This window comes from Loxodonta africana, chromosome 3 (genome assembly GCF_030014295.1).
Source record: "Loxodonta africana isolate mLoxAfr1 chromosome 3, mLoxAfr1.hap2, whole genome shotgun sequence".
Lineage (NCBI taxonomy): Eukaryota > Metazoa > Chordata > Mammalia > Proboscidea > Elephantidae > Loxodonta > Loxodonta africana.
Window position 1 is genome coordinate 168,172,467 of NC_087344.1, and position 110,864 is coordinate 168,283,330.

The window sequence follows — 110,864 nt, forward strand, 5'->3', positions numbered from 1 at the left end:
GAAATCTAGTTACCTTGTGGGCGTTCAGTACGTACACAGTTTTCCTACATCTCAGGTACACAAAAGGCACGTCTGCTAAAAGTAGGCCAGTCTCTCTTCTTTAGTTTACTTTCATTCCTAATTTCACATGTAGTTATTAGCAGGCCATTAGTGTTAAGTTTAAAAGTAGGACAAAGGGCGATTTCTTGATAAAAACTAGCTCAACTTATGGTGAAAAAGTTTATAAAATAACACATTCTATCTTCATCACTGTCAAGGAGAAAACTTTAAGATCCTCCTAGATATGGGTGTGGAATTAATTTCTCTTACTGCAGTACGTTAGATAAGCACTAGAAAGTGACTTATTTCAATATCTTGCTGTCCACACTGCCTTCTGCATGTGCTGCTGTTACCTTGGAGCTGATTCCAACACTCACGGTGACCCAATGTGTGCAGAGCGGAGCTGTTCCGTAGGGTTTCCAAGGCTATGACCTTTGGAGGCAGATAGCCAGGCCTTCTTCTGAGGCTCTTCTGGGTTTGTTCTAATGGCCAACCTTTCAAGCACTAGAGTGCTTAACCATTTGTACCACAGAGGGATTCCCCTTCTGCATGTAGCGGTACTGAATAGACTTTTTTTTTCTAACCTCGAACTTTCTTTTATTGTAAAAATAAACACAGCTCGGCATTTGCCAATTCAACATTTTTTAAGGTGTACAATTCAGTGATATCAATTACATTAATCATATTGTGTAATCATCACATAATCATTGTCAAATTTCCTGCCACCATAAACAGAGACTGTTAAAAGTGACTTCTCCTTTCTCCCTCACTCTGCTCCTTGGTTACCACTAACAAGTTTTGATCTCTTTACATTTGCCTCTTATCTCATGTCAGAGATCATACAGTATTTGTCCGTTTGTGATTGACATTTCAGTCCCTGTGTTTTCAAGGCTCATCCATGTTGTAGCCGATGTCAGGACTTCATTTTATGTGAAGAGGCTCCTGAAGGGTTGGGTAATGAGACGACTGAAATAACGTTCATTTTCGAAATCTTTTTCAGTTGGAGTGCGGGGAGGCGGGGTTAGGATGGGGATGCTATGCAGAGGTTAACTCTTCTATGGGAGCTTCAGAGGTCTGATTCGAATTTTATTTTTAAAAAAAATTCTAATAAGCAAAATGCACACTCAAGCGTACTGAATTATATACCAAATTTTAACACTTTTAAATTCGTTGTCATTTAATTTACTTTCATGTACACCTCTGAATAAGACTTCTCTTGAAGTTCCCTGAGATTGCAAGGCCAGCAGTTGAAGACAAAGACAAAATGTGCAACTACTCCATACTGTGCAATCCGCACCCCTCCCCGACCCCAAATATGGAACTATCGTCATCATCACCATTACCTTTCTTTAAAAAAAATAAAAAGTCTCAAAACAGATTTCCGGTTTCCACTGCAAATGTTACACACCTGGATTTATAAAATAAATCGATACTAAAAATAGCTTTGAATCCGTTTTCCGTACTCGGGATCCACGTAAAGACTGCATCTGAAGAGGGAGGTCCCCTGCCGTAACCAAGCGAGCCGCGGCCGGCCCCGCCTCCTGGCCGGCCAATCAGCCGCGGGCCCGAGAGGGACGCACAGCCGCGGGCCGAGCGAGTCGATGAGGAGACGCCAGAGGCCGGCGCGCTCCGAACCGCTCGGCGGCTTCCGGGGGCGGCTCGCCATCTTCTGCGGCCTGCCCGGGCAGGTGTCTTCCGGGAGAGGCCGGCGGGCGACTCGAGGCGTGCATCTACGTGGTGGGTGAGTTTGCCCCGCCGCGGGGGGCGGGCGGCGGGCGGCGGGGCGGCTGGGGCTGCGGGTTCGGATCCGGCGGGTCCCACTCGCGGACGGTCGGGGCGCCAAGGGAGGCTGCGGGCACTGACGGGGCGAGGGCCACGGGCGCGCTGCGCTGGGCGACTCGGACCTGTGGGGCGACTTGGGCTTTCGTCATTGACTAGGGGGGGCGGGCGAGACCTCCTTCCCTACCTCCCGGCCCAGCTGGCTGCCTTACCTCTGGTTGCCACACGGATGCTGTTGGGTTACGTGGGTCGGAGAGCGGCCTGGGGAAAGGGACAAGCTAGTGCAAAGCAAGACCCGAGCGAACGTTGCATTTTGTTGGCTTAGGTTATCTGTGAAAACTTTAAGCTTAATTTGAGCAAATAGTTCAGTCAGCAAAATACTTGTAATTTTCAAAACCCCACATCCAGTTTGAATGTAAAAAATTAAGAGTGTTAAACAGGGTAAAAAAAATAGCGTTAAGCCTTTGCATTAATGACTGAGTGGTGAAGAGCAGTTCAGGTGTTCTCAGTGACTGTTTCTTGAAGTGTGGTCCACAGACTAGCATCGTTATCGTCAGAGAACTTCTTAGAAATGCACGTTCTACAGCTCCGGGGCCTGGGGCCCAGCACTCTAACGAGCCGTCCAGATGATTCACATATGCGCTGAAGCGAACTAAATTGCCAACCCCTGACTTTTATGCCATGGTAACATATTCCAAAACCACTTGCCCTTGCAGGGACTCTGGCTCATGGCGACACCAAGTTTGTGAGACTAGAACTGGGCTCCGTACCGTTGTCAGTGGCTGATTTTTCAGAAGTACATTGCCAGGTCTTTCTTCCAAGGTGCCTCTACCTGTATTAAACCCCTTGCCTTCCAGTCCATTCCGACTCATGGTTACCCAGTATGGACTCAAACCTCCAGCCTTTCTGTTAGCAGCTGAGTGTGTTAACTGTTTGCAACACCCAGGGACCCCACCGTACGTATAGGTTAGTACAAAATTTGTATTATACAAGTTAGTTTTGCCTTCCCCGCTAGATGTGTAAATTAGTTGAAATCAGATTTTTCTACTCTGCCATTTTCTGCTCAGCGGAAGGCAGTCTACATGGAGATCTCAGTCTTCCCCTGGTAGCTCTCCAGTCTAGTAACTCATGTTACCACCCACTCTGTGTTGAGATGTGGGTCTAGCGGTTCTTCTCCACCCTCTCTGAGACCCCATCATCTCTGAGTAGCGCCTCAATGCTACTAGTACCTTGCCATGGAGAAATAGCTTAGGTAAGGGATAAGAGCATAGCTCTAGAGCCAGCTTAGGTGCTACCACTAACTAGCTGGGTGACCTCAGGCAAGTTACTTGTTTTCCTAATAAATAAAATGAAAATATAAGAGTACTACTTCCTAGAGTTTTTGTGAAGGTTAATTTATTAATGCATGTAACTGCTTGTCACAAAGTAGGTACTCAATTTTTAGCTACTGTTGCTCATATCAAAGCCTGACACAGGTGAGAAAAATGACAAGAATACTAGAAATTGGGAAGAGACTAGTATGTGTTAACAAGTAGTAGAATAACAGGTGCCACTGTTACACTAAATCATCATAAGATGGTTACTTATCCTTAAGACTTTGCTACTCAGGTGTGGCTTGTGGACCAACATCTCCAGCATCACCAGGAGCGCGTTAGAGATAGACTTACTCAATCTTGTTTTTCAGCACGATCCCCAGCAGGTTTGGGGATGCAGCTTTATTTGGAGGGAGTGTGAGATTGGTTGAAAGATTTTTCAAGGAGCTCCAGCCTCAAATCAGTGACCGTAGGGATCTGGTAGGAGAGCTTGTATTTTCACCTGATTCTACTATTCTGCCTCACCCCCCCCCGCCCCCCCCCCCCGCCCTGCTCTTCCAAAATTTCTAACCTCCCTCTCCCTAAGGATCTTTTTTAAAAAATATTTTATTATGTTTTAGGTGAAGGTTTACACAGCAAATTAGTTTCCCACTGAACAATTCATACACAAGTTGTTACAGTCCCTTCAGTGTGTCAGCACTCTCAAACCATTTCTGTTCCACCTGCCCAGTTTCCCTGCCCCTTCTTGCTTTCTCATCATTGCTTTTGGGTAAATAATGACCATTTGGTCTTGTATAGTTGATTGTTTAAAGGAGCACATTCCTCACCAGTGTTGTTTATTTTATAGGCCAATGTATCATTTGCCTGAAAGGTCATTTCTGGGAGTGGTTTCATTTCCAGTTTAAAGGGGTATCTTAGGGCAATAGTCTTGGAGGTTCCTCTAGTGTCTGTCAGTCCAGTAAGTCTGGTCTTTTTTTGTGAATTTGAGTTTTGTTTTACATTTTTCTCCCATTCTTTCTGGGACCTTATTTTGTGTCCCTGGTCAGAACATCAGTAGTGGTAGCCAAGCACCATCTAGTTCTTCTGGTCTTAGGTCAGAAGAGGCTGTGGTTAGCTTGGGCCATTAGTCTTACGGAGTAATTTCTTGAGTCTTTGGTTTCCTTCACTTTCCTTTGTTCCAGATGGGAAGGGAGCAATAGTGGTATCTTAGATGGCCACTTGCAAGCTTTAAGACCCCAGATGCTACTCACCAAACTAGGATATAGAACATTATCTTTATGAACTAAGTTATGACAATTGATGTAGTTGTCCCATGACCCTATGGCCCTGAGCCTTCAAACCCACTAAATCTGTCCCAAAAGGTGTTTAGGAAATATCCGTAACTGTGCCCCCTATTACTTTATCATGTATATGAATATACAGCACATACAAATATGTAAATACATATGCACACAAATATAACTGTACATGTATGTGCATGTACTCCCATACCTATGTAGCATACATACCTACATATATAACTACTCACATATTTTTTGCTTGTTATTACTATTGTTGCAAAATTGTATATATTGTAGCATTTACTATAGTTGCCCTTTATTCTCGCGGGCCTCGCAGTGTCTTGATTTTCCTTGGTCACATTGTGCTGACTTCCCCCATACTATGTATTGCCTTTCCCTCACCAGAAGTAACACGTGTCTACTATTGTGAGGATGGAGCAGGACCAGACAGTGTTTATTCTGTTGTACATAGGGTTGCTGAGTCAGAAGCGACACCTAACAACAACTATTTAGCAAGTGATTCTCCCCCTCCCTCTCCTATCTCTGGTAGCCATCAAAGAACGTTGCTCTCTGTGTGTACACCGATTCTTGACTTTTTATAAAAGTGGTAGCATACAATATTTTACCTTTTGTGTTAGGGTTGCTATGAGTTGGAATCAGCTTGATGGCAACGAGTACGGGTGTGTTTGCCGTATTTCGCTCAGCATAATGTCCTCCAGATTCATCCATGTCGTTAGATGTTTTGCGGACTCATCATTGTTCTCTGTTGTGTAGTATTCCATTGTATGTATGTACCACAGTTTGTTTATGCATTCATCTGTTGATGGGCACTTAGGTTGTTTCCACCTTTTTGCTGTTGTGAATAATGCTGTAGTGAACATGGGTGTGCATATGCCTATTTGTATCACTGCTTTTATATCTCTAGGATATATATGTAGAAGTAAGATTGCTGGATCTTAAGGTATTTCTATTTCTGGCTTTTCGAGGAAGTGCCACAACATTTTCCATAGTGGTTGTACTATTATACAATCCCAGCAGCAGTGTATAAGAGAGTTCCAGTCTCCTCATAGTCTCACCAGCATTTGTAGTTCTCTGTTTTTTTGACCAGTGACATTTTTGCAGGAGTGAGATGGTATCTCATTGTAGTTTTGATTTGCATCTCTAATGGCTAGTGATCTTGAGCATCTCTTCATGTGTTTGTTAGCTGCCTGACTGTCTTGTTTGGTGAAGTGTTTGTTCATGTTCTTTGCCCATTTTTTGGCTGGATTGTTTGTCTTTTTGTTGTTAAAGTTTTCTATATATTTTAGACGTTAGACCCTTGTCAGACATGCTGTTACCAAAAATTTTTTCCCAATCTGTAGGTTCTCTGTTTATTCTTTTGCTAGTCTTTTGATGAGCATAAATATTTAATTTTTAGGAGGACCCAGTTATCTAGTTTATCTTCTGTTTGTGCATTTTTGATTGTGTTTGATAGTATATTTATGTCAAAAATTAGGACCCCTAGCTTTGTCCCTACGTTATATTCCAGGAACTTTGTAGTCTTAGCTTTAACATTTAGGTCTTTGATCCATTTTGAGTTAGTTTCTGTGTGAGGTATGGATCCTGTTTTATTTTTCTGCAAATTAATATCCAGTTTTGGCAGCACCGTTTGTTAAAGAGACTATCTCTGCCCCATTGAATGGACCTTAACCCTTTGTCTAAGATGAGCTGTCCGTAGATGGATAGATTTACTTCTGGGTTCTAGTTCTGTTCCATTGGTCTATGTGTCTGTCGTTGTACCAGTACCAGGCTGTTTTAATGCTGTGGCTGTATAGCAAGTTCTGAGATTGGGAAATGTGAGGCATCCTACTTTATTTTTGTTCTTCAATACTGCTTTAGCTATATGGGGCCTCTTTCCTTTCCATATAAATTTAGAGATTAGTTTTTCCATTTCCTTAAAAAATGTTGGGATCTGGATTGGGATTGCATTATATCTATAGATCCCTCTGGGTAGCATTGACATTTTCATAATGTTAAGCCTTCCAATCCATGAGCAGGGGATGTTTTTCCATTTACGTAGCTCTCTTTTTGTTTCTTGCAGTAGTGTTTTGTAGTTTTCCTTGTATAAGTCTTTTACATCCCTGGTTAGATTTATTCCTAGGTATTTTATCCTTTTGGGGGCTATTGTAAATGGTATTGTTTTCTTGATTCCCTTTTCGGAGTTCTCCTTGTTAGTGTAGAGGAACCCAACTGATTTTCGTGTGTTAACCTTGTATCCTGCCACTTTACTGAACTCTTCTACTAGCTCTATCTAGTACCTTTCTTGTGGAATCTCTGGGATTTTCTGTGTATAGGATCATGCCGTCTATGAATAGGGATAGTTTTACTTTTTGCTTACCAATTCGCATATACTCTTTCTTTTTCTTGAGTTATTGCTCTGGATAGAACATCTAGTACAGTATTGAATAAGAGTGGTGACAGTGGGCATCCTTATCTTGTTCCCATTCTTTCATCATTTCTGCATTGTCAATCTCTGTTATTTGCTCTGGAGTCAGTTCTGACTGTAGCGAGTCTATAGGGCAGAGTAGAATTGTTTTATAGGGTTTCCTAGACCATAGTCTTTATCGGAGGAGATCATCAGGTCTTTTCTCCTGCAGAGCAGCTGGTGGGTTGCAACCACTAACCTTTTGGTTAGCAGCTGAACACTTTACCCATTGTGCTAGCAGGGCTCCTTTGCTAATCTGTAGCCCTGAACAGCACTGGTGAAAAACAAGGCTCCAGGGATTGACAGGATACCAGTTGAGATGTTTCAACAAATGGATGCTGCGCTGGAGGTGCTCACTTGTCCGTGCCAAGAAATTTGGAGAACAGGTGCCTGGCCAGCTGACTGGAAAAGATCCATATTTGTGCCCATTCCAAGGAAAGGTGATTCGACAGAATGCGGAAATTATATCATTAGTATTACATACAAGTAAAAAAATTATGCTGAAAATCATTCAAAAGCAATTGCAGCAGTATATCGACAGGGAATTGCCAGAAATTCAAGCCAGATTCAGAAGAGGACATGGAATGAGGATTATCATTGCTGATATCAGATGGATCCTACTTGAAAGCAGAGAATACCAGAAAGATGTTTACCTGTGTTTTATTGACTATGTAAAGATCATAACAAATTATGGGTAACATTCTGAAGAATGGGAGTTCCAGAACACTTAATTTGTGCTCATGTGAAACCTGTACATAGACCAGGAGGCACTCACTTGAACAGAACAAGGAGATACTGCGTGGTTTAAAGCCAGGAAAGTGTGTGTCAGGGTTGTATCCTTTCATCATACTTCGTATGCTGAGCAAATAATCTGAGAATCTGGACTAAAGAAGAATGACGGGACATCAGGATTGAAGGAACACTCATCAACAACTTGTTATATGCAGATGACACAACCTTGCTTACTGAAAGTAAAGAGGGCTCAAAGCACTTACTGACAAAGGTCAAAGACCATAGCCTTCGTATGGATTGCACCTCAATATAAAAAAAAAAAAAATCCTCACAACTGGACCAGTAAATAACATCACGATAACTGGAGAAGATATTGAAGTTATTGAGGATTTCGTTTTACCTGGATCCACGATCAACACCCTTGGAAGCAGCAGTCAGGAAATCAAACAATGTATTATATGGGGCAGATTTGCTGCAAAAGACCTCTTTAAAGTGTTAAAAAGCAAAGGTGTCAATTTGAGGACTAAGGTGCGCCTGACCCAAGCTATATTTTCAGTCACCTCATATACATGCGAAAGCTGGACAGTGAATAAGGAAGACCAAAGAAGAATTGACCCCTTTGAGTTATGATGTCGGTGAAGAATATTGAATATACGGTGGACTGCCAAAAAAATGAACGAATCTGTCTTAGAAGAAATACAGCTGGAATGCTCCTTGGAAGCAAGGATGGCGAGACTTCATCTTACATACCTTGGACATGTTATCAGGAGGGACCAGTCCCTGGAGAAGGACATCATGCTTGGTAAAGTGAAGAGTCAGTGAAAAAGAGGAAGACCCTTAACAGGATGCATTGACACAGTGGCTGCAACGATGGGCTCAAGCATACCAGTGATTGTGAGGATGGCACAGGACTGGGCAGTGTTTCATTCTGTTGTATGTAGGGTCGATAGGAGTTGGAATCAACTCCATGACACCTAACAACTAACAGCTTTGGACAATGCCTAGTCTACTATTTTGCACTGGATATGCCGATCATTATTAGAGAAAGTAGCATAATTGTCAGTAACATGGTTTTTGGGGCCTTAGCCTAAACTCAGCTGCTTGACAGGCTTTTTATTCATCCCACTTTGTGCTATGGGCTGGACACAGGATTTACATCCATGAGCCAAGAGGAAAAGGTCCTTGCCCTGAAAGAGTTTATAGTCAGGCAGGGTAGTCAGGTATAATCGAGTAAGGTATAACTAGGACAAGAGGCAATTATAATCCACTAGTCAGTTCTGTGACCAGGGCCTGGCACCAAACAGGTTTACAAACACTTGCTGAATGAACAGTCAGGAGGTAAGGGAGACCATGAGATCTCAGGCTCATCTGGGACTCTCAGGAAAGGCTTCCCTGGGGCAGAACCATCTAAGTGAGACCTGAGCACTCTGGCCAGGGTACCAGGGGGTTAGTGTGTTCCAACTGAAGTGCAGATCTCTGTTCTCTCAGCCTCACTTCCCTACACACAGTGACACCCTGTCTTTCTAGCTGGGTACTTCACTGTCTGCTTGATAGCATACCATGTGAACTTGGTCAGTTTTTCTTTTTACTTTAGAAACTCTTTACCTTCATTCCTCCCCATTCATTTATATATATATATGTATGTATGTATAAAATATATATATATGTTTCTATATATAGTATATAACTGTGTTGCCTATGAAAAGCCTTTCCCGTAGCCTTGATTTCATACTGTCCCATCTTGTTGAGCCTCTACTCAGTTTGTTTACCCCCGTGTCAACTCTACCTGAATTCTTCCCTTTTAACTGTCCCTGTCAGGCTTTTGTCTCCGCCACCCCGTTAAACTTGCTGTACCAAATCAGTCTGTTGCCCTCTGATTACCTGACCTTTCAGCAGCATTGGACACTATTGTCTGTTCTCTCCTTTCTTCGCTTGCCTTTGGGAATACTCCCTCTCCTGGTTTTCTCCCTGCCTCACTGGCTGCTTTTTGGCAATATTTCTTGCCAGCTCTCCCTCTTTCTGACCTCTGAAGGGTGGCGTGCCCCAGGCCTTGGTCTTTTGTCCTCATACTAGGTCTGTTTAGGTGTTGTTAAACCCCATGCCTTTAAACTCCATCTACATCCAGTGACTCACACGTGTTTCCGTAGCCCACTTCTCTCAGTTCTACTCTGCCTGCTCGACACTTCTGCTTGGACATCCAGTAGACACCCTAGATTTACTATGTCCAAAATAGACTCTTGATCTTTCAGAACTCAGCATCTTCCCCTAAATCTCTTGCAATCTTTCTCATTCTCCCAGTTGCTCAGGTCACAAACCTAGAAGTCATCCTTTATCTTCTCTTATTCTTCTTACATCCAATTTATCAGCAATTTCTGCAGCATATTTCTGTATTAGGGTAGCCAAGGTGCTGTAAAGAAGCCCCCAAATCTCAGTGACTTAATCGTAAAAAATTTATTTTTGCTCATGTGAAAGTCAAAAGGTGTGTTCCCAAGTAGTGGGCAGTCTTCCATGTGGTAATTTAGGGACCCATTTAGTTTGCCTCTGCCCTCTTCTAGGCCCAGTGTCCTCTGCATTCCCTGGTGGGTGGAGAAAGCCGGCAGAGGATCACATGTGGGAGGCTTTTAGGGCCAGACCTGGGTGTCATGCATTTTCCTTCGACTCCTGTTGCCTTGGCCAGAACTTAATTGACACGTGGCCATACTTACCTGGGAGAGAGGCTGGCATGCATAGTTGGCATGCATCCAGAAATAAGAAGAAATGTGCTTGGTGACCCATTAGCTGGTCTTTGCCACATGTAGTAAGGTCTACCTATAAACTACAGATTTTCTGAATCTGACCGTTTCTCAACACCTTTGCTGTTACCTTAGTTCATGCTGCTTCATGTCCAACTGTACTGCTGCATATCCTCTCTGCTAGTCTCTTGCTTTTGTTCTTACATTCCAATCTCCACATAGCAGCCAGAGTAATTTCTTTTAGAATGTGAATCAGATTCTTTACTGCCTTACTTAATAACCTCTAGTAGCTTCCTGTTACACTTAGATTAAAAACCATACTCCTTACCTTATTGTGGCCTACCACATCGCCAGCTCATTCACAAGACCCCAGCCCTCCTTGATGTCCTTCGAATGCTTCAACCTTACTCCCCACTCAGGGCCTTTATATTTGCTGTGTCCTCTGTGTGGATATTCTCCTAAATCTCAATGTGGTTAGCATCTTACCATTTTTCTGCTTAAATGTTGTTTTGGTTATCTACTGCTATGTGACAAACCACCCTAAAAGTTAGTGGCCTCAAACAACCATTTTATTATCTCTCATGACTCTGGGGGGTTTACAGCGCTTGGCTGGGCTCGGCTGGGTGGCATTTCTATTCTATGTGATGTTGACCGGGTTTGCAAGAACCACGGAGATGGCTCACCCACATGGCTGGGAATTGATGCTGGCTGCCAGCTGGGAATGTGGTGGAGCACCTATATATGGCCTTTTCATGTGGCTTAGCCATCTCACAGTGTGGCAGTTGGATTCCAAGAGGGGACGTCCCAAGAGCAAGCATTCCAAAAGGATTAGGTAAAAGCCACCAATCCTCTCATAGGCTAGGCTCTGAACCGGCACAGCATCACTTCCACCATGTTATTTTGACTGAGTAGTCACACAGGCAGCCGGGATTCAGGAGGAGGGGAAATCAACTCCATCTCTCAGTGCGGAGAGTGACAAAGAATTTGTGACCACCGTTAATCTAAGAGGCCTTCCCTAAAATACCCAACACCACCTAATCTGTCTGCCTCGTTGTCCTGCTTTATTTTCTTTATAGGACTTATCACTATCTGGAATTATATTATTTGCCAACTTATTCCTTCTAGAATACAAGTCTCTTGAAGAAGACCTGGCCTGGCTAGTTTCCTGTTATCCCTGTCACTTAAGACAGTGCCTGGTCTACAGTAGTTATTTAGTAAATGTTGACTAAGTGAATGTTGAACTTTTCCTCCAAACCATATTCTCTTTCTGAATTTCCCTTTTAAGTTAGTGATATCATCATCTTCACTGTCAGTAGGACTTGAAAGCTTGGAGTCATGTTTACCACCTTCCTTTTCCCTTCCTTCTTGTGTAGTCACTTAGGTCTGTGGAATTAATCTTCAAAATGTGTCATGTGGTGGTCTTTTTGTTCTCACTGCACACCTTTTCAGACCAACTACCACATCCTTTTTCTACTTCAGCCTCCTTGTTGGACTGTCTGTATTCAGATTTTTCCTGTCATATGCATTCTGTACACTTGATACGGTTTGATCTTTCTGAAATGAAGCTCCTGTCACTTTTTTTTTTTTTACACTTAAAATTACAGTTTTATTATAAAGGGTACAAACCAGGACCAGGATATAAATAAGAGCTGTGCAGGGTGAGGTCTGGGAGGGTCTCCGATGAGGAGATTCCTGATTCCAGGGGATGCGTTACCCTCTGGTGAGTCAGTGTCTGTCACCAACAAGGAAGCTCTTATGCGCTTCAGCATCCAGAGTGTTTATTGGGGTTTCATTACTTGTTGCTGCTGTTAGCTGCTGTAAAGTCAGCTCCAAACTCTTGGCGACACCATGCACAACGGAACGTGGACGATTGTGATCCATAGCGTTTTTAGTGGCTGATTTTGGAAATATATCTCCAGGCCTTTCTTCTGAGCTCCCATCACTCTTGAAAGCTAGAGTGAGCTGATGAATTTAGGCATAAGCCTTACTCTGGCACTGTCATCAGAGCCTGTCTCTTTAGCTATCCTCTCCCTTATTCCTTGCTTCACCTCTCAGCTCTACACAACTGCCAGTCTCCTTTCTATCTCTAGATTTGCATATTCTGGATATTTCATATAAATGGTATCATATAATATGTGGTCTTTTGTGAATGGCTTCTTTCACTTAGTATAGTGTTTTCAAGGTTCATCCATGTTGTAGCATGTGTCAGTACTTCATTCCTTTTTGTGGCTTAATAATATCCCACTGTAGGGATATATCACATTTTGTTTATCTGTTCATCAGCTGAGTTGTTTCCACCTTTTGGTTTTTATGAATAATGCTGCACTAGACATACATGTGCAGGTGTTTGTGTTTGGCTATATACCTACGAGTAGAATTACTGGGCCATGTGGAAAAAATCTATTTTCTTATTGTCTCAATGAGAATATGTGTGTGTCCGTATATGTTAATACCATTTTACTGAATATTTTAATTTTATGTACTCTCCTTAATTACTATTTGGAAGGTAAGCCTTATCTTAATGCTGAAGAGAAGTAGATAAAGTTTTTTTTTATTATAAAATGGTTCCTTTTAAAAATAATTATATGGTGTTATTGGGTATATCTGTATTTAAAAAAATTTTTTTCAGGCTTGTACAGGATGCTGTGTTCTTTGCTCCTTTGTGAATGTCTGTTGCTGATAGCTGGCTATGCTCATGATGATGACTGGATTGACCCTACAGACATGCTTAACTATGATGCTGCTTCAGGAACGATGAGGAAATCTCCTCAGGTAATAAAAAAAGTGTGTGTATAAGACTTTATCAGTTCTATGGTGGAGGTAGTCAGTTTTTCTTGTTGTTTTACACAGAACTATGAGAGTCATGGAGTCATGAAGTCATGGAGCCCTGGTGGCACAGTGGTTAAGAGCATGGCTGCTAACCAAAAGGTCAGCAGTTTGAATCTACCAGCCGCTCCTTGGAAACCCTATGGGGCAGTTTTACTCTGTCCTATGGGGTCATTGTGAGTCGGAATCAACTTGACAGCAATGGGTTTTTATGAGAGTCATGTATCAACGATTAGCAGTCGTGAACAATATCTTCCTAGCTCTATTATCCTAGATTATTTCAAACCCACTAGGTTATTTCTGTTTCAAATTTGGATATAAAATGCACCAACCACCAAACTAATACCATTTTAGTTCTTAGCTACTATATAAATCTCAGACTTTTTTGGTGGTTTAATGCAGCTGAAGAATACAATAAGCAAAGTCATAAGTTTTAGTCTTCAGTAAGTGAAAGTTATTTTTACAGCTGAGCTGTAAGGAAATAAACTCGTCTCTACTTTGTTTCAGGTGAACTATGATATAGCAGAGAAAAAGGATGTCAGTCCTGACTTGTCACATGCTGATGAAACGTCTGAATGTTACCGCAAGCTTGAATCTTTAACTTATAAGGTTAGAGTTTTTCCATTTGTAAGTTTTATGTCATAACATTTGTGTTATGTTAAATTATTCTCTATTTTCTTGTCTTTGCAAACACTTGTGTTTCTGTGTATTATGTATTTAAAAAAATTATATATACATACATTAAATTTTTCTTCACTTACTCTAGCAGTGTTTTTTTCCTTTAAATTTTATTTATTTTGTTGTTGAGAGTATACACACCAAAACATACACCAATTCAGCAATTTCTACATGTACCATTTAGTGACATCGGTTACATTCTTGGAGTTGTGCAACCGTTTTCACCCACCTTTTCTGAGTTGTTCCTCCTCCATTAACATAAACTCACTGCCTCTGAGGTTCCCATCCAGCCTTTGGAGTTGCTGTTGTCAATTTGATCCGATATCGATAGTTCTTGAAAGAGCATAATGCTCAAGGCAGACCTTTTTTACTAGTTAAACTAAGAGACTGCTCAGTTTGAAGAATATTTCAGGGGATATTTTCGGTTCAGGGTTCAAAGATTATCTCAGGGCAATAGTTTCAGGGGTTCGTCCACCCTCTACAGCTCCAGAAAGTCTAGAGTCCATGAGAATTTGAAACTCTGTCCTGTATTTTTTCCTCTTTTGATCAGGTTTCTTCTATGGAAACTTTGATGAGAATGTTCAGTAATGGTAGCTGGGCACCATCCAGTTCCTCTGGTCTCATGGCAAAAAAAAGGAGGCAGTTATTCATGGAGCTAGTTAGCCACACATTCCACATCCTCCTCCTATTCCTGACTCTCCTTCTTCCTCTGTTGCTCCAGGCGAATAGAGACCAGTTGTTGTGTCTTGGATGGTTGCTTGCAAGCCTTTAAGACCCCAGGCGTTATACATCAAACTAGGAGGCAGAACAGAAGCACTAAATACGTTATTAGACCAATTAACTGGGATGTCCCCTGAAACCAGGACCCTAAACCTCCAAACCAAGGAACCAGATCCCATGAGGTGTTTGACCATACATAAGCAGCCTCAGCAGCTACTCTCTTTCTTTTTGCCGTCATTGTCAATGTGTCTGTCACACAACTTTTACCAGTTCAACTTTTTACAGGTACACATCTTGTTGACGGCAATTACAGTAATCGGCTGTGCAACCCTACACTTAATCAATGTGATTTTTCCTAGTCCTGGTTTTTTAATAGTACTTTGTATTTTCGTTTAATAGCATTTATCTCGCTGTGTTGTAATTCTTCACCAGACTGTATGTTTCTTGGGACAAGGAATACGTTTTATTCATCTCTGATTTCCCATCACCTGTCACAGTCGTGGGGCATAGGAGACTCACAACAAATATAGCAGGGAAGAAATGGGCCTGTTAGCAGCTTGTAACAAGAGTTACCCTTACAAATAGAAGGGATTGCTATAATTTAGTGTATGGTGGTGATGTATTCCTTCATTTATTTGGTCCTTTTATTTATGTGGCAGAAGTAGGGTTTGCATGAATGAAAATAAGCAAGGACTGCTAAGGAGTTTAAACTTGTCCGTCATGCCTTGGGAACCCCTTCTGTGCGTTGCATAGGCAGGGTGAACGGACAGTGCAAGGACGGCCTGGAGCAAAGAGGGTTCAGTGAGATCACGGAGGGTTGCAGGTCCAGCAAAGCCGCAGGCTGGAAATGAGGTGGTGGTAGGGGTCAGAGAGACGAGGAAAATGTTAGACTTTTGCGAGGTAGAATAGATAGGTTTTGGTGGTGAGGAAGGGGAGGGGTAAAGGATAGAGAAGAGCTAGAGTAAATGAATGAAGTTTCCAGCTTAAGAAACAGAGCCTTTGTTTATGGAGATCCAGGTGTAGCTCCATTAATGCTTGTAGCTCTTGTCAAATGTGAATGTTTGCTGAGTGCTAGCAAAGGAACGGCTTGGATAAAATTTGCCGCAGTTGGAGTCTGTTTTGTGGTGTACAGAGGTAGTTTGGTTGCATAGCAAGAAGTGCAGATACCCCTGAAACTGTTGCCTTGAGATAATCTTTAAACCTTAAACCAAAAATGTCCTCTGAAGTCTTCTTAAAACCAAATAATAGTTTAGCTTAACTAGTTAAAAAAAAAACTGCCTTGACCATTATGCTTTTTTAATAACTATCTCTATCAGATCAAATTGACAATAGCAACTGGAGTAATTAAATAGGAACCTTAGGGGGCAATGAGTCCATGTTAATGGAGGAGGAACAACTCAGAAAAGGAGGGTGAGAATGGTTGCACAACTCGAAGAATGTAATCAGTGTCACCAAACAGTGCAGGTAGAAACTGTTGAATTGGTGTATGTTTTGCTGTATATAATTCTCAACAACAAAAACAGAATAAAATTTAAAAAAAAATGCAAATAACTTTCTAAAGAAATTTTTTGTTGTTTGTAACTGGTTCAAATACTAAAAAGTTGGTAGAATGGAGTTCTGAGTCCTTTAAAAGAAGAAGTTGTTTTTAAAGATTTAAAAAATAAAATGGTTTCTAAACCTTGCCTGAAAGTAGAAGAAACTGCCTCATGACTTCTGCTCAGTCATTGTCATGCCTATCGACTGAAGCCCATTCCAGTGTTGAGCTCAACTTGTGGTCCACACTCCATTACAGAATCAAAGGTGATTGTCACAAGTTCCAATGTGCATAACATAGCCGCTGCCCTCACTCAGCGACTTGGCCATTGTGGTGGGGCTAGAGCTAAGTTCAGAGGAAGTGTGTTCTAATGCATGTTATGCACTGAGGGCTTGGCACGTCAGATACTCCAGGGAACCCATGGTTTCTGCCTTCCCGAAACATCCCTTCTGGTAGGGAATGACCAGTCGTTGACACGGATGATTAATTAAGGGCCAAAGTAATATGCACATTCAGGAAATTCTTTGCGGTCTCCTTCATCTTCTGGGTTCATCCTGTGTGTCTGTTTGTCTATCTATACATACACATACATATGTATATGTGTTTTTTAATTTCTTTCTTGAAATCATGCCTTTGGAATTACGAAGAGGCTGGTTGGTTCAGATGTTCTGCTTGTAGCTCTCTGCCTGCTGCTTTGTGATCTTGAAGCCTCTTGTTCGTCCTTTAAGACTGCTGGAAAAGTCCGCAGAAAAACTGCCGGGGCAGGGCTACAGTGCTCTTGGACGTGCTTTCCTCATCTGTTGCCTGCTTGCCCTTTGCAAAGAGAACTGAGGGTTTTAGGGAGCAGAGAGGCTCTACACTGTAATGTTGCTGATGAATGCAAGCTTCATCAAAGTAAGGAGCTCCTTACCTTGAGATTAGACACTTGACCTTCACATTAATCTTGGATGCTTATTAATAGTGAATTTATTATGTGATTTCAGATTGATGAGTGTGAAAAGAAAAAGAGGGAAGAGTATGAAAGTCAGAGCAATCCTGTTTTTAGGAGATACTTAAATAAGATTTTAATTGAAGTCTCGAAGCTTGGACTTGTGAGTATTTGGTGTTGTGATACTAATTAGTGTTGTGGATATTTTCATTTCTTACTAATTTCAAATCATATAAAGCAATGATAAAGCATCATTAAAAGGAGCAGGGGTTACCTGATTCACCTTTTTACCAAAAGCTAACCACACAGAGTTAAAGAGAGCAGCCTGCTTCCCAGTGGTTTGGTGAAAGGCAAATGCTGTCATTTGTGGAGATTTAAACTTACTCAGCTCTGAGCACCCGTACCACTTAATTGAGCTGAGGATTTGTTTTAAATTTGCTATTTTGAGCCTTACTAGGGAAATTCTGTCCTGACCCTTACTACTTGTTTTCGGCCATTTCCCCAATTTCTCAGTCATATGATACAAAACCAAACTTGTTGCCGTCGGGTCAATTCTAACTCATAGTGACCCTGTAGGACAGAGTAGAACTGCCCCATACAGTTTCCAAGGAGCACCCGGTAGATTTGAACTGCTGGCCTTTTGTGGTTTGCAGCCATAGCTCTTAACCACTCTTGCCACCAGGGCTCCAGTCATATGATATAAGGTCATTATTATATTAAGGAAAGGAAAAATGTGTTTTAAGTAGTTTTTTTCTCTTGTGCTTTACTGTGGCAAGTGCTGCTTTATTGAATGTATTTTGTATGCATCTTGTTCATAATCAGCGTTAAAACCCCATTTTTAGTCACGGCTTTCACTCTGGAGAGTCAAAACATCAAGAAAACTTATAATTTAGTAACTTGTAATTTATACTGTTTATAAAGCTCATTTAAAAGCACACAGACATTTTTCCTATCGTGTGTGCCACCAGAATTGGTCTGGTGAGCGGGAGGCCAGACTTTGTGTTTTGGTTTGATCATCAGCCCCAACCAGACAAAGTTGCAGACAGAGCCTGAAAATGAAAGGGGCTTCCAGCAGGACAGGCTGGCCGAACCTGGCAGACCCTGTTCTCCTGGGATGGTAAGAAGTGACCAAAGGGGAAGAGGTAGGTGATAGATGAATAATTTATTAACACAGCACCCTGTTTTGGAAGTGTAAAAACATGAATATTCTCATGTGTACATCCTTCGCTTTGAGACTTAATTGTGTGCAAGGTGGAAAAGAACCAGTTTTATAGATCAGGGAACGTATGGAGCCAAAAAAGTGTTTAAGATGGAGAGAAACTAAAACTCTTTGCCGTGCAGTCAGTGAGAAGGTGGGGATGCTTGGGAATATTCACCCACTGATTTAAAAAAATATATATATATTGTTAATGATTGCTTTTTATGTTTACTGATGACTTGTGATGTTACATGACCACTTTTTTTTAAATTTTATATTTACTCTTTATATAAATATATGCATTTACTCTTAAAAGAAAAAAAGATGTTTATATCAACTGATTAATGAATGTAAAATGTTGTTTAATGTGTCTTTGCTAAGCCATGCTCACGCAATAAAAATAGTTTAAATATGATGTGTATTCATGGAAACTCATATTTTGCTGCTTTTTCAAATGGTTTTATTTTTCTTGTTTGCACTACTGTAAATTTTAAGCTATTTGAAAACAATGTCAATAAAGAGAAAATCATAAATTTAGTAATAAAATACTTTTAGTAAAATTTACACCATCTTACTTGCATAGAACTTTACAATTTAAAAAATGCTTTTCATAGGTATTATCTTCTGGTTTTCATGTCAGCCTGTGAGACAGACAAGGGAATGCTGTTACTCTTATTTTATGTGGATGAAATACTGAAAACTGTTTAGTTTCAGATGACTTTCATCTAGAAACGTTTCTCTGACTGATATAACGATAAAGGTCTCTTTTTCTCTTGCTTGTTTTTTGTAAACTTGATCTAGCCTGACGAGAACAAAGGCGATATGCACTACGATGCCGAGATTATCCTGAAAAGGCAGACCCTGTTAGAAATACAGAAGTTTCTCAATGGAGAGGACTGGAAGTCTGGAGCCTTGGATGATGCACTGAGTAACATTTTAATTAATTTTAAGTTCCATGATTTTGAAACATGGAAGTGGCGGTTTGAAGATTCCTTTGGAGTGGATCCATATAATGCGTTCATGGTAAGATGAGATGAGGGGACATGATTACGTTTCCTTTTTGAAAATTTGTTCAGAAACTCCACCGTAATTATGTGAAGAGCCTGTGTTAAATCGGCATAGTGCATTGATGAACATGCAGTAAAATCATGCACGTGATTTTGCGTGCTTGAGTCTAGTTTTTCGGTCTTCACTGACAGCATCTTCTTTGGGGAAGACAGCTTGGCAGTGACTCTGACTTCTGCTGCTTTCTGTTTTCCAGGTGCTTCTGTGTCTGCTCTGCATCGTGATGTTAGTGGCTACCGAGCTGTGGACATATGTTCGTTGGTACACCCAGTTGAGACGTGTTTTAATCATCAGTTTCCTCATCAGTTTGGGATGGAATTGGATATATTTATACAAGGTATTAAATAGGTGGAAAGTTTAAAATTTTAAAATGTTAATTATTCGTAATAAAAGAAGACTTTAATCCGTTTAGAGCAGTCTTGCTCCCCGCCCCCAGGTGTGGGTTGGGGGTTGTGGGAGAAGGAAATTGGCAGCTGCTCAGGTGTATGTTTCTTTCTGGGTGCTTGACCAGTCGGTAGGAAGGAAGTGCAGTCCTAATTTTATAACTCATTTCCTGCTGGGTGGCGTCTGGACAGCTAAGTCAGACTAGAGTTGGATGGACACATTTTAAAAAAATCTTAATGTTGGTAATTTTTTGGGTGTGTCCTTTTAGTCTTTATTTTTGAAAATTTAGTTTTTTGTGAATGCAAAAGTAGTATATTCATGGTAGAGATTTAGAAAAGACAGGAAGATACAAAGAAATTAATGTTTTTAAATCACCTATAATTTTATCACCTAGAGATAATCACTGTTAATATTTGGAGTTATCTCTGCCCAGTCTTTTTTCTAAATTGTAATTATCTTATAAAATTGGGATCTTACTGAAATCTCATGGGAGACCGTGTTCGAGTCCCAGTCAGAGCACTTCTAGGAAGAAAGGCCTGGCAATCTACTTCTGAAAATCAGCCACTGAAAACCCTACAGATCACAACCTGGACTATTGTGCATGGGGTTGCCGGGGGTCAGGGGCTGACTCGATGGCAGCGAGCAACAATCATATATAAAAATTTAAGGGACCACTACTGTCCTGTCAAAATAACAATCTTTATTATGCCAAGATGGAACCATTTCTAAAAGAGTGAATCAGGTGTCCAAATATTTTATCTGATTAAAAAAAGTCATATTTCCTTAACCTTTTGCTGTTAAGTTCTAGAGCTTTTAGAAGTAATCACTTCCAAATTAAACACCTAGTTTTCTATGCGGTGGGAAGTTGGTTTGGTTGAGTATTGTTACTGCAGTGCTTTCCTGCCATAACTCTGATATATAGAAGTGATAGATTATATTAGCCATTTGGACTGCAAAGCCATCCAAACAAAACGCTATTTTGTCAGGAACTGTAAAAAAATAAGTAGTCATTTAATATGTATAGCTGTATTTTTGGGCATAGTATGAACTATATTTGAACTATTATTTTTTAAAACAATCATTTCAGTAAAAAGGCTTTCTTTCCCTATATAATTACCTACAAAGAAGGCGGTTGCAGTTAGTATTTTATCCTTCCATGTTCCAATAAGATTGTGTTTTGCCATGAGCTAAAAAGAGCAGCTCTTTAAAAATTATGTGTGTATATATATGTATATACATATTTTTCTTATTAAATTTTTTTAAACAATTTGTCTTGAGTGAATGGTAAAGGCATGCTTGAACTAGAGTTGTGTGGATATGCAGGCTGCGCCTACCTCGTTAGCAGCCTTTCATGGTCCCCTTTGGTGTTGGTCAGCTAGCATTTGCGCAGCATCAGGCTGAAGTTGCCAAGATGGAACCATTAAACCATGTGTGTGCTGAGAAGATGGACTGGACTGAAAGTTTTTTCGGTAAGGTGTTTGTTCACTTGGTCTTATTTTGAGGAGGATTTCTGGGAATGAAAGAAAATAGTAGTAATTACAAAGAAAATGATAGAATGCAAGCAGGAGTCTTTATGTGGTTGAATCTTGAATATCAAAAGAATATACAAAATTACTGATAATTTTAATGAAAGATTGTATAGAAGAATCCTGAGCAAAAAGGGAAGAATGTGGGCAAATTTCAAATTCTCAATGGAAGCCAGACTTTTCTGGGGCCGTTGAGGCTGGATGAATCTCCGAAACTATTGCCCTGAGATAATCTTTAAACTTTAAACCAAAACTATCCCTTGAAGTCTTCTTTGAACCAAAAAATAATTTATCTTAATAAGTAATGTATGTCTGCCTTGAGCATTGTGCTCTTTTAAAGACTTTTCTATGTGAAATAAAATTGACAACAGCAACCCGAAAGGTTAGATGAGAAGCTTAGTGGGCAGTGAGTTTAAATCAATCGTGGTGGAACAACATGGAGAAAGATGGTAAGAATGTTTGCACAACTTGGAAAATGTAATCAGTGTCACTGAGTTGTACATGTAGAAATTGTCATGGCATATGGCAGTATATTTCCACCAGAAAGGAATATGCTAGAAGAATCCTAGGTTTAAGACTAAATGACTTATTTTCCTGTGAAGTCACAGGGAAGGAGTAGTGATCACATGTATGCTGATACTACCAGTCTCCCTCTATTAGACTGTAAAGCATCACTTGCTCACTTCAGTTCACCTAGTCCCTAGTACTCTGCCACATGTTCTATGTCCTCAGCAGAAGTTTGTCAAAAAAGAGAATGCATGAATTAATATATGAATTAATACTCATTTTAGGTTTTATCTCCTTATATTATGAAATCTTATATTTAAATTTATTTTAATCTTTTTTTTTTAACTAAGGGCAAACTTATTTCACTTGTTTTTTTCTTACAGATTTTATAAACTTCTCAGTAATGTTGACTGTCTTTAGTTGTGTATAGCTAGTAGTGCGAATGGCTTAACATTCAAAGGCACTTTATTAACGCAAGTCCACAGTGACTGTCCTAGAGGAGAATCTCAGCAGATTCTACAAACCAGGGCATCCAGAATTAATGTTTCTTAAAAATAGTTGTGGGAATTAAACCAATGCAGCCTTTCTTCTGGCTTCAGGGAACCACGAAGGACCTTCTCTAGTTTGGGCTGGTTTCCAAATGTAGATAAATTGGATTTAGAAAAATCAGATAAACTGATATTCTATTTATTTTGTGAAATCAACTCATTTTTTTTCAGTTGAAATTTTATTGAGATAATTATACATTCTCAGGTGGTTGTAAGAAATGTTAGAGAGATTCCCACATACTCACTACCCAGTTTCCCCCAGTGATATAGCATCTTGCACAACTATACAAATACAGTATCACAGCCAGGACATTGACTTTGATACATTCTATCAATCTTATTCAGATTTCCCCAGTTTTACTTGTACTCATTTATGTGTCTAAAGACTGATTTTAATTATTTAACTACCTTTTAGAAATCTTCGTAAAATATTTTATCTGCATAAGACTTGTATAATTTGAATAGATTTAAAAAAATGTATGATTTTAGACATAATAAAAAAACTAAAAATTAGCACTGGTATTTGTAGAATTACTTAAAATTGATTGGAAGGTGGGGAAGAGGGACAAAACCAACATATCATTTGGGAATGAAATGCAACTTAAAAAAAAAAATTCATTGTTTTTTGTGTGTTTTCTAAATAGAATGGTTTAGAAGTAAATGGACCTTTCAAGATGACCCATGCCAGAAATACTACGAGCTCCTAGTAGTCAACCCTATTTGGTTGGTTCCGCCAACAAAGGTATAGAATACATTTTGTAGAAATTACTTGTACAAAGCTGAAAACCTCTATTTATAAAAACTTACATTTTTTTAGAATCGATAATATACCTTTTTTTTCCAGTAAAAAATATTTGAATTTCAGTTATTTTTCACATTAAAACTGGCATATGACAACCTTTCAATTTACGTAACATAATTCCAGCCTCAGTGACAGTGAATTTTGGCTCATTCTAGGTGCCTCATTCCTTTGCGGAAAAAGTTGAGCTGCTTCTCTGTCTCTTGTTTTAGGCCCTGGCAGTTACATTCACCAACTTTGTAACAGAGCCACTGAAGCACATTGGAAAAGGGACTGGTGAATTTATCAGAGCACTCATGAAGGAGATTCCCGTGTTACTGCACGTTCCACTGCTGATAATTATGGCACTAGCTGTCCTGGTTAGTATATAGCACTGGTGACATTTAACAGGACTTAGAGAAAAAAACTGTTTATTAGATTTCTTTGATGTTGTAAGTCAGGCTGTATCATGCTTGATGGTATAAGAAGGTGATTTTTAAGTGATACAGATTTATTTATATTTACATATATATTGGAGCCTTGGTGGCGCAGTGGTTAAGAGCTACGGCATGCTACGACTGCTAATCAAAAAAGGTAGGCAGTTTGAATCTACCAGCCACTCCTTCGAAATCCCATGGGGAGTTCTACTCTGTTCTATAGGGTCACTGTGAGTCGAAATCCACTTGACAGCAACGGGTTTACATGCATCGTTAGGGAGTCCTGGTGGCATAGTGGTTAAGTGCTTGACTACAAACCGGAAGGTCAGCAGTTTGAACCCACCAGCTGTTCCGCAGGAGAAAGATGTAGCAGTCTGCTTCCATAAAGATTACAGTCTTGAAAACCCCATGGGGCAGTTCTACTCTGTCCTGTACAGTAGCTATGAGTCAGAATTGACTTGATGGCATCGAGTTTGGTTTTGGTTTGGACATGTGTATTCCTTTAAGGAGGGCAGTGGTTCTCTAGTATGTAGATGTCATAACGGTGATTTAGAATTAGAACCTTTTAAAATATGCTCTCTAAGCTTGGTAAATTCCCCTGAGAAAGGGAAGCCTTCTTATGTCAACTGAGTTTTTGCAGCACTGGGAAGGGAAGGGCCTTGGGTTAGCACAGAATTACAAAGGGAAGTGGAGGAAGGTGGTGCACTGAGAGGCAGCTTGGGGCTTCAGGAGCAGATGTTTATTACTCGACATTCGGTCATGGTCTTTTCTGCTTTTTTGTTATTGATTTTTGGGCCCTTGCCCAAATAAAACAGTCATCACATAAACCAAAAAATACAGAACTCAGATGTGCCATGTGAAATTATTAAAGGCTTGTCCTCCCTGAGGATACAAAAATTCACTGTTAACTTTGAAATTGTTCCCTTTTTTTGGTTTTGTTTTTGGCTTGTGATTATAGGATTCAAGTTTAGGATATTGTTTTGTTAGGTGACGTTAGTTCTATAGCAGTAGTTTAGTAACAGAAACTAGAAGCAAAAAACCTGTCATGTCTTGTTGCCTCATCTACTTGCTAAGTTAACACTCTAACTTTTCCTGGTTCTGTCTTCAAGCAGTAGTATTTCTCTAATGTAGAAATTCTCAAACTTTTTGTTCTCAGAACCCATCTGTACTCTTAAAAATTGAGACCACAAAGAACTTTTGTTTATGTAGGTATATTTATTGATATTTACTATATAACAGATCAAAAGCTAAGAAACGTTTAAAATGTAAGACTACACAGGCATATATATATCTCATGAGCGGTCAGTGACTGTCATCACTCGTCACGTAGCCTCTGGAAGACGCCACTGTGTACTCAGGATGAGCAAAAAGGACCCAGAATGTCTTGGCACTGTGTTATGGAAAGTTTTCACCTCACAGATCCTCTGAAAGAGTCAGAGGCCCCCCAGGGCTCCCTGGGATACTGAGAACAGCTGCCTAGCGCGCCCATGGATGTGAATAAAAACTCGTTGAATTTTAACCATAGCTTAAGTATAGGTTTGTATTTTTAAAACAGAAATCTACAGCAGGATGTGTACGTAGTGATGACAACGTTAAATAATTTTCAGCATTTACCGTATATGATGGTTGTGAATGTAGACAACATGAGCAGTTATCAGAAAACTAGAATCTTCTGATTTAACTTTCTAGGTTTCGGCCTAACTGCCATTGTTATGATATAATCCAGTCAAAACATGTGTAGCTCACTGAAATACCTACTTAATATTGAACGATTTCTTTAAATTGCATTGACTGCCTTGGCCCTGTATTCATCTAAAGAAGTCTAATGGGAAGAAAAAAAAGTGAAATTAACATGTTTATCTGTTAATGCCACAAGTAAGTTAAATTATATAACTTCGTTAGCACCCTGAATAAAACACCTCATTGTGACTCAGCCACCAAGTACTCAGGGAAATGTATCTCTTTTCAGAGTTTCTGTTATGGTGCTGGAAAATCGGTCAGTGTGCTGAGACATATAGGGGGTCCTGAGACAGACCCTCCCCGGGCACTTCACCCAGGTGATAGAAGACGTCGGGAGGAAATTGATTATAGACTCCGTGGTGGAGCAGGTGATGCAGATTTCTATTATAGGGACCAGATTGGTCCCAGTGAGCAAGGCCCTTATGACAAAGCAGATGAGGGTAGAAGAAGTGCTTTGAGAGAGAGACATGTTCACTTGAGATTTCAGACTGGCAACGAGAGCCCTGAAGCACTCCGGACATTTGATATCCCAGACGCAGAGGCACGAGAGCGTCCCAAGGTGGTACCCAGCGTAAGTCAGCAATTGTTTATTTGCTGTCCCTTCACACTAGGCCTACGTGCTTCCTGTAGAGCTTTGTGGTTACTATTTTCACTCTAAAAGACTTTTACCCTCTATAGTGAATTATATCATTAATGATATAGTTAGTCATGCTCTCTTTCCTTCTTTCTGGTCAAAATTCTCCTCCGAAGAAATGAGATTTAACTTTTATGTGACATACTACATAGCAGTAGTTTGTTAGAACAGATAGTAATTCATATGAAACTTCATAGGCAGCCGACATCTGAGCATGACTGAACTGTCTCCTTTTGAAGAGATCAGAGCGAAGTCCTCCCCAAAGGTCCCAAGTTGTCAGGAGCCTGCAGGAGAGCCTCTGAAGACTTAGCTGGAGGAAGATGGGGCTTGAGAGGGATCAGAAATCTCATTTTCCCAAATCTTTTATGTCATTAGCTGGCTAGACTGAACTTTTTACCTGAAGCATGGTGAGGCTACTTTCACCATTATTGGTCATTTAAAGGCACATTTCCATTTCCCATTTGAGAGGGGGGAAACCCTGGTGGTGTAGTGGTTAAGAGCTACGGCTGCTAACCAAAAGGTTGGCAGTTCAAATCCACCAGGTGCTCCTTGGAAACCCTATGGGGCAGTTCTGCTCTGTCCTGTAGGGTTGCTATGGGTTAGAATCACCTCGATGGCAGTGGGTATTTGGATGAGGAATTTGTATTGTTTTGCAAAGTTTATGTTGCAGCAGTAAACTTTTGAGAAATAGTTACGAGCACCAGAGAACCTAAGATATAGAATCTCTCCCCCTGGAGTTCCTTAGAAGATGAATAAACGTATCTACCTGCATCTAGAAAAACAAGGTGTTCCTTATGGCTTAATATAGTTATCGCTATCTCACTAATGTCAAAAACCCTCCAGTCACTTCCCATCTGACTTCAACGGAAAGCCAGTTTGCAACCCCCCTCTGTTACCTCACTGAGCTCGTTGCCTCCCCCACCTCGTGCTCACCTACTTCAGCCACAAGGGCCTCCTCACTTTCCTGGAGATAAGGGCCTTGGCACTTGCTGTTTCCACTGTCTAGATTCGGTCCCTCCATATATTCATGTGGCTCATTTCTTCAGGTCTTTACTCATATGTCACCTTTCCAGACCACGCCAATTTAAACTGCAACCTGATCCCTCCCCCTCCCTGCATTTCTTACCTCTTTTCCCTCCTTTTTCTATATAGCACTTACCATGACATATTAAACTATACATTACACTTTAATTTGTTGCCTGATTCTTTCCTCAACCTAAATGTAAGTTGCACTGAGGGCAGGCAAATGTTCCTGAGGTATCCCAGCACCTGAAAGAATATATGTTCAATAAATATTTGTTGGGTGGACCCTTACCAGGCCAGAGGAGTTAGCATACTGGTCACCATTCCTCTTGACCCTCCTAAGTTGGGCCACTAGACCGCCTAGCACATTCTGTGTCCCACTCCTCAGGGTAATGTCCAGCTCTCTGAGGCTTAATAACATATAATTACAGTCCAGCTTTGGAAACAGGATTTGAAAGAGGAGTTTGTTGGATTTGGATAGAAAAAAAACTTATTTTTTTGATTACCAAACTTTCACATTAATTAAACAAAATATAATTCTATATTTTATAGCTTAAATCACCTGTTTTGGATACAAAGCCAGAGACTGGCGAGATCCCAGAAGAAAGCACTCTGACAGAAGGCAGTACTCCAAGCAGCCAATCTCCTAAGCCTGATTCTGGTCAAGAGACGTCAGGGAGTGTGGCAGGTTTACCTGCAGTGGAGAAGGCCCAGCACAGGACTGATGCCCAAGGCAGCCCCCAGGAAGGCGGCACAAACAGCCCGGCGTGTGGAAAGGAGGCTGATGGCGGCCCGCGCTGCTAGAGGAACACGGCCATGGACGACCACTCCGAGGTCTTCTATGGGTTTTTCAAAGTATACCCTTCACAACTCCCTTTACTCTTTGATACTAATACTCGGGTATTCACTACAAAAGTGCCAACTTATGCATTATTTTTACCGACAATCAGGACTAACAGTCGTGTGTATGTAAAGGCTTCCACTTAATTTCATCTTCTCTTTGGTATTAAGACATAACCCACAGCTCTTATTTGTTAATTTGGGAACAGGGTATCATAAAATTTCTGTTGTAAGATGAACATATGGCATCACTGACTGTGGATGGTTAAGGAGGCCAGCGTGAGTTAAACCAGTAACCAAACCCGCTGCTGTCGAGTTGATTCTGACTTGTAGCAACCCTATAGAGCAGAGTAGAACTGCCCCCATAGGTTTCCAAGGAGCGGCTGGTGGATTTGAACTGCCGACCTTTTGGTTAGCAGCCATAGCTCTTAACCACTAAGCCACCAGGGCTCCAGTTAGAGTTGGGGACATTGAAAAAGAAGTTTTGTTCATCAGCAAATACAGGAACCAACTAACCAAAGTGCTGCCTAGTGTAAGTCCCGTAATACCTACTTTAGTCAACAGGATAAGTCATACATTGGGTGCAAATAGTGTTTCCAAAGTGATTAAGTACTCAAAAACAGATTTTAAAGAGGAAGGTCCACTGTGGCCACTTTGACACATTTCAGCATCTTCATGCAGCCACAGTGAGCATTACCAGCATAGTTGTGTTGAAGCCTCAATTATTTGTGGTTTTCTGTTTCATATCCTACCTTCAGCCCTCAACTCTTGCCACTGTCACTGGATCTGCTTCCTTACGGCCCCTTTTACTGAATCCTTCACTGGGCACAACTGAAGATGACCAGGGTAATTTAGATACCATAGCTCATTAAATCAGTAACAGACTTTAGAGAATGCCTCTATTCTTTCCCCACTAAGTGAAGTACACAGGCTTCATAAGACCTGTTTTCCTTCCTACTCAGAATCCCAGCAGTTAGGACTGTTGGATATTACTGTATCTTATTTATATTGTAACAAACCATATTGTCTTGGCCAGAGAAGTTCAGATGTTTAGAGTTCTACGCACAGAAGAATACCATGATAAACAGAGAAGGGTGTTTTACTTAACTGCGAAGACAGGTGGTGATAATCAACATTTTTAGCTTTTCTGATTTTAAAAAGTATTCCTGATTTTAAGCAGTTTATAAATTTTGCACAGTCACTTATCTAGGAAGCAAGTTGCACATACATTCAGGTGTCCTTCGTTTTCATTATATTCGCACTAGAAGTTATGTTTCACTTCTCACTAAAGATGATACCTGTCAGTAGTAGTATTTAAAATTTTTATGTAGGCATTTGTTTCAGAAAAAAAGACGGATTCAAAGCAGTTGCTTTTTGATGTTTCTACATGAAATACAGAATACCCCATTTTGGCTCCCAAAATTGTTGCTTAAGCCTGGTAATAACTCGATTTCACATGTTAATATTATTTTCCAGTTTATACTGCAGACATCTTCAGTATTTCATCAGAAAGGTAATCATTCCTCCAGAAGATACAAAAGGATTTTATGTTAGTATTTCTAACACCGCAAGCATGTAACAAACTAATGAAAGGATGCCTGCAGTTTGGAATAGATTTGTGATCACGGAAGGAGTTCATGAAGAAATGGCAGTGGCTATAAAGCATGCATAGAAGTGGCTGCACAGAAAGTGGTCCTCCCACCGACTGAGGAAAACACTCCCAAGGCGGTAGTTGTCCCCCGAGCTGTGATCTGATTCTGAAGAGAAACCAGTGCCTCGGGTCACAGACTCTAAACTGGGAGTGGAGGCAAAGCTGCTTGCACTTTACTCCCGTCCCTGACTGCTGCTGATCAGTCCAGTAGGAATCCCTCCTCCCTTTAATTTAAATAAAATGTCATTTTTGTACCCTTTCACTATAGAGACCCATCTGGGGGTACGATCTACTTTGGCAGCTCACAAAGCCACATGCTGCTGCTGCAAGTGATGACAGCAGGTCAGGGAGGGCTGTCAAAGCAGAGGCAGCGTACCGAGGCCCATCAGAACCTGGAGAAGAGAGAAGCCTTGTTTGTTGGCTAGCCAGTATTCATCATTAAAACTCAGGCTTACAGTGACAAGTTTTTAGGAGAATCAAAATGGGCTAGACAGCTTTTAAAGGGAATTTTTAAATGAAACAGATAATGGTAGAATGTTTACAGGGTTTAACAACCACTGTATACACAAAATAAACACTTATTTTTACATTGTGGTTTGGTATGCTGTCTTTTATTGACTATTCTTATAAGAAAAAGCCCCGTGAAACTTGTCTGCAGTTTTTAAAAGGATGCTATTTAGGACATCACATCTTACATCTGTTATTTTTTATAAATTATACACACACATAATCCAGGTGTTAATGTACTTCTGGCAAGATTTCTGTCTGATCTTAGAACCAAGAATCTTTTTTTTGCTGAGCCCTTAATGTGATTCTAGATTGTGTAAATGAAAGGGTCTCCCTCGCCCCCCCCCCTCCTACATTGGCCATTGAGAGAGCTGGTTCTCAGTCCCGTTTGCACCTGAGAATCACCTGGAGGACTTTTAGCAAAAGCAAAGGTTGGGGCCTTGGATCCCACGCCAGCTCTGCAGAACAACCAGGAGCAACCAGGGCTGGGGAGTGGGCCAGCCTATTCCAGGTGTGGGCACTTGCATTATGCAGTTCAGTCTCAGTCCAGGCCCCGCTGTGTCCCACTGCTGCTTTTTGCTACACTTCATTTATGTTCTCATGTCCTATTATGTACCCACATAAATTACCTTCAGTCTCCAGGATAAGGAGGGTGAGGCCTGATGACAACTGAGGGCCTAACCTTCATCCCTCATACACAGTTTTTGTGAGTTTTCAGTTTATGTGGCCTGGGTTCTTAAATTTTTTAACAGTAGGTCCCATGAGTTTGTTTTAGCAGCAGTATTATGCAAAATAAGGTCCCTGGATGGCACAGTTTGTGCTCAACTACTGAAGGTCAGTTCGAACCCACCCAGCAATGCCATGGAAGAAAGGCCTGGTGATCTGCTTCCGTAAAGATTACAGCCAAGAAGACTGTATGGAGTAGTTCTCTTAACAACTTGGGGTCGTCATGTGTAATGGCAATGGGTTTTTGGCTTTTTATTTTGCAACAGAAGAGACTAAACTATGTGTGTGTATATATATACACACATATATATGCAGATATATATTTTAACAAATAGCCCACAGGAAGTTTATTAAGAGTTTCTTTTACACTGGATTTCACCTAAAATGTATTGAAAATAGATTTTCTTAGAAAAAAAATCTAGGTTTTTTTAATAAGACCTATGTATGTTTTTTACATTTACATTGGTCAAGTACATTATTTTTACTAAACAGCATAACTTCCCACTACATCCAAGGTTAAGTAAAAAAAGCCACTGTCAATTACTAAGATTTAAAAAAAAAAATCTCAACCAGAGGATTACATTCTAGTCTAGGATTCATTTAATTTCCTAGCTAACAAACACTAGATAAAGAAATCTGAGTTGCCAAAGAACACAATCCCAAGCAGTCATTACAAAAGTTGATACAGCACCTTACAAGACACTTGGACCCTGGAACAAGGGTGTGTCCAGAGGAATGTTAACTCACTAATACCACACTACTGAAGGTTAAAATATTTACAGCATTCTAAAAACATTGTAAGCTGTTGAACAGTGCTACAAGGTCTCCTTTCAAGGAAAAAAAATAATAGATTAAATTTCCCGGCAGTGTTCTGAAAGGAAATAAGATTGCTTTAAAAAAAGAAAAAAAAATTCTGTAGTAACTAGTGGTTTGCTGATTTTTGTTCTGAAGTTTTAAGTTCCAACAAAGCATTGCTTTGCAAAAGGTCCTTCAGCCCCAATTCACCGTCTCTGTTTTGATCTCTTTGTAAAAGAACTCTCTGCTCATCCATCCTTTTCGCCTGAGAGCGCAGAATAAGGCTGAAAAAGTCTTCGTCTGGTACTGTCCGCCCTTTTGTGGCAGCAGGTGGTGGGGCACATCTTTGATCATCTAATCTGGACCCCTGGAGACAGAAGAGAAGGGGATTAAAACACAGGAAACTGCAGGAAAGGAAGGCACCACGCTATATTACATCTGGCATTCACAACATGAAAATGTAGCATTAAACATTTTTTTAACTCTGAGAAATTAATTTTTATATCTGAAACCTAGTAAAAATTTTTCTTTAAAACGACCTGTATAATCAGAAGATTAGGAATTATGGAGAAGCAGAGCCATCACTTCATGAGCACAGTAAGTGCGTTATATTAAGGCATACTATTTTATTTGTCATCTGTCAGAAGGAATAATGTGGGATTAATGAAGATACAAGGTCAACTGTGTCAAAGGATGACATTTCAAGGCTATAATAACATAAGGTGGTCGTGTGCCATCAAGTCAATTCCAACTGATAATGACCCTACAGGACTGAGTAGAATTGCCCCATGGGGTTTCCTAGGCTGTAATCTTATCAGGAGATCACCAGGTCTTTTCTCCCGCAGATCCACTGGTGGACCTGAACTACCAACCTTTCAGTTAGCAGCCAAGCACTTAACCATTGCACCACCAGGGCTCCTTATAATACCCTGTTAGACACCAACAGTGTAACTGACTACCCTGTAAATACTGTTTTAGGCCAGTGGTCAGCAAACTATAACCCACTGCCTGGTTTTGTAAATAGTTTCAGTGGAGCACAGTGATGCTCATTTGTCTGTCTGGTCTATGGCTGCTTTCCCACTACCGTGACAGAGCTGAGCTGTTATTCAGTTCAGCCTCAGTCCAGGGCCTGCCGTGTCCCCTATTGCTGTCCGTCATTTGCTACACTTCCTTTATGTTCTCATGTCCATATAGCCTGCAAAGCCTAAAATATTTACTATCAGGTCCTTTTTGGGAAAAGTTTACCTACACCTGTCTTAGTTAAATCTGTCAAGGAAATTGCCCAGACGGAATTTTTCCTTTAAACTCTAATCTTACGATTTTTGAGAAGTACATCTGACATGTCATTCATCAAACATGAAATGAAAGCATTTAAAAGTCTACAGTTTTAGTTTCTGTAGGTAAGAGCAGGAACATGCTAGTGGGTATTCGAGTGCTTACTATGTGCTAGGCGCGTCCACGTAGTTAACCCCACAGCCCTGGGGAGGGTACAGCGGCTTACTGGCCTCTAGTCAACCCCCAGCCCCACACCTAGCTCACTTGTCACCATCTGTCCTATCACAATTCTTGATCATTTCAAAGCCCTCATAGCCAATTCATCCAAAACCTGGGCCCTGCAGTTCCTAGACCTCTTTCCTCCTGTCTGGTGTTCTCATCCTCCCTGCCTTCGCCGTCCACTGCCATGATCATGTGCTGACCCTTAGTAATCGGACCACCTTTAAGATCAGGCCTTCAAACACCCTGTGCTGACCTCTACCTCCTCTTGTTCAGGATCATATTCTCTAGTATCCCCTCTTCACATGCATACCTCATTTCCTTCTCAGACTAGATTCCAAAGTGCATTATTAAAACTGCTCCCTGGCATATGCCTTAACTTTTCTCTCTCCTTCAACCACATTCTGGAAAATTCCCAACCTTGATTAAATCCATCTCTGCCTACTGCCTCTGGCTGACTATGACAAGAAAAGACACAGCTGCATATATGTGACCATATGGGGCCTCAGCTCAGCTCAGCAATCTTCTCCTCCCCCAATTACTTTCTCAAAGGCAACTATTTTCTGCTCCCTTTCTTCTCAAATTTACAATGCCCCCAAGCTCATCTAATGATTTTACTTTCATCGGTGAGAAAAGCAACCGTAAGGGAATTCCTGCTTGCTCCCACTCCAAATCCATGTGCATATACCCTGCTTTCCTGCTCACTCAATCAAAAGCCGTTCCTCGACTCTCCCTTACTCTCCTGCATCATTGCTTCCCCTTGCTACTTGGTCATTTCCATCGGCAGGCATGCCATGCTATCTCCCCCCAAAAACCTACCTTTATATCCCTCGTCAGCTAATGATCCATATTTTTCTTCCCATTTTCTCAACCTACTCAATCCTTTTTTTCCCACAAAGTCACTGACAGCATCTTTCAAAATCAACACTCTCCATGTAGCTCAGTCATCATCTTATTCTTTCTGTCAGCAGCATTTGACACAGTTGATCACTTTTCAAAACACTTCCTTCACTTGGCTTCTACTACCCCACCCTCTCGGAGTTTTCTTCCAGCTCTCTGACAGCTTGCACTTTGCTGGCTCATCTTCCTCTCCAAGTAGAAGATGTCGGAGTGCCCAGGGCTCAGTCATGAACCTCTTCCCTTTTCCTTCTTTACTTTTATTCCAGGTGATCTTATCCCATGGCTTTAATACCAGCTCTGTTGGTGACTCCCAAATTTACTTCTCCTTTGGGCTCCTGATTTTTATATCTGATTGGCTATTGAACATCTCCACTTGAATGTCTGATAGGTATCCCAAATCTAACACATCTACAACAGAATTCTCGATTTTTCTCCCTCAACTTCTTTCTCCTCTAGTCTCCATTTCAGTAAATGGCACATCATCAACCCAGTCATTAAGCCAGAAAGGCAGGAGTCATTCTCATTCTCTTTCCTTCACACCCTCCATCCAATTTATTAAAAATAACCCTATTCTGAATGGTACCGTTTCCTCTTGTGTTAGCAGAAGGGCACACACTCAATTCCTGGGCTTGAACTTCAGTCCCATCCTTAAATCTGACCTTGGCAGTAAGACACTTCCTCACTCACAACTTCAACTTTGAAACTAAGCTCAGTGTTACTAACACCTTCATATTAGAGTTCTTGCTCACTGACTGGGGATGCAACATGGCCCCACCTGGGAGGACCTGGTGGATGGGGAGAGCTGGGTAGATGCTGGTTCCTGTAGATGGAACATGTGTGGTTTAGCATGCAAGTGACCCCCCACCCCCACCCCCCATTTGATTTTTCCCTGGAGATTTGTGTCACAGCAAGCTGTGTGTGAACCTGAGTTTCATGGTGGCATATTAATAATCAGATGACTAAAGTTCTGACTCTGAGTGTCCTTGAACTTCCCCTCTAGCACTAACCCCTGACCTTCATGATAGGTTAGGATTTTAACTGGTACTGCTTTATTAACTTTGGGGAAATGGTGCCACTCAAGAGCAACTTCCTAGCTTTAGGAATAACTCCTTTCTAGTTAACTTACTGGTTCTGGTGCCTTGTTTTAGGATGCAACGAGATTCTTAGCTCGAATGTCCTCTTCTAGAGGGTGAATTATAGTTATCCAATCATTAAAAAGAAACCTTTATGCTCACTGGGGGTGTTTCTTCCTGGGTATCTGTCTAGGGCTCTGCGCTAGGGACAATCCTTTGGGTGGATTCTGTTAAGCTGAGAGAACAAGTTTCCAAGACTAGATTCGTATCTTTAATCTGACAGAGACCAGAATGTCACAGGTGGTGTTGGAACATATCTCAATTCAGCCAATTAAATTCAGAGGACCAAGGGAGGTGTGTAGGGGGAGATACTTAAAAAAAAACCTGTCAACTTTTCAGAATTATTTTGTGAAGACTTGTAAGATGAGGATCAGGAAGGAAAAGGGCTATTTTGTGAGTTCCAGTGCCTAAATCTTGTTTACCTCTCACTTAAAAATATAGTTTAAGTGTAAACTGAAGAAAATGCAGTTTTGCCTGGGCTAGTGAGAAATGGTGCAAATCCTCATATGTGTTTGCAGGGGAAGGTGAGAAGATCATCCACTAAAGAGGAAGTAGTTAAAAATAGGGATCTGTGGGCTCTGTAAATTCTGTAAAAATTTAAGTTTTTTTTTAATGGATAAAACTCTACTTAATTTTCTAAAGCGGCTACTGGTTTCCAAATCAATATAGATGAAAAGGTAAGACACCCATTAGACTAAATAGGAAGTGTTTTCATCATTCTGTATCTATTAATTTCTCAGCAGTGTCTATGATGTTTGGGGGGTCCCTCTTTGTCAGTGGTCACTAACCTTCGTACTCGATACCAATGAAATCACTTGTCAGTGCAAAATGTGTTACAACTTGATGAAATAAAGGTTTGAGTTTGAGAAATAAAATGTATTTATATATTAAAAAAAAAAAAACCTATTCTGATTCCTTCTCATCACTACTACCACCATCATAGTCCAGGCCGCCAATATCTTTCTTTTTTTTTTAAGTTTTATTATACTTTAAGTGGAAGTTTACAAACCAAGTCAGTCTCTCATACAAAATTTTAAATACACCTTGCTATCTACTCCTAGTTGCTCTCCCCCTAATGAGACAGCACACTCCTTCCCTCCACTCTCTATTCTCACATCCATTCAGCCAGCCTCTGACCCCCTCTGCCCTCTCATCTCCCCTCCAGACAGGAGCCGCCCACATAGTCTCATGTGTGTACTTGATCCAGGAAGCTCACTCCTCACCAGTATCATTTTCTATCCCATAGCCGAGTCCAATCCCTGTCTGAACAGTTGGCTTTGGGAATGGTTCCTGTCTTGGGCTAACAGAAGGTCTGGGGCCCATGACCTGTGGGGTCCTTCTAGTCTCAATCAGAGGCCACCAATATCTTGTTTGGATTAGTATACTAGCCCCCCAACTGGTTTTCCTGCTGGCCCTCTTGCCACACTAGAGTCTTCCTGCAGTAGCCAGGATGATCTTTTAAAATGTAAAAATGCCATGTCACTCGCTTGCTCAGAATCCTCCCGTGTCTTCCTATCACATTTAGAACACAAGCCCATGTGGTAGGACCATAGCCTATAAGAGCCTACATGATCTAGGCTCTGCTTACTTCTCCATCCTCATCTCCTATCACTTCCCCGACTCACACTGGCCTCCTTAACATTCCTTGAACCTCCCAAGCTGTTATACTCAAGAGAGGACTTGCTGTCTCCTATGCATGGAATGGTCTTTTACTAGATTCTCACATAGCTGGGCCCTTAACCTCTTTTAGGTCTCTGTTCAAATGTCACTCAGGAAAGGTTTTCCCTAAACAGCCTGTCTAAAACAGATGCGCCACAACCACCACCACCCCTGGTTACCCACTGTGGTACAATGGATCGCTTCTGTGTGGCCGTTCTAGCCATGGTCCTGTAACTCCCATCCAAGTGATTGGGCACGACTATGCAGATACAGTCATTGTGGCCCACCAAAGGGATTGGTCAGTTTTGCCATCCTGCTGGACTTGAAATGAGTGACCCAGAGGTGGCAAGGAGAAAAGTCCACTGCCACCAAAGCAGGAGAGACCCACAGGAGATGGTGCAATGGGCTTCCTGGCCCACACAGCGAGAAAGCTGAGTGCCTTTGGGCAGAGGCTTAGGGCCAGGGAGAGGTATGCCTGTGAGCATGGCTGGGAAGAGGCTGTCCTGATGGAAGAACTGTATCCTGAGTGTTCCTGAGCCTGAATTCTAACCTGTTACTTCCCTAATAAACCCCATAATGAGTATGGTCTGTGAGTTCTGTATGGCCATTGCAATGAATTATCGAACCCAGCAGAGAAGTTGTGAATAGTGTGGGTGGATGGTTGGTGTGAGAGCTGGTAAAGATGGCGGAGAGAGGAGGCATGTCTGACTGGCATGTCTGACCTCCACCTCTTAGGAATCAGACTTGGACTGTTGATCTTGATCTTCCTTCCTCTTTGTGAAGTTAGAGGAGGTCAGATACTGACTCCACGCCACTTTTACACCCACTATCCCTTTAATGTGCTTTGTTTTTCTTTATAGCAAATATCATTACCTGATATATGCTATATATAAACTTGTTCAACTGTCTCGCCTACTAAAATGCAGGTTCCTTTAAAATGCAAGTATATCGCCAATGCCGAGAACAATACATGGAACATAATAGGTGCTCAAAATTTTTTTAACAAATTTTTGTTGTTGAATGAATGGGAGGTAGGTACTACCTGTCATCTCATCTTTTTATGAATGAGGAAACTGAGAGACAGAACTAGGGCTAGGCTGAGGAAATGTCACTTTTTAGTGACAATAGCATTGTTATTCTCATGGTACTGTGTCCAAGCCACCTCAGATAGTCCTTCACCACTGTGGTTGATAATAATTAAAATAGTTAAAATAAGGACGCTATCTCCTTAATTCTCCAAAATGGTAAACTGGACAGAGACACTCCGTTTTAGTCAGCGATCCCTTTTGCTGCTGCCTCCTGAAACTTAGGAAAGCACGGCTCTTCTCTAGGTTTCATCCCACAGCTCAGACGGAGTCCTCAGCAACCTCTTACCTCATCAGCCCAAAGGAAAACAAATTAAGAAGCTGTAACGAGGGACCTCTAATAACAACAGATTGCCTCCCTAATACAAAGTGAGCCCCTTATTACCTCAAAAACAAAGAATTATAATAATCCCCAAACTCTCAATGGCATCTGAGGTATATAAAAACCAAACCAAACCTGTTGCCATCGAGTTGGTTCTGACTGAGTGACCCTACAGGACACAGTAGAACTGTCCCATAGGGTTTCAAAGGAGCAGCTAGTGGATTCAAACTGATGACCTTTTGGTAAGCAGCCAAATGCTTAACCACTGGGCCACCAGGGCTCCGAGCTACACATGGAATGAAAAAAATATGCAGACATACTTGACATTTTACAAGGATGTCAAAGAAGTCTTCATCAGGCTCTTTACTGTCATTAGTCATCAGGTGGCCCAGCACAGACTGATTATTGTTTTGCGTCAGACGAAGCCCTGGCAAATTACTGAAACTGGCCCTCTGGTCATCCAGACGGCGGCTCTGTGAGCTGGCAAGAAGATCCAAAAATTCATCTGTGTTGGGGGACATTACAGAGACCGATGGTGCTATAAAGAAATAGAAGGAAAAAAAAAAATCCAAAATATCATTACAAAAGTATTTAATCAAGTTTGTTATATACATATAGTTCTTTTCCGACTTGTTTAGCCCCAACACCTGCTCTGTCCACTTGCTTTAGCTCTGTCATGGACAGTCACTTATAGGCTGGGGGTTGACTAGATGGGCATTTTTTGGGGGGTGGGGGTGGGGGCAGAAGAATGAATCTCAGAGTACTTCCAATGATCCGCTTGAAAGTTACTTAGATTTGACTATATAGTCCTCTTTATCTAGTGCCCACCCAAAATGGAATTTTATAAGATACAGGGTTAAATCTGGGGAGGTGAGTAAACTTTTTCTTACATAGTTTCTCAGACTAGGGTGAATGGGACAGTGTTTTTAATTCCGTGTCCTAGATAGGAATTATCTAATGAGCTAAACTTAAATGATGCTGACAAGTCTTGGTCTGTGGTAGAGGAAGTCTGTTGGTAGCTGAAATAGAGAAATTTAAGCGACCTGTTCTAGATCTGTCTAAGGATCATGTAGGCCTGAGCTGCCTCTAAGGCTCAAGTGTTACTGTTGTTAGTCATCAGTGATTCTGACTCATGGCAATCCCATGTGTTCCATAGGGTTTATTTGGCTATAGTCTTAATGAAAGCAGATCACCAGGCCTTTCTTCCATGGTGCTGCCAGGTAGCTTTGAACTGCCAACCTTTAGGTTAGCAGTTGAGTGCAAATTGTTTGTACCACCTAGGGACCTTAAGGCTCAGGTAGCGTTAGCAGTAATTGTTCAGTCTGTCTTGGCTTTTCTTTTTTAATTTAGGTATGAAGCATTCACATTTTACATACAATTATAAAGTACCTGTAATGATCACTTTAATTCAGAGATACCTGGATTCAGGCTCATTTATTGTATCTCTTAGGATCAGAAGTAAATTCTCAGAGAAAAATCACAAAATCATCAAAGGGAACTATTAAAACTGAGGGAGAGGCACAGATAACTTACTTTTTCGCATCATTCTGTGGGGAGTGGAGGCAGCTGTTGCTGAAGCTGTTTGGCAGGTCTTTTCTTGTAAGCAGCACCTTTGATCATCCATCCTATTGCTTTGAAATCGGCTTAATAAGTCAAAGAACCCTTCATCTCCAATAGTATCTGTACTGATTTTCTAAAATATTGAGAGAAAATATTCCAGCATTATTTTTAGATCACCAATGGAACAACATCACGATGCACTCAAATGCAAAAAGGATGAAAATTAAAAATAAAAAATTGACATTTTTAAAAAGAATACTACAAGATGACATTGGTAATAAAAAGAATAGGTAATATTTCAACTTAACAAAAAGCACTTCTTGTTATTTTAGTTTTTAATTCCTACATTTTTAAGGCTAAAGAAACTTACCTCAGATTCAGGGGAACTGCTACGCTAATGATTTATGAATTATACAGCTATTAGTGATACAGGCATGTGTCTCAGGTTGAAAGTTCAATGCTAAGATTCTACAACAAAAAAATTTAAATAAGCTGATCTTCGTTAAGAACTGTTAAACTAAGGAAGAAAGCAAGTGTATTTTCCTTGCATAGTGATTTCCAAGGCCTTTTATTATAAAGATCTGAAGATCCAGAAAAATACAAACTTCAAATAAATGAATATTTGGGGAGGGGAAATAACCTGTCATATTTTATACGTAAAGATTCCAAACTAAAATGATGAATGCAATGTTTAATACAAGCAAATCTTTTTCATAATGACAGAAGTATTATAAGAGGTGTACGTGTGTGTGTATGTGTGTGTATATAAATATACACATATGTGTGTATATATATGTACACATATACACACACACAAATATGGGACCAAGAAATCTGAGCAAAGCTTAATGGAATTGTGGGACACCACTAACTGAACCAACATACACGGAAATGCCAGAAAAAGAGAGAGAGAGAAAGGAGCAGAAAGAAAACTTTCCAAATTTGTTGAAGGATAGAAATCTACACATATATGAAGCTCAACAAACTCCATGTAGTATAAATCCAAAAAGATCCACACCAAGACACGTTATAATCAACTCCCAAATAAAGAGAGAATTCTGAAAGCAGCAAGAGAGAACGGAAACGTCACATACAAAAGATCCTTGAAAAGATTAAATGCTGATTTTTCCTCAGAAACCCTGGAGGCCAGAAGGCAGTGCAATGACAGATTTAAAGTGCTGAAAGAGAAGAAGCATTAACCAAGAATTCTGTGCCCTGTTTTTCAAAAATGAGGGTGAAATTAAAATATTCCCAGATAAATGTTGAGGGAGTTTGCAAGGACTAGACCTGCACTACAAGAAACACCAAAGGCAGCTCTTCAGGTAGAAGTGAAAGGATATTAGATGATAACTCAACGACGTATGTAGAAGAGGTCTCCAACAGAGGCAATTTCATGGCCAAATATAAGAGCCAGTTTTATGCCATTTTTGGTTTGGAACTTTAGTAGTATGTCCTACATGATTTTAAAAAACGAACACATAAAACATAATTATAAATCAATGCTATTGGGCATATAATGTATAAAGATGTAACTTATGATATCTACATAAAGAGGGGAAGGAGCAGTATAGGAATAGAGTTTTTGTATCATACTGAACTTAAGGTGGTATCTATTTAAGCTGGGTTGTTATAAATTTAAGATATTAAATGTAATCCTCATGGTAACCACAAAGAAAATATCTAAAAAATACAGACAAAAGGAAAGGAGAAGGAATCAAAATGGTTCACTACGAAAACAACACAAATGATGGCAGTGTTGGAGGAATGAGGGACAAAGAAGGTATAAGACACACAAAAAGCAAATAGCAAAATGGCAAAAGTAAGTCCTTCCTTATCAGTAAATGGATTAAACTCTCCAATCAAAAGGCAGAGAGTGAAGAACGGATAAACACCGTGATCCATATATAAGCTGACTACAGGGGACATACCTTAGGCCTAAAGACACAAATAGGTTGAAAGTAAAAGGATGGTGAAAAATATTCCATGCAAATAATAATCAAAAAAGAGATGAGGTATCTATATTAATATCAGACAAAACAGACTTCTAAGTCAAAATCTGTTTTAGGAGACAAAGGACATTATATAGTGATAAAAGGGTGAATTTGATATAACAATTCTAAATATATGTGCATATAACAGCAGAGTCCCAAAATATATGGTACAAACACTGACAGAATTAAAGGGAGTAACAGATAGTTCTACAATAATACTTGGAGACTTCAATACCACCACTTTCAATAATGGAAAGGACATCTAGAAAGATGATCAATTAGGAAATAGAGGATTTGAACAACGCTATAAACCAGCTGCTAACCAAAAGGTTGGTGGTTCAAATCCACCAGCTGCTCCTCAGAAACCCTATAGGACAGTTCTACTCTGTCCTATAAGGTTGCTATGAGTCAGAATTGACTCAATGGCAATAGAATTTTTTTTTTTTTTGATTGATAAACCAGCTGGTGCAAACAGTTAACAAGCTTAGCTGCTAACCAAAAGGCTGGAGGTTCAATTCCACTCAGAGGTGCTTGAGAAAAAAGGCCTGGCGATCTACTTCCAAAAAATTAGCCATCGAAAACCCTAGAGAGCACAGTCCTACTCTGATACACATGGGGTCACCATGAGTCAGAACTGACTCAATGACAGCTGGAGAAAAAAACAAACAACTAGACCTAACAGACATATACAGAACACTCCACAAACAACAGCACAGACACATTTCTTCTCCAGGGCACGTGGATCATTCTCCAGGATAGACCATATGCTAGGTCACCAAACAAGTCTCAATAAATGTAAAAAGACTAAAATCATACAAAGTATCTCCTCCAACCACAATGGATTGGAACTAGAAATTAATAACAGAATGAAAACTGAAAAATACACAAACATGTGGGAATTAAACACACTATTAAACAACCAATGAGTCAAGAGAGAAATCAGAAAATATGTTAGAGTTGAATGAAAATGGAAGTACGACATACGTGAAGGCAGTACTGAGAGGGAAATTTATAGCAATAAACACCTACGTTAAAAAACAGGAAAGATCTCAAATCAACAGTCTAACTTTTAACTTGAGGTACTAAAAAAAGATAAGCAAACTAAGCCCAAAGCTACCAGAAGGAAGAAAATAACAAAGATCAGAACAGGAATAAATGAGACTAGAAAAACAATAGAATTAGTGAAATCAGTTGTTATTTTTGAAAAAGTAAATGAAATTGACAAACCTTTAGCTAGTCTGACAAAGAAAAGGAGAGAGGATGCAAGCATCCAGATTCAGAGATGTAAGCAGGGGCATTACAACTGACCCTACAGAAATAAACAGGATCATAAGACAATACTATGAACAACATACTATGTACTCCAACAAATTAGGTAACTGATGAAATGGACAAACTTCTAGAAACACAGGAACTGCCTAAACTGACTCACGAAGAAATAGAAAATCTCAACAGATCCATAACAAGTGAAGAGATTGAATCAGTAATCAAAAATCTTCCAACAATAACAAAAAAGTGCTGGATAAGATGGCTTCACTGGAAATTCTACCTAACATTTATAGAAGTAATCCCAATCCTTAAACTCTTCCAAAAAAAATAGAAGAGGAGGGAATACTTTGGAACTCATCCTATGAGGCTAACATTGCCAAAGCCAGACTTATTACCTTACGAATATAGATTAAAAAAACTCCAACAAAATACTTGCAAACCACATCCAACAGCATATTAAAAGTATTATATACCATGATCAAATGGGATTTATCCCAGAATTTGAGGGTGGTTCAACATTAAAAAAATGAATCAGTGTAATATACCATATTAACAGAACAAGGAAAAACAACATGATTATCTCAATCAAAGCAGAAAAGGCATATGACAAAATCAAATGCCCTCTAATAATAAAAACACCCAACAAACTAGGAATAGAAGGGAAATTCCTCAATAGGATAAAATGGCATGAAATAAACAGTAGTGTTTTTGCAAACTAAAGTGACTTAAAACACGAGATAATTGCTGTCCAAAACAGTGGGCAACTTTTCTATGAGTAGAATAATCACTGTTTCTAGCTTTGAAGAAGATAGGAAAAACAGGGAATTATGGAAGACTTCTTTGCATAACAAAGATCTTCTATATTAAATGTCTAATATAAATTATAAAACTATAAAAAATTCAGAATGAATATAATAAAAGTAAAACTAAGGTACTCAAAACAAAGCACAATATTCAAAACCTCATTTCAAACATACCCTCTGAGAATTGGGAATTCGGTGGTCAATGGAATTACTGGCATCTTGAAGGACTTTTGTGGAAGAATTCGTCTTATATTTTTTTCCCTTCAGTCTGTTAACAAAGAGTAGCTTTGCAGAAGGTTTGGCAATAAGAGGTTTTTGTTTAGCAAGAATTTCACTGTTCCAGTTCTGTACCTACAAAATTAGAAACACAAATGGAAAGCAGGACATGAAAAAAAGCGCCCCTACCTCAACACCCTTTCAGCTCAGTAATGAGGTCACTCCTGAGGTTCACCCTTCAGCCAAAGATTGAATAGGCCCATGGAATAAAACAAGACTAAAATGATGCACCAGCCCTGGGGCAGGGACTGGAAGGCAGGAGGGAAAAGGCAAGCTGGTAATAGGGAACCCAGGGTTAAGCATGGAGAGTGCTGACGTGTCGCGGAGGGGGGGTTGTTAACCAATGTCATAGAACAATGTGTGTAACTAACTATTTGATGAGAAACTGTAAACCTTTATCTAAGACAATTAAAAAAAAAAAAGAAGCACCCCTGATTTCCTAAAATATTAACCTGCCACCTTCACTCATTTGGATAAAAGGGATATCTTAATAAATCTTTTTGCCAGTATATTGCACTATTTTCAATAGATGATACCAAACATGTACTGTGGATTTCTCATTATAAAAATGTTAAAATGGTGACCTTTAAGAACCTAAGAATAAAGAAAAGAAAGTTTGCCAAAACCCTATAAAATTTGTATATTCAGAGGAGTCAGTTTCATTCTGGATGTGAGTTAACTTAAAAATCTGTTACAACTGGAAATTTGAGGTGTATACAGAATTAAAAAAAAATAACATCTAAAACTTATATAGCAATAGTAATTTTTCTGTTGATAAAGCTATACTGTTTTTCACTATCATACTAAATTCTCAATATGTAAAACATTTAATCAGCAATTTCTGTAGGTCTAGATTTGGTTTTGAAGGGCCCTGGTGGCACAGTGGTTAAGTGCTCAGCTGCTAACCAAGAGGTTGGCGGTTCAAACCCACCAGCCGCTAAACAGGAGAAAGATGTGGCAGTCTGCTTCCATAAAGATTTACAACCTTGGAAACCCTATGGAGCAGCTCTACTCTGTCCTATAGGGTTGCTAGAAGTTGGAATCAACTTGATGGCAACGAGTTTGGTTTGGTGAGATCAGGTTTAAATATATTAAACTTCTAACAGACTTTAAGTATTTACTGAGTGCAAAGAAAACATATACAGTACATATAGTAAGTAGCTGTTTGACATTTGTGGCTTTAGCAGTCTTAAGCATTTGCTACTGTTACCCATTACCCATTGCCATCGAGTCAGTCCTGGCTCACAGTGGCCCTATAGGACAGAGCAGAACTGCCCCATAGGGTTTCCAAGGAGCAGCTGGTGGATTCGAACTGCTGACCTTTCAGTTAGCAGCCGAGCTCTTTAACCACTACGTCACCAGGGAACCCAAGAATTTGCTAGTCACTTTAAAGGTCTGTGTTAAGGTCCATGTTATGTAGTTAATTGATAATTTTGGTGAGGCATATGTTTTCATACGTAAAATTTACATACAAACACACAGATTTTAAGTTGTATTGTTGGAAGCCATATAACTTCTACACCAGCCAAGATGTAGAACATTTCCATCAACCCAGAAAATCCTCTCATGAAGCACAAGTTAGAATAACCCTGCCCCAAGGCTAAGGTACAGGACTGAGGGATATAGCTAATAAGTGAACCAAGCCAGTTAGCCAACATCTATTTCTGTATCACAATGTAGCTTTTTTTAGTTCTCTGCTCCTTCTCTCATGTAGATTATAGGGGAAGTTATTTGCTAGACTGGATTGCTGAGTCTTTTGATTAGAGACTAAGAAAATGGCCCTTGATGTTAGAACATAAAGCTGTACCTAAATTCAAAATGGAAATGGAAAACATTAAAAACGTTTCCTATATAACTGTTTGGACTTCTCAACAACATTGAAAACAAGAAGACAACAGAGCAATGTCTCCAAAATTATGAAGGAAAATTATTCCACAGTCAGCAAAATTACCAATCAAATGTTAGAGTAAGAAAAAACATTTTCGGCATTCAAATTCTCAAAAGTTTCCTTTCATTACACTGTTTCCCAAAAAGTGTCTTAACCCAGAAGTCTCCCTTTTTCTCTATATCCACTTCTTTGTTGAGAAAATGAAATAATGGGTTCTTTGACAACTTATTATAAGAAACCAACCCGACTAATTCCTGCCCAAACACATTTTAAATTAGAACTAGCACTTTATCATTATTTGGCTCTTGGAGAATTACAGGATTAAATCCGGTCAGTGTCTTGTGGAATTTACGGCTTAGTATCACTACACAGGTTAGGCAGAACGGAGCAAATTAATTTTGCTTTACTTGTTAGTAGTTCCTACGAGGAGGAGGAAAAGAGAGAGATGTAAATTGCCTTAAAGGTTTTTTTTGTGGGGGAGCGGGGGGAGAGTTTGGATAATTTTTTAATTCAACAGATTCATATTTGAGAACTACTGACAAGAGCTGCATATTTTGGGGACATGGCAAAGTCTTTCAGAAGCAACCACAGTTTTTTAACAACTCTGTGAAAGTTTACAATTAAAAAATCTTGGACATTAAGTCCAAGACAATTAGATGTTTGTCTTATGAAAACTATTCACACACAAATAATTATCAATATTCAAAAATCATTATAATGATGGGGCAGAAGAATATTTAAATGGAGAGATATTACCAGGTACTATGGTAATATTCATATGAAAATATCAGATGAATAGATACCAAAATACTAATTGTAGTTACCATTGGGAGGAAGGATTACATACTTATGATTTTAATCTCCTTGTTGAAATTTTCTAAAGTTGCTATATGTATCTTAAAAAGTATTTAAAAATGATATGCCACAAAAGGTATAAGAGCCTATTTTAACAATGTAAAATGAAGAAAGGTTACAGAGGTGGAAGAAAGCCGCCTACGTGATTTTGTACATGTTCTTCACTTGATTTGTTCTTCGGTAATCTTTTTCCAATCATAAAGTTCCTTCTGTTACCAAAGAAAATCGCCTAGCATCCTGAATAAAAAATTCTTTGTCAGTTAGAGAGTTGTTTTTCAAAAATGCAGGTAAAAAAAACTACGATTCTTTTGATCATAAATATCATTTGCTATTGTCATCAGTTAACATGCTATAGCTCGGTAAAGGAGCCCTGGTAGCACAGTGGTTAAGGCCTTGGCTGCTAACCAAAAGGTCGACGGTTCAAACCCACCAGCCACTCTGCCAGAGAAAGATGTGGCAGTCTGCTTCCCTAAAGATTTACAGCTTTGGAAACGCTATGTGGCAGTTCTACTCTGTCCTATGGGTTGCTGTGAGTTGGAATTGACTCCCTGCCAACAGATTTAGGTTGGTTTTATGGTTTGGTAAAATCTTAATTCTTTGATTCTTCCGAAAAATTTTGGCAATAATATTGCTGTTATTTGATTCACCAAAAAAAGAAAGGAAAAAAAAAAAAGCTTTCCGATCCTTTTTCTGATCTTCTTGATCTTTTTTTAATTCAGGAAGAAAAAAAAAAAAAAAAAGCAACACAAGCACCTGGTAAAATATTCAAAGAGTTCAACAAACATGTAAAGTATTTCTCCTAACTCAGATACCCAATCCTTCCAGAAGCAGTCACTGTTACGTTTCTCATCTATCGTCCCAGAAATGTTTTCTGCATCTACAAAGATGTGTGTGCATTTATCTTTTTCTTAAACAGACGGCAGCGTACTGTATACATTCTTTTGCACTGGGCTTTTTTCATTCCTGATTCTTTTTAAAGACAAATTTTTAAGTGATACCCATATAGGACAAGGCTTATTTAAACTATTTCATTTAAATTAAAAGTTAATATTTTACAACAATTCACAAAATTTAAAACATAAAAATTGCCAACCTTTTCTGGTGTTAACTTCATAAGTTCCATGTTTTCCATACTACGTCGGCGTCCCAACTTGGGGCGTGCACCTTTGTAAGAAAAAAAAACCACACACACACAAAATTAATTTAAATAAAACAGAAAGTCCTTAAGATTACAAATTCAGTATTACTATGTTAGTCAGTTCTAAGGACTGATCCAGAAGCCCCTGTGGAGGGGGAAATATGTACAAAGCAGAAACAATTCTTTCAATTTGGAGCTCTTAAGGATAATAATTTTCCATACCCACTACATAAAAACAGAATGTTCGCTCCCTTTAAAATGCTCTGATTGAAGGATGTTATATTTTGGTTGGAAACTAACATTGGTTACTAACCTTACCCCTTAATTTAGAAATGGCATTTTATAATAACTGGTTTTATACTACATACACGGACTCTTTAAAAAAAAAAAATTGTAGAGTGGTTTAAGTAAGTGAAAACATAAGGGAAAGGCTTTAGGCCTTCAATTCTGAGAAAAGCAAAAAATCACAATAATCTGCCCATCACTATATTGTTGCTTCTTTCTAAGCTACCCCTTTCCATCTTAAAATCTCACAAGACAATATATTCACTGTCAGTCAGGAAACAAAAAGGAGAATCCTAAAAAAAAGTTTTTTCAAATTATCATTAAATAAAAACAATTTTAACATCCATTCAATCTTTTTAAAAATCAAACAGTATCTAAGAAAACATAAGGAATATCTGATACATAATACCCAGCTTAAGAAATGAAGCATAGTATACTAACACATTAAATCCTCCTTATGTAACTCCCCCACAGCCTCTCTTCTTCTCTGTACTTTTACATATTTTTATGATGTATGTATCTGTGCAACATGGAATTATTTGCATGCTTTGAAACTTTATATAAATAGAATCATACTGTATGTATTCTGCAACCTGCTTGCTTTGAGCAAATTTATGTTTGTGTGATTCATGCAAATTGAGATGTGTAGTTTAGTTTAATTCATTTTCATTGCCATTTTAGGACTAGAAAATAATTCATTTATTCATTCTACTAGTGACACACATCTAAGTTGCTTCCAATTTTTTGCTATTATCAACAATACTACTTTAGAAATGCTTGGAAATGTGTCTTGGTGTACATGAGCAAGCGTTTCTCCACAGTATACACCCAGAAGGGGAATTACTGAATTGTAGGTCTGATACATTTTTAACTTTACCAGACTACCAGATGTTGCCAGATTGTTCTTCAGAGTATACCAGTACCTATTCCCATCGATACCGTATAAAATTTTCCATTACCCTACATCATTTCAATACTGCTATTACCAGTTTTTCATTTTTTTCCATTACCCTACATCATTTCAATACTGCTATTACCAGTTTTTCATTTTTGTCCACCTCATGGGTTTGCAATATTATCTCACTATGGTTTTCCCCAATTAAATAAGGCTAAATATCTTCTCACGTTTTATGGGCCATTTGTTTCTTCTTTTGTTCATTGTTTTTGCTCATTTTTGGTTGAGTTATTCATCTTGCTTTTAATTCACAGGAGTTCTTATACATTCTGGATACAAAACCTTTTTCAGTCTTATGTTTGGCAAATATCTCTTCTCAGTTTGTGTTTTATTTCTATAGTTTCTTTTGATAAAAATAAGCTAATTTCAATGTCAGTATTTTCCTTAATGGTTTTTGTTTATTGTGTCTTGAGAAATCCTCCTCCTCTCTGACGTCATGAAGATATCCTCCCATATTTTCAGAGAGGTGATGCAGCACACCCCTTGAGAACATGGATTCTAAAGCCCGGCCATCAGTTTAGAATTGCAGCCCCAACATTACTTGCAGCGTGACCTTGGGCACTTAGCTCCTCTGTAAAGAGTAACAGTCCCCACCCCACACCAGAGTGAGTGAGGTACGCAGTGTGAGCAGTATATGCATCATCATCTGAAAAGCCTGTCCAATGCGTGGTATAAGCAGTAAGCACTCACCAAGTGTTAGCCAGCCTCATCATTATTACTTTCAATATCTTTCATATTTAAATCCTTAATCCATAATCCTCGCAAACTCTATGGAGCAGTTCTACTCTGTCCTATAGGGTTGCTATGAGTTGGAATCGACTTGACGGCAATGGGTTGGGTTTTAATCCATCAAGAATTTGTTTTTATGTCAAATCATTAATTTCCACATATGCAAGGAATACAGGCTTTGTATTCTGTTTCACTGGCCTATTCATCTACTTCTATGCCAATACCAAGAAGCCCTGGAGGCACAATGATTAAGTGCTCAGCTGCTAACTGAAAGGCTGGCAGTTCGAACCAGAGGCTCCGAGGGAGAAAAGATCTGGTGATCTGCTTCCATAAAGATTACAGCCTAGGAAACTCTATGGGGCAACTCTACTGTGTCCTACTGGGTCGCTATGAGCTGGAACTGACTTGCGGGCACACAACAACAACATGCCAACACCACACTGTCTTAATTTTTTTTTTTTTTTACTTTATAATAAGTCTTCATATTTGTAGAGAAAGCACTTCTCATATCTTGTTCTTCATCAAGAATATTTTGGCTATTCTCAGACCTTTTTTCTTTCACGAAGATTTGTGAATGACCTCATTGAGTTCCACAAAAGAACTGTTGTGATTTGCTTGGGAGTGCACTAAACTTATATCAATTTGGAGAGAATCAATATCTTTACAATATTTAATCTTCCAATTAGAGTATGATTTATCTTCTATCAATTACTGAGAGAGATGCGTTCAAATCTCCCATTATAGTTCTGGATTTTCCTATTTCTCTTTTTAATTCAGTTTTGCTGTATATATGTTGATACTGTTACTGTTATGCATATACAAATTTAAGACTTTCATCTTTCTAGTGAATTGCACCGTTAACCATTGAGAAATACCATTGTGAATGACCTCCTTCATCTCTAATACCTTTTGCTTAAAGTACATTTTATCTGATACTAATATAGTTATACCAGCTTCCTTCCGGCTAGTTTTCACATGGTATATTTTTTCTACCCTTTTCTTTCAGACTTCCTGTATCTTTAGATGTTTCTCTTGCAAGTAGTGTGTAGTTGGATTTTCTGCTTTTTTAAATCTAGTACTCTTTTAACTGGAGCATTTACAATTAATATAATTACTAATGTATTTGGATATTTGGGTTATTTTCTCCCTCAGTCTGTTTACTGGTGAATTACACTGACTGATTTTCTAACGTTGAATCTCCCTGGATTCCGGCTTGTTTGTTTTTAAATACACTGCTGGAATTAGTTTGCATATATATTAAGATTTTTGTATCTATGTTCATGAGTAAGATTGGCCTGTGATTTCTCTTTCTTGTACTGTCTTTATCTAGTTTATCAAGGTTATAGTGTTCTCAGAAAGACTGATAAAATGTTGCTTCTTTTTTTAGTCATCTATACAATTTTGTGTATGGTCGGAATGAATTCTCTTGAACGCTTGGTAGCTCTCACTTGTAAAACCATCTAGGCCAGGTATTTTCTTAGTGGGGGCCCTTGTGGCGCAGTGGTTAAGAGCTCAGCTGCTAAACAAAAGGTCGGCAGTTCAAATCCTCCAGCTACTCCTCAGAAACTCCATGGGGCAGTTCTACTCCGTCCTGTAGGGTCACTGTGAGTCAGAATCTTAGTGGGAAGATTTTAAATTACTGAATCAATTTCTTTTTAGGCATTAAGGATGCCATTCACATTACATTCTACCATTAACTTTTCCTATTTTTTTCTTGATTCAGTTTTGGTAAGTTGTTTTTCTGGAAATTGTCCATTTTGCCTAGGTTTTCAAATGTTTCGTCTAACATTATTCAGGATAATTTATCTTTAATCTCTGCGGCATCTGCATCTTTATTTTTTCCTTAATCATGTTGGAGGTTTACTTTGAGCTTATCCTGTGGGTTTTTTTCTTTTTTTAAAATTTCTTAAGCTGGATATTTGCTCACTTATTTTTGGCCATTATCCTTTTATATATAATACAATGTAAATTTTGCTCTATGTACCAGTTTAAGTTGCATCTCACAAATTTTGAAGCACGCTATTTTCATTATCATATGGTTCTAAGTTATTTTCTAATTTTAAGATTTCTTCTTCCACTCAGTTACTTAGAAATACGTTTCTAAGTTTCCAAATAAATATGTTTTGTACATTACCTTCTTGTTATTAGTTTGTAACTTAACTGCACTATTCTGAGGAGATGAAATTTATATGATACAGATTATCTGAAACATGTTGACAGTTGCTTTACTGGTTTAGCAAGTGGTCAAATTTTTGTGAATGTTTCACGCATGCTTAAAAAGAACATGAACAGGCCAGCTGCCATGTTCAGGTTTCTGTATGTCCATTACATTAGTGGCTTTCACACTTTTTAATTGTGACCCATATAGAAAATACATTTTTCACTGTAACCCTAAACCCGCATACACAACTGTGTAACAAAAATTTCATGAAATACTTCTTGTCCTTACCACATGTGGTTTGCCCTGTTATGTGTTATGTACAAACACACACACAGGTGTGTGGTCTTACCTCTGCTAAATCCCTAGGAGCACCACTAATCTGAAAGCACTTTATTGGAATGGGGTTTCTTAGACTGTGCAAGTGGTATAAATTGAATTCCAAACCAATATGCAAGCAGGCTTATGAATTTAGATTCTTAGGGAAGATTTTTTTTCTCTACCCTAAGCAACACGAGAAACAGCCAGGTTTCCTTGCAGCCTCTCTGGCCAGCAGACTGCCTGGCACTGGAGAAACAGCAATGAACAAAAAAGACAAAAAAAATACTTGTTCTCATGGAGCCAGACCGTGCAAGGAGGGAGTGAAAGGAGATGAGGTTGGAGAGGGGCTGGGTACAGACAACACTGGGCCTTTTGGCCATGGTGGGGACTAAGGATTGGGTCCTAGGTGTGATGGGAAGTCATTGGAGAGTTTTAAGCAGATGAATGACACAATATGATTTATATTTTAAAAGAATACTCTAGCGCTGTGTGGAAAAATCAGTGTGAAGGATCAAGAATAGAAGAAAGATAAACACTTGATGGGCTAGTACTCTACTGAGAGATATTGGTAGCATCCTATACTAAGGTTGTTGCAGTGGAGATTTTAAGAGTGATTAAGGATATATCTGAAAGTAGGGTTTCTGATAGTTTGGGTGTGCCTGGAAACCTGGGTGAATGGGGTACCATTTTCTGAGATGAAGTAGGCTGGAAGAGCATGTTTTGGGGGGTGAGGGGGAGCAAGCGTTCTACTTTGGATATGTTAAGTTTCAGACATCATTAGACACTCAAGTAGAAATGTTAAATGGGCAGTTACATATATAAATTTGGACCTCAAGAGAGAACATAAGGTTGGAAATATAAATTTGAAAATCATCAGTATATAGATGATCTAAAAGCCAACAACTAGATGATATCATCTATATCTGTGCTGTCCAATATGGCAGCTGCTAGCTACATGCTTTTTAACATTTTAAATTTAAATTAATTAGAATGGAATAATATTAAAAATTCAATTCCTCTTTCACACTAGCCACATTTTAAGTACTCAACAGCCATGTGTGGGCAGTGGCTATTGTATTAGACAGAATAACTATAAAATATTCCTATCACCACAGCAAGTTCTATTGGGCAGCTCCAATTTATATAGAAGAAGGAAAAAAACAGAATAAAATCAGAAAGGAGGAATGGATGGATGAAAAACAGGTAGGGAGGTAAAGAGGGAGGCGGAAAATCCAGGGACTAAAACCTGGGTGCTACAAATTTAGAGGATGAAAAGAGGAAGAGGAGACAGTAAAGAGGACTGAGAGCGGCCAGTGAGGTGGAGGCAAACCAGGAAAGTAGGGTATCCTGGAGGTCAAATGAAGGAAGTATTTTGAAGAGGTAATACAGCACATACTAATGAGAAATCAGGATGACATCTAAAAACTAACCAATGTGTTTGGTAAAATGGAGGTCATTGGTAAACTCGAAAAGTGGTTTCAGTGTCATTATGGGCCCAAAGTCTGAGTGGAGCAAGTTGAGAAGAGAATGGGAGGAGAGGAAGTAAAGACAATGAGCTATGATTTTTTTTTCAAGTTTTGTTATAAAGGGGACCAGAGAAATGGGTCTATAGCTAGAGGGGTCCATGAGGACAAGTGACAGTTCTGTAAAAGATAGAAGCTCTTACAGTATAACATACCTGAAAATTAAGCAAAGGAAAACCTTATATCCTATTATTCAGTTACAAAGCACAGAGTCACAGTTTATTATACAGCTCACATTTCAGAATTTTTCACTACATGTTCTTACAAAGCCTTAATCAGATGCCTAGCCTCTAATTTCTTTTCTTTTTTTTTTTCATATGGGTATCGAGAAAAAAGTTGGAAAGATAAAAGCTATATTTTTCAGTGACTTTCAAGTTCAAAATGTTTGTGTCAGTAATTTTTTTCAGACTGTGAAAATCTTAAACTTAGGGATTAGATCTTGAAAATGGATCTCCTACAAAGTCACATATAGATGGAATGAAAAAAATGTGGTTCTAATTGTGTCCCTTTTTATTTAATGAATCAAAAGTAGACTTTTTTTGCTTAAAAACAGACATTCTAGCATGCTTTTCCCTGTAGTAATGTCAAACCAAGTCAGCACTTAAAGAAAGATTCCTAGGTTTTCTGAATAAAAAGAAGATAAAACAATCCTAAGGGATTTCACCTTAGGAAAAAACGGAAATGGGAAAAAAAAAGAGCTAAACAAAAACCAAATATAATACTGTATTCTATACTGATAAATTAACAGGACTACATAACACAAAAAAGGTATAAAAGTTGAAATTCCTGTGTTATATATTCTCTCTGGGTATGGTTAAACATGTGTGATAAATAATTTAAATTCAAATCTTGAGGATAAAGAAATTCAGTTTTAGAAGATCTACTACTTACCATGCAAACTGTTATCAATTTCAATATTTTCAGACATTATGGAATTATTTGTGCTGTAGCTCAGACCAAGGACCATTTGAAGATCGGAAAGATTCAGGCGTGCTGTTAGTTCACCACTTCTATCCCCAACCTACAACCACGAGCATTTATATTTTAAACAAAGACAAAGAATGGTGAAGATTAGTTGAAAGTGTTGTGAACTTGAGATTGGAAGAAAATATAGATAAACGAAAGTAGTTATGTTAGAGCTATGGGACTATGAAACAGCTTTATCATTAATAGTTTTTTTTTTAAAGAATACAGAAAGAAAAGGAAAGGGGGGTTAACGGTGATGGAAAAATCATGTTGATTAAAGAGGTAGGGTTGGACACTGATTATGGTAATTGCTGTCAGTAAGTTGTACACCTGTAACATCCTGAATTTGCAAGAGTTTTGTGATAGATATAATTACAATAACAACAGCAACAAAAAGAAGAGTAGCTGCTTAGGCTGCTCATGTACAACCAAACACTTTACAAAATTTAGCTTCTTGGTTTGGAGGGTTAGGGTCATGCTCTCACAGGACACCTCAGCTAACTGGCCTGCTAACACATTTAGTGCTTCTGTTCTGCCTCCTAGTTCGCTGCATAATGCCTGGGGTCTTAAAAGCTTGCAAGCAACCATCCAAGACACAACTGGTCTCTGTTCACCTGGAACAACAGAGAGGAAGAAGGAGAGTCAGGAACAGGAGGAGGATATGGAATATGTGGCTAATTGCCTCCATGAACAACTGACTCTCTTGCCATGAGACTAGGTGACCTGGATGGTGACTGACTACCACTAGTGGACATTTTGATCAAAGATTCCTTACCAAAAGGGAGAAAGAATCCTGATCAAAAGGGGGAAAATGCAGAACAGAATTTCAAATTCTCAGAGACTCCAAAATTTCTGGAGCCATGGAGGGTGGATTAACACCTGAAACTAGGGCTCTGAAATAATTTAAACCTTAAATCAAAAATATCCCCTGAAGTCAACTTAAAACCAAACAACAGTTTAACTTAACTAGTAAAAAAGGTCTGCCTTGAGCATTATGCTCTTTTAAGAACTATCTATATGGGAGCAAATTGACGACAGCAACTCAAAAGATTAGATAGGAACCTTAGGGGGGCAGTGAGTTTATGTTAACGAGGGAGGAACAACTCAGAAAAGGAGGGTCAGAATGGCTGCACAACTCAAAGAATATAATCAATGTTACTAAATTGTACTTGTAAAAACTTGAACTGGTTATGTTTTGCTGTGTATATTCTCAACAACAACAAACTAAATAAAATTTAGGGAAAAAAAGGAAAGTTTTTAAAATATAGCAGTATAACAGCTAATTATGTTCTATGAATTCTTTTTAGTTCTCTAAATATTGGATTGCTCTTATTCTCTAGGATTATACTAAATGATAATCTAGGTTATCCCATGACACATTAACTTGACATCACTCAAATGAAACTTCCTTAGAATATTTTATTTCCATACAATACTAAGTAGTTAATATTTATTATGCCAGTGCCAGACATTACGCTAGGCACTTTTATATACATTATTTTATGTGTTACCCCTAATTCTTAAAACAGTTTGCAATTATTATTCTCATTTTACAGATATAGAAATGAGGCTCAGAAAAGGTTTCCAAGCTTAAACAGCAAGTGGCGGAACATGAACTCCTGGACCCTAAAAACCATGTTTTTTCTTCTATGCCATGAGACTTCTCCATGTAGGGTTGGGAGCAGAGTGGAAGCATATTTTAGTAACATCCTTCCATTACCCCATGCATAGCCTTATCTTCCTGTCTTCCTACATCAAGGCCAATGCAACATATCTCTCACTTATATCTCAAAATGCTTTGTACAGTTCTTAAGCCAAGAGAATAACAGATAATCAAATTTATTCAGCCATAGAGGAGCAATCTGGAGAATATATCATAGAGTTCTCTCCCCACTAATTTGTAAGTCACCATAACACAGACAGTTTAGTTTCATACCTCTCTTGAAATTTCCAAGTGCTTTTCAGCAAAGTGCATTGCTTGATCATGGTTTCCTAGTGCTGTGTATGCATTTCCTAAGCTCCAGCAGGCTCGTCCTTCACCAATTCTGCAACATAATTCACAGCTAACATGAAGTTATCTGAAAAGAGGTCTATGTGTAAAATAAAAACTATTTAGCAGTAATTAAAGATATAAACAATGCTTTGGATTATTTAGTCTTTCATATAAAGAATATACCATCAAGATATTAGAGACCTATTAGAATACCCAGATAATATTAAACTCAGAATCAAATATTAAAATATAGAAAACATTCCTTTAAAAAATGTAAAGCATTATAAAATCTCAGGGATAGATTTACCCCATTTTCTTTCTATGACATCCCTACCACGTAATCATCCAGCCTATGTTTGGACACCACCAAGGAGAGAGAACTCACTACCTCTTGAGGTAGCATACTTTATTTTTAAAAATTATATCAAAAATTTCTTTCTTATACTGAGGTAGAAATCTGTCTCCCTAAAGCAAACAGCACAGGACTAATGGTCTACAGAGAAATGCTGTTTTTTCATACAGTTAAAAAGAGAATTAGTCACCAACATTCATAAACCAGGAGATTTCACGTAAAACTCAGGACTTCTAGTTTCTCTTAAAAAAAAAAAAAAAAAATGGAAAGATGGAGCCATACTAAGCCCTAATTCCTGCCTGGCAGCAATTAGCTGGAGTTGAGTAGCAGCCGCCCCTTACAGTGGGCATTATGTCTAAGTTCACCACAATTCCCAGCCTGACCAGTCAGGAAGAACCTTGAAGGTAGTTTGAGTTTGTGACCTTTTCACTAGTCTTGGTTCAACAGCATAAGAAGTCAGTCTAATCCTCTATCACAAGCTAGCCCTACAAACAATAATATATGAAGGACATTATTGAAATGGAGGACACTTCTTTAAAAGGAATTAAAAAAAAAAAAAAAAGGAAAAAGACGCTAAATGAAAAACAAAGGAAAAAATCTAGAGATTCAATCTTGCATCTATATTTTACCAAAACTATACTAAAAAGGTTTATAACTTACCTATCGTTTAATTCCTGAGCAATTGCTAAGTGCCTCAGATGATAATCAATGGCCTTTTCATAGTCTTGAAGTAAAGTATACGTGTTTCCGAGACTGTAACAAGATTGTGCTTCTACAGCTCTGTCTTTAAGCTGTCGAGCCAAAAGAAGTGTCTTCCTGAAGAAAGAAATTCTTACATAACTATTATTTTTATTTTAAGCTATAATAACCATAAAATAAAACTCTCATTTTTCCCTCTCTGCTTTTTTCTGCTGCTTTTAAAGTAAAAGTGATTTAGAGCCTAATATCCTATACTTTCCGACAAAATGAAAAGACATTTTTGGAACACAAAAAGACAAATTCGGACTTTTAGAATAAATGTGAGAGCCCTAACAATTCACTGGAGAAAAGGAGTATTAAAACATGAGATCCAGTGCTGCTAAAGGTTAACAAAGTAATTTTGACATTTAAAAAATTTCCCCCATTGTATTAGTGATTACTTAAATTAAGAGGCATTTGTCCATGTAACTTCTCTTTTCAATCATACTGTTACCCTTACATTTTGTCAAAAATTTAAATACTTAACAGTTAATATTCTTATGTAGGCCACTGGCCACACATTCACGAAAAATAGTGCACACCGCATTTAAACATTAACTAAATTCCACCTAAGACATGGTATTGTCAATGAGTCGCTAGTATACCAGTTAAGAGCATGGACCCTGGAGCTAGTCTGGGCTCAAATCCCAACTTTGCCAATTATCAGCTGTGCCAACTGGGGCAAGTCACTCAAGCTCCCTGTGCATCAGTTTCCTCATCTGTACATGGGGAATACACCTCACAAGGTTTTTTAAGGATTAAATGAATTAGTATATGTGAAGTGCTTAGAAGGGTATCTTGCTCAGAATAAACGTCCTATAAATATTAACACTGTTGTTGTTGCCAGTGCTTAAACCTACAGATGCTTTTGGAGTCAATACATTCAAATGGTTCTTTCCCATAATTTCTGCCAAATAATATAAATACTTCATACCACATGATAGTGTGATAGATTTTTTAAAGTAAACTTAAAATTACATATTTAATGATGATATTTTCAAAACAGTCACCTTGGGAGCCAACAAACTTATTCTAATGCTGCCTGTCCTCCAAACATTTCGGGAAGACTTTTGGAATTGTTTTCACATTCTGTGGCACGATCCTTTCTAGCACATTATTCTTTGAAGGTATAGTTGATTTGTAAATGGTCAGAAGTCTTTCTGGAATCAAATTTAATTACTAAAGTAGGTTCATCACGCCACTGTTCGTACCCTGAGGATATGAATCTATAATGATAAATGAGATAATCTTCTTGTAAAAATCTGAAAACAATTCCAAAAGAGAGTTTCAAAATTATTTCTAACCAGTATTTTTGGAGTATGTGTAAAGCTGAATTCTAGTCTGTATGTTGGGGGGAGAAAGTAAAGTTTCATTACTTGTACTAGTGCTTCTTCAGTCAAATAGCCACCACTCACTTTACAACAGAACTTTTCAATATTTAATATATGCATACCACTTTTCTATGTCCTTTGAATTTAAATTTTAAGAAACTTTTATATTTAAAATAAAAATATATACTCTTTCCATAGTGATGTATTTTATTTGGGAGAATATTTCACATGTAACTAAGCAACCAATGAATATTAACCACCAGTCAATGTTTAAAGCAGGATGGATGCCATTCTATTTTTAGACAGACCTAAAAATTTTTTCTTTGTTTTTTAGATGGCAAATTACCTAGAACCCTCTCACAATGAACTCTTTAAAAATAAAATATAAATTGCTGTGTCTTTGATCCAGTCAACCCAGCTTCTGCCTGAGGTCTGTATGAACCTCTACCCCCACTAACTAGGGAACATTCCAAACAATCTGGAAAGCACAGACTAGGCAACTTGAAGTCATCTAAACTTTGCTATCATCTACATTTCAATCCTACTGATAGTCTGGAAAGGCTCTGCTATAGAAGAGGCAGGAACTGCCACCTCCTCAGGTGAGTGAATGAGGCCTCTTCTCACAGTGAGAGTCAAAGGTGGGCAGAGAGAGGGTGGGAGGATGGCTGCTCCAGAGAGCGCAATGGGGGTGATTCAATGATCACTGGTGGAAACTAGGGCATATTTTTTGTTATTGGGCTTTCTTTTGGCCTCTCTTTCAATCTATAACTGAGTGAAAAAAGCATATACAGATACACACCACATACATCAAACAGGTTTAAAAGACTAAAAGTTTAGGATTTCATTTAAAAACAATTGGTTTTAAAGATAAAAACTAATGAAATTGTAAAGGGGTCTATACTGCTACTAAAGGAGCCCTGGTGGTGCTTGGCTGCTAACTAAAAGGTCTGTAGTTTGAGCCAACTCAGCTGCTCTGTGGGAGAAAAGACCTGGTGATCTGCTCCCATAAAGACTGCAGCCTAGGAAACTCTATAGGGCAGTTCTACTCCATATTACAGTGTTGCTGTGAGTCGTAATTAACTTGATAGCACACAACAACATACTGCTACTAACTCTTAGGTACAATAATATTTATTGAACATTGTGTGCTAAATAAATGCTTAATATATTTTTTAGTCCTCACAACAACTTCAAAACCAAGGTATTAATAATTTATGTAAGAGATGACAAACTGAGGCTTAGGAGCCCACGGTCATGCTGCTGGTGTACTGCAAACCAGGTTTTAAACCCAAAGCCTATGATTTACTAGAACTGTATAACTACACATTTTATCGATCTACAGAAATATTAGACTAACTTGTAATATTCAGAGGCAGTTTCAAATTCACCAAGAAATATATATGCGTTTCCAAGGTTGCTATATGCTCTTCTTTCAGCCGCTTTATCTCCAAATTCTTTCGCAATAAGGAGACGCTGAAACAGAAAATGCTAATTAGATGTAGGCTATAAAATAAAAACAAATTGAAGAATAATCTAATCACCGTTCAAAACTTTGATGGAGAAAATGACCTGGCTCCAAGGCCTTCCATCGTACCTGCTCATGAGCTATAACTGCATCCCTGAAGTTGCCAAGGAGGTAATGTGTGTTTCCAAGATTTCCAAAGGCGCGTCCTTGGGCTGCTCGGTCACCCAAAGCAGTCACTAAGGACAGGTTTTCTCTAAGTGACGACAAAAAGTGGTGAAATGGTAAGTTTGGGAAAAAAATGTTATTTGATTTACAAATGTAATTCTTTTTATCAGAAAAAAAATTAAAAAAAAAATAAGCTTACAGCTATAGTGTGCCGTATTTTAAAGATACACATATGATGGAGGGCGTTTATAGGAAATAGCTGGGGACACTTTATCAAACTGCGCAGGTAGGTTTGTGCCCAGAGTGAAGGACAGATTTAATCTGAGAACCCCTGTAGCTCAGAAATTCTACAATATTCTAAATTTACTTCAAATAACTTACACTAAAAAAAATTAACCGTTGTTATTTCTTGTTTTTGCCACTGAGTGGCACTGGTCTGCAGGTGAAAGGACAGTTTTCACAGGAGGGGATAATACTAAGGTAACATGGTAATACTTTAGCAACTGACCTAACAGGTTTTCATTTGCTAGCCCATACTTGCCAAAGTGAGAAAGTTACTACTGGATAAAGAAGGTATAGAAGACCCACAGCTCGGCTGGGCCCACAGGACCCCATCAGTGCTACTCACTCATAATAATCCACAGCCGCCTGCAGGGCGTCTCTCACTTCTTCGGGAAATTCTCCGGTGTCCTGAGGACCAGGGTAGCCAAAACTTTTCCCTTTGGCATGATATACGTTGCCAAGATTGTAAAGTGCTCTTGCTTCTCCCACCTAGATGGATATCAGCAGAGTTTACGTTTGCTAATCAGAGGCCTGGGTTTTTTTAATCAGAGGCCAGGTATTAGAACGCTTATCACACTTTAGTAATACCCTTGATATTATGGTCAAGGGAAAGAAACGTTTTCCATGCAGAACTAAACAAATGATTACAGGGAGTCCCCGGATTACAAACGACTTCATTCCTAAATCTGTCTTTAGGTCAATTTTGTATGCAAATTCGAACAGTTAGGTATAGTTCATATCTAATGTCAGTTAGTCAAACGTTCGTCTTAGTATATAGTATAAAAAACTTTCTATGCATAAAAAACATTAAAGAAACACTTCCAGATAACACTAAAGCATCTTTAACATAATAATACAGTAATAACATAATAATGCTTTGATGCCTCGCGAAGTAGCACCTATTTGTTATCACCAACCATTGAATATATCTCAAATTTTTAATATAACAGGTTTTATGGGGTAACTACAGGTTGTACGTAAGTCGAAGCATAACCCAGGGACTGCCTGTACTTATAAAAGAAGGATCTCTCAGTATTTCCTTTTCATCTCTATTAAAAAAAAAATTTTTTTATTACGGTTTCTTTTCCTTCTATTTATCTATGAAAATTTTATTTTTTGTCATTAACTTTTAGATAAACTACATAATAATTATATAGTATTAAAACACAAAACAATTTCAATGAAAACATTTGGCCTACCATTTTGTGTTTCTGTATTACCTTGTCATTGAGCTCTCTGGAAATATCTAGGTGCCGCTGACAACAAACAACTGCCTCATCAAAATTCCCAAGAACTTTTAAGGTATTTCCCAAATTACCACTAGCTTTGGCTTCCCCCAGCTGGTCTCCAATAGTCCTGGGAAAAGAAAAAAAAAATGGCATTAAAATATGAAGCAAACAGAGTACAGTTAGTTTTCCTAGAAGATAACTGATACACTTTTAGGATAAGTGAGAACCATTAGCCTTGAAACCTACTTTAAACAAAAATGAAAAACCTACATTTCTGTATTTAATTAATTTTCAGGCATTTAGTTAAACTCTAGGGTCATTTCATCACCATTCATTTAACTAAACTCTGCGTTCAGTCTAAAGATTAGTTCCAAAAAGTGATACCACTGAACTAGAACTCATTAAATTCAGCTAGTTTTTGTAATTGAATGAAAACATTTTAACACAGTTAATTTAGGGAGGAAGAATATTAAAAAGCTTAAATTAATTACCTTGCAAGAGTTAAATCATGATGATGGTATTCTAATGCTTTGGCATAATCATGCAAATAGAAATAAGCATTGCCCAGCTGGCTGTAAATAGCACTAAGTGTTTTTAGGTCTTCAGTTCCAACTTGAACTGCAGCTTCAAAGAACGACACGCCGGCACGGCAGTCCCCTGATTTACAAAGACGCTCCCCTTCCAAGGCCAGTTCTAGGCAAGAAGCTTCCATTCTACAAAATTACACAGAACAGACATTTACAATACAAATTACAGTTGAACCACAATATTTTTTAACTTACGGTAATAAAATTTAACTGTGATCTATGTATGTGGCTACACTTGCTCAGAACCGTTGCCTCTATAACTGCATTATTGAGAACAAAACAGCAAAAGCTAATCTGCCTATTCAAATTTTCTGAGCCGTAAAGGTCTGTTATACAGGCTTGCTAAATAACTTTTTTTTTTTTTGGGCTATTTCAACTGGCCCGCCCAGAGCAACCCAGAGCAACCCACTACCAGCGAGAGATTCTAAAGCAGTGTTTCCTAAGTTGTTTTGAGTTGTGGCAAATCTATAGGTTTCCTGAGAGTGTGGGGAGAAAAAGGGGTGCCTGGGAAGGTGAGGTCTTCTCTATCTAGGTCTTCTATTTACCTGTCCATCAATCTCTCCCACCATCTCTCTCTCACACACACACACTTACACACACGTACACATGCACTCCTTTTCTACTAGACACCCACCTCTACATGAGAAAAATAAAAGAGCAAAATATCTTCATCTACAAGGCACATTTTTACAAGAGAACTAAGTGATAAGAAACTAAGTTACAAAGCGATGATTTAATGATTTTCAGAAATTCTAATTCTTAAAGTCTGCCCTTGAATTGAAAAAGTTGGAATTAAGTAACTGTGAATACATCTGTGGGGGGAGGGGGGGACACGTGACACATCAAGTTCTAATACTCGGCTTGAGGAGAGGCCCATCACTGAAGATGCCATTGTGTTTCTCAAACATTTCATGCCTAATAAACCAAACCAAAACCAAACTCAGTGCCGTCGAGTCAATTCCGACTCATAGCGACCCAATAGGACAGAATAGAACTGCCCCATAGAGTTTTCAAGGAGCGCCTGGAGGATTTGAACTGCTGACCCTTGGGTTAGCAGCTGTAGCACTTAACCACTACGCCACCAGGGTTTCCTATCTGCCTAATACGCTTCTATAATTTGGCAAATTGCCTCTAACTTGGCATCTAAAATAATCTAGCTTCATCCAAAGCAGTAACTAGGTGAAGCTGAGTTTGACGTAATATTTGTATTTGTGTTCTAATACACATTAAAACAAATACATAACTAATAAAATAAAATGTGAGTAAAATCACCTTAGGTACCTTCAGTGGTAAACATTATCACCCTTTGAAAAACTCTGATTCAGCTCATCAAGCATTTTAATTTCTGGAGTACCACTAAATTACTTCTTACTTTAGGGTCACTTGCAAGTCAAAATCGACTTGATGGGAACTGGTTTTGTTTTGGTTATAGGGTCGCTGTGAATTGGAATTGACTTGGCAGTTTTGTTTTTTTTTTAATTTATGTATTTATTGTGCTTTAAGTGAAAGTTTACAAATCAAGTCAGTCTCTTATACCACAAGTTATACAAACACTGCTATGTATTCCTAGGGGCTCTCCTCCTTGTGAGACAGCACACTTCTCCTCTCCACCCTGTATTCCCCATGTCCATTCAACCAGCTCCTGTCCCCCTCCTCCTTCTCATCTCGCCTCCAGACAAGAGTTACCCACATAGTCTCATGTGTCTACTTGAGCCAAGAAGCTCACTCCTCACCAGTAGCATTATCTCTCTTATAGTCTAGTCCAATCCCTGTCTGGAGAGTTGGTTTCGGGAATGGTTCCAATCTTGGGCTAACAAAGGGTCTGGGGACCACAACCCCCAGGGTCCCTCCAGTCTCGTCAGACCATTAAGCCTGGTCTTTTCAAGAGAATTTGAGACCTGCATCCCACTGTTCTCCTGCTCCATCAGGGATTCTCTGTCGTGTTCCCTGTCAGGGCAGAGATTGGTGGTAGCCAGGTACCATCTAGTTCTTCAGGTCTCAGGCTGATGGAGTCTCTGGTTTATGTGGCCCTTTCTGTCTCTTGGGCTCATCTTTACCATATGTCTTTGGTGTTCTTCATTCTCCTTTGTTCCAGGTGGATTGAGACCAACTGATGCATCTTAGATGGCCACTTGCCAGCATTTAAGACCCCAGATGCCACTCTCCAAAGTGGGATGCAGAACGTTTTCTTCATATATTTATGGCAATTGACCTAGATGTCCCCTGAAACCATGGTCCCCAGACCCCTGTCCTTGCTACTCTGGTCTTCGAAGAGTTTGGTTGTATTCAGGAAAGTCTTTGTTTTTGGTTTAGTCCAGTTTTGCTGACTTCCCCTGTATTGTGTATTGTCCTTCCTGTCACCTAAAATAATTCTAGTCTACTATTTAGTTTGCAGTGGGTAGGTTTTTAGTGGTGGTGGATTTAGTTAGTGAATACCCCTCTCCCTCCCTCTCCACCCTCGTAACCATCAAAGAACACTTTCTGTGTTTAAACTTTTTCTAGAGTTCTTATAATAATGGTCTTATGTAATATTTGTCCTTTTACAACTAATTTCATTCAGCATAATGCCTTCCAGATTCCTCTATGTTATGAGATGTTTCAGAGATTGTCCTTTTGCAACTAATTTCACTCAGCATAATGCCTTCCAGATTCCTCTATGTTATGAGATGTTTCAGAGATTCATAGTTATTCTTAATGCAACGGGTTTTTTTTTAGTTATATTTGAGCAACTCTAACAGAGTATTCACCCTCCCACTACCATCGAGTCGGATTCGACTCATAAAAAACCACCAAATGCATTGCATCCAGTCAATTCTGACTCACAGCGACCCTACAGAACAGGTAGAACTGCCCCATAGGGTTTCCAAGGCTGTAAATCTTTACGGAAGCAGACTTCCACATCTTTCTTCCGCGGAGTCGCTTGTGCGTTTGAACCGCCAACCTTTGGGTTAGCAGCTGAGTACTTTGACCACTGTGCCACCAGGGCTCCTTATAACTAATTCATAGCGACCCTGTAGGACTGAGTAGAATTGTCCCATAGGGTTTACTTGGCTGTAGAGCGCCGGTCTTTATGGAAGCGGATCACCAAGTCTTTTATCTTGAGGAGCCGCTGGTAGGTTTGAGCACTTTAACCACTGTGCCACCAGGGTTCCTTTCTAATAGAGCTGTGGTTCTTAACCCTGGATGCAGAGAGCAAAGCTCATGTGAAGTGCTTTTTTGAAACTCTCAATACTGCGTCCTACTCTCTGGGGGTGAATCTGGCCATCAATATTTTCTTAAAATCCCTAGGTAATTCTAGGATACATGCCAGGTTAAGAATCATTGTTTTAAAAGGAAATGTGATTGATCAATCTGTAGATGGGAACTGCTTTGGGTGAAGGGAAAGACAACACTCAAAACAAGGAAGGTCAGCCTAATTGGACAGGATTAAAAGTAAAGAGGTTTCCGAGATAAAATGAAAGCTTCAAAGGATAGCGAAGCAGGGGCTGGGGTCTGGGGAACTTGGTTTGAGAGGACTTCTAAATCAATGGGCAAAACAATTCTATTATGAAAACACTCTGCATCCCACTTTGAATTGTGGCACCTGGGGTCCTAAATGCCAACAAGCAGCCATCTAAAATATATTAATTGGTCTCAACCCACCGGGAGCAAAGACAAAGGAAGAACACCAAGGTCACACGACAACTAAGAACCCAAGAGACAGAAAGGGCCACTTGAACCAGAGACCTACAATATCCTGAGACCAGAAGAACAAGTTGGTGCCCGGCCACAATCGATGTCTGCCCTGTCAGGGAACACAACAGACAACTCCTGAGGGAGCGGGAGACCAATGGGATGCAGACCCCAAATTCTCATTAAAAGACCACACCTAATGGTATGATTGCGACTAGAGGAATCCCAGAGACAATGCTCCCCAGAACTTCTGATGGCACAGGACAGGAACCATCCCCGAAGACAAATCATCAGGCATGAAAAGGACTGGTCAGTGCGGGGGAGAGAGATACTGATGAAGAGTGAGCTAATTAAATCAGGTGGACACGGGCGAGTGTGTTGGCAACTCTTGACTGGAGGGGGGATGGGAAGATAGAGAGAGAGGGAAGAAGGTAAAATTGGCACGAAACGAGAGACTGTAAGGGCTGACTCAATAGGGGGAGAGCAAGTGGGAGAAGGGAGTAAGATGTATGTAAACCTACATGTGACAGACTGATTGGAATGGTAAATGTTCACTTGAAGCTTAAAAAAAAAAAAAAAAAAGGAAATGTGAATTAAACTACCACTCACCCTAAATTTGTTCAAATATGATTATACTTTTGTGTATCTAGTAGAAAGCTGACTAACATGTTTCTTCAGGTGCTCTTTCAGTCTATAAAACTTCATGGCTCCTTAGAGCCTTAAATTAAAATGGATGGGAAATGTGACAAATAATTACAATGAAGCTAAAAGAAAGGTCTGGACTAAGATGAACAAAGACAATTGCTAATTCAAAGGTTGAAAGCAGACTCCTGAGTCCGAATAAACAGATTTATGTAGCTATCTCTAATAAGCTATTTTCAAGTTTCACATTCAGGTATCTTCTTTTTATAATCAAATAATTTAAACAACGGTTACTACCTGTTCAAGGACTAGTGATTTCAGCATCATGTTATGAATCTAGGCAAATAAAGCAAGTAAACCAAGATTTAACACTTTGCTTCAAAATTAGACCATGCCAATTAGATAAAGGAAGACTTAAATAGAGAAATTCAATCAGAAAGCTCAAATTCCTATAATTGCATTGCATTATGTCATCTTACAATAAGCTTATTTTTGTCTTACACAAGTAAAAACTTCTTTTAGAACTGTATTTTGAAAATGAGAGATTTTATAAAAGAAAATAAATATTTCTGTTTAAGATTTTATCAGGTTACTGGCGTATTCTGTGTGTGAAGAGAAATGAGTCAGTAAAAGATTGATATTTCGATTCATGGAGACCCCATATGTGCAGAGTAGAACGTTTTCAAGGCTGTGACCTTTAGAAAGCAGATTGCCAGGATTGTCTTTCGAGGTGCCTCTGGGCGGGTTCAAATCACCAACCTTTTAGCTAGTAGTTGAGTGCTTGGCGGTTTCTGCCACCCAGTGACATATATATAAAAAATACATATATATATATATCTCCAGCAATTTCATTGCTAGGAATTGATCCTAAGAATGTATTTACACAAGTTCAAAAAGATATATGTAAAAGGATGTTCACAGCAGGAAAAAAAAAAAATCTGCAAACATCTTAAATGCCCATTAATAGAATACTGGTTACAAAAATTACATGCCACTTTTTTTTTTTTTTTAAGCAACAGAAGAAAACCCTGGTGGCGTAGTGGTTAAGTGCTATGGCTGCTAACCAAAGGGTCAGCAGTTTAAATCCTCCAAGAGCTCCTTGGAAACTCTATGGGGTGGTTCTACTCTGTTCTGCAGGGTTGCTGTGGGTCAGAATCGACTCGATGACAACCAGTTTTATACAACACAATAGTTGTATAGCCCTGGTGGCGCAGTGGTTAAAGAGTTCAGCTGCTAACCAAAAGATCGGCAGTTTGAATCTTACCAGCTGTTCCTTGGAAACCCCATGGGGCAGTTCTGCTCTGTACTATTGGGTTGCTATGAGTCAGAACCAACTCGAGGAAGAGGTTTGGCTTTTTTTTAAAATACAACCAAATACTAATGATGGCACACGAGTTCCCTGAGGCAGACGTAGAGCAAGAGTCACACATAGGCGCACCATTGGTTCGGGACAATTGAACTGCTGACCAGAAAGTAAGGGACATGGTGAAACCGGCCATTTATATGTAAGAAATTCAGAAAGTAGAAGTTTATAACAGTGTTTGCCTATGTTTATATAAAGCAGAGAGGTATCTTCAAATAAATACCTTCACCACAAATATTTTACCTTCTGGATTTAAACTTACATGACGTTATAATGAAAGCATCAACCTAAACAGTGTTGCATCCAACAAAATTTAACTATAGGCTTAACTGTGCCATACATAACATCTTTAAATTTTTGAAAAGGAGTTTTACATACTTATTGTTAGAAACAGTGGTAACAAACTGGAACCTTGCTCTTATATAGCTGTCCTAAGGTCACAGAGTGCGACTGCCCTATAGGAGAAACCACCTTAGAAAAGTAATTTCAGTAACTAATGTTCTAAACAAAGTCCCAAACTCTCTAGTGATTAATTCTGAGCTATATTATGGCTCTGATATATTTTATTAGAAGACAAATCAATAACTGGCAAAATCCAAAATAACTCCATCAAATATATCTAATAGCAAAACTGTTAGCAGCTAATCAGGGTAGGTTTGTTTATAAATTTTTTAGAAGTTCATTAAATAGTAACAGAGAAGGTAATTTCATATCCCCTGTCTCTATGAGAGAATAGAATTACTTCATTTGTTTACCAGTTGTGGTGATACAAAGAACATACCCAGACTTAGAAGACAAACCAGGAAAATACCTCTCCTTTAAAATATATCCCATACACAAAGCCTCTCTCTTATTCTTCCTAATGGTCTATCTAGCTGTATAATCAAGGAAAGTGCTTTTCTAATAACTAAATAAACACGGCATATTATCCTTGACTGAAACGTTTTCATTTTTACTAATAATAGATTGAACATTTTAACTATAATTTCTCATTTTCTACACAAACATTTCATTTTAATCTTTTTTTCTTATTTTTTAATTTAATTTTTCTTCTACAATATATTTTGACCTTTACTATCTTTCTTACTATCTTAAACTTGGTTTCTTGTGTTATAGTACATCAGTGAAAGCAACCTTGATGCTACACCATTTAGAATGATTTAAAAATACCTATTATGTCCAAATCAGACTCGCTCTCAAGGGGCTTACATACTATGTAGAAATAAATGAAGTGATTCAGGACTTAAAATAAGAGATAGCTCTCCATCTTCTGTGGGCAAGGCATCTGGTTTTCTAACCCGAGCTCCACGTTCTCCTTGGGCATGGACCTTTTCTACCACCAGTCCTAGCCCCGGTAAACAATTTCGTCCGCTCAGTTTACCACATGGATCTCATTCTTCTAATTTATTTTATAAAAGGAAAAGTAGCACAAAGTTATCTTCATTTAAAATTTGTATGGTAACTTAGTTTTAAAAGTGATTTTAACATATACAGTAAAACCTGTGAGAACTGGAACTCGCCTTGTTTTTCTGCATCTTGCTAGTTTTCTGCCTTCGACAGGGTACAGTCTTACTACTTTTCTACTACTTGCTTTAGTGGAAAATATTTGAGTTTTCCATATCTGACTGGTTTCCTCCTTACGTAGGTTCTGGCTTTCACAGATTTTACTATATTAAATCAAATTTCATTCTCAAAATAACTCTCTGAAATAGGTATTATTACGGAACAAGAAATTGATGTTCAGACAGGTTAAGTGACCTGCTTAAGGTCACACAATGGCAGAGCTAAGAAGTGAAATTCTGTCTTTGTTTTCCAAATCCAGTATTCTTTTCACCACTCCACATTACTTCAAACTATTTTTCAGACAAGAACATCAATCTAGCAAAATTTAAGAACTTAATACCAAAACTGTATTCCTTTAAAATTTATGTGTAATAGTCTAATTTTTATAACATACAAAGTATTTAAATGTTTATTAGAAAGATTTAGAAACTAACTCCATGTTATGATCAGTCTCCATTTTTCTCTACCTTCCCAAATATTTCATAAAGCTTCCTGAAATCCCTGAAAAGGTTCATTAGCGTCCAAAGAAAATATTCCATTTCAAAATTATAAAGTCATTGTGGCAAAGAAACTCTTCCAGGGATAAATGAGAACCTCCATAATGGAAGAACCAGATGTTTAAAACATAACATGCTAAGTAGTATTCACCAGAGTAAAAGAGTAACTTCTATCAGGCATGACTCCCAACATTAAGGGTACAAACCATTTCCCTCATTTATACAGCACAGCAATCCCATCAATACGCAGAATTCTGACCTTAGAGCACTGACTGATGAAACCAGGGATGTGTATGGTATATTTTACTACAGACAGCTACAGAATTTTAAAGTTTCCCATGGTGAAGGCCTAAACCAATATATCACCACACTTGACCTGTGTCATGGAAAAAGGACAAATCTAAGATCTTCCAACAGGCAGAGGTATAATCGTTCCTCCCTATCTACTGCTCTTACTGTGTTAGGAAGCATACCACTCTTCAAAACGTTCAGCAAGACATATAAACAACTCATTAGGTTCATTTGATGGTTATGTCGGAGTCCAGTGAAGTTCAGTGGACATTCTATCAAATGTGGACTATGTCCCAAAAACCAAGCTAGGCATCATGGCTACCCTAAAGCAGTTAATGGTCAAAGAAGAGAAATGCAAAGGAGGAGGAAACAGCCATATAAACAGATACTTTGAATTTTAATACAGTAAGTGCTAAGAAAGATATATGCAAGGATGCTATGTGCATACAGGGAGGGTACATAGCCAAACTATGAAGTTTAGAAATGGTTATCAGGAGGAGACCATCTCTGAGCTGAAATTAAATGTTGAGTAGAATTAGCTAAGCCAAGAAAGTGGGAAGGGCATTCAAGGCAGTGGGTATAGCATAGCAAAGGCACTACGACATGAAATGGCACGACACGTGCAGGGAACAAGAGCTCAAATTACAAGAAAATGACTGGTATGAAGTAAGGCTGAAGGAAAAGGTAGAGACCAAATAATGAAAGATTTTCTGCGCTATGTTAAGCTTAGCTCTGCCACCATAAACAGAAAGGCTATGTGGCTAGCTCTGAGTTTCAGACTGAGCCTAATAGTAACAAATTTAAAAGAAGGATTTTATGAGGCTAAGAATGGAGAATGGGGCTACTAAAGGAGCTCCTGAAACAGTCTGCAGGGAATGTGATCCTCCCCTGAACTACAGTAGCAGTAGGAGGATCCAGATGAAAAGATGGCCTGAGAAACACTTAGGAAAAACTGGCAGGACTTCATGAGGGCGAGGGTATTTCATATATTAAAAGTTCACTTTAATTATGTTGAATGTCTTCATTTTCTTTTATTTGAAACTTAAAAATTTTAATAGAAATGCCTTCATCTTACCTTGGAGCCCTGGTGGTACAGTGGTTAGGAGCTATAACTGCTAACCAAAAGGTCAGCAGTTTGAATCCACCAGAGGCTCCTTGGAAACCCTGCGGGCAGCTCTACTCTGCTCTACAGGGTCTCTATGAGTCGGAACTGACTTGATGGCGCACAACAACGATATCTCACCTGCATAAACTTCCTTGGTACCGTGCCCTAATGTGACAAATCTCCTCACTATTTCCTAAGCATGTGTTCAGATGTCTAAGATTTAGTAGTAAATACCTTCACTCATTACAGATTTTGAATTCTATTCACTGTTATAAAGTTCTGTTATTTAACAATTAACTTGTAACACTTTTGATAATATATTAGTATCTAATCATCTCACACACAATTGTCTTCCATTCCAATATTTATGCTTGTGTTTATTTTATGGTTTAGAGTACAGACCAGAACTTCTAGAACAAGTGTTAAATAATGGTGATGCAGGTATCTGTGCTTTGTTCATAATTGCATCAGAAATGCCATTAATATTTTATCACTGAACATTAAAGTGGCTATGGGCTTATTTTTTTTTTTTTTTATGGGCTTATCATGTGTAGAAAGTATCTGCCCTTTCCAACTTTAATACCCATTCTTTAAAAAGCTCATTTATAAACGATTAACATTTAAAAATTAAAACACGAAAGTTAGGTCATTCAGCTGACACATTTAAAAAAATCCATCTGTGCTTCTTAGCTTGAGTAGACACATGAGACTACGTGGACAGCTCCTGTCTGGAGGCCAGATGAGAAGGCAGAGGGGTACAGGAGCTGGCTGAATGAACACGGGAAATATAGGGTGGAGAGGAGGAGTGTCCTGTCACATTGCAGGGAGAGCAACTAGGGTCACGTAACAATATGTGTAAGTTTTTGTATGAGAAACTGACTTGAATTGTAAACTTTCACTTAGAGCACCACAACAACAAAAAGAATCAACAAGAAAAATCCACCTTTTATCCTCAAAGATTTTGAAATAATATTCCATTTTTATATTTACATCATATAAACAGTTACAAAATATAAAGGAACATTTCATAAAAATTCTTCCAGAGAATATTAATAAATAAATCATAATATATAATTGGTCTCTACCACCATTATCCTATAGAAAGAGTACAAAATGTTATAATAACCACAACAAAAAGGACATATTATTAACAGAAGGTACTATGGCTGAGATATTTAGAATATTTTCACATTTAAATTTGAAATGGATTAGCATTAAATACATGTTTAAATAAGCATTAAAAATCACCTACTAAGAAAGTAACAGTCTTACCTGTAACGAACATGAAAAGAATGTTCTTCCCTCATGCTTATCAAATTTTCCTCCATCGAGTCATATTATAAGCTGAGTAAAATATGAAATTATCTTATTTTGTCCCAATCCAGTTCTTTACACTGTAGAATTATTTGCAGAACATTGTCGGGTTAGTACATTAATGAGTTGGTGTTAATATATCCTAAGCTCCTGCTTCTTCTTTATTAATTATGAAAGGAGGTCAATGTCATACAGCTTAAAGGTTCAAAATGTGTCCCAAATCCTTGCATCTCTGGCCCTTTCAGCAGCACCTCAGCAACATTTCTGCAAAAGGAATACAAGATGCTTTGCTTGAAGTCCTATTTTCAAAGAATAACCTACAGTAACCCCAGTCTGTACATAATCACATAGCTAACTCCATAGACTGCTGTCATGTCAATCGCTTGAGAGACACAGCAGAGGGCTTAACTGTCAGCACAGGGCTTCTAAACAAGGATGTGAATATATGACAGGCTTGATAACGGCACTTTAATTTTTAGAATTGGTTTTTAAAAATTTTATGTAATATCTTCTATTATAAACAGAGTGATACGTATCATATGAGTATCTAAAAACAAAATTATGATACCTCGAGCTTTTAAAAAGTGCTAGAGACAAATGAAATGAAAATTCAATAATTACTTGAACAAGTTAACTCTAAATAAACTCCATAAATTTATTTCTTCAAAGAAAATATCTGTGCTGATAATTAGAGTATAGTTGTACTCATCTGTTCTGAAAAAAAGGTCTTTAAGACGTTTTTATTATACTCAGTAGGTACAAAAGAAATGTAGTAAAAATAATAATAACACAATTAACATATATATAACACCACCCAGTTTAAGATAAAGAACATTACCATTGCCTTTAAAGTCTCCTGGGTGCCCCATTCTAACCCACCATCTCCCTTTACCCTCTAAGGTAATCTCTAAGCTGAATTCTATTCATCATTCCCTTGCTCGTCTTTATAACTTTACCACAAATGTTTGTATTACCCTAAATAATATATTGTTTGGTTGTATACACTTTTGGACTTACATAAATAGAGGATGTGGAACCAGGGATATCATTGCTGAAGTCAGATGGATCCTGACTGGAAGCAAAGAATACTGGAAAGATGTTTAACTGTGTTTTATTGACTATGCGAAGGCATTTGAGTGTGTGGATCATAACAAATTACAGATAACATTGAGAAGAATGGGAATTCCAGAACACTTAATTGTGCTCATGAGGAACCTGTACATAGATCAAGAGGCAGTCATTCGGACAGAACAAGGGGATGCTGATTGGTTTAAAGTTAGGAAAGGTATGCGTCAGGGTTGTATCCTTTCACCATGCTTATTCAATCTGTATGCTGAGCAAATAATCCGAGAAGCTGGATATTATGAAGACAGACTAACAGGGTACCAGGATTGGAGGAAGTCTCATTAACAATCTGTGTTATGCAGATGATATAACCTTGCTTGGTGAAAGTGAAGAGGACTTGAAGCACTTACTGATGAAGATCAAAGACCACAGCCTTCAGTAGGGATTACACTTCAACATAAAACAAAAATCTCACAACTGGACCAATAAGCAATATGATTATAAACGGCGAAAAAACTGAAGTTGTCAAGGATTTCATTTTACTTGCATCCACAATCAACACCCAAGGAAGCAGCAGTCAAGAAATCAAAAGATGCATCCCACTGGAAAAAGTTGCTGCAAAAGACGTCTTTAAAGTGTTAAAAAGCAAAGATGTAACCTTGAAGACAAAGTGTGCCTGACCCAAGCCATAGAGTTTTCAATTGCTTCATATACATGTGAAAGCTGGACAATGAATAAGGAAGACTGAAGAAGAACTGATCCCTTTGAACCGTGGTCCTGGCAAATAGTACTGAATATACCATGGACCGCCTTAAGAATGAACAACCAGAACGCTCCTTAGAAGCAAGGATGGCAAGATTACGTCTCACATACTTTGGACATGTTATAAGGAGGGATCAGTTTCCAGAGAAGGACATCATGCTTGGTAGAGGGTCAGTGAAAAAGAGGAAGACCCTCAAGGAGATGGATGGACACAGAAGCTGCAACAATGGGGTCAAGCATAACGATTGTGAGGATGGCGCAGAGCCTGGCAGTGTTTCATTCTGTTGTACATAGGGTCGCTATAACTTGGAACTGACTTGATGCCACCTAACAAAAACCCTGTATTTTCTTTCATAACTTGTTTTTACTCAGCATTGTTTCTGAGATTCATCTCATGTTGTTGCATACAGCTAAAATTCATTAATTTTTAATGCTATATCATATTCCATTGTATACCAAATATATTTTTAATTCTGCTGTTGATGGGCATTTGGGTTGTTTCTATTTTTTTCTATTGTTAATGAACACTGAAATTAAGAACTCAATGTATGGTTAAACATCAGGGCTGATATAGCTAAACAGAGAATAAGTGAACTAGAAAATATCTGAAGAAAATATTCAGAGTGTACACAAACAGATAAAGAAATGGAAAATCCTAAAGAGCAGTTCAAAAAAAAGAAGGACAAAATAAAAGGATTTAACATAGGCGTAATAGGAGCACCAGAAGGAAATACAGAAAAAAGAGTAAAGGCAAAATCTCCACTGATGAAGATCAATAATTTTTCAGAATTGAAGAAAAACATTAACAGACTGAAGAAGCACACTAAGTTCTTAACAAGACAAATGAACATGAACTCATAACCAGACGGATCACAGAAAAACTACAGAACATCAGATATAAACTATAATCTTTAAGGTAACTGCTTAAAGAGACAAATAAGGAAAAGACGAATGTATTACAAAGCTGATAAACTAATAGATACAATTATAAAATCCTGGAATCCTACAAATCAGTTAGCCCAACATCTCACTACACCACTCCTAGGAAGGTCATAAGGCAGGTAATCTTAATTCTGAATAGTTCATTTAGAAAGCCGTTCCATGCACTGAGCAGTCTATTTCTACCCATTTGTCCTGGTTCTTCCTTCTTGTGCATGTACAATAAAGCTCAATTCCCTTTCCACTTAACATCTTTTTAAGTACTTTAGCTACAACATAATTAACACCCCTTGCTCTGGGAAATCAGAGAGATGTTAGTAAGGAACAGAGGAGTAAGGAGCTATAAGAAGGAAAAAGGTGGAAAGGACCAGCCTTGAGAATACTGATAAAACTTCCTAGAGAAAATGAGATTTTCACATTAATAACCAGTTTGGCACACAAGAAACACAAGATATTATGCCTCTTATCCCCTCCCTTGGCCAACAAAGGAAGCAGTGTCTTGAGAAAGGATGAAAAGATAAGTAGCAGCTATTCATCCAGCAAATCTCTCTTCTCTTGTCCATTGTGTCTCTTTTTTTCTTAATAAAAATATTAAAGGAAATTAGTGTAGCTATTCATAGCAATAGCTTCAAAAGGCATCTAGGTTATACAACAGCTAAACTGTTAACTAAACTGTCTTCCTATATTCACTGTAAGGCTTAGGCTCTTCTTTATAAAATGAGGCAGAAGAAGATGTAAGACAATTATGCTAGAATTTAAATATTTCAGCCATGAGAACATAATGAAATTGCCATTTCTACTGATCATTATAAACATGTTCATTTCTTCCTTATTAAAATGTAAATATGTAGTTAAATGAACAAAGGTATATAAAATGAAGTTGCAAAATACCTTACTTGATTAAGATTGCACTGAGAACAATGTTTTAAATAACTAGAACAAGCAATAAGAGAGAATGCTATTCACCATTTTACTAAGGACAATTTATACTGTGGTTTTACTATTCTCAAAAGTATATCCAAAAAAAAAGTTACTGCTGTATTACAAGCTCCATAACAATTACTATACAGTACTTATCTTAAAATTATTCACTGAACTAACAAGCAATTCTTGATTCAATGATTCATGTTACAAAAACTCTATCACCAATTTAGTTACAATGTGTTCACTCACACATGCTCCACATTGCTGCTGCTGCTGTTGTCCTTAGCTGCCTTCCAGTCACCTCCTCCCCACCCCTCATAGCTGATTTTAGAAAGTATATTGACAGCCTTTCTTCCTAGTCTTAGTCTGGAAGCTCCACTAAAGCATAGCAGTGCCCAAGCCTCTACTGACAGAGGTGCACTGGCCAGGAATTGAACCCTGGTGTCCCACATAACCCAACCCACCCAGTGAAGAATTCTACCACTGAACTATCACTGCCTCCATTACATGGAATTAGCAAACACACTTCATATTTAACACAAAGTTTATATAGTGTAACACTATAAAATCTGGAACAAATACTAAATTATGAATTTGTTAATTAGGCTAAGAAAATGTAAAGACAGAACTGGGAACTAGAATAGAAAATATAGGTTTGAAAGAATACTGAGTGGTCATCAAGTTTAGCCTCCTACCTCCATTAAGACTAGTTTGGCACCTCTAAGGAGGTGCCAAACTAGTAATTTGCAAGGAACACATACCTCCCTTAATAGCATCTCCCAGGTTTTAAGCAATGCTGCAAACACTTCACAGCTAACAAAACTGCCAGCTCACAGCATCTTGTGGTCTGACCGTAGAGAAATAAAAACAAACCAGTCACTTTTTCCATATCCCAGAAAGGGACAGAAGCTATAGAAAGACAGACCAGTATATAACTCTGATTGCCTCACGTTTAGTTACCTGATTAGAAAGTCAAATAGGCCGACTCTGTCATATGGCTAGGTGGACTTCTAGGCTCTGTCCAAGGTATGCCAACAGAGTAGACAAGAAAGGCTGTTTCTTCGTCAAAGAAATGAAGGCCCTGCTTTACTCCACTGGCAATAGAAGGTTGCAAACTAGGGAATGGGGAAAGTGAAGGATACAGAGTTACATTTATATCTTTTGTCTTTTTTTCAATTTATCTAAACCATTTGTTCCTATCTGCAACTTGAAAGTTAATCAGACAATGAAGTTTTTCTTTTTTTGAGGCTTTTTCTTTTTAAGTTTTTATTGTGGTTTAAGTGAAAGCAAAAGAAAAAAAATTTTTTTATATACAAATCAAGTCAGTCTCTCATACAAAAATTTATACACACCTTGCTATACACTCCTAGTTGCTCTCCCCCTAATGAGACAGCACACTCCTCTCCACCTCTATGTCCGTGTCCATTCAGCCAGCTTCTGTCTCCCTCTGCTTTCTCATCTTGCCTCCAGACAGGAGACGCCCACATAGTCTCATGTGTCTACTTGATCCAAGAAGCTCACTCCTCACCGGTATCATTTTCTGCCTTATAGTCCAGTCCAATCCCCGTCTGAAGAGTTGGCTTTGGGAATGGTTCCTGTCCTAGGCTAACAGAAGGTCTGGGGACCATGACCACAAGGGTCCTTCCAGTCTCAGTTAGACCATTAAGTCTGGTCTTTTTATGAGAATTTGAGGTCTGCATCCCACTACTATCCTGCTCCTTCAGGGGTTTTCTGTTGTGTTCCCTGTCAGGGCAGTCATCTGTTGTAGCCAGGCACCATCTAGTTCCCCTGGTCTCAGGCTGATGTAGTCTCTGGTTTACGTGGCCCTTTCTGTCTCTTGGGCTCATAATTACCTGGTGTCTTTGGTGTTCTTCATTCTCCTTTGCTCCAGGTGGGCTGAGACCAATTGATGCATCTTAGATGACCACTTGCTAGAGTTTAACACCCCAGATGCCACTCTCCAAAGCGGGATGCAGAATGTTTTCTTAATAGACTTTATCATGCCAATTGACCTAGATGTCCCCTGAAACCATGGTTCCCAAACCCCAGCCCTTGCTACACGGGCCTTTGAAGTGTTCAGTTTATTCAGGAAAATTCTTTGCTTTTGCTTTAGTCCAGTTCTGCTGACCTCTCCTGTACTGTGTGTTGTCTTTCCCTTCACTTAAAACAGTTTTCGTCTACTGCCTAATTAGTGAATACTCCCTCCCTCCCCACTCTCTTAACCATCAAAGAATATTTTCTTCTATGTTTAAACTATTTCTTGAGTTCTTGCAATAGTGGTCTCATACAATATTTGTCCTTTTGCAACTGACTAATCTTACTCAGCATAATGCCTTCCGGATTCCTCCATGTTATGAAATGTTTCATGGATTCATCATTGTTCATCATTGCACAGTATTCCATCGTGTGAGTATACCGTAATTTATTTATCCATACCATAATTTATTTGTACCACTGTGTGAGTATACCATAATTTATTTATCCATTCATCCACTGATGGGCACCTTGGTTGCTTCCATCTTTTTGCTATTGTAAACAGTGTTGCAATGAACATGGGTGTGCATATATCTGTTCATGTAAAGGCTTTTATTTCTCTAGGATATATTCCAAGGAGTGGGATTGCTAGATCATATGGTAGTTCTATTTCTAGCTTTCTAAGGAGGTGCCAAATCGATTTCCAAAGTGGTTGTACCATTCTACATTCCCACCAGCAGTGTATAAGTGTTCCAGTCTCTCCATGGTGTCTCCAACATATATTATTTTGTGTTTTTTGGATTAATGCCAGCCTTGTTGGAGTGAGATTGAATCTCACTGTAGTTTTGATTTGCACTTCTCCAATGGCTTTTTTTTTTTTAATGGCTAATGATCACGAGCATTTCTTCAAATATCTGTTAGCTATCTGAGTGCCTTCTTTAGTGAAGTGCCTGTTCATATTCTTTGCCCATTTTTTAATTGGCTATTTGTCTTTTTGTTGTTGAGTTTCTGCAGTATCATGTGGATTTCAGAGATCAGACTCTGATTGGAAATGTCATAGCTAAAAACTTTTTCCCAGCCTGCAAGTAATCTTTTTACTCTTTTGGTGACATCTTTGGATGAGCATAGCTGTTTGATTTTTAGGAGCTCCCAGTTATCCAAGCTCCCAGCTTATGCCATGTATTAGGGCTCCTAGTGTTGTTCTATTTTTTCTTCCACGATCTTTATTGTTTTAGATTTTTATATTTAGGTCTTTGATCCATTTTGAGTTAGTTTTTGTACATGGTGTGAGGTATGGGTCTTGTTTCATTTTTTTACAGATGGATATCCAGTTATGCCACCAGCGTTTGTTAAAGAGACTGTCTTTTCCCCATTTAACTGACTTTGGCCTTTGTCAAATATCAGCTGCTCATATGTGGATGGATTTATGTCCGGATTCTCAATTCTGTTCCATTGGTCTATGTATCTGTTGTTGTACCAGTACCAGGCTGTTTTGACTACTGTGGCGGTATAATAAGTTCTAAAATCAGGTAGTGTGAGGCCTCCCACTTTGTTCTTCTTTTTCAATAATGCTTTACTTAACCAGGGCCTCTTTCCCTTCCATATGAAGTTGGTGATTTGTTTCTCCATCTCATTAAATTAAGTTTATTTTTCTTGTCTCCAGGCTAGATAACTTAAATTCTTTAATTTCTCTTTTCCTAATAATTTCCTCTAATATACAACACTCACATTCTCCAAATCCCCTTCAGCTGTAATGTTTCAAGTCAGATATAGTAGCCCTTCATCAATTTGGGCAGGAATAAATATAAAGGAAGAATCAAGAGCATATTTAAAACACATTTAAAATAAAGTTCTGTTATGTTAGAATTCAGGAGTACAGGTAAAAACAGATACACATCACATAATTATGGGGGTAGTAAAGTTTAATGTAAGATGCCAAAACATGCATCTCTAGAATAAACTCAAATAACTACCCCAGGTAAACAGGTTTTCTCTCAAAGTATGTATCTGTACGTAGACACCAATTTATTTTTAGATGGACTAAATATGATCTCACCTAATCCAAACTTCTAACTATATTTTATTGAAAGATAAAGTAGAAACAGGACAAAGAGTTATGACAGCAAGTATAAGGAACAAATACATGCAAACTACAAGTAGGAAAGTAAAAGCAGTAAGCGAAACGTAGGTAAGGACATGAGAAGAGTATAAGGAAAAAGGGTGTAATAAACAGCCCAACAGAAGGCAAAGTTCAGAGCTTGATGTTAGTGTGGCAGGTGTTGAGAAGCCAACTTAAAAGTGAGAAAATACACTTTGGCAGCAGAACAGACTGATTTGGGAATTTAGGACCTAAGGAAAGGGACGTCAGGCCCCAAAATGGCCGGGTACTTGATTAAGTAATGTGACTAAGAGTACCAAGAGAAAAATGAGAACAATGCCCCTGACTAGATGTGAGAAGGCAAAGGTCAAGAAATAACAGACAGCTTTCAGGGTTTCCAATTTGAGGCAGGTGAGACAGTAGCACTCTCCACCAAACCAAAACCAAACCCGTTGCCGTCAAGTCGCTACTCATAGTGACCTTATAGAGCAGAGTAGAGCTGCCCCATATGGTTTCCAAGGAGCGCCTGGTGGATTCAAACTGCCAACGTTTTGGTTAGCAGCTGTAGCTCTCAACCACTATGCTACAGGGTTTCCGCACTCTGCACAGTGACTGACAAATTGGATAGCAGGAGTGAGATTTCAGAGATGAAAAAAATGAAATACTTATATCAAACTTGTACCTGGTGAAGTGCTATATGCACAAATAGTAGCTGGAAGAAAAATAAAGGTATCATGCTACAGATAATTTGAAATTAGATAAAAAGTACAACACCAATAATTGGGGAGGAGCATGAAGTAAAAAAAAGTAGAACTGAGTAACTGATACTCCAGAATTTTTGCACATCTTTAAAACTTAAAAAATAAATAAATAAGAGTTACCAAACACACAATGAGGTATAAAATATTAATACTGCAAAAAGTCTGTGGCAAAAAAGAAATTCCAAAAGGAGAAAAAAGGAAAGCAATACATAAAAATTATGATTTTTTAATTCAATATAGTGTCCTTAAGCCAATACAATCAAAGTGTTACATAATACTGTAAGGAGAAACTCCAAAATCAAAACCAAACTCCTTGCTGTCAAGTTGGTTCCAATTCACAGCGACCCTGTAGGACAGGGTAAAACTGCCCCATAGGGTTTCCAAGGAGCACCTAGTGGATTCGAACTGCCAACTTTTTGGTTACACCTGAACTCTTAACCACTATGGCAGCAGGGTTTCCAAGAGGAACCCAAGACACTATAAAGACCCTTAAGTCTTCTTCCATACTATCAAAACAGAGTATGTTAAATATGGTTTTAGTGCTAACTGATACTGTCATATAAACAAAATGTAGATTAAACAATCCCAAATTAATAAAATAAACTTAATCATATCGTTCAATAAAGTAGATTATACTTTCTATATCAGTCTGGAGAAGTGGAGGATTTACTATAGATTATGCCGTAAAAAGTTTATCGATAAAGCTTTCCTTAAGCAAATATATAATCCTGAAGTATGTATTCCAATTAAGAGCAAGTCTTAATTTGTTGCTAACTTTTTTTTTTTTTTTTATTAAGCTTCGAGTGAACATTTACCATTCCAATCAGTCTGTCACATGTAGGTTTACATACATCTTACTCCCTTCTCCCACTTGCTCTCCCCCTATTGAGTCAGCCCTTTCAGTCTCTCGTTTCGTGCCAATTTTGCCCTCTTCCCTCTCTCTCTATCTTCCCATCCCCTCTCCAGTCAAGAGTTGCCAACACACTCTCCCGAGTCCACCTGATTTAATTAGCTCACTCTTCATCAGCATCTCTCTCCCCTCCACTGACCAGTCCTTTTCATGCCTGATGATTTGTCTTCGGGGATGGTTCCTGTCCTGTGCCATCAGAAGTTCTGGGGAGCATTGTCTCTGGGATTCCTCTAGTCACAATCATACCATTAGGTGTGGTCTTTTAATGAGAATTTGGGGTCTGTATTCCACTGGTCTCCTGCTCCCTCAGGAGTTGTCTGTTGTGCTCCCTGACAGGGCAGACATCGATTGTGGCCGGGCACCAACTAGTTCTTCTGGTCTCAGGATAATGTAGGTCTCTGGTTCACATGGCCCTTTCTGTCTCTTGGGTTCTTAGTTGTCGTGTGACCTTGGTGTTCTCCCTTTGCCTTTGCTCCAGGTGGGTTGAGACCAATTGATGTATCTTAGATGGCTGCTTGTTGGCATTTAGGACCCCAGGCGCCACAATTCAAAGTCGGATGCAGAGTGTTTTCATTAATAGAATTATTTTGCCCATTGACTTAGAAGTCCCCTCAAACCAAGTTCCCCAGACCCCAGCCCCTGCTCCGCTGACCTTTGAAGCTTTCATTTTATCCCAGAAACCTCTTTGCTTTTAATCCAGTCCAATTAGGCTGACCTTCCTTTATTGAGTGTTGTCTTTCCCTTCACCCAAAGCAGTTCTTATCTACAGATTGATCAATAAAAAGCCCTCTCCCTCCCCCTTTGTAACCACATAAGTATGTGTTCTTCTCCGTTTTTTCTATTTCTCAAGATCTTATAAGAGTGGTCTTATACAATATTTGTCCTTTTGCAACTGACTCATTTCGCTCAGCATAATGCCTTCCAGGTTCCTCCATGTTATGAAATGTTTCACAGATTCGTCACTGTTCTTTATCGATGCGTAGTATTCCATTGTGTGAATATACCACAATTTATTTACCCATTCGTCCGTTGACGGACATCTTGGTTGCTTCCAGCTTTTTGCTATTGTAAACAGAGCTGCAATAAACATGGGTGTGCATATATCTGTTTGTGTGAAGGCTCTTGTATCTTTAGGGTATATTCCAAGGAGTGGGATTTCTGGGTTGTATGGTAGTTCTATTTCTAACTGTTTAAGATAACGCCAGATGGATTTCCAAAGTGGTTGTACCATTTTACAATCCCACCAGCAGTGTATGAGAGTTCCAATCTCTCCGCAGCCTCTCCAACATTTATTATTTTGTGTTTTTTGGATTAATGCCAGTCTAGTTGGTGTGAGATGGAATCTCATCGTAGTTTTAATTTGCATTTCTCTAATGGCTAATGATCGAGAGCATTTTCTCATGTATCTGTTGGCTGCCTGAATATCTTCCTTAGTGAAATGTGTGTTCATATCCTTTGCCCACTTCTTGATTGGGTTGTTTGTCTTTTTGTGGTTGAGTTTTGACAAAATCATGTAGATTTTAGAGATCAGGCGCTGGTCTGAGATGTCATAGCTGAAAATTCTTTCCCAGTCTGTAGGTGGTCTTTTTACTCTTTTGGTGAAGTCTTTAGATGAGCATAGATGTTTGATTTTTAGGAGCTCCCAGTTATCTGCTTTCTCTTCATCATTTTTGGTAATGTTTTGTATTCTGTTTATGCCCTGTATTAGGGCTCCTAGGGTAGATCCTATTTTTTCTTCCATGATTTTTATCGTTTTAGTCTTTATGTTTAGGTCTTTGATCCACTTGGAGTTAGTTTTTGTGCATGGTGTGAGGTATGGGTCCTGTATCATTCTTTTGCAAATGGATATCCAGTTATGCCAGCACCATTTGTTAAAAAGACTATTATTTCCCCAATTGACTGACACTGGTCCTTTGTCAAATATCAGCTGCTCATACGTGGATGGATTTATATCTGGGTTCTCAATTCTGTTCCATTGGTCTATGTGCCTGTTGTTGTACCAGTACCAGGCTGTTTTGACTACTGTAGCTATATAATAGGTTCTGAAATCAGGTAGGGTGAGGCCTCCCACTTTCTTCTTTTTCAGTAATGTTTTGCTTATCGGGGGGTTCTTTCCTTTCCATATGAAATTAGTGATTTGTTTCTCTATCCCCTTAAAGTATGACATTGGTATTTGGATTGGAAGTGCGTTATATGTATAAATGGCTTTTGGTAGAATAGACATTTTTACTATGTTAAGTCTTCCTATCCATGAGCAGGGTATGTTTTTCCACTTAAGTATGTCCTTTTGAATTTCTTGTAGCAGAGTTTTATAGTTTTCTTTGTATAGGTCTTTTATATCCTTGGTAAGATTTATTCCTAAGTATTTTATCTTCTTGGGGGCTACTGTGAATGGTATTGATTTGGTTATTTCCTCTTCGGTATTCTTTTTGTTGATGTAGAGGAATCCAAGTGATTTTTGTATGTTTATTTTATAACCTGAGACTCTTCCAAACTCTTCTATTAGTTTCAGTAGTTTTCTGGAGGATTCCTTAGGGTTTTCCATGTCATCTGCAAATAGTGATAGCTTTACTTCCTCCTTACCAATCTGGATACCCTTTATTTCTTTGTCTACCCTAATTGCCCTGGCTAGGACTTCAAGTACGATGTTGAATAAGAGCGGTGATAAAGGGCATCCTTGTCTGGTTCCCGTTCTCAAGGGAAATGCTTTCAGGTTCTCTCCATTTAGAGTGATATTGGCCGTTGGCTTTGCATAGATGCCCTTTATTATGTTGAGGAATTTTCCTTCAATTCCTATTTTGGTAAGAGTTTTTATCATAAATGGGTGTTGAACTTTGTCAATTGCCTTTTCTGCACCTATTGATAAGATCATGTGGTTTTTATCTTTTGTTTTATTTATGTGATGGATTACATTAATGGTTTTTCTGATATTAAACCAGCCTTGCATACCTGGTATAAATCCCACTTGATCAGGGTGTATTATTTTTTTGATGTGTTGTTGGATTCTATTGGCTAGAATTTTGTTGAGGATTTTTGCATCTATGTTCATGAGGGATATAGGTCTATAATTTTCTTTTTTTGTAATGTCTTTACCTGGTTTTGGTATCAGGGAGATGGTAGCTTCATAGAATGAGTTGGGTAGTGTTCCGTCATTTTCTATGCTTTGAAATACCTTCAATAGTAATGGTGTTAAGTCTTCTCTGAAGGTTTGGTAGAACTCTGCAGTGAAGCCGTCTGGGCCAGGACTTTTTTTTGTTGGAAGTTTTTGGATTACCGTTTCAATCTCTTTTTTTGTTATGGGTCTATTTAGTTGTTCTACTTCTGAATGTGTTAGTTTAGGTAGGTAGTATTGTTCCAAGAATTTATCCATTTCTTCTAGGTTTTCAAATTTGTTAGAGTACAATTTTATATAGTAATTTGATATGATTCTTTTGATTTCATTTGGTTCTGTTGTGATGTGGTCCTTCTCGTTTCTTATTCGGGTTATTTGTTTCCTTTCCTGTTTTTCTTTAGTCAGTCTAGCCAATGGTTTATCAATTTTGTTAATTTTTTCAAAGAACCAGCTTTTGGCTTTGTTAATTCTTTCAATTGTTTTTCTGTTCTCTAATTCATTTAGTTCAGCTCTAATTTTTATTATTTGTTTTCTTCGGGTGCCTGATGGGTTCTTTTGTTGCTCAGTTTCTACTTGTTCAAGTTGTCGGGACAGTTCTCTGATTTTGGCTCTTTCTTCTTTTTGTATGTGTGCATTTATCGATATAAATTGGCCTCTGAGCACTGCTTTTGCTGTGTCCCAGAGGTTTTGATAGGAAGTATTTTCATTCTCGTTGCTTTCTAAGAATTTCCTTATTCCCTCCTTGATGTCTTCTATAACCCAGTCTTTTTTCAGGAGGGTATTGTTCATTTTCCAAGTATTTGATTTCTTTTCCCTAGTTTTTCTGTTATTGATTTCTAGCTTCATTGCCTTGTGGTCTGAGAAGATGCTTTGTAATATTTCGATGTTTTGGATTCTGCAAAGATTTGTTTTATGACCTAATATGTGGTCTATTCTAGAGAATGTTCCATGTGCACTAGAAAAAAAAGTATATTTTGCAGCAGTTGGGTGGAGAGTTCTGTATAAGTCAATGAGGTCAAGTTGGTTGATTGTTTTAAGTAGGTCTTCCGTGTCTCTATTGAGCTTCTTACTGGATGTCCTGTCCTTCTCTGAAAGTGGTGTGTTGAAGTCTCCTACTATATATGTGGAGGTGTCTATCTCACTTTTCAATTCTGTTAAAATTTGATTTATGTATCTTGCAGCCCTGTCATTAGGTGCGTAAATATTTAATACGGTTATGTCTTCCTGATCAATTGTCCCTTTTATCATTATATAGTGTCCTTCTTATCCTTTATGGCGGATTTAAGTCTAAAGTCTATTTTGTCAGAAATTAATATTGCTACTCCTCTTCTTTTTTGCTTATTGTTTGCTTGATATATTTTTTTCCATCCTTTGAGTTTTAGTTTGTTTGTGTCTCTAAGTCTAAGGTGTGTCTCTTGTAGGCAGCATATAGATGGATCGTGTTTCTTTATCCAGTCCGTAACTCTCTGTCTCTTTATTGGTGCATTTAGTCCATTTACATTCAGCGTAATTATAGATAAATAAGTTTTTAGTGCTGTCATTTTGATGCCTTTTCATGTGTGTTGTTGGCCATTTCATTTTTCCACATGCTTTTTTGTGCTGAGACGTTTTTCTTAGTAGCTTGTGAGATCCTCATTTTCATAATGTTTAACTTTGTGTTTATTGAGTCGTTACGTTTTTCTTGGCTTTTTTCTTGAGTTATGGAATTGATATTCCTTTTTGTGGTTACCTTTTTATTTACCCCTATTTTTCTAAGTAAAAACCTAACTTGTATCCTTCTATATCGCCTTGTATCACTCTCCATCTGGCAGTTCAATGCCTCCTATATTTAGTCCCTCTTTTTGATTATTGTGATCGTTTATCTATTGATTTCCATGATTTCCTGTTATGTGTATTATTTTGTTTATTTATTTATTTTTTAGAATTAGTCTTAATTTGTTTGTTTTTGTGCTTTCCCTATTTGAGTTGCGTTGATATCAGGACGTTCTGTTTTGTGACCTTGTATTGTGGTGGTACCTGATATTATTGGTCATCCGGCCAAACAATCTCCTTTAGCATTTCTTGCAGTCTTGGTTTAGTTTTTGCAAATTCTCTAAACTTGTGTTTATCTGTAAATATCTTAATTTCGCCTTCATATTTCAGAGAGAGTTTTGCTGGATATATGATCCTTGGTTGGCAGTTTTTCTCGTTCAGTGCTCTGTATACGTCGTCCCGTTCCCTTCTTGCCTGCATGGTTTCTGCTGAGTAGTCTGAACTTATTCTTATTGATTCTCCTTTGAAGGAAACCTTTCTTTTCTCCCTGGCTGCTTTTAAAATTTTCTGTTTGTCTTTGGTTTTGGCAAGTTTGATGATAATATGTCTTGGTGTTTTTCTTTTTGGATCAGTCTTAAATGGGGTTCGCTGAGCATCTTGGATAGATATCCTTTCATCTTTCATGATGTCAGGGAAGTTTTGTGTCAGGATTTCTTCAACTATTTTCTCTGTGTTTTCTGTCCCCCCTCCCTGTTCTGGGACTCCAATCATTCGCAAGTTATCCTTCTTGATAGAGTCCCACATGATTCTTAGGGTTTCTTCATTTTTTTTAATTCTTTTATCTGAATTTTTTTCAGCTATGTTGGTGTTGTTTCCCTGGTCCTCCAGAAGTCCCAGTCTACATTCTAATTGCTCGAGTCTGCTCCTCTGACTTTCTATTGCGTTGTCAAATTCTGTAATTTTATTGTTAATCTTTTGGATTTCTGAATGCTGTCTCTCTATGGATTTTTGCAACTTGTTAATTTTTCCACTATGTTCTTGAATAATCTTTTTGAGTTCTTCAACAGTTTTATCAGTGTGTTCCTTGGCTTTTTCTGCATTTATCCTAATTTCATTTGTGATATCTTTAAGCATTCTGTAAATTAGTTTTCTATATTCTGTATCTGATAATTCCAGGATTGTGTCTTCATTTGGGAAAGATTTTGATCCTTTTGTTTGGGGGGTTGGAGAAGCTGCCATGGTCTGTTTCTTTATGTGGTTTGATATTGACTGCTGTCTCCGAGCCATCACTGGGAAACTAGATTTTCCAGGTAGTCAGCTAAAAAAAAATGCAGTCAGATCCCTATCTGAATTCTCCCTCTGGCTCTGGGTATTCGGATGTTAATGGGGCCGCCTGGGGAGGGTGGGGGAGGGATCAGAGAGCTAGGAGTGTAGCACCACAGAATATAGAGCTGAAGACCGCGTTCATGCTCCGCCCTCGTCCACCAAAATCCGGGCGGGACGGGTCCCCGGCTATGACGCTGCTTTCCTTGCTCGGAGACCAGTCACTTCCTCCCGGGGACTTCTGCCTCCGGTGCGCGGCACCGCTCGCGTGCACCGGGTGGGCGTTTCCCACACGAACGGTTGGGCCCGCCCCCAGGGTCTATTCAGGCGAATGTATTTGGGCCCCGTGGTCACGCCCTGCCAGTGCGCACGTCCAAATCCCAGCGGGACGACTTCCCGGCTGGGACGCTGCTTTCCCCGTTCGGGGACCAGTCACTTCCTCCCGGGGACTTCTCCTTCCGGTGCGCCACACCTCTCACACGAACTGGGTAGGCGTCACCCGCACGGCCAGGTGGGCCCGCCCCCTGGGTCAATTCAGGGGAATAAAAATGGACCCCGCGCTCATGCCCCGCCTGTGCGTGCGTGCGCACGCGCCCAAATCCCAGCGGAATGGCTCCCTGTCTAGGACGCTGCTTTCCCCGCTCCGAGACCAGTCACTTCCGGGGATTTCTCCCTCCGGTGTGCCGTGCCCCACGCGCGGACTGGGTGTGCGTCCTCCCTCACGAACGTGTGGGCCCCGTCCCGGAGTCACTTTAGGGAAATATAGCTGACCCTCCCCCACTCGCGCCCCGCCTGCTTCTCGCCTAACTCCCGGCGGGACGGCTCGACCGCTGGGACGCTGTTCTCCCCACTCCCAGATCAGTCACTGCCTCCCGGGTGCTTCTCCCTCTGGCTGCGCCTCTACGCCGCCCGTGCCAACCAGCTAGACTTCCTCCCGGGATGCGTTCGGGGGGGAAGGGGTGGGCCCCCCTTCTGTGCCATCTACCCCCCTGGGCTCTGCCCCAGATCGGGCTCCGAAGGTCACCTGCCTGGTACGCTGGCTCCTGGTTCTGAAAACGGTCGCTGTCTGCCCGTATTTGTTCGTTTTCCGTCTCTAAGTCTGTGCTTGTTGTTCAGAGTTCGTAGATTGTTATGTATGTGATCGATTCCCTTGTTTTTCCGAGTCTTTGTTGCAAGAGGGATCCGCGGGAGCGTCCACCTAGTCCGCCATCTTGGCCCCGCCTCCTGTTGCTAACTTTTAAATTTGTAAGAATCAATGTTCAGTCTGTGAGGCGCTAGGCCAAGTTAGTTCACAAAACAAGTATAACTACCAGAATGATGAGCTAAACACATTTTACTATAGTAATAAGTTGTTCGTGACTCTCAATCAGCCAAATAAGGTATCAGAATAAAACTCAAAGGATAGATTAGAATAATGGTTAAAGATCTCAAATAAAACTCTACCTTAAATACACACACCAGTCAGAATGATTCCCTAGTGTATCTGAAATTTATTCTCAAGTGCCATTATGAAGGAGAACAAGTACATGCAAAGTGAAAAAAAAAAAAAAAAAAAAAAAACGCAAAACCAAACCCAGTGCTGTCTAGTCGATTCCGACTCACAGCGACCCTATAGGACAGAGTAGAACTACCCGATAGAGTTTCCAGGGAGCGCCTGGCGGATTTAAACTGCCAACCTTTTGGTTAGCAGGCGTAGCACTTAGCCACTATGCCACCAGGGTTTCCATGCAAAGTAAGGGCACTATTAATTTCAAGTTTTCATTTTTATTTTGGCAGATTTCCAAAATACAAACTTCAGGTCAATCTATGGACAATTATAGATGTAAAACAAGGAATGCAGCTGAGCAACAATTTCAGAGAAAAAGATAATTTTTCTAATATCTAGCAAGAATTACTTCTCACGTTTTTCAAATGTTTACACTGAAAGCCTTTCCACTCTGAACAATTCAACAATATAAACCTCCTTTCTGGGGATAACATTATATTTTTAACCATTGTATAAAGCTAAAAGTATCCCCCACCAATTCTTCCTGAATAACCAAAATATTAATAAAAGCCATACATGAAATTTCAAATTAGGTAAGTGCTAAGCCTTCATCTTAGCACTGTTATTATTAAACAGTGAGAAAGGCCAAGTTTTATGAGTCTACTTACCCAGGAAATGCTAATCGTTTGCAGGCCAACACTAGTTTCTAGCAATCCCTACACCAAAAATAAATAAATCAAACCTGTTGCCCCCGAGTCTATTGCAACTCATAGTGACCCTACAGGACAGAATAGAACTGCTCTAGAGGGTTTCCAGGGCTGTAAATCCTTACAGACACAGACTGTCATATCTTTCTCTCATGGAGAGGCTGGTGGGTTTGAACTGCCAACCTTTTGGTTAGCAGCTAAGTGCTTAAACACTGTGCCACAAAGGCTCCCCACACAGGGATATAATAATAATTGCTGCACAAGCAGCCTCTTAGTGTCTTAGGGTTTGGTGGCCCATGAAAGTTAGAAAGATGTTGAATGCTTAAGATTTTTCTAGGGGGCGATAAACTAGAAAAGGACTCTATTTTTAATTACACATAGAGTCAATCTGAATTATGCCAGCGACTATACTAATCATTAAGACTGCTGGTTTGTATTTTATGATGTTTTCTTTTACATATGTGAAGCGTGTTATTTCTTGGGGATAGCTATGCGTTGGAACCAACTCGACAGCACCTAATACAATACAAATAGTTGAAGGTTAATTAGCAGTGTAACTAAAGTAGGAATGCTGCCAGTCTCCTTTAAAAAAAAAATTTTTGTAATTGTAATCCTTAGTGACTACAATAATTCAATAGAGAACAGAAGCAGCTGCTTAAAATTTTCAAGGACAAAAGGAAGTTACTTCTATGCAACATTACTAATCTTGGTTACATTTTCTCCAGCAAAGCAGTTATTGAACCAAAAGTCCTGCTCTAACAAACATTTATTTACATTTAAGAATATAAACATGTTCAACTGAAGAGAAAGTCTTATTTTTTCCCTATTACTTGGTTTTTATTTCTCAGCAAACTGAAATACAGAATTTAAGAATGCTAATTTTCCCTCCTATAAGACAATTTTAAACAGAAGTGGTTCTTTCAAACCATTAGTAAAATAGCCTTTTGAAAGACTTTCAATTAGATATTTGCATAAGAAAAATGATCTGTAGTTACTTATAAGCATACAAAATTAGATATACAGAAGCACCGTAAATTCAAGATTATGGAAGATATGATAACTCACAAACAAAAAGAACACTCTTATTTTTCATCAACCCTAACCATACTTTCAATGCTTTCCAAATGATCACCCTGGTTCCCAGAGCAAGAGATTATAAGAAAATGTCTGCAATCTAAAAACACTGAAGATGCCACATGAAGCCCAATTGCTACCCCAAAAACCCGAATATATTTATTAGCCCTTACCCTTTCCTATCTGTAATCATTTCATTAATATATATTTAAATGTTATTTATTTATGTCTATCTTTTTTTTAGGGACTTCATGATATAATTAATAGGATCTCAAAGAAGTAAATTCAGGATAAACATAATCGTATAACACATTACTATATCAGATTAAAAAAAGAAAAAAACTTATTAGCCAACAATGGGAAGTACACAACTTTGAGAAAAATTGGTTACCAAGTCACCAGAGAACATGACCTACCGACACATCTTATTACAATGCTGGTCAGTCATCAGCTTAAATCAATCAACACATACATGTGATCATTTAAAAACTCAATAGGGACATGCAAAAGGAGTGGTCCTTTGCATGGAGCATTGTTCTTGAGTCAGAAAATTAGGGCTCTCCTTTTTTAGTTCACATTCTACAAATTATTAAAAGTTCAAACAGCAAATGCTGTTTTTAGATGTGAAATCAAGCAAAACTTTACCCTTCAGATTAGAAAAGTACTACAGAAAAATGGCACAACAGCATGACGATAAACTAGTTTCTTAACAGAAGGACTTTAAAAGGCAAAATCAGTTTTCAAACACATTTTTAAGCAGAAATAAATCTCAAATTCCAAAGGATTATAAATGCCTAGGAAGGGTCCTCAGAGTTTGAATTTAGAATTTGGAGGAAAATATATTAAACACGACTGTCCTCTCCTCCCCAAAATTACCACCATTCTGTGGAAAAATGTTTTTATTTGATTCTATGTTACTGAATGACATGGGGAGAATTAATTAATTCTAACTAAAAAGGACCAGGAAAAGCTTTTTGGGAGCAAGGACACCTGTACTGCACCTTGAAGGATGGACAGATCTTAGGCAAATGGAGGAAAGCCATTCCAGTAGGAAGCCGCCTCTTGTCATCTCATAGCACCAAGCACATTGCTTTGCACGTAAGAGACTTCCAATAAACTGTTTTGATTTTTTGCCTGACAAGATAGGAAATTTGAAGCAGCAAAGAATCCTGCAATAGAGAGAAAACTAGACTAATACATTCCTGCTCTATAGTAAAGAGTATATTCATATTCCTATTTCATGTAAATAACTCAGAAGAGGCTTACTCGTAATTTATAAATATTTTCATAAAGATCAGTACAAGGATATTGAAAATGTTATATGAATTGTAAGGTAAGGAAAGGAGAATAACAGTCCTAAAAGGTTCTGCATAGTTCACAAAAACACAGGATCTACAGGCATTTTATAAGTAAGATTATGTTCCCACAAATGGAGTCCAGACACATGGAGGAGCTTTAAACACATGCACTGAAGCAATACTGCATGTGCTTTGGGATAAGGCAGGCCATAGTGTGAATCCCAGCAGAGTGACGTATCAGTTACGTGATCCTGAGCAAGTTATTTATACTCTGGGAGTTGGTTTGAGCATAATGACACTTATCTAAGATATGTGTTGTGATGATTAAAGATATGATTTATAAAGCACTTAACACAGTGCCTGGCTTTAGTACTTAACAAAAGCACTCAACAAAGTGTAGTAGTCATAATGATAATAGCTGTTGTTAATATTACAAAATAAAATCTGAGTCTAAATCTATGTCAGGTTTTTAATTTTAAAATTCCAGAGAACTCATTATAACATTTTATCTTTACCATAAGACCAGAAGGACTGGGTGGCACCCAGTTACCATTACTGAACATTTTAATCAGATTCCATAGAAGAATCCTGATCAAAAGGGGTAAAATGCAGAACAGAATTTCAAATTCTCATGGATTCCAGACTTTCCTAGAGCCATGGAGGGTGGATGAACCCCTGAAACTACCGCCCTGAGATAATCTTTAAATCTTAAACCAAAAATATCCCCTGAAGTCTTAGAGCCAAACAATAGTTTTGCTTAACTAGTAAAAAAGGTCTGCCTTGAGCATTATGCTGTTTTAGAAACTATCTATATGGGATCAAATTGACAACAGCAACTCAAAAGATTAGACAGAAACCTTAGGGGGCAATGAGTTTATGTTAATGAGAGGAACAACTCAGAAAAGGAAGGTGACAATGGTTGCACAAACTGAAGAATGTAATCAATGTCACTAAATCGTATTTGTAGAAACTGTTGAATTGCTGTTTTGCTGTGTATATTCTCTACAACAAAATTTAAAGAAAAAAATAAAGTATATGTCCTCCTCCAAGAAAAAAATATCTTTAGAAATAATTAAAAGTCTTAGAAATATTTTATGCTTTAAGAACAAGGCCATTTGAAACTACTATATCCTATCATTGTTATAGTTAGCCTAGTACTAAGTCTCTGATTTATTAAAAATACATATATATTTGTAACAATGCATGTCTGGTTTAATAAAAGGAAAACACAACTAAACTGCTTATCCAGCCAAAGAAGATTTGGGGGAAATGCTTCTACCACAACATCACACAACTTTTTACTTTGTAACCACTCCTTATAAATAATAGAGTGAGAAACAGCCTTGCCAAAAGGAGCCCACGGTAAGGTGTATGTAAAGAAGAGCAGGTATGAGGCTGCCCCTGGTGCTCTGCATCTCACACCCCTTTACTTACACACACGCTCTTCTTAGGTTGCTTATTCACCTCTAGATCACTCAAGCAAAGCCACTTATGATAGTGAGAACCCAAGGAAAAGTGGTATCTATCAGAGGTAACCACACTGGCGGTTATCAGGCCAGAAATCTTCGGTGCACCCTTCTGAAGAGGCTGCTTGAAAATTCAGCGGGTTGTTATATTAACTTCCCCCACTCATCAAAAAGAACTCCAGGAGGTGCCTGACTGAATGAAAGGGAAAGCCAAGAACCTACTCCGTTTAACTCTAGGGAAGGGTTAAATTATGCATTAAGGCAAAGAAAATTTCCATCCTTCCTTTCTCTTTTCTCCTTTTCTTTAACAGAGTTAAAATCATCTAACTGGTTACTATTAAAACATAAAGCAGTTAGATATTTTCCAATTCTTACTACTTGAAGGTATCCTAGAGGTTTTCGGAGAAGGGGCTTTTAAAAAAAATTCTATGCTTACTAAAAAAAAAAAAACTAGTTACTAGTAAAACGTAACTGGTTACTATTAAAACATAAAGAAACTCTGTTTAAGAAAACGAATAAGGAAGGATGGAAATTTTCTTTGCCTTAATGCATAATTTAATCCTTCCGTAGAGTTAAACGAAGTAGGTTCTCCGCTTCCCTTTCCTCAGGCAGGTATAGGAGTTCTTTTCGGTGTGTGTGGGAAGTTAACAACCAGTCGAATTTTCAAGCAGCCCCTTCCAAGGATGCACCGAAGACTTCATAATCGCCAGTGCGGTTAAAAACCAAAAAACCCAAACCCACTGCCATCGAGTCTATTCCGACTCACAGCGGTTACCTCTGATAAATACCACTTTTGCTTGGGGTCTCACTATCAGAAGCAGCTTTGCTTGAATGATCTGGAAGTGAATAAGTGTGTGTGTAAGGGGTGTGGGATGCGAAGCACCAGGGGCAGTCTCATACCTGCTCTTCTTCACACCTTACCACGAGCTCGTTTGGCAAGGCAGTTTCACACGCTATTATTCAGAAGGAGTGGTTACAAAGTAAAACTTTTTGTAGCAACTACCAACTTCTATATTATTTTATACCAATTTCTATAGTAAATCAGATAGGTGCAAAAAAAATCACGAATTAAAATACGGTAAGCGCAGGTATTTGACTAAAGTTTTGGCTATCAAGCGCACGGACCAAAAAAAATGAATGCATTGTGCTTCATTATGAATTCCGCAGGGATTCGGATTTTTAATGTGTTTGTTACGCTTCGATTACGTGAGCTGTCACTGTATTCTATTTTCATTTTTAAAAAAGATATTAGGGAACCAAGTTCTTCGGCTTTACTCTCATTTAAATAACAAGAAAACAACTGAGCGTTCGTCCTGGTGATGTGAGCGGCTTCTTAGCCGAGTTTCTGGCTTCTGGAGTCGGGTCTATCCCGAACCCCCAGCCCGACGCCCTCGACGCCGCGTCCCCGCAGCGCCCACAGGTCAGGGAAGCCCCCGGCCCCGCCGAGGACCCCGTCCCCACGCCTCCTCCACCCCGAACCCCGCTCGGCCGGCCTGAACAAAGGAGGTCGCCCCTCAGTCACAGAAGCCGCCCCCCACACGCACACGCTTGCACCCCTCCCTGCCGCCGCCCTCGTGAGGGGCCCCCAGGCGCCCGCAGCTTCCTCCGCGCCCCGCGGCAGAACTCACCTCCAGCGGGCTGGCGGGTTGGGGGTGCGCGGAGAAGCCGCAGGAGCGGCCGCCTCGGGCGACAGGCGGCTGTCCGCGGGCCCTCCCTCAGGCGGGTCGCGGCGCCGCGGGCGGCGAGCCAGGCAGGGGCACCGCGGGAGGCCGGCGCGCGCCCCCCGTCCCCGCCCCCGGCAGGTCACGTGAGCCAGAGCTCCGGGGGCTCTCCTCTCCTCTCCTCTCCCGCCGTGGCACCGCCGCCGAGCAGCCCGCAGCGCCGCCCGCACTCAGCGTCCTCCCTGCTCTGCGCCTGCGCTGCAGCTCCGGGGGTTCCCATTCAAACCGACCCCGCCCCGCGTCTTTCGGACCGGCCAATGGCCGGCGACGGGGGCGGGGCCGAGCAGTAGTTCGCTCGCTGCCTACTCCCTCTCGGGCGTGGTGCCTTCGGGTCAGGCTGAGGGGAGCTTGGGGGACTTTGCCCTCAGCTGCTCTGACGCCCGTCCTCAACCACCACACTGAAGTAACTTCCCTCTCCTCTTATTTCTTCTTCAGACGCTGAAGAGTGGGGCGATAAATATACGTTCCAGGTAGGGTTCTTCAGACAGGGTCTCGCCTGGACCCCTTTCAAAGATGGGACAGCGAAACAAGTGCCTCCTTCCTTTGAGGCTCGGTGCCGCCTTGTAGAATGAGCATTCACAGCGGCATATGCGGGATGTTTAAGAAAAACAGGGCTCTATGAAAGGAACAGAGGGACCCGTGTGAAAGTCTGAACAAGGCAGCCTCAGTTCTTGAGGTTGTGTCACAATGCTGACGCTTCCAGCTGTTAAAAACCAAACTTTATGTTGACGACAGAATCTCTGGTTCTTAGGAAAATTGGATGACGATTTTACTCGGTTTCAGGCAACTGAGTTCCAAATATACTGGGAAGTGTAAGTTTTATTTCCATTACTTCCCGTCCACGTCGTGTTAATCCCCCCAAATAGGTCTCAGTTTGTTCTCCTTCCCAAATACCAAGACTACAGCCTCTGGGCTAAAGAATCTGATGAATTTAAATTAGATTATTTCTCAAAAAGACATTTCTCCACTGAAATGAGATTTCAATATTTCTACAGGCTTAAGTACGTTAAAGAAAACCCTAATTCCAGGATTTCTCTGAATGATAGCCAAAACCAGTGACCCAAGAAGCTGCTTCGGAAGGTGTTACAACAAAGCAGTTAGAGTATCAGCTTTGGCATCACACTAGACCCGGCTTTGAGCTCCATCTCTGCCACTTACTGCCTGGCTGACTTTGAGCAAGTTAGCCTTAATTTCCTCAACTGGAAACCACGGATAATAAATCCTCTTCTAATAAAGATAGTAAAGTAAGGCTTGTTAGTTAACATAGTGCCTGACACAATAGAAACTGTTCAGTAAATGGTACCTGTTGTCATTGTTATCAACAACCACCTTTAATGTCAGGCTTTCATAAGCAACTGAATTAATTGTCTTACTATTTCAGAGGCAGATATTACAATTCCTTCTCACTCATAAATTCTTCTTGGGTATTAATATGAAAGCTACAAAGGAAATCCAATATATCAAATTCACTATATCCAAAATCAATCATCCCCCCCAACCCCAGCAAATCTTCTCTTACACATGAGGACCCTATCCCTCATAATAGTCATCTTTATCTTTCCAATTACTCAAGTGGAATTACCTTCTAAAAGGCATAAATTATATTACATCATTCTCCAAGTACCTAAGGAAAACTTCTCTGAGGATGTAGCATTCAAACTGATAATTGAATCTCGAGAAGAAACCAGCCTTCAAGTGAAGTTCAGGAAAGAGCACACTAGAGGGGGAAGAAAAGCTGAACCCGAGTCTGTAGGGCAAGAACAAGCTTTGTGGGTTTGAGAAACTGGAAGAAGGCTGGGGTGGCTGAAGTGAAGTGAGAGAGAGGAGAACATACAAGATGGAGTCACACCAGATCGTGTAGGCCTTTGTAAGCTAGGGAAATGAGTTTGGACTTTCTTTTCTAAGTGTTACAGGAAACCAGTGGAAGGTTTTAAGCATGGGAGTAACTTAATCCAGTTTCTCTTTTTTTTAAAGAGTGCTCTGGAACAAATCCAGAATTTGAGACATTCTACATGACAGTACAGACTCTTCATAAAAGTAAATGCCATACCACATCACGCCCACTAAAATGGCAATAATAATAATTTAAAAACAGAAGTGTTGGTGGGGAAGTAGAGAAATTGAATCCCTTGTACGTTGCTGTGGAGAATGTAAAATGGTTTAGTCACCATGGAAGACCGTTTGGGGGTTCCTCAAAAAGTTAAACATAGATTACCATGTTGTTGTTGCTGTTGTTGTTAGGTGCCATCGAGTCAGTTCTGACTCATAGTGACCCCTATGTACAACACAACAAAACACTGCCTGGTCCTGCATCATCCTCACAATTGTTCTTATGCTTGAGCCCATTGTTGCAGCCACTGTGTCAATCCATCTCCTTGAGAGTCTTCCTCTTTTTCACTGACCCTCCACTCCACCAAGCATGATGTCCTTCTCCAGGGACTGACCCCTCCTGATAACATGTCCAAAGTACGTGAGAGGGAGTCTCACCATCCTTGCTTCTAATGAGTGTTCTGGCTGTCCTTCCAGAACAGATTTGTTCGTTCTTCTAGCAGTCCATGGTATATTCAGTATTCTTCACCAACACCATAATTCAAAAAGCATCAATTCTTCTTATATCTTCCTTATTCATTGTCCAGCTTTCACATGCATATGAGGTGATTGAAAACACCATGACTTGGGTCAGGTGCACCTTAGTCCTTAAATCTCTGCTTTTTAACACTTTAAGGAGATCTTTTGAAGCAGATTTGTCCAATGCAATGCCTCATTTGATTTCTTGGCTGCTGTTCCCATGGGTGTTGATTGTGGATTCAAGTAAAATGAGATCCTTGAAAACCTCAATCTTTTCCCCACTTATTGGTCCAGTTGTGAGGATTTTTGTTTTCTTTATGTTGAGGTGTAATCTACACAGAAGGCTGTAGTCTTTATCTTCATCAGTAAGTGCTTCAAGTCCTCTCCACTTTCAGCAAGCAATGTTGTGTCATCTGCATAATGCAGGTTGTTAATAAGTCTTCCTCCAATTCTGATGCCCTGTTCTTCTTTATGTAGCCCAGGTTCTTGGATTATTGCTCAGCATACAGATTGAATAAGTAAGGTGAAAGGATACAACCCTGACACACACCTTTCCAGATTTTAAACCATGCAGTATCCCCTTGCTCTGTTTGAATGACTGCTTCTTGGTCTAAGTACAGGTTTCTCATATGACCCAGCAATTCTGCTACTGGATATATACCCAAAAGAATTGAAAAGAGGTACTCAAACAAATACATGTACACTCATGTTTATAGCAGCACTATTCACAATAGCCAAAAGGTGGAAACACTCCAAATGTCCATCAACAGAAGAATGAAAAAACAAACTGTGATATATAAAATATATATATATATATATTTTTAATACACATACAAGGAAATATTATTTAAGAATAAAAAGGAATGAAGTACTGGTACATGCTACAATGTGAATGAACCACCAAAGCATTACGCTAAGTGAAAGAAACCAGACACAAAAGGTTACGTATTGTATGCTCTCATTCATATAAAATATTAAAAAGATAAATCCGTAAAGATATAATGCAAATATACAAATGACCTGTTTGGGTTGAGACAAATTTGAATAACCAAGTAGATAACACTTATTGCTCCCAGAGAATATCAGTGCTCTCTTGAAGGGAAAAAAAAAAAAGTCTAAAGATTTTGTGTGGAGTTTCCTCAGCAAGAATGTGGACTTGGTAGCTCCGCCTTTTGGAATAAAAGAGGGAGAACATGAGGGGTAGGAGCTTCCCAAAGTAATACCTAAGAACCCTTGGGAAGGAGACCTCAAAATGCAAGGAAAACAGCCTGTTAAAACAGGCTCATAGGGTCACTATGAGTCGGAATCGACTCAACAGCACTGGGTTTTAATCTCTCATTTGGAAGCTGAAATGAATCAATAAATAATGACAGCTAAGATGTATTGGGGAAACCCTGGTGGTGTAGTGGTTAAGTGCTACGGCTGCTAACCAAAGGATCAGCAGTTTGAATCTGCCAGGAGCTCCTTGGAAGCTCTATGGGGCAGTTCTACTCTGTCCTATAGGGTCGCTATGAGTCGGAATTGACTCAACGGCACTGAGTTTTTTTTGGAAGATGTATTGGGGCTAATCATGTTCCAGGCACTGTTCCAAGCACTTCACATATTTGAGGATTATACCTAGACCCTGACTGATATAAGGACTACGTGAATTTATGTATGTAAAGTGCTTTGGACAATGTCTAAAAAACAAAACAAAACCAGTTGCTGTGGAGTCAATTCCAATTCATAGCAACCGTATAAGGCAGAGTAGAACTGGCCTATAGTTTCCAAGGCTGTTATTTTTTTTCTTTTTAATTGTGCTTTAGGTGAAAGTTTACAGTTCAAGTTAGTTTCTTATACAAAAATTTATACACATATTGTTATATGACACTAGTTGCCATCCCTATAGTGTGACAGCACACTCCCCTTCCCACCCTAGCTTTCCCTTGTCCCTCCAGCCAGCTCCTGCCCCTTCCTGCCTTCCCATCCTGCCTCCAGACAGGAGCTGCCCATTTGGTCTCTTTTATCTGCTTGGACTAAGAAGCACACTCTTCATGAGTATTATTTTATGTTTTATAGTCCAGTCTAATCTTTGTTTGAAGAGTGAACTTCAGGAATGGTTTTAGTTCTGGGTAAACACAGCATCCAGGAGCCATGGCTTCGGGGGTTCCTCCAATCTCAGCCAGACCATTAAGTCTGGTCTTTTTACTAGAATTTGAGTTCTGCTCCACGCTTTTCTCCTGCTCTGTCAGGGACTCTTTATTGTGTTCCCTATCAAGGCTGTCATTGGTGGTAGCCAGGCACCATCTAGTTCTTCTGGTCTTAGGCTGATGCAGTCTCTGGTTTATGTGGCCCTTTTGCCTCTTGGACTCATATTTTCCTTGTGTCTTTGGTGCTCTTCATTCTCCTTTGCCCCAAGTGGGTTGGGACCAATTGATTCATCTTAGATGGCCACTTGCTAGCTTTTAAGACCCCAGATGCCAGTCACCAAAGTGGGATGTAGAACATTTTCTTAATAAATTTTGTTATGCCAGTTGACCTAGATGTCCCCCAAAACCATGGCCCGCAGACCCCAGCCCTTGCTACTCTGTCCTGTGAAGTGTTTGGTTGTGTTCAGAAACTTTTTAGCTTTTGGTTTAGTCCAGTTGTGCTGACTTCCCCTGTATTGTGTGTTGTCCTTCCCTTCACCTGAGATGATTCTTGTCTACTATCTAGTTAGTGAATTCCCCTCTCCATCCCTTCCCGCCCTCGTAACCATCAAAGAATGTTTTCTTCTGTGTTTAAACCTTTTCTTGAGTTCTTATAATAGTGGTCTCATACAATATTTGTCCTTTGGGACTGACTAATTTCACTCAGCATAATGCCAAGGCTGTAATCTTTACGAAAATAGACTGCCACACCTTTCTCCCTTGGAGTGGCTAGTGGATTCGAACTGCCAACCTTTTGGTTAGCAGTGCAGTGCTTAACCACTGTACCACAAGGGCTCCTGGACAATGCTTAGTACATGGTAATTGTTAAATACATTTTTACTATTACTATTATTTGAATTATTATTTAATCTTCAAACAACCCTGTGAAATAGGTATAATATCATCCCCATTTTAAAGTATCTTAGGTTGGTTCTTCTAGAAGCAGAACCTGAAACAGGGATTATTGAAGGGGTACTCTTCAGGAAGAACTTATAAGGGAGGAAGTGAAGCAGGATGGGGAACAGGAAAGATCTGAGCTAGAATGGGTCTTAGGAAATCCTGGCCTTGATCTGATCCATAGAGGGAGGATTCTAGAGTCTAGAGCATAAATCACACCATAGAATTTGCCTCCACTCTAAGCAGGGTGCTGGCTTTTTGTTCTTATTAGCATGGGCCATCATTTGCCTGTCAATTTGTCATAGTGTGGTGGCTTTCGTGTTGCTGTGATACTGGAAGCTATGCCACTGGTATTTCAAATACCAGCAGGGTCACCCATGGTGGACAGGTTTCAGTGGAGCTTCCAGACTAAGACAGACTAGGAAGAAAGGCTTGGAGATCTACTTCCAAAAACTAGCGAATGAAAATCCTAGGGATCCCAACAGAACATTGTCTAACTCAATTGCTTTGAACACGTTATAAGGAGGGATCAATCACTAGAGAAGGGCATCATGTTTGGTGAAGCAGAAGACCAATGAGGGCAAGGGAAACTCTTGGTGTGATGGATTGGCACAATAGCTACAGTGATGGACTCAAATATGCTGGTGATCGTGAGGATGATGCAGGACAGGGCAATGCTTTGTTCTGTAGAGAAAAGGACAGCTGTGAACCCTAGCAGCCAACCTCACAGCAGCTGGGAGACAGGTATACAGGCCAGTGAGGGGTATCTGAACAGGGCACCTAGACAGCGTCCAGCACAGCTAGTAAATGCCAGAGCCAGTCTGTCTCAGGAACCATGTTTTTTAACCTCTCCCAAAACTGCCTCTTAAAAAGTCAAAAGGAAAATAGTATATAAAAAACATATGTGCTTGGCACAGAAATAATATTAAACACTTAGTATTTAAAGAGCTCATACAATGAAAACAAAATGAGAAAAAATAGGCAAAGAATAAAGACCATCGCTTTACAATAGAGTTTCAAATGACTGTAATAAACCCATATAGGAACTTTAGATTCACAAATATTTAAATAAATGCAAATTAAAACGGTTCACACCGTTCTTTTTTTTTTTTTTTTTGACTATCAGATTGGCAGAAAAGAATTATTAAAAGGATGATAACATCCACTGTTGGTGAGAATGTGATGAAATTAGCCTTTCGTATGCTGCTGTTGGGGTTGCAAATTCTGAAGGGAGGTTTTGTAATACATACCAAAAGCCTCAGTACCTCTTGGCCACACAATTCCATTTTTAGGACTTTATCGTATGTAAGTGATCAGACAACTATGCCAAAATGAATGTACCAGGATGTTCATCACACAACCATTTTCAATTCTGAACCATTAGAGACAAATTACGTGTCCATAGGATTGGTGAAAACACTTCTTCTCTGTACATGTAAATTCATACAGTGAAATAGTATGCAGCCATTAAAAATGATGACTTAAATGCATGTTGGTTGACATACCAAGCTGTTTGCAATATACTGGATTGAGTTCTTTTAAGGAGCAGGCTATAAAAATCAAACCAAATCTGTTGTTGAGTCGATTCCAGCTCGGCGACCTTAGAGGACAGATTAGAACTGCCCCATAGAGTTTCCATGGAATGGCTGTTGGATTTGAACTGCTGATCTTTTTGATTAGCAGCTGAGCTGTTAACTGCTCAGCCACCAGGGCCTATATTAATAAATACTAACATTTTCAAATATGTCTTATAGTGAACATGTGTTACTTTTTTAAATTAAAAAACCCCAGAAAATATAGTCATATTGTGGATAATAGATTAATAAAGGATAGAGACAATTCGCAAATAAGGGGACACAAATGACCAATAAACATGAAAAATGTCCAGCCTCACCTAGTGTCAAAGTAAGGCAAATTAAAATAACTTTTAAGTACCTTTTTTTTTTTTAATTGACAAAGGTTGAAAAAAAGTTACTGTGATGGTTATGATTGTGTGCCAACTTGATTGGGCCATGATTCTCAGTGGTTTGTGATCACTTCCATGTTGAAATTTGATATAATGTGATCACCCCCATGATGGGATCTGCCCTGAGTAGCCAATCAGTTGAAAGGGAGTTTTGTTGGGCATGTGGTCTTCATCAAACATAAGTGGGCATTCTGGCAAGGACCCATGGAAGCAGCAGTCAAGAAGTCAAAAGACACATTGCATTGGGCAAACCTGCCACAAAGAACCTCTTTAAAGTGTTGAAAAGCAAAGACATCACCTTGAAGAAAAATGTACGCCTGATCTAAGCCATGGTATTTTCAATTACATGGTATACATGTAAAAGCTGGACAGTGAATAAGGAAGACCGAAGAAGAATTGGCTCCTTTGAATTGTGGTGTTGTTGGCAAAGAATATTGAGTATGCCATGGACCGCCAAAAGAACGAACAAATTTGTCTTGGAAGAAGCACAGTCAGAATGCTCCTTAGAAGCAAGGACGGTGAGACTGCGTCTCACATACATTGGACGTGTTGTCAGGAGAGATCAGTCCCTGGAGAAGGACATCATGTTTAGTAAAGTACAGGGTCAGCAGAAAAGAGGAAGACCCTCAACGAGGTGGATTTACACAGTGGCTGCAACAATAGTCTCAAGTATAACAACGATTGTAAGGATGGCGCAGGACCAGGCAGTGTTTCGTTCTGTTTTACATAGGGTTGCTATGAGTTGGAGCCGACTCGACGGCACCTAACAACAACAACATTCTGGCAAGGCTCGTGGGCTTTTGCTGGCTCTGGATCCTGCAGCTGTCTTCCTGTTCATCGGACCTCTGGCTCTTGTAACTTGAGCTAGCAGCTTACCTGTGGTCTTGTCTGCTGTGCTTGGGATTCGAAGCTTGTGAGCAACAGCCCTGCTGTCTGACCTGCCTGTCTTGGGTCTGCCAGCCCCCGCAGCTATGCGAATGAGGAGATGCCTCCAGCTGAGCCACGGTTTTGGGACATTCCAGCCTCTACAACCGCGTGAGCCATTTCCTTGATATAAATCTCTCTCTACATATACTTATATGCTTTACTGGTTTTGCTTTTCTAGAAAGCCCAGCCTAAGACGCTTACTATTCAGTGTTGCAGGGATCATATCAGAGACTGCACTCCCATGTTGCTGGTGAGAATATATACTTGCACAAATGTTTGAAATCAATTTGGTGTATGTATTAAGTGCATTACAATACTTATACTCTGTCCTAATGCTTCCCAGTAAGAATCTATCCCAAAGAAATAATTTAAAATACAGGCAAGGGTGCTTGGTAGAGGGTCAGAGAAAAAGAGGAAGACCCTCGATGAGACGGATTGACACAGTGGCTGCAGCAATGGGCTCAAGTATAGCAAGAATTGTGAAGATGATGCAGGACCAAGTAGTGTTTCGTATGTTGTACACAGAGTGGCTAAATGTTGGAATCGACTCGATGGCACCTAACAACAACAACAAGAAGGATGTTTACTCTTATGGTATTCTAAAATATTGAAAAACTAGACACAAGCTAAATGTCATTAGGGAAATGATTATAGTATAATTATGTGGTGTATATAACTATTAAAAACAGATATTTATCCCAAAGTTTTTTTTTGTGTGTGTGCTTTAAGTGAGCGTTTACAATTCAAGTCAGTTTCTCACACAAAAACTTATATACACATTGTTACGTGACTCTAGTTGCTCTCCCTACAATGTGACAGCACATTCCTCCTCTCCACCATGTATTTCCTGTGTCCATTCAACCAGCTCATATCCCCCTCTGCCTTCTCATCTCGCCTCTAGGTGGGAGCTGCCCACATGGTCTCATGTGCCTACTTGAGCTAAGAGGCATACTCCTCTTCAGTATCATTTTCTGTCTCATAGTCCAGTCTAATCTTTGTCTGAAGAGTTGGATTTGGGAATGGTTTTAGTTCTGGGCTAACAGAGAGTCTGGGGGCCATGTCCTCTGGTGTCCCTCCCGTCTTAGTCAAGCCATTAAGTCTCGTCTTTTTACTAGGATTTGAGTTCTGCATCCCACTTTTCTCCTGCTCCATCAGGGATCCTCTGATGTTTTCCCTGTCAGGGCAGTCATTGGTGGTAGCCAGGCACCATCTAGTTCTTCTGGTCTCAGGCCGATGCAGTCTCTGGTTTATGTGGCCGTTTCTGTCTTTTGGGCTCATATTTTCCTTGTGTCTTTGGTGTTCTTCATTCTCCTTTGCTATAGGTGGGTTGAGACCAATTGATGCGTCTTAGATGGCCACTTGCTAGCTTTTAAGACCCCAGACGCCACTCAACCAAAGTAGGATGCAGAACGTTTTCTTAATACTTTGTTATGCCGGTTGGCCTAGATGTCCCCTAAAACCATGGTACCAGGATCTCCGCCCCTGCTACTCTGTCCGTTGAAGTGTTTGGTTGTATTCAGGAAACTTCTTAGCTTTTGGTTTAGTCCAGTTGTGCTGACTTCCCCAGTATTGTGTGTTGTCCTTCCCTTCACCTAAAATAATTCTTGTCTACTATGTAGTTAGTGAATACTCCTCTCCCTCCCTCTCCACCCTTGTAACCATCAAAGAATGTTTTCTTCTGTGTTTAAACCTTTTCTTGAGTTCTTATAATAGTGGTCTCATACAATATTTGTACTTTTGCAACTGACTTATTTCACTCAGCATACTGCTTTCCAGATCCCTCCATGTTATGAGATGTTTCACAGATTCATTGTTCTTCTTTATTGTTGCATAGTATTCTATCGTGTGAATATACCATAATTTGCTTATCCATTCAATCGTTGATGGGCACCTAGGTTGTTTACACCTTTTTGCTATTGTAAACAGTGCTGCAATGAACATGGGTGTGCATATATCTATCTATTCATGTGATGGCTCTTATTTCTCTAGGATATATTCCAAGGAGTAGGATTGCTAGATCATATGGTATTTCTATTTCTAACTTTTTAAGGAAATGCCAAATTGATTTCGAAAGTGGTTGTACCATTTTACATTCCCACCAGCAGTGTATAAGTATTCCAGTCTCTCCACAACCTCTCCAACATTTATTATTTTGCGTTTTTTGGGGTGGGGTGAGATGGAATCTTATTGTAGTTTTGATTTGCAATTTTTTGTGAGCATTTCCTCATGTATCTGTTAGAAGCCTGAATGTCTTCTTTGGTGAAGTGCCTGTTCATATCTTATGCCCATTTTTTAACTGGGTTGTCATTTTGTTGTCGAGATTTTGCAGTATCTTGTAGATTTTACAGATTAGAACCTGATCGGATATGTCATAGCCAATTTTTTTTTCTCAGTCTGTAGGTTGTCTTTTTACTCTTTTTTTGTGAAGTCCTTTGATGAGCATAAGTATTTGATTTTTAGGAGCTCCCAGTTATCTAGTTTCTCTTCTGGTATTTGTGCATGGTTAGTAATGTTTTATATTCTGTGTATGCCGTGTATTAGGCCTCCTAGTATTGTCTGTATTTTTTTTTCCATGATCTTTATTGTTTTAGATTTTATATTTAGGTCTTTGATCCATCTAGAGTTAGTTTTTATGCATGGTGTGAGGTATGGGTCTTGTTTCATTTTTTTGCAGATGGGTATCCAGTTATGCCAGCACCATTTGTTAAATAGACTGCCTTTTCCCGAGTCTGGGGCTTTGTCAAATACCAACTGCTCATAAGTGGATGAATTTATGTCTGGATTCTCAATTCTGTTCCGCTGGTCTATGTGTCTATCGTTGTACCAGTACCAGGCTGTTTTTACCACCGTGGTTGTGTAATAGTTTCTAAGATCAGGTAGTGTGAGGCCTCCCACTTTGTCCTTCTTTTTCAGTAATGCTTTACTTATCCAGGGCCTCTTTCTTTTCCATATGAAGTTGGTGATTTGTTTCACCATCTCATTAAAAAATGCCATTGGAATTTGGATCAGGATTGCATTGTATCTCTAGGTTGATTTGGGTAGAATAAACATTTTCACAATGTTGAGTATTCCTAACCATGAGCAATATCCCAAAGTATTTCATCACATAGGAATATGTTATTGATGTTAAGCGAAAAAAGCGTGATGCACAATTGTCTTTGTATTATGACCCCAACTACGTAAAACATGTTTAATGAACAGTAGAAAGAATTACGCTGAAGTACTTTGATCGGTTACACTTTTCTCTACTTTTCACATTTTCTACAATAAGCAGAAAAACACAAAGCATTAAAACTGGGAACAATTACTCTGGATTTGTAGGTTCCCCATTGTGTGTCCCTCTCTCTGTCATTCCCTTCTGGTGGCTTTCTATAAAAATGTCATGGCTGTTGTTAGTTGCTGTCCACTCAGCTCCCAACTCGTAGTGGCCCCATGCACAACGGGATCGGGCCATTGTGACCCACGGGGTTTTCACTGACTTTTTTCCTTTTTCCAGAAGTAGATCACCAGGACTTTGTTCCTGGTCTGGATACTGCACTGAAGTTTGTTCAGCAGCACAGCAACGCACAAGTCTCCACTGACAGAAGAGTGGTGGCGCTGGCCAGGGATCGAGCCCGGGTCTTCCCCGTAGAAGTCAAGAATTCTACCACTAAATGACCACTGCCCTCAGCTGTAAAAAATACTAAGATATAAAAAAGGATTAAATGCTTTGGGGGAGAGGAAGTGATAGAGAAGTTAGGAGTTGGGCAGGGCTGGAGGAAATCTAGGGCCTGAAGTGGTTCTGGGATGAGGGACTTTCCATTTTAAAACCAGGACAGGAGTTGGTAAAGGAAGGTGAGCATGCCAAAACCTTGGTGCTTGTGGAACAAAGAAGGTAGGTTTGACAAGCCTGCCTGAGATAGAGAAGCAAGTTCAGGGCTTTAACCAGTAGACAAAGGTTAACCCTTAGTGTTCTCTAAAGTTGTTGTGTTCGGTCGAGTAGCTTCCAACTCATAGCGACCCTATGTACAACAGAACGAAACACTGCCCTGTCCTGCACCATCCTCACAATTGTTGCTATGTTTAGTCCATTGTTGGCAGCCACTATGTCAATCCATCTCATCCAGGGTCTTCCTCTTTTTCACTGACCCTCTACCTTAGCAAGCATTGATGTCCTTCTCCAGAGACTGGTCCCTCCAGATAACATGTCCGAAGTGGGGTGGGCAATATCACTGCTTAACAGCAGATCTGGAGGTTCCATTAAAACAGTTCAAATGCTCTTAATTCTCATGGTGTAGTGTGCAGAACTTGCAAGTAAATTGTGCAATGAAACTTATCTACACCCTATTGTTTAAAACGTCACATGGTAGGGTGGATTGCTTAGAAAAGAAGCAAGACTCTTATGACTACCCTAGCAGTTTTCTATGTATCTAACTTCTAAGAGTCTGTTTGCCTTTAGGATAGTATGCTTACTCAGATTTTCTCCTCTGAAGAAAATACCCACTCTTTTATGATGCTATTATTAGTCTTAATTGTGGGATTGCAAATGTGCCCAGAGGTTTCCTTTGATGGACAAATCACACGAATCTAAATAGTTGCCATTTGAAACTCTTTCTACCTTAGTGGCTAGACTCCACCTCAAATAGATGTCATTGATCCTTCCCAATCTGTCATTTTCCATCAGTGGGATCTCAGTGGAACCTTAGTGGGTCCCTGAACTGAGAAACATTAAGGACGAAGTCATTTTTTAGGTGTCTCACTCCCTCGTCAGCTTAAATTCCTCCCTAGAAACCAGGCGTAGCCACCCTACAGATATTTGCTAGTATGCTGGAGGGCCTGTGCAGAAAAGGGCAGGTCTATTAAGAATATTTGAGCAACACTACCATGTCAGCATCTATGAGTTCTGTTCATTGCCTCTACTCACAACCATTACAACTGCCTACCCCCTTCAAACCCATTTGGAAGGCTCAGGGATTTCCCCTCTAGATCAAGTTTGACATAAAGGCTTTTTCAGTCTCACTTTCTTAATAAAATTTCTACACATACATGCCCTTCCATTAGGGAAGAGGAGGAAGGAGAGAAGGAAAAAAGATTTGACATTTAATTGGTTTCAACCCACCTGGGGCAAAGGAGAATGAAGAACACTAAAGACGCAAGGTAAATATGAGCGCTACATCAGCCTGAGGCTGGAAGAACTAGATGGCGTCTTGGCTACAACTGATGACTGCCCTGACAGGGAAGACAACAGAGAAACCCTGAAGGAACAGGAGAGCAGTAGGGTAGACCTCAGATTCTCATAAAAAGGCCAGGCTTAACAATCTGACTGAAACTAGAGGGACCCTGGAGGTCATGGTCTCCAGACCCTCTGTTAGCCCAAGACTAGAATCATTCCCAAAGCCAACTCTTCAGACAGGGATTGGACTGGGCTATAAGATAGAAAATGATACTGGTGAGGAGTGAGCCTCTTAGCTCAAGTAGACACATGAGACTATGTAGGCAGCTCCTGTCTGGAGGCAAGATGAGAAGGCAGAGGGGGACTGGAGCTGGTTGAATGGTCATGGGCAATACAGTGGAGAGGAGGAATGTGCTGTCTCATTAAGGGGAGAGCAGCTAGGAGTACATAGCAAGGTGTGTACAAGTTTTTGTATGAGAGACTGACTTGATTTGTAAACTTTCCCTTAAAGCACAATTGAAAAGAAAAAGA

The 110,864-nt window shown here is 39.3% G+C and overlaps 2 protein-coding genes across 14 annotated transcripts; one reads left to right on the forward strand and one right to left on the reverse strand.

Annotated features, from left to right (window-relative positions):
* Positions 1-1,648: 1,648 nt before the first annotated feature.
* Positions 1,649-29,931, forward strand: CLCC1 (chloride channel CLIC like 1). Of its 8 annotated transcripts, XR_010321507.1 has the most exons (14): positions 1,649-1,780; positions 12,969-13,111; positions 13,190-13,267; positions 13,673-13,774; positions 17,081-17,188; positions 19,025-19,246; positions 19,485-19,625; positions 21,048-21,141; positions 22,898-22,995; positions 23,265-23,411; positions 25,438-25,779; positions 27,418-27,699; positions 28,464-28,551; positions 29,182-29,926. XR_010321507.1 is itself a non-coding variant. In XM_064282459.1 (13 exons), exons 2-12 carry the CDS (start codon positions 12,980-12,982, stop codon positions 27,667-27,669), a joined length of 1,716 nt encoding a protein of 571 aa, XP_064138529.1. In that variant the 5' UTR covers positions 1,649-1,780; positions 12,969-12,979; the 3' UTR covers positions 27,670-27,699; positions 28,464-29,926. The 8 variants fall into 8 exon arrangements, 6 of the variants coding, with proteins under 6 accessions (XP_064138529.1, XP_064138530.1, XP_064138527.1 ...); XR_010321506.1 differs by having other exon boundaries at positions 27,418-28,551; XM_064282459.1 differs by having other exon boundaries at positions 28,464-29,926.
* Positions 29,932-29,943: 12 nt separating this feature from the next.
* On the reverse strand, positions 29,944-96,680 carry GPSM2 (G protein signaling modulator 2). 6 transcript variants are annotated; one of them, XM_010589524.3, is made up of 17 exons: positions 96,563-96,628; positions 77,934-78,088; positions 77,735-77,820; positions 73,242-73,547; positions 62,741-62,962; positions 62,241-62,376; positions 61,367-61,509; positions 60,703-60,826; positions 60,466-60,581; positions 57,700-57,855; positions 56,631-56,739; positions 54,620-54,749; positions 47,713-47,783; positions 43,775-43,951; positions 39,511-39,670; positions 38,298-38,515; positions 29,944-31,751 (listed from the first exon to the last, which is right to left on the reverse strand). In XM_010589524.3, exons 4-17 carry the CDS (start codon positions 73,295-73,297, stop codon positions 31,512-31,514), a joined length of 2,058 nt encoding a protein of 685 aa, XP_010587826.2. In that variant the 5' UTR covers positions 73,298-73,547; positions 77,735-77,820; positions 77,934-78,088; positions 96,563-96,628; the 3' UTR covers positions 29,944-31,511. The 6 variants fall into 6 exon arrangements, 4 of the variants coding, with proteins under 4 accessions (XP_010587826.2, XP_003409586.2, XP_023403200.2 ...); XM_003409538.4 differs by lacking the exons at positions 77,735-77,820; positions 77,934-78,088 and having other exon boundaries at positions 96,563-96,680; XM_023547432.2 differs by lacking the exons at positions 77,934-78,088; positions 96,563-96,628 and having other exon boundaries at positions 77,735-77,887.
* Positions 96,681-110,864: the final 14,184 nt, after the last annotated feature.

Coding starts and splice junctions, on each gene's coding strand:
- GPSM2 (XM_003409538.4), bottom strand. CDS start 73,297: ATGGAGGAAAATTTGATAAGCATGAGGGAAGAACATTCTTTTCATGTT. Junction 43,952..47,712: donor TGAAGTTAACACCAGAAAAG/GTTGGCAATTTT, acceptor CTAATTTTGTAG/GTACAGAACTGGAACAGTGA. Junction 38,516..39,510: donor CCACAGAATGATGCGAAAAA/GTAAGTTATCTG, acceptor ATTTCTTTATAG/CACCATCGGTCTCTGTAATG.
- CLCC1 (XM_064282457.1), top strand. CDS start 12,980: ATGCTGTGTTCTTTGCTCCTTTGTGAATGTCTGTTGCTGATAGCTGGC. Junction 22,996..23,264: donor GGTTGGTTCCGCCAACAAAG/GTATAGAATACA, acceptor CTCTTGTTTTAG/GCCCTGGCAGTTACATTCAC. Junction 23,412..25,437: donor TTATGGCACTAGCTGTCCTG/GTTAGTATATAG, acceptor ATCTCTTTTCAG/AGTTTCTGTTATGGTGCTGG.